Genomic DNA, 144,179 nt, shown 5'->3' on the forward strand with positions numbered 1-144,179 from the left:
AGGTAAGTGGATAGAGGGCAGGGGTACTGCTTTGTGGTTACAACCTAGGCTCCTGGGGGCTGCCAAGAAGTTGTAGACTGCCAGGCACCTTGTCCATCTGGGAAAATGACTCCCTTCCACCTCAGGCTAGGGAAGAAGCAGGGAATGGAGTTAGGGTGGGGATGGAAGGCTGCTGGTATCCCCAGGGAGTATCTGCCCTGTCTCTGAGGTCTTTACACTAGACACTGTGAGTTTCAGCCCACCTCTCTGTCCTAGGATGGCGACATGGCATTCATCTTTCTGGGGAGTCTTGGAGGTGCGGGACTTGTAGTTTTCTGTGGTCTGCACCTGTTCTGCTGCCCTCTTGGCTCTTCCCTACTCAGGAGGCTTGGCTGGCATTGCCACCTCCTGCAGGAAGAGCTGCTGGCTGCAGCCCAGGAGAGCAGCATGGCCTAGTGGCTGAAGAGGGGGACTGCAGCCTGGCAGAAGCCCTGGGTATTCAGGATTCCCCTCAGTGCCCTTCCCACTCTGAACTAACAGACTGGTTCAGGATAGAAAGGGATGAAGCTGCTACTGGCTCATCCAGCCAGTGCACATTCTGGAGAGGGCCTCTCTAGCAGGCCACAGCTCCAGCCCAGCGCCTGGATCTTAGCAAAAGTAGTCTCTGTTTGTCTCTTGCTTGCTCTGTCTCTGTCCCTCCATCTCTCTCTGTCTCTCTATCTCTGTCTCTCTCTGTCTCTGTCTCTCTCTGTGTGTGTGTGTGTGTGTGTGTGTGTGAGAGAGAGAGAGAGAGAGAGAGAGAGAGAGAGAGCGAGAGAGCACATGTGTACATACATAAAAGTATACAAAACGTGTACATGTGGAGGTCAGAGGTCAATTTCTGGTGTCAAACTTCAGGAGCCATCAACCTGTCTTCTGAGTTGGGTCTCTTACTGACTCACCTAGGCCGGCCGGTCAATGAGACCTGGGGGTCTTCTTGTCTTTGCGTTCCCAGTTCTGGGTTTACAAGTATACACCACCATGCCTGTCTTTCTCTTGCCAGATTTTCCTCCTTGGAGAGCAAGCATTTTACCATCGGAGCTCTTTCTTCAGCCCAACAGGAGTCTTCAGTTGGTGTCTTGAATGGGTGCCCCACCAGGCAGAAAAGTTACTAAGGAGAAACGCAAGGGTGCTGGGGGAGGGAGGGGTCCCTCGGGAATACTGGATAAGGGATAGCCCTGGGAAGGTCTTGTGCAGGTGTGGGCTTTACTATGGTCTATGTCATAGGGATTGAGTGCTCCTAGCCCAGGAACACATGAGGCCACTGTGTGGGGAGCTAAAACAGAACAGAGATACATGCTATATGGAAGACGAAAGGAAGTTATCAGAGGGAGTGGGCAAGGATGGGACGTGAGAAAGCTCCCATAGGTACAGTGATTAGAGACACAGGACAACTGGCTACAGTGATTCAGTCCCCAGAGGCTGCAAGGAAGAGTGGGAGGGCTGCACACTCATGGAGAAGTCAGAGTCCTTAGCTTTTGAAAACAGGACCTGGGAAGACCTATCTTCTCAGAAATCTCACAGATAACTGATTTTAAACACACAGCCTGCCACCGCCCAGACCCTACAAGGTCTGGGTGACTGTGTAAGACTCCTACACCCAAGGTCCTCATTTTGCTTTGCGTAAACATTGTCCAGACATTAATGTTGTTGCTTTACTTGTCAGGTGACTGGGGAATGTAAGACCAGAAGCAGCAGCAGCTTCCAGCAGCCCAGACACTGGAAGAAGATAGAGCTGATTTTGCACCCAGGCCTCTTTTAAACTCTCAAAGCCCTGCTATCTCGCTCATCTCCTGAGGGGCTGAAGAACTGGCCCAGAGACCTGTTCCCTGGGTGAATGGGAAACAGAAATAGGCAGGTCTTCTCCCAGGCCCGGCCCTAGAGGCACACTGGCATACTGAACCTTGTATAGGGTCTAGGAAGCTGGATGGTGTACTTCAAACACACCACGTGCCTTTTGCCCCCAACCTATCCTACCCACTTCCTGCAGGTGGTCCATTCTCTGGCTGAGGTCCTGGACATTTCTTACCTAGCTTCATGTAGCAGTAAATATTTAAATATTTAATGATCAAGGCAGAGTAGAAGCCCCGGGTGAGATTTTAATTCTTTGCTACTTCAGCATCTCACTTAGATTTCCTCTTTGGCAGAGAGGGACTAAGACCAGGTTATGGAAATGAGTGATATGATGCTGAGCAGAAGCTTGGTGTGTGTGTGTGTGTGTGTGTGTGTGTGTGTGTGTGTGTGTGTGTGTGTGTGTGTGTTACACATACATGTGCACACATGTGTACTAACTTTGGTTTTCATACTATAGAAGCCACTACCTTATTGTTTGAAGCAAGATCTATTCCTAGGACTGGGGCTTTTTTGACTAGGCTAAGCTGGCCAGCCAACGAACCCCTGATATCCTCCTGTCTCTGCTGCCCCACCTCACTGAGATGGCAAATGTTTGCCACCATGTCTCACATTTTTTATCTGAGTGCTAGAGATTAAACTCAGGTCCTTACGCTAACTGAACCAATGGAGGTGCTGTTGGGCTGACAAGTCTCCAGGCACTGTGACCTGCAAACTCCTGGTGTTGCCCCTTCTACGCTGCTCTCTTCCAGCCCCTGTGTACATTCCCCTCATGCTTCTGAGCACGCTCCTAGCCCTCTGCCTTCTACTCTACTCACATTTGATAACAGGGTCTAACCATGATGAGATGAGCCCCGTCTGCCCTTCCACACAGTAAACCCCACAAGGATAGGACCAGTGTCTACTTCTGTTTGCATGGTTCAGGAAGGGGACAACTATGGTGGCAACTCTCAGAAGTCCCGGACACTCATCCTTTGGCACAGGCAGTTGCCTAAGCCCTCCTTCACAGAGAAGACGGAAGCCTTCCTGTCTTCTCAAGGGAGAAGCCTCTAGTCTTAACCTTTCACATTCTCCGGGTCCCCTCACTCCCTGGCTTGCTTTCAAGCCTGTTTCACTGCCTGCCGGCATGGACACCTCTGAGACTGTTTTTATTATACTTATTGTCCCTACCCAGCAGTGCTTTTTCTAGAAGCAAGTCTCTCCTTGACCTCACTTTCCACAGCCTCACATCTCCCATCCTTTGGCCTTTCTTTCTCTCTGTCTTTTCTAGCAAAGGTGACTGAAGGGGTTTGCAACCCCATAAGAAAAACAATATCAACCAACCAGACCCCCCGGAGTTCCCAAGGACTAAGCCACCACCCCAAGAGTACACAGGGATGGACCTATGGCTCCAGCTGCATATGTACCAGAGGAAGGCCTTGTTAGGCATCAATGGGAGGAGAGACCCTTGGTCCTGCCAAGGCTCGATGCCCCAGTGTAGGGGAATGCCGTGGTGGGGAGGTGGGAGGGTGTGGGTGGGTGAGTGAGGGAGCAACCTCACAGAAGCAGGGGGAGGGGAGAGGGATTAACAGATTTCTGGAGGGAAAATCTGGAAAGGGGATAACATTTAAAATGTAAATTTAAAAAATATCCAATAAAAGAAAAAATGTAAAAAAAAAAGAAGAAGAAGTTTAAGTGATTCCTGTCTGAGGCAGCTGTGAGGGCGCTCTGAGCTTTGGGCCAGCTCCTTCTGCCAGCCTCACCCCATTTGTCTGTGTTCACCTTTACTGAAGTGACACCAGGACAGAAAACACAGACCTTGCAGTCACCAAGCAGCAAGAGAAGTGTTAACAGTCCCAGCCACACCATGCAATGCAGACTCCAGTTCTCACTTCCTCTGACTCCTGAGCAAGGCATCTCCTGCTTCTCTTGGAGGGACATGGAGTGCGTGATGTCCTGAGGCTTGTGCCTGAGAACCTCCCCCAGCAGGAGGCAGGGGCCAGCTGGGAACTCTGTGACCTACAGGGCTGCTAGGAAGAGTCACCAACCAGTAAAGCAGGCATTTGAATTGCTCATTTCTGTAAAGCCAGTTCAATCTGGGCTTGTTTATCACGGAGTCAGCCTCCCCTGATTAATACAACCCTTAGGCTCTCTGGGCAATTTGCATGAATGCATACAAATTAATGCCTAAAGAAATCAAGATGGGGCCACAGCAGGTTTGGGAAATCCCAGGAAGTCAGCAGCAAAAGGAAGCAGACAGAAGGTCTTGCCAAACATGCAAAAATCAAAAATAAATGTGAGGAAAGAGAAGGGGACCTGAACAGGTAAGTTACAGGGTCAGAGCTTAGTGATGAGGAAATGCAAACTTAACAAGTGGTGAGATGCTCCAAGTCCTTCAGCCTAGCAGAAGAAGCTGTCATGGCCAAGCCCCACCCCCACCCCATCCCAGAGGACTGGAGGCAGAAGCACGGACTCTGGATCACAGGATGGAAGTCGAAATCACGCAACTTCCACCAACAGTAACTTAATAAGAACCGATAAGTCTGAAGATGAGGATTCCATCCCTCAGCTAGGCTGTAGACATGCTGTATCCCTCAGCTAGGCTGTAGACACGCTCGTGTTGCACACTTGATGAAGATAGGATATTCTGGCCCTGAGCTTCTTGGGAACTTAGACGAAGAGGATGTCCTGACTTAGATATAATGTGTCTCCCTCCAAAATACTGGTCCCCAGCGCAGTATTTAAAAGCAGGCTTTTGGGAAGCGATTGGAGTGTGAAGACTCTGACTTCACCCGGGACCATCCGTACATGATAGTGGTGGTATCGTGGGCTCAGAGAATGAGCAGGTCACTGAAGGGCTTCTTGTGTGCCCATGTTTCTGCCTCAACCAAGGTCCCTGATAATAGAGGAGCCTAAAGCTGTTTCCAGAGCCCTCAAAACCAAGGCAACAGAAAAGGATGTTAGTGGTCCTAGCGTTCTGGTCGTGAGAGCAGAGGTAGTTTCCTTCTGTAGATTGTTCCTGAGGACAACAGGTACTTTCACTAAATGAACACTTAGGCAACTTCCACAAAATGACTAGTCGATTCCATGCAACTGATTCTGAAATGCAAATATAAAACTCAAAGCACACTGTCAAAAGATAGTTCAGGGTTGGGGATTTAGCTCAGTGGTAGAGTGCTTGCCTAGCAAACTCAAGGCCCTGGGTTCGGTCCCCAGCTCCGGAAAAAAAAAAAAAAAAAAAAGAATTGAAAAGACAGTTCAATGAGAAGAGCTGTCAAGAGTTCAAAGCCAAGCAGCCCCTGTCTGAGTTCTCAGGTGGCTCAGGACAGCCTGCTCTGATTCAGGGAGAAATGTTTTAACAGAAAGGGGAAGCCTCTATTCCACAGTGACTCATACTATAGACTGAGCTTTCTAGCAGAGCCAAGGACAACTGCGAGCACATGACCATAGTAAAATGTCTGCTTGGTTTTTAAAGGCATAGCCATGAGCTCTGCTGGGGACATGGGCAAAGCAGTTGCTGCCTATCTATGAAAATTTCAAACAAGAACAGGGGCTGGTTCAAAGGAATGAGGGGAAAGCTAAAAAGCCACCCGTGTGTGTGTGTGTGTGTGTGTGTGTGTGTGTGTGTGTGTGTGTATGCGTGTGTTGTGTGTGGGGGAGGGTTAATGCCAATAAAATGCGTATAGACACAAACTAGTCTTGATTCCTGCTTCCAAAATATTTGATGGGAGCTTCCAGCAGCCAAAACTGGAAAAAAAAAAAAAAAGAAAGAAAGAAAGAAAGAAAGAAAGAAAGAAAGAAAGAAAGAAAGAAAGAAAAGAAAAAAGCAGGACAATGAGAATATGGAGTTCTGTCATGTATTACTTCTCCATGAGAGTTTGGCTTTAGGTTCAAAGTTCACTTACTTCAGTTCCGAAGGGTCATGACCTGGCCCTACTGCACAGCTTTGATAGCTCATGAGCAAAGCTTGTGTCCCCGGAGAAGTGAAATCTTGACGCATCATGGCAAAAAAAGTCACAGCATAGCCAGACATCTCAGGTCCCGAAGCACAAAGAAGGACTCAGGAGTCAAGACTTGTTGGTCCATTTTAAAAAGGAACTCTGATTTCTAGAGTGACAGGGTGGTCACCAAATTTCTCAGGACAAACCCGTTACATAGAAACCCTATAATGGATCCAGGCATGGTTCCTGCCTGGGAGGCAAAGACCAGGGCATCATGGTTCCCATTGGGATGAGTGAGGATGGGTAATTTTCAACTGTTTTTATTCTGTTGGGTGGAATAGGGTGGCAGGAATCAGCAGGAGGAACTATTATTCATCATCATCTAAAAAGAGACGTTTCCAGAAGTAGATGCTCAGTCTGAAGGCAATGTCTGCTCATCTAACCCTGCAGAGCAGACAAGCTGGCCCTTCCCTGGCACCAGATCAGTTCTGTGGGGTCGGCCCAGCAGACAGTTTGTAGGAAGCTTTGCTAATGCTCAGGGCAAAGGCTTCAGAGCTCTGAAAGCCAAGGGATAATCCTGAACCAGCGGCCTGGGCTGGTATAAACGATGGTATCGGGCAACCCAGAAGTGCCCTTTGCTGGTGTCGTGCTGCTGTCCCCCAGTTCCCAAGGACTTCACTGAGAAGAGCTTGTAGCTTGGAAGCCTGCTCTTGGATTTCTAGGGTCACTTGACACAGACTATTGCGCCAAGAGTGAGTCTCACTCTAATGCCAATCAAGGTAGGAAAGGAAAAAGTCAGACTCCCGGTCTCTTGCCAGCCTAGCACTAGGATACACCGCACCCTGTAAGGGCAGGCCTAAGTTGAGACATCACTGAAAGCCCACCCTGCCTTAGCTGCTTCCCTCTCTCAGCCTCTCTTGGTTCTGCCTGGTCTCTACTTGGTACCCTTTCCTTGACAAATCACCTGGATAAGAGTCTTCCCAGTCTCTGAGGCAACAGGTCCAGCAAGGGCCTCCTAGGGCAAGTGTGGGAGCAGAGTTGGAAGAGACTGGCTGGCAGCAGCCTCCCCCACTGCACTCCATCCCCTCACAGTGCCTGAGCCAGGCACAGTAGGATCTTTATTCACCGCCATCCCATCCTGAAAGCAGGATGCTCCTATGGTGGCTTCGGGTGTCTGGGCTTTTGTGAGAAGCAAGTGTCTTGTTGAGTGACAGAAACGGAAAGTGGCCTGGCACTTGTGTCCTGCTTTGCTGAGTTCCTCTGGGCTGCCCTGTTCTGCCTGCCAGGGGAATCTTGGCTTCCCAGAGAAGCTTGTAAAAAGCATTGAGTTATGGCCAGAGTCTCTGTTGTCTAGATCAGGGAAGTCAGACTGAGATTCAACAGTCCCCATAGGAATAACACGATTCCAGAGAAAGTACCACACCCCAGAGGTAACCACTCCTGCACACAGTCTCTACCTCAGGCCCACAGGTCCCTCCACGCTCCCTCTAGAATTCTTATAAACACCTGGCCAGACCTGCCAGGTCAGCAGGCTCAGCCTGAGGTCACTTCCAGGTAGTACAAGCTGGAGAGGGGAAGGGCTCCATGTCATACATAGGACAACTGTTGCATCACTAAAAACAACAGGCCTTTGCCTGAACCTCAGCCCATTCCCATAAGCATATGCTGTGGCCTGCAGTTGAGTAAGAAGCTGTAAGTTGGATCAGACAAGCCCCCTGCTGCATTGATGAGTCTCTCAGAGGAGAGCTCCTTGCAGATTGCTTTCCGGAGTCAGGAAGTCAGGGTGCCAGAGAGGCCCCCAGGTGGAGCCTTTTTTTTTTTTTTTTTTTTTGAGACAGGTGTCAGCATTCCCTCCCTTCCAGCTCTCTGTAGATCTGTGTGGCTGTTGGGGATGAACTAGGTTTAGGAAACTCATGTGGCTTCTGTAGCTGGGACTCTCTCAGCCATAGCAAAGGAAGAAGGCTGAAACTGGCCCTGTCAGAGACAACTAGAGACCTGGCACTCACCAATCAGCGACCAGCTCTTAACAAGTCATCTTGATAGCCAGTGGCAACAAGATCTTGACTCCAGGTACTTGGCTGGAAAGAGAGGTGGGTCCTGCTTCTGGCCTTGCAGTTTCACCAGTGTCTAAGGGAGTGTTCGCCCATACGTACACATGTATAGGTGGGTGAGAGTGCACATGTCTGTGTGTGCAGGTATGTGGAGGCCAGAGGTCAACCTTAGGAGTTGTTTAACTTGAATTTTGAGATAGTGCCTCTTGCTGGCGTGGAGCTCACCAAGTTGGCTAAGCTAGCTGGCCAACAAGTCCCAGCTATCTGCTGGTCTCCACCTCTACAAATGTTAGACACATACGTCATCATGCCTGGCTTGTTACCATGGGCTCTGGGGCAACCTCCGAGGTCTTCAGTTTTCATTACCTTTTCCTCTCTCAACAGTGGACACTGGTGTGGACCTGTCACCCAACCCCCCCACCCCGCCATGTTCTCTGGGTATGCCTTTCCCCAATCCCTTGCCCGTTCTATGTCCTGTGATCCTGACCAAGCTCAGCCTCCAGCCCTTGCTCTCTGCTCTACACTTCTCTCTGCTGGTCAGCTTGGTCCCTGCTAGACACCCCGCCCTGCCCCCGTGGCCCCAGCCCTGGAAGCATGGTCTCAGCCAATGCATCAAATCCTTGCTCTTCCTCTAAACTTACTCTTCAGGGAAACTCATCTTTGGTGCCTGCTTAGTTCTTTGCCCCCACGGTGTGAACCCCACTGCAGCAAATGGCCCATGAGTGGCTTAGCTGATCAAGCCAGAAACCTGGGTACTGCCCAACTCCTTTCTGCTCACTCGTCTCCTGGTAGGCTTCTGCTAGTTTTTCAACGTTTCATTAATCTTGACACCTATGTCCTTGATTTCTGAGGCCAGAGACTAGAACTGGTCAGACCTTGTCTACATTTAGGTCCTTCCTGGGGTTCTTCTTGCCTGATTGCAGGGAGTCTGTTTACTAAAGGGCCTGCTTCCTGGAACAACTGGGCTGGAGAGAAGTCCCTAAAAGAGATTTGGCTCTTTCCAGAGGACAGGATTCTGCTGCTTCCTAGGCTCACTGGGGCGCTTGCACGCAGAGACAACTCCTGCTGTAGCATGTTTATCCTGCGAATAATGAGCTATTCTGAGGTATGTAGTTGGGGGATAAAAAGAGCCTCAGGTAGATAAACACTTCTTTAGGGAGACCCCACCCTAAACAATTCTCTATATCCAGAAGGGGGTAAAATGTTCTGTCATTCCACCCACTCGCAGGTCTCCCTCACATTAACATTGTCCCCTTGGTCACGTTCCTCAACCCAGCCTCTCTGGGGTCTCCAAATGTGTGAGTTCAGAGATCCTGATTGACACTTGCTTGACAACTCAGTGCCCAGCTTGCTGGCACTCTCTCGCTCTCCAAAGAACTCCACTTGTCTGGAGAGAGAGAGAGAGGAAGACTCTCCTGTAATCTGAGGGCTGGTTGATCCTTGCTCCAGAACCTTCCATGGCTGGCTGTGGAAGGTGAAGGCAGACCTGGGAATACTTCATTTTTTAGATACACATCTGGGCTGTCTTATCATCTGCCACTGCTAACCCCTCAGAGGACCTGAGTTAGCCCATTCTCCTGAGAACAGTGACATGCTTGGAGAGACATGCAGGGGAAGGGCCAGCACCCCTCTGGGGAGCCCCCAGAGAACATTAATGGGCCTTCTGCAAGGGGAGGGTGTGGGAGAATACACCTAGGCCTGGTGGGCTTGGAGCACCAAGCTCGGTGGCCTGGGGGAGGGGCTGAGCGGGCAGGGGAGAGGCTTCCAGACTTTCAGAGGACGTAAATTTTACCCCCGGCCTCTTTCTCTGGGATTTATTTCTCCCTGAACTTGAGACTTTGCCTAATTACGTTTGGGTCTCTTTCAAAGCACATAAATTGCACCCAGTTCCTCTCTGTCCTTCTTAGGAATAAATCGTCCCTGTGTGAGGAGACATCTGGGGGAGAGAGTGAGACTTTATTAATTCGACACAGAACTCTGTCCCCCTGCCCTCCCCTCTGCCCCCTGTTGAATAATAAAATAATGAAGATTTGACTTGGACCAGGATGTGTGGATAAATATATTGGTGACATGAATGGAAATGGATTTATTACGTAAACAGGAGACTTCATCAATCTAAACCTGGCCTCCTTTCAATGAACATAAATTACATTTTCTTTTTCTACCAGTTGCTGTGTTTTTTGTTTTTTGTTTTTTTTTGAAACTGGATTTATCGGAATTGAGATTTCACTGATTTATTTCATGAAGTCCTGTGTTCTTTCCTTCTGCTCAGCTCACTCCTGAAGCTGCCTTCCAGCTGTCCTCCAAATCTACTACCTCTGTCCCATGCTAGCATTGGGGTGGGATGAACTTGGCCTGCTTGAGGGAGGCTCCCAGACAGCCTTTTGCAACGCTCTCTCAAGAACAAAGTGCTACCATGGGATGGCCCACCCAGGAATAGAAAGAAAGTTCCTTTCCAGGCTCCCCTATGGGCTCAATGATGACCCAGGGCAGTACCTGGTTTAAGCTGGTACCATTGCTCAGAGAGGAATAGAGGGGCTTTGCAAATGTGGGCCAGAAAAGGTTCAGAGCTTGTTCAGAAGAACCCAGAGGGTGGCTATGGGTACTGTGGGGAACACCAAAAGTATCCATCAAAATCAAAGACCAGAAGTAGGGGCTGGAGAGATGGCTGTGTTCTCCCAGAGGACGTAGGTTTGGTTCCCAGCAGTCACATGGCAGCTAACTATCTGTGATGCCAGTTCTAGGGAATCTAACGCTTTCTTCTGGCCTTTGTGGATACTGCTGTCCTGTGGTCCAGAGACATACATGCAGGCAAAGTGCCAGCACACATAAAATAAACCTAAAACAAACAGACAGACAAAAGACCAGCAGCAGCCAGAGCCAGGGAGATGACTCCATGTTAAAGAGCAAAGTGCCCCACTACACTAGGATGAGGGCCTGGGTTCATACACCCAGCACACCAGCCTTCCTTTTTAATTCTGTCACTGAGGAGATGGAGACAGGACACCCTCATGGCCAGCCAATCTAGTCAAATCAGCAAGCTTCAGGTGTGGTGAAAGACCCTGTCTCTAAACCTAACGTAGAAATCGAAGAAGGCACCTGACATCAAACGTTGGTCTTCACATAAACCTGCACGTATGTGCGCGCACACACACACAGTGCACACACACACACACACACACACACACACTGCACACACACACACTGCACACACACACAGTGCACACACACACACAGTGCACACACACAAAGACCAGCAGCAGAACAACCGTAGCGCAAGAGTTGGTGTGTTAGCAACTCAGAGTACGACGGGTAGTGCTATCTGTGAGGCCTTCCTCTTCCTCTCCTGCTTTATTCCATAAACAAGAGCCTTTGGCTCAGCACTAGCTACAGCTATGGCGTTTGATGAAGCAGGGATGATATCACAGAGGTTATAGCCCTTAGACCGTGTGTCCTGATGTTCTGGGCCTTATTGGTAAGTCAAGATTACCTATAGCCTGAGATGTCCTCCATGTTGCCTCTCAACTCTGCTCTGCTAAAAACCTTGAAAATCCCGTCATTGAAATCAGTAAAGGGTATAGAGAGATGACCAGCTCTTAAGGACACCCACTGTTGCAGAGACCCAGGTGTGATTACCAGTACCCATAGAGGGCTCACGACTGCCTATGGCTCCACTCTCAGAGAATCTGATGCCCTCTTCTGATCTCTGCAGGCATCAGGCACAAATGTAGTGCACACACACACACACACACACAGACACACACACACACACACACACAGCACGCAAAAACAGTCTTATACATAAGATAATAAAATCAATGGGTCTTAAATAATTTATAAAAATAGCAAGAAATTCAGTACAGACACATGGCTAGGTGCCCCTGTGACAACAAAGGGACTGTTGGTTTACCAGAACAACTGAATGAGAAACCTAGCACTGTTGGTGGTGGTGATGGTGGTGGTGTGGTGGTGGTGGTGGTGATGATGGGTGGTGGTGGTGGTGGTGGTGGTGGTGGTGGTGAAGATGGTGGTGGTGATGGTGGTGTATGTTTGTACACTAGCAGTTGTATTTATTTAATCAGTTATTGGTATTGTTATTACTATTACTATTATTATTATTATTATTATTACTATTATTATCGTTTGGGGTTTCCAAAGCATGGCATAGATTGGTCTTGAACTATGTAGCTAAGGATGCCCTTGAACTTTTTAATTCTTCATTTCTGTATGTCCCCAGGGCTAGTATTACAGTCATATGCCACTGTACTGGGCAAGAATTGTGTTAATGCTAAGAGGCAATGAATGGGCCCAGGACTCACTAGGGCCCCTGGGTCTCTCCCACCAGGATAGGACGGGCCCTGCCTCAGCAGCTTACTGACCACACGGAGGATTAGCAGGGAGGTGTCTGAAGGGGAGAGACAGCTCCCCACCCAAACCTCATCCCTGCTGCCTGCCCATCCCACCCATTTGACCAGCCTGGATTGGCCGGGGGCCCATGGTGGGTCTGCAAGCTGTCATTCACCAGGCCTGCTGTCTGGCACAGGTGTTTCTAATAAGTGCTCCTTCAGGCTCGCTTCACCCAGGAGGATGTTTACAAGAGGGTCTGATGAGAAATTGTCTCCAAATGCTGTCTTGTAAGCAAGACGTTAAGGAGGGAGGGGCTGGGAGCGCCTTAGGCTATAAGCAAGCAGTGCTGTGGGATGGATCCTGGCTAGAGCTCCTTCTAGCCCCCATAACCCCCACTTCTCGGCCAGGGCTGGCAAGCATGGGGCCTTGGCAGGTCTGGGCCCAAGGCCAAGGGTGGGTGAGCACTAGGGGGTTGGATTTCAATAAAGAAAAGCAATAACGTTAAAGGAGTCTCCCTCCGTGGTGCACAGAAAGAGGGGGCATCTCAGCGTTGCTACCCAAATGAGGGGGGTGCCTTTGATCCTGGGATATTACTTCAGCTTTTCCCTTTCAGGGTGCAGGGTGAGGATGGGTGTGGGGGTGGGGGATGGGCAGGTATCTCATAGCTCTAATCTATTACCACCATTGTGATAAAAATCATCACATCATGGAAGGAGGGGAGGTCCAGAAAAAAAAGGAGACCTCCATACAACACTCTTCATCGTGAGTCTACCATTTGAGAGGAAAGTAGGGGTACACAGAAGTGGGGTCAAAATCTGTCCTGAAAGAGACAGATAGTACTTTTTTTTTTTTTTTACTTTAAGGCCACATAAGTTCCTCCTTCCCCCAAAACTCCTCCCTCTGTCATCATAGCCCAGAGGCAGCCACAGACGATCAGTAGATGGGTGAGCTTGGTCCAACTTGATTCTCTGACAGAGATTTGCTAACCAGTGGTATACACAGGATTAAATAAACACAAGAGAGGCGGCTCTCCACGTCCCAATCAAGATCCACCAATCAAGATCATCCATCCATGTGGGCAACAGGGAAAGACAGTTGCCCAGGCTCCTAACCCTTCTTCCCTGTATGCTACACAGACTGGTGTGATCAAATTAAGTAAACAGGCTAAGTCCTGGGAAATGCAAACTTGGCACAAGGGGGTCACAGAGGAGGTCGCACGTTGCAGAAGGACGTGCTAACTTAACCCAGGAAGGTCCCAGGGGCCTTCCCCTGAGCTTTGCAGATAGAACATAGAGAATGGTTTCTGCTGGTGCTGGCTGGATACCATGCCTGCATGCGGACAGGTGTGGGGGCATATACCCCTGGGTAAGAGTGTGTTAGAGGATCAGGGTGTGTTGAAACCAGATGTTCGAATCTGCTGGTATGGGGAAGGTAAAAGGGGAAAGGTGTGGTTGGGGTTGGACTCGTGTGTTCCATACAGGACTGAGCACTCAGTGGGGCTGGGATGCCAGGACCAGCAGATGGACTGCTATCAGAGTGGCCTAAGTGGAAGGACAATGAGGTTTGTCACGGGGTACTCAGTGTGTAAGCAGGTTGGACATTAGGACGGTGCTCTAGTTAGCCTTTCTGTGTCTGTGATAAAACACTCCAGCCAAAAACAAACTGGGGAGGAAAGAGTTTATTTCATCCTGAAGGTTACAGTCCATCGTTCAGGGAAGCTAAGGCAGGGACTCAAGGCAGGAACTGCAGCAGAGACGGTGGACGAATGGTGCTAACTGGCTTGCTCCTTCTGGCTTGTTGCTAGCTTCCTTACACAGCCCAAGCCCACCTTCCTAGGGATAACGCCGCCCACAGTGGGCAGGGCCCCCACCATCCACTAGCAACTAAGAAGATAACTCACAGATATGGCCATAGGTCAATCTGATTACAGTGATTCTTTATTGAGGTTCTTTCTTCCTGAGTGATTCTTGGTTTATGGGATTAAGAAAGCTGAAATTATGACAGGCAATTTGTTTTCTGTTATAATAATATTACTGAACCGTATGGGCTAAAGGGGAAAGTATAGATCAAGTTTGGGGCTCCATGTAAGGATGAGGTAGGGTCCCTCTCTTGGGCTGTTGGAAGGTTAATGCTGGGGTTTGAGGGCTCATGTGTGAGTGAGAGAGTCTCGTGCTGAGTTTGGTGGATCAGCCTTTGTTTAGGGCTGAGGGCGAGTGAGTATCTGCACTTACGGGTGTAGCCTTGCTTTGGAAGCAGAACGCCTGGTCCTGGGGTAGCTAGGATTGAGGTCATTGTTTGGTTGAGGTTCACAGGGTGAGTGTTTAGCCTGTGGCGTCCGTGACAGTGGTTTTCACTGGATGGTAAGAGTCTACGTAAGGCTTCAACTGCGCATAACAGACAGCAATTGGGATTGGGGTCAACGTGCGGTTGGAAAGCTGGCGACGAACACCTTTTGGGGTTTGGGGATCAGTGTCTCGTGGAGTCTAGGATTAGCTTGTGTGTTGTTTGCAGCTGAGGAGCCAGTGTGCATTAGGAGCTGGCACATCTCTGTGTGTCACTGAGTCAGAGATAAACATGTGGCCTGCTCAATACTCCCCCAGGGCCGTGTCTCGGGTCGATGCACAGCCGGGGATGGTCAGACTTGGATTGGAGGCGATCAATGTACTTAGCCTAACCTAAGATTGAAGATTCAAGAGTCAGGAGACAGACAGGTTTGGACTGGCCAGCATGTATGGAGGGGTTAGTTGCTCACTTTCTGATGGCGTTGGAGGTTGTGGTATGGGTAATTTGGGAGTCCGTGAGTGGCTGACACGGGCTGTAGGTTCCCCACGTGGTGGAGATGTGAAGTCAGTGTGTGACGAGGTGAGAATAGACAGTAGGGCTGTAGAAAGGGAGTGTGGACGGTTGGTACTTTGTGCTGGGTGGAGGGTTCTGGGCCTTAGCTTCTCAGAATGCAGAAGCCAGGGGGACTCTGGAGCCAAGCTCGCATGGATAGCGAGGTAAAAAACTAACAAATGCTGCTATTGCCCATGCCTTCCACTTCCTACAGCATGCGTGCCAACAGGTGAGTGGCATCCCCTGAGCGGCAGAGGCGCCATCCGCTGCACATCAACGTCTCACAGTGCTCAGCAGCCTCCGTGCTGTGTCCAGCGACCTCATTTTGAGGTATATATCGGTCTCCTCTCACCAGAGGCGGCCCCTCCTCTGCCCCTCCTCTTGCTGTGTGCAGGTCTCCTTTTACAGAACACAGGAGTCTTTCCTCATGGTGTACACTGGATGGGCTTCCTCGCTCCCCCAGCTTTTTCACTCCCTTTATAGTATTTGCTGGGATCACAGCCCACATCAACCATCTTACCTCACACCCTGACTGGGTCCTGCATCTGAGGACCCAACCTAAGAGAAACACTTTCCTCTTTTTTTCTTTTTTCTTTTCAAGACAGGGCTTCTCTGTGTAGCCCTGACTGTCCTGGAACTCACTCTGTAGACCAGAATGACCTCAAAATCACCGATTCACCTGCTTCCGCCTCTCAAGTGCCATGATAAAAGGCATGCGCCGCCACCACCCAGTGGGAAACATTTTTATAATTCAGCTAATAAATATATGTAATGAGCATGAATTCCACTCCTTCAAGATATAGAACCACCCCTCTTGTGGTGAGACTAGTGACATAGTCTCCTTCATTCAGGAATAAGGGCTTTCGGGGAGTCCCAGCAGGGCCCTCAAGAACAGGAAAGACAAATTATTCCCTAGACATCAGCCCTCAGGTCAGACAGCACAGAGAAAGGCTGAGGGAGAGTCCGAGGAGCACCAAGCACTCTGCGACCCTGGATTTGGGAGGTCGGCCTGGGGCCAGGGATGCAGCAAGTATGTTCTGGGATTGGGTTCCTCCGACCGTTTCTTTTGCTGCAAGGTCAGTGTGGGATTGAGATGGTATGACTTCAGCGTTCCATTGTATTGGGGTGGTCCATGTCCCAATGACTCTGTGGGGATTGGGCTGCAGTTGCTGTGGGCTGGCTAGAGTGGCCCAGTTGTGGTCAGTGTGTGGTGATAGAGACAATTGAAACATGGGCGACACTGGGGGAGCAAGCATGCAAGTCCGCTTCGACGTCAACCCTTGTCGTGGGTTTCCTTGGGAGGGCTGTGTGGCTTGCTTGGTAGGATAGTGATTCAGAGTTTTGGGGTGATGGTTCAAGAAGTCAGAGAAGAGACCAGTGTTCATCCAAAGACACCAGATGCCCACTCCTTGGACACACAGCGACTTGTCCCAGGCCACAGGGAGGATTTGTGCAGCACCGGCTGGATTTCTGTTCTCATTTGTTCTCTCCTCCAGGTGGCTTTAGGAAGTGACCACCACACAGCCAGCCATGTGGGCTTTACTGAGTAGAAGGTCCTTGGCTGGCTCCCCTTCAGTGGGATCCACATCCTCTGTCCCCAGCACAGTCGCCTACTCCAGCTGCCCTCATCCTTCCAGAAGGAGCCTGGGCGGGACTCTGTAGTCTGATCTTCTGCACCCTGCACGGCTTGGGATCTGGCTTCCTGGAGTAAGGGTCAGGGTCAGGGTTCGAGTCCTGGCCACGTCGTATATGTGTCAGAATGAGCGATCCCTTTTTAGGTCACATATACTTTGGACTTCAACACTGCTTTATGTAGGCCGTAAAATTAATAGGTGGGAACTAGATTTATGGGCCCCGCTGGGCCGTGCTTTGCTTGTTAGGTTAAACACACTGATTTCCTGGTACAAAAGTGCTTGTTAAAATAATCTCCCCAGCATGTCCAGAGGGGACATATCTGTCTTGTTGGGGGTTGGGGAGGAGGCCATGATGCCTCATCCCCTCTTCCCTGCTGGCCCACCTGTCATGGTCTCCCCAGCTCCAGCTGTGCCTGATGGAATGAGTGATGATGTTTGAGGGGCTGAGGGTCACAGGAAGGAATGCACCTCTGTGCAGATCAACCCCGCCCTCCCTGAAGAGTCACTTGTTTTTGTTTCTATCTCTTCTGGAGAAGAAGACCAGAACGCAGGGCTGGGGGAGCACGAGCTTGGAGCAGAGCACAAAGGGGTCTCTGCTGCCAACTTCTCCAGACTTGGAATCAGAAGTGAAGATGGGGAGAAGGCGCTCCGGGGCCCTGTGGTTGGAGAACTTCTCTCTCCTCTGAGAGTGGGCTCTGATGACACCTGCCTGCAGACCCTGGGGCCTGGACTCAGCCTCTCTCCAGCTCTCCTCCCAGAATGCCCTGGGGCAGCATCTCCTCGGAATAATTTTAGATATCCCGGAGGCCATGAATAGTCTTGTTACCATCTGCCCAGCTGGGTCTTCCTCTCTTGGTAGAGCCACAGATGGAGAGACTTTTCAGTAGAGCAAATTAGGAACTCCTGACAAGAGCCATGTGTTGCCATGTGCTAGGCAGAGATTGGAGGAGGGCCTGTAGGGGGCTGATGGAAAGGGAGTCAATGGGCTTGCTCAGGTGAGGGTCAGAGCAGTGTCTTGAGAAGGACCAGAGATTCCATGGGAACGAGGCAAGGAACAAAGCCGGTCAGGGCTAATGTTGGGTGCACAGAGGGCCTGCAAGAAGGGTGTTTGTTTGTTTGTTTGTTGTTTGATGGTACAATAATGATTAGAGACAACCCAGTTAGTTGGTAATGTTTCTGTCCCACAGGCATGAGGACCTACGTTCAGAATGTTAGTACCTATGTAGAAGCTCGGTAGGGAGGCAGGGGTGGGTGGTGGAGATAGTGGGATCTCTGGAGTCCAGGAGCCAGCCTGTGGACTAGTAAACTCCAAATTTAGTGAGAGACCTTGCCTAAAAAATAATGTGGGGAATGCTGGGGGACACTGGTTACCAACCGTTAGCCTCCATAGCACATGCAAAGACATACACATGCATTCTACATATATGTGCATGCACCTACGTGAACACATACATACATACACCAGACAGACAGACAGACAGTCACACACACACACACACACACACACACACACACACACACACACACTCATGGCCCATGAATATCTACTTGAGTCTGGTTGCGTCTGAAATCCATGAGAGTTGCTATTTCCCAGTCCTGAGACACACTGTGTCCAGGTTTCTAGGGACAGGGTTACTGAGCTTCCTGTCTACCCACCACCATGTCATCTGGGGGCTCATGAGCTATCAAGTCTCCACACCCATGTTATTCTCTTGGCTGGAAGCCATGCTCCCCTGTCAGCCAAATTACTCAGTGTGGTAAACGCCCCTCTGGCCTCTGTGGCTTGTCATAGTTGATGTTTGCTGTTTCAGTAAAACACACTACCAACTCCATGGCCAATTCTTCAAACGTGTTCTCTTACCATGTTCTCCAAAGGCTGACATTATACCTAGTCACACATAGATAGAACACAGGGTTCCTGAAACAGCAACTGACACACCCAAGGCCACCCAACCAGTGCATGTGTGAGCCAGGACCAAGCCTGGGACCACTGTGCTAACTGCTGCCCTGGGTGCACCCAGAACCATGGTCACCGGGTATCAGAGCCTGTCATTGGTGACACCAAGAGGCAGGCTGGCTCCTGAAGCAGGGGTGTGGTCTGAGGAGCTTCGAGTATCAGGTTCTATCATGAGCTTACTGCACAGTGGAAATTTAGTGGGATTCAAATGGAACGAACTACGCTCGTCACTAGATAGCGTAGATTTGGAGTTAGCAGGGCTAGAATTTGGTTCTCGCGCTTCATGTTTCCTCAAGCTACTAAACCTTCTTCTCGTGTGTAAAATGAGACTAATGATTGTCCGGTGATGATGCCACGAGATGTTGACAAACATACCTGGCATGCATAAGACCAGAATCTCTACCAGTCCTAACCTTCTTGTTCTGAAATACTGCCATCTGCTGGTAGCTTCTGAGTACAACCGTCACAGACCATTAAGGCTGTGGCTGCCGGTGGAGACCCCCAACAGTCTCCTACTTACTTCCCAGCTGTGGTCTGTCTTCATTCCTGCCAAGAGCAGCCATGTTCCTCCTAGTCCTCCAACTCTGCACCCATCTTCCTTGATGATGCAGCCTGAGCAACTGTTATCACAGAACCTTCTTTAGTATCTCTTCTCCCCACCCACCCCCAGCCATGCCTTTGGTTGCGTGGATTTTAAAGACGGAAGATGCGGACTCTGGCATTCACACTAGTAGCTTCATGATAACTTGCAGAAGTTATCTACAAAATGGTTCTGACACTGTCTGTCGTCTTTCCTCTTGTCTCCATCAGCCTCGGTTGCCCCCTGAGTTTCCTACATACCATTTACCTCTGGTCCCCGACTGCCTACACCCTTTTAGCAGGTTTAGAAGAATTCATCCTTGCCAGTGACTATGAGAAGAGGGAGATACTGCAGGAATGGTCCACCTCCATGCTGAAGAACCCAGGTTCCTCCATCCCTAGCTATTCCTGCTTCCCTTGGGTTTCACCTTAGGCTTTGCCTGATGCAGATTTGGCCTTTTGCGACTGCCCAATGCTTTTCCAAAAGCAGAAGTTGGAGGTGTTTAGGCTTCTTCAAACCCTTCTGAAGGGGGTTTATAGACACAGGGCAGAGATTGGGGGTGGAACACAGCATTCTCTAAGGTCCTTTCTGGCTCTGGCATGCTTCATGTCGACCATCTTTTGACTTAATTACTTACAAATGTCTGCTTGGGACAACTTGCTTATTCTTCTATACCTCACACTGGGCATGGAAGATCCATTAGAACCTTCTAGACCCTGCAGATAGGAACCAATTGTCACCTCCTGGTGGAATATGGTCTCATCCTCACTCTAAGAAGGCTGAGATGCAGACTCTGTTATGAGTCTGGGAAGGCACCCCTTCCTCCTACCCCAGTGCTCTCCTGTACAGTGAGGGTACACAGGAAGGGTGTACAGTGCCCCTCTAGACAGAGGTTCCTACAGCCAGCTGTGCTCCGTTGCACTCTGCTCTAGGTATCCCGAGATGCTCTAGGTATCTTTTCTCAGACTCCAGTCTTCTCTCCAGGTTCACGTGTTTGGTCTTGTCCAGCTCACATTCTCACCCGCCTTGGGTATGGGGTTTCCAGCCCCAGAGCTCACCAGATGTCAGGAATGGTGAAGAAGAACTCCAAGGGGTGGAGACCAAGGAGCAGGCAGATGCTGGGCCAACCTTCCCCACAGCCTGGTGGATTAGGAGAGTATTTGGTGAGTCCACAAGCAGGCGTGGCGGCAGAGAGCTTTGCTACAGCTCTGTAGCCCATCCAATAGTCTCTTTCAAAACAGGATTCGGATGAGTTAAGAGGAAATGAATAAGAAACACATGGGGTGGATTTCCCTCCAAAGACAGCGGGGTTTGAACACAGCCCAGGGAGAGAAGACAGGGTCTGGGGTGGGAAGACGTGGCTTCCTCACATGGGCCGTTTTCATTTCTGTTAACTTCTGTCACCACTTCCTGTGGCTCGCTGTCCTCTTACAAACCTCAGAGCAGTCCCAGGCTGGGAGACAGGGTCTTATTGTCTGTGTCCAGCTACAGATCCGAGGCCAGGGCTGTCCGAGCCAGCCTTGGGGGAGCTGGATGCCCTGGGACTCCCTGAGGCTGCCGTCCAAGATGCCTGGTGAGACTGCGGCAGGCTTTGCCCTGTCAGTTTATCTTAGACTTCAGAGCACTGTGCGTGGGGATGAGAGGGAAGACCTGGAGTAAGAAGCTACCCTCTGAAGAACACAATCAGAGCACAGGGCTAGCCCCACCCTCAAGATGGAGGTTCACTGGAGGTGACCTTTCAGACGAGCTTGTGTCTTCTACTCTTTAAATCGCATGCAGTGTCTCTCTTCTATTCTATAGTTATCATTTTTTTTGTCTTTTTGCACAAACCTTAAATAAAAGCTACACTAAAACCCATACTTGCAAATTACTTAGTGAACATCTTGGTACAGTAGCTTTCAGGCTGTAGTGGTTACTTTTCTAATTGCTGGGACAAAACATCTAACAAGAAGCAACTTGACAGAGGAAGGCCTTCTGTTTTTGGCTCATAGTTTAAAGGGCAAACAGTCCGTCAGGAAGAGGAAGTCAGTGATGGCTGATCCCACTGCACTTGTAGTGGGGCCAGGCTAGAACACCTCAAGTCCTGCTCCCCCCTCCCCCAGTGGCCCACTTCCTCCTGCAAAGGTCTATTCCCAAAGGTTCCTTCCAAAAAAAAAGGGGAGGGAGGTGTCATTATCTTGGAACCAAGTCTGAGCCCTTTAGAAACATGTCATGTTCAAACCATAGCTCAACCCTATGACTGTATGCGTGGGTGGGGCTGGGGATGCACATGCCAAGGTGCACACTGCACATGTGGGGGTCGGAGGACAATTTTCAAGAGTTGGTTCTCATCTTCCATTTGTTGAGGCAGGGGCTCTCTTGCTTTTGCCCCTGCCCTGTGCTTTACACACTAGCTGACCTAGAGCTTCTAAGCGATGGCCTTGTCTCCACCTCCCATATTGCCATAAGAGTGCTGGGATTGCACCCAGAACATTTGGCTTTTTCTTATGTGGTTCTGCGGATAGAGCTCTGCTCACCAGGCTTGGGCCACGAGTGCTTTTGCCAGCTGAGCTCCTCATCCCTGTTCTTGCTTTTTATCTCATCCTCTCTTCTCGCATATAAAACCTAAGCTTCGCTCCATTTCATTAATGTTTTCTATGATATAATTGAACAGCTCCCTTTTGTTCTGAGCTTTTACTTTAAATACCTAATTTTTTAAAAAACACTGGGATGAATGTCTTTAGGTATTTCAAGATGGTGAAAGTTTGGACTGCAGTTTTCCTTTTAAATATTTAGTTAGTTTTAAAGATTTATTTTATTAAAATATGTCTATGTCTACATGTCTTTGAGTGCAGTGCCTACAGGGTCCAGAAGAGGGCATCAGATCCCCTGGCATTGGAATTAGAGCAATCGGGAGACTCCTAACTCAGGTGCTAGGAACCAGATCAAGGTTCTCTGTGGAAGCAGCAATTGCCCTTAATAGCTGAGCCATCTCTCGCCCCCTGGATAATTTCTCTTTCACATTCTCTTACTCCATCTATCTGCAATTTTATTATTAATTTGCTCATAGTTGGCGATGGCTCTTCCACTTGGGTAGATAGGGTGTGTCTGTGACTTGAAGGATTCTAGACCAATGGTCACCGACTACGTGCTGTGGACCAATCCAGCCGTACCATCCACACCTGTTTGCCGACAACTGAGCTCGCGCCCCAGTACAGAGCAAAGACTATACGGCTCACAAACACAAGAACCATCCGCGGTCTGGATCTTTCTAGGTAAACTCACCAGCTTCCACTTTAGACATTCCATTTAACGCAGCATGGCTGCGACCAGGCTAATTGCTGTCTCACTATTTGTTTTCTATTTCCCATTTATGCTTCCTTTCCTATTTCAAGTTAATTATTTTTTACGATCCCATTTGTCTCCATCAGTGGGATATTAGCCGTGTTGCTTTGTTTTTACAGATCATTGTGGGATTTATTATACAGCTCTTTAATAGTCACAGTCTGTTCAGATGACATCTCACTGCTTCACGAATGGTATAAAACGTTCTACTTTGCTCATTCTTCCTTTTCTTTCCTGCAGAGACACTCTTATTTTTCCTAAAACAATAAATTGACTTTTAAATAAACTTTAAAATTTAGAAAAATATGTATTTAAAACTTATGCATTTATTTACCTTTCCGATGTGCAATCCCCCCCCTGTGTGTGTGTGTGTGTGTGTGTGTGTGTGTGTGTGTGTGTGTGTGTGTGCATGTGTTGATTCCTACTTTGTGTCTGGTGCAATTGTTCTTCCACTTAAACTAACTTCTTTAATAATTTCCTACAGTAAAATTGTAAAACTGAATGTGACTTAACTGTACATAAATTATTAAAGGTAATAGTCACCGGGTGCAGAATGCTAGGTTGGCATTTTGCTTAGGTGCTTTAAAAACATTCCATTGTTTCATGGCTGTAGTCTCTGACCAGAGGTCTGCAATGATGTTTGTCTTTGTCCATTTGTATTTCCCTCACTGACTGTCTTTAAGGTTTTTCTCTTATGGTGAATTTTCAGAATTTTTGTTGATGATATGGTCTTCTTCATTTTACTCTTTCTTGAAGATTTTCCTTTCCTCTTGGATCTGTGGGTTTCTAATTTTCATGAAATTTTGCAAATTTTCTAACTCAATGTCTTTGAGCAGTTTTCTGCTTCTGTCCCCTCTGAGTCCCAACAGTGAAGGGCTGCGTATCACAGCCTTGGTTACTTACACAGTTGGGAATCTGTTAAGTTCTCTCCCAGCTTCTCTCTCTGTGCTTTGAGTTTCCTTTGCTGTAACTTCTAGCTCTCCAACTTTTCTTTTAGTATTTCTAATGTGTTCTTAGCCCTGTCCAATAAAATCTCCAGTCTTATTTGTAGTGTATGTGTGTGTGTGTGTGTGTGTGTGTGTGTGTGTGTGTACACATCATCCCCTTTCTGCGTTTCTTTCTTATTAAACTCCCAGTTACATCACGCTAGCTAGTTGTGTGAACACTGTTTGATGGTTCTTTCTATCAGGCGAGGATTTTTTTTTGTTACAGTTTGTAATTTGGATCTATATTCTGTGTTTGGGTTGCAATTTATGGTTCTTGTGATGCCTGAACATTTCATACCGGGGCTAGATGGACCTAGTCAACCATCCATTGTTGAGACTTTGGGTTTTGTTTGTTAAACATCAAGGGCTTTGGTTATGCTCAGTAGTTATGTCACTGGTGATTTAGTTTAAACCCGCCAAAGGTTCCTTTTCTGGTGGGTCCTACATATTAAAGTCTAATTAAGTCACGCCACTAAAGTTTCACACCTTGGATGCTCTGTGCACTCTGTAGGGGTGTTCCAGACCCATGGAACATCCTCAGATCACACAGCTTACTGCTCCGTGGTAATTCTTTTCTCAGCCTCATAGACCCTTGCTCCTCTCATGGTCAAAGAGCCAGGGTGTTCCTCGTGAAGTCTCTGGCTCTTATGTTAGATGGCTTACTGGGCATTCTTAGCGGTCTGGCCCCTGCACTCTGACTGCACCTTCTCAACTCTGAGACATCACAGCTTCCTGCACTTTCTGATCTACTCTGTGCTCTGGGGCCATCTATTGTCCAACATCTGAAGCCAATTGTCATTTATGTTTTTCTAATTCCTAATCGCTGAACCAAGAGGGGCAAACTCTGTGCCTGCCTCATCTTTCATCACAGAAGAGGAAGAATGGACGCTCTTTCCATTCTTAGACAACTGGGAAACACAGACTGAAAGGCTGGCAAGATGGCTCAGTGGGTAAAAGAGCTTTTCACCATGCTTGATAACCCCGGACCCACGTGACGGAAGGAGAGAACCAAGGCCCACAAATTGTCCTCGGATCACCACAGATTTATATGCCCCTCCCACTAACTAACTAAATTTAATTAAAAAGTAATTAAAAACCTGTACAGGGCAAAATAAGTTGCAGAAGTTAACGTTGCAGATTTTGCTGACAGTAATCTTGTAAACAAAAGAAATTAACCACCATTGATTATTTTATCCTGCTTTGTCATAGCGTTGGCCCATATTAGTGACACTTAGAGATGGGGGTTTTAACAAATTTAGCACTTCTGTGGATGTGTGTGGGAATTTGGGACTCGAATGAGCAAAACTAAGTAGTTGGCATAAATCTTGCAGTGGAGTTAGGAACATTGACGTCCCTTGAGGACGATGTGATTCACAAGGAAGTGAAGGGGGAAACGGCTGGAAATAGCAAGGTTGTTCAGGAAAAGAATTTTCAAATATCAATATGAAGTCAGATGTAATAATAAAATATTCTTCATTGCTGCTACAGTAGACCATGGGCCACAATACCAGATTCATAGAGTTTTAGGTTTAGGGAAATAAACCAAAACAAACTGTAAAAACACAGTGACAACGTTCAATGCAATGGCAGATCTATGCATGGTGAAATGACCAGGGAGAGACTGTGCTCTCATTCAAGAGCTCTCAATACCAGGACGCTGTCCATTTCCCACAAATTACACTGTAAGTTACTTGTAATCCTCGTCACCAGCCATGCGGGATTCTTTTTTTTTTTTTTTTCCCCCAGAGGTAGGCAATATGACTCCATAGACTAAAGTTTGAGAAGATCCAGGGAACTTTTGGAAACAGAAAATAATGAGATGGGAGTTTCCAGACCAGACACTGAAATATATAATGAGCTAGAATAACCACAGTTATATGGAACTGTGCAGGGATAGACAAAACAGATTGCTTGGACAGACGAGGGAGCTCCACGAGACCAAAACTATCCAAGAGTGTATCGTGAGATAGAAGTGGCGTTTTGAATCAGCGAGGTAAAGATGGACTTGTTCGATCAGCACATCTGAATTTACTATGCAATATAGTTGGAAAAGAGGGCTTGGGAAAGCCAAAACTCAATTTGTGTCAGAATGAATAAGGGAGGTGGAGGCGTTAAGCACGGTCCTGATCAAGGGAGCAGGAAGCAATGTGTGCACGCTGCAGGTGTCTCTAAAGATTTGGCTCTGCCTGTTGAAATGAAAAGACGCTTAGGTTTTATAGGGATACATAAAATCATGTATGTACGTGTGACATTAAAGAGAAACCATCTTGGAGAACGAAGTGGACTCGTGGGACAGAAGAGAAAAAGAAGCATAGAGAGGTTTGGAGGTGTTTTTCTAGTCCTTTCTGTTGCTCTGATAAAACATTACGACCAAAAACAATTCAGGAGGAAAGGGTTTATTTAGCTAACACTTTGAGGTCACAATGCACCACTGAAGGAAGGCAGAGCAAGAACTCAGAGCCAAGCAGGATGGCAAGCTCTTCCATGTAGGATTCCCTCCACCCTGGGAGCTCACTGACAGCTGAGGGAGCTCAGCTGGGGCCACGGAGGATGACGGAGGATGACGGAGGATGACACTTGCTAGCAGGAGCGTAGGCTCCGGTTTAACAGCTGCGGGTGACTGAGGAAGACAGCTAATGCCAATCTCTAACCTCCACGTGAACACATACATACATGTGCACATGCATAAACCACATACATGCACAAAATAAGATAAAAAAGAAGGTTTTCAGAGCCCAAAGATTCCCATGAAAGGATGAGGGGAGATCCTCTTTAAATTTAAATCCCACGAGTCCACTTTGTTCTATCAGAAGGTTTCTCTTCAATGTCACAAGTACAGACATGATCTTATGCATCTCTATAAAGCCTGAGCGTCTTCTAATCTCAACAGATCAGCTCCAAGGTTAACGCCTCCACCTACCTTACTCATTCTGACACAGATTGAGTTTTGACTTTCATAAATTTAAATTAGCTGAAGTTAAACAGAGACGGCATGCAAACTCACTGTCAGTCACCAACTGAGAGGTGATCTTCAGTAACTGAAATAGGAGGTAAGGGATGGTGACAACGAACAGCAGAATGGAAAGACCAGAGGCTGAACAGAAGAGAGAACTCAGGGGCTAGAAGAGGCTAAAAAGATTAACAAAAACTCATTAGGATGAAGGGAAATACAGGCAAACATCAGTGAGATGGCCCCTCTGAATCTACAGTATTGGTAAAATCCAACAGTGATATTCAGCGTGAGGCAAAGAAGAAAGGCTTGCAAGAGCTAGCATGGCAATCCTTAGGGGAACCATGGGATGCTGATGATGTGCAGTCCCCAGACGGCTCACAGCTTGCCACGCACTGGAGGGACACTTGTTCATGCACAGTTGTTCATAGAAATGTCACAAGAACAGCATTCTGCCACGGGAAGGTAGCAGGAAGCCTGAATACTCGATTGCAGGAAAGTGGATCGGTTGCTGTGGATTTACAAGTGATCCCATTACACCTCCGTTTAAAGGAGAGGACCACGAGAGTGTCTCTTAAGACGGATGCACATTCAGAATGCAGCACTGAGCAAGAGCAAATGAGAAGATACCCATGGCGTCTAAAACACGCAGCACAGAAGAATGTCACTGCACGTCACTCCTGGGACAGACATGTAGTGCGGAGACGGCAATATACGTGGGACTTTCTATACTCTGAGTGAGTGTTCCCAAAGTCCGTGTCTCAAAGTCTTAGTTCCCCAGGATGGCATCATTGAAAGGGGCAACCAGAGAGTGAGATCTGATAGGAAGCCCTATTATCACTTGGTTCATATCCCCAAGTGCATTGTGGGACTCATCTGCTTTTCTTCCTTCCTTCTCTTCTCTCCCCCCCTCTTTTCTCCTCTGTCTTTCCTTCCTTCTCTCATCCCTTCTCTTCTGTCGCTCTCCCAGATCTTCCCTTTCCCTCCCCTTTTTCTTCCTTGCTTTCTTCCTTTGTCCTCGTTCTTTTCTTCCCTTGTCAACTTCCCCCCCCCCAAATTATTGTTCTTAACACACAGGCTTACTGTGTTGCCCTGGTATTCTCTGTGTATTCCAGACTAGACTTGAAATCATGACGTCCCTGTTGGGGTTACAGAAGTGCTTCAACATCCATGGCCTTCCCCTCTTGTTTTCTTCCTCACAAGACAAGAAGTTTTGTTCTGTGACTGCTGCCTGAGACCTCTATCAGCCACCCAGGGTACTAGTTCCACTCAGTCTTTTGTTGTAACCTCTGAAACTGTATGGTAAGTAACCTTTGCCTCTTTGTAACTTAATTACATCTGGCATTTTATAACAGTGTTGCAAGGCTGAAGAGCAGAAATGATTACAAACAAATTAGTCATGATTAGATTTGGAAAGAAAGGAAGGGAACTCAGTGGAACAGAGAGATGTAGCTCTTGCAAGTGCAAGACAATGTTTTACTAGGTTTAAAAAGCTGAGACAAATTGACAGTTTGTTGATATAAACTTTGTCTAGGAAAGTTTTTTGTTACAGTTCTAGAAAAAAGTCAAATGAAGGAATGCATGTGCTGATGATGTGATTTTCCCCCTGTGGCTTTCTATACATCATAATGCAAATATGTGAAAATATTTGTAATATATATGACAAAAATGCTGGACATTCAACCATACAATTGCCTGTGGCCTTGTTGTCATCCACATGTGACAACCTTGGAAGGAAGGTCCGAGTTCTTGTCCAGCTCAGCACTTAAAGAAACTCGTGTTGGAACGAGACACTCTCCCGTCCTTCAGGTTGGTAAACACGAGGCAAACACCAATCAGGCTCACCGGCTATGAACCCCTCAGGAGGCGCTGGCACAAAAGTGTTGCACAAATAACAAATCTCATTTCTCTCAGCAATCTCACTTCCAGACAGATTCCTCAGAAGGGTACTGATTGGGCAACAAGGCAATCCAGACTCCCCGAGTTTCATTCTGCGGACCTGGCGAAAAGACAGAGCATCAACACAAAGGTAAGACACTCGTATCTTGATTTCTGAAAATATTTACACGATATGGAAAGTTGAACACTGAACTTACAAAAGCAGTGTCTGTGGGGGCTAGAGAGATGGCTCAGCAGTTAAGGACACTGGTTGTTCTCTCAGAGGACCCGGGTTTGATTCCTAGCATCGACATAGTCTACAGACATTCAGACAAATATTCATTTACATGAAATTAAAAAATCTTAATGAGACACAATTAGTGTGTATTTTAATAATATCTATAAGTTTGTGTTTGATATTCAGTGGGTCCACTCTTCTCTGGGATATCATTTTCAATAGCCTTGGGAATTTGCAAACTTAACATGCAAATATGCTAAGTTCCTCTTCCTCACCAACGCCAAGACCACTGAGGTGGAGAGGAGGAAAGTCTGGCTCGCTGCTGCTTGGTTTGTTTTGTTGTTGCAGATAAGCAGTGTGTGGGTGTAGAATAAAGCTCAACAAATTAAATTCAGTTAAAATTCAAGCACCTCTGTGGACGTGCATGTGCATGTGCGTATGCGTGCGTGTGTGTGCATGTGTGTGGTGGCAATCTCCCCTATCACTTGCCCAGATACTTTGTAAATTCCCAAGGCTGACGATTGTCCAGAACTCCATAATTATGTAGATTGTATTTTACCCTGTTCATGAGATGAAATTGAATTCACAAGCTAGGCACAGAAAGAAACAGCAATATTTAAGTATAAAATAGAATAATTATAACAATATACAGTCATAAAAGTTATTTAAGAGTCACTCAATGTTTGTTTCTAGAATTTTCCATGTTATATTCCAGCCCTTTGTTGTAGTTGTAGTATGTTCTCCCGTAGGGTCTACTCTTTAGACACAAGTATAAAGTTGTTCTAGACCAGTGGTTCTCAACCTTCCCAATGCTGTGATCTTTTAGTACAGTTCTTCACGTTGTGGTGACCCCTCAACCATCAAATTATTTTTGCTACTTCATAACTATAATTTTGCTATTGTTATGAACCATAATGTAAATGTGGCAGGTCTCCAGGGCACTCTGGAGGGTCTGGGGCACTTTCTTCCTTCTCTCTCTCTCTCTCTCTCTCTCTCTCTCTCTCTCTCTCTCTCTCTCTCTCTCTCCTTATAACTACTGTTGAGTACTAAGTTCTCCCTGTATCATCTAAGCTTATGCAGGAGAGAGGATGCTTAGCAAAGCTGAGTGTGGAATGAGGAGGAGACGAAGGGACCACTCACAAGGAGATAACTGAGGTCCCAGGCTTGGAGATGCGCAGGCCTGCCAGGTACTCCAGCAGTCCCAGGGGGATCAGCTTTCCCAGCAGGCTGACATCCAAGCCAAGGCTAGTGTGTCACCTGCAGACACCCTGGGTGGCCCACGCCTCAGGAAACACTGGGCTCCATGCTTTCTCCAGGCCCTGACTCTCGTCCACACAGCCCTGCCTAGTGGACATAATCCCAAAGTCGCATCAGAACTCAGAGCTTCGCGTCCACTCAGATGCTTGGAACGGTTCCCGTACGCCTCTTGGGATCCTCTCTCCTTCTCCTTCCTCCTGTTTCCTCTTCTAATCCTACCAAGGCTGACCCTGGGAGCCACTGAGTCCCTGTGCCCTTCTTCTGGGTGTTTCTGCTCTTCTTTTCTCCACTTAGATTCTGCAGGGCTCACGGACCCAGCCAAGTTCTACCTCACCAAGGAGCCTCTTTCAAATGCTCAGCTGACCTTAACCCCTGTCTTGGATGCTCACCTGCGTGTCCATTGGACTTAGCTCTGCTGGGCAGCTAGGGCAGTGCTCCTCAAGGCACTAAGTGGCCCAGGTGTCTGTGACTGGCGAGTGAGTGAAGCTCCCTCACAGCCGAGGTCTTAGAGACAAGAGAGATTATGGCCTGATGTGCCAGCTCTGGAGAAATCCAGAACACTGCTGAACCAGAACCATGGTCATTGTAAGCCTCTGCTTCGGTGTCTCAGCCAGAGAAAGCTCTTGGTCGGTATCCATTGGTCTGTCTGTCCATCTACTCACCCATCCATCAACTCATTTGTCTACCTACCTATTAACTATTCATCAATCATCTTTTTATCCATCTGACTCTACTCAATAGACCTAGCATTGTCTGTCTGTCTGTCTGTCTGTCTGCATACTTATCTATCTTGCTATCTATTTGGTACAGAGCATCTGCTGGCCCAGGAAGGGGAAAGTGGGGATCCTTCCTGGTGCTGTGCATACCCCCAGGGAAGGTCTGAGGAGTGTTGCTGAAAATGAGGAGCTCACTTAGTCAGTAGAGTGCTTGCCTTGGGAATGGAGCTCAAGTCCTAAAACCCAAGACCTTTTGTTTTAAAGGAATGGGGCATGGAAGAATTCACTTGTAATGCCAGTGCCTGGGGAGGCAAAGGCAGGCAGGTCGCTGGGGCTCCTGGGCAGCCAATTCTAGTTTACTTGGCAAGTTCCAGATCAGTGTGGAGAGCCCATGTCTCAAAACAATGTGAAGAGTACCGAGGAATGACATCCAAGATTGTCCTCTGAGTTCCACATGTACGTGAGTACACATGTACCCACAGCCCACTCCCAGAAATTATTAGAATAAGGAAATACCATTAGCAGCAGACCCGGTGGGTGGTTCTTTGAAAGTGCAGAGGATGAGGATTTGAAGAGAAAGAAGAAAAGGAGAGCTGGAGAAAGAGAGGGAGGGGGATAAAGAGGGATGGGGATGTGAGCCTTCCTGGGTACCAGACAGTCTAACTTTTGTAGGTTCCACCCCAGAGTATATAAAAGAATTAAAATGCACCCAAATCCCACATTAAACAGAATTATTTTGCTATAAAATTCTTGGAAAGAATTTTTATAATTTTGCTTTTGAAATGATTTGGCTGCAGTTTACAGTCTTGGTTTATGATCGACCCTGACTTCCCAGCCACCCTCACACTCAGGAATCTGTGCACGGTGAGGAAATCAAAGGTACAAATTGTTTTCAAATGGAGGGGAAACCCCACGCGTGTGCAGTGCACCCCATTGATGAAGTCAGGACGGATTTATGAATTATCTATTATTTTTTGCTTTTCTTCTTCTGTATTTTGGGATCAAATTTGTTTTTTCCTGGTCATTATGTGTTGTTGAGTAAAGAGGTTATAAGCCCAAAATACAGGCAAGGGTTTATAGGAAACAGTCCTGGGAGGGATGGAGAGACAAGCCTTTGTACAGAGAGCTTGTCTCCTCTCCAAGCCAGACCATTCCCTGTGGACAGTCTTTATTCCAGCTGGCCTCCCAGAGCCCAGTCACCACTGGACCAGGCGAGGGCCAGCGCTTGGGGAGGGGGTGGCTGTGCAGTTGCCATGTACTGGGGAGTCTGGGAGGGTCAACCTAGGTCAACTTGTCACATCCAATTGTGGGCCTGCAGTTATGAGAAACCTGCCTCAGGCCAAGGAAGCTGTGAGGCCATCAGGGGCCTAGCGGCAGGACACCTGTACTTTGTCACTTGGACTCCTTGGAACTGGCCCTGAGGAGTTAGGGGAGAGGCCTGAAAGCTACTTGATGACTCCTGTGTTCAGTCACTGGTCGTTTTATGATCTGAGAGGTGAACTTGGGAGCAGCTGCATGTGAATCTTGTTCCTAATACACTGAATAAAAACGCAGACCAACCTTGTGTGTTGGGACTCTTTTTTTTTTAACAAAAATAAAATAAAATAAACAAAACTCACAGCTCATTTTAGGTAATGGCGCTGAGATCCGTTAAACTCCCACTCCCAGGATAGACCTGACATCTTTCTGAGGAATCCATGCAGGGATGGAGAGACCCTGTCACTCACAGAGGGAGTCTGCAAGAGCCCAGGAGCCCCACTCTGCTTTCAGTCCCTGAGGTGTAGGCTGTTGTCTTTGACCCCCCAGCTACCACCACAGCTCTGTGGGGGCTTCTCCCTGGCGTACTGTAGCCGATGAAATGAGGTGCTGTGATTAATAGGATCTCTTCTTCACGTCAGGATGATGTATGGGCTGCAGGAGCAGGTCTGACCACAGCGTGGGGGGCTGTGCAGGGACCACACCCAGCAGATCCCCAACAGACTAGGGCTTGGCACTAACTTGGGATAGAGACATATCCCATGCATTGATGAAAACTTCAGTATGGAGTTAGCAGTACATGGGGAGGCCGGCAGCAGCTGGCTGCGTGCTGTCAACTGTTTTCTGAGGTGTTGGAGCAGGAGAAGTGAGGCACGGCTTAGAAGTCAAGCTCCTGTTTTTCTCCAAGCTCTCCCTCAGTGTCTGCAGCCTGCGCTGAATGTGTAGTGGAGGTGCCGTCAACTTATAACCCTCAGTTTAACTGGCTTCCTTCAGCTGGTCTTCGCCTGTCTGACTTGAGTGGTCCTGGTTGGTCCCCAACTTCCCTCTGCCTGGTAGTTCCTGCCTGGTTTCCGATGCCGTGGGTGAGCAGAGCTGGGCCAAGCACACTCTGTTCTGAAGCCCTTTTATCTGAGGAGGGGCCTCACTTACTGTTGATGTCACAGTACGTCCCCCACAGCCAGCACATGTGCAGCCCTGTCTGCCCACCGTGGTTCTTGGTGCTTTGCATATTATAAACCAATCTCACAAAACACCACCATGGGAAACTATCAGTCCAGTTCACTGACTCTAACGTACACCCTCCCCTAGAACACCTCTGACCTCTCCATCACTAAGACGTAGCCAGTGGTATCTTGCACTTGACTGTAAGCCACGGTGACTGTATAGAAAGTATTAAACGTCATCATCATCATCACCACCACCACCATCATCATCATCAACAACAACAACAACAACAAACATCCTTCAAAATGGAGAACGATCAAGAAAGCTCCCTCATCCATAGACTTGAAAGCTGAAACCCAGAGAGGTCGACTAACTGGCCCCAAGCCACACAGCCAAAAAGTGATGGTAACTTGACAGGATCTACTCTCTGCTTGCAACAGATTGCAAGATTGGCTTCAAGAGCCAGAGCTGATGAGTTCCCCCTCTGGATTCTCCTCGGGAGCTGATGAAGCCTCTGTCCTTCTGGTGAAGAGACGAAGGGAAACTTTTTCCAAACTCAAGCTTGGCAATCTCAAACTGGGCAGAAGTCCGTCTTAGCCACAAGGACACCTACACAGGACTTGCTGCATGCTCGCCTGTTGATAACGTAATCACTGAGAAGGGAGCTGGTGGGATACACCCAAGGCTGAGCAAGCTCCAAGGCACACGCTGGCAGAAATGAAAGTGATATGGACCTGGGAAAGAGGGCTTTATCACCCTGGCATTGACAATGTCACAGGAAGGGAGTGGCTCCAAAGCCAGTTGTTCAGGGTGGACCTTGAGAAAGTAGACTGCTTTCCAGTGGAGAAAATATAGCCCCAAGGCAGATGACTCAACAGAACACTGAGGCTCTGTGCAAAATTAAAAAAAAAAAAAAAGCAAAGCAGAGAGTGTACCCCGTCAAACAGAGCAAGGTGGAAGAGGGGAGCCCAGAGAGCCAGCATGAAAGCAATCTCTTTCCACCAAAGGCCACATGTGTCCTTAGACTAGAAACTCAGTGGTCCAGGGGCACTCCAGGAGAAGGCGTTAAAATGCATAAGGATGGGTAAGGAGAGAGATGATTCCTGCCCTTTCTTGTGCTCATCTTAGAAGGGGATGGAGCACCCCTGATTAACTCTCTGCTGGGGGATGGGGGTTCCGGGAACCATCTTGAGAGGTCTCAGTGGGTGTGGGAAGCACGGGTGCCTCTCTCAGACTCACCTGCACTGGGTTTCAGACTCTAAGACAATGGCCACAGAACAATACCAACCAACCAGAGCTCCCAGGGACTAAACCACTACCCAAAGACTACGCATGGACAGACCCATGGCTCCAGCTGCATATGTAGCAGAGGATGGCCTTGTTGGGCACCAATGGGAGAAGAAGCCCTTGGTCCTGCCGAGGCTGGATCCCCCAGTGTAGGGGAATGTCAGGGCAGGGAGGTGGGAAGGGGTGAGTGGTTGGGGAGGCGGAACACCCTCATTGAAGAAGGCGGAGGGGGATGGGATAGGAGATTATGGACAGGAGACTGGGAATGGGGAAAACATTTGAAATGTAAATTTAAAAATCCAGTAATGGGGGCTGGGGATTTAGCTCAGCGGTAGGGCGCTTACCTAGGAAGCGCAAGGCCCTGGGTTCGGTCCCCAGCTCCGGAAAAAAAAAAAAAAAAAAAAAAAAGAACTAAAAATCCAGTAAGAAAAAAGAATCTAAAGTTTAGATGGAGATAAAAGATGGATGCTAAAGGTGGCTCTTCATGGTGGACTTTGGATGCCAGAGATGAGGAGACCTCTCCCCTGCACTAGAACAGAGCTGGGGTTTTGCTGCTGTACCCAGACACGTTCAGCGCCACCTGCCTCCTCAAACCTACATTCATGGCCCATCAGTACTGCCCCGGGAAGAGCTGGGGTTGCAGCCTTTGCAGGCCCTCCATTCCTCTTCCACAGGATATCACTGGGGACACTGCAGTGCTTCCCTGGGAACTCCTAGCTGCACTCACTGCCAAGGGCAGAGGAGGAGTGGGCATCTCACATGCCTCCCCAACGAGCAGCCTGAAGGCACTCACTCCTCGGGAGGCTTCCTGGTCAGTCCTGTGGAACCCACCAGCCCCTCAGAGGAGGCAAGCCCCACGCTCCACCTCACTTCCTTCCTCCATCAAATGTCTTCATGTGACCTTTGTCTCTGATTTCTTTCCTCAGGTTTTTCTGTGTGAGAGCACATCATTTGGGGACCTCTGGGTTGTTCTCAGCTGTTTAAATGGCGTGGTTTTTCTTCCATTGAGAGGAGGACTTAACAAAGCTCCACACTGTCGTTTCTGGGACTTGGATTCCTGGCTGACATGTCCATGAGGTTACTAGGTCTCAGAATTTACACCGTCATGACTCTCAATAGATATCAATCAGGTGACGAAGGGTCTCCAGTCACCCAGAAGTGGGATGAAGATGCCCACTCAAGCCAGCTTTGTGACGAGGGGCAAATGTCCTGGCTGAATGCAACCCACTTAGGCACGGGGCCCAAAAGTCTAAGCAGCTTAATGGCTTTCGTCGTTCCACTGTGTCAGTGTCTGTCAGTTTCCGTAGACAGAGTGAATATGAAGACACACAACTCCACGTAGCTGGTGTGTTTGCTTCTCTGCCTGCTGCTATTGAATACCGGGAAAGATCAACGTCACGAAGGAAGGGTTTGTCTTGGCTCACAATGTGAGGCACAGTGCATCGTGGTGGGGAAGGGATGCTCACAGGGGTGGGAGCCCGAGTCAAGGAGCAGAGAGAGGAGGGGGCCTGGTGCTTGCTCATTTCCTTCTCTCTTTCTCCTTTGTTCAGTCTGGGACCCCAGCCCACGGAATGGGTCACCTAGACCCAGGGTGGGGCTTTTCTCCTTAGTTTCTCTAGAAACTCCTTTGCAGACAGGCTCTGCAGTGTGTCTCCTAGGCAATTCCAAGCCCAGTCAAGGTGACTGAGAAGATGCGCCATTTTGACCAAATTATTTCCCCCAGTTTACACTAGGAAACAAGTCCGTCTCAGTCTCTCAGCAACTTTGCTCAACAGTTTTGTCCTCTTCAGCACGGGGTGGAGGGCACAGGGTGAAGGGATGATTAAGCTCCCTGAGTCAACAGACTGAGGACTTGAATAGATCTCGAGAATCTGGAAAAGGGGCCATCACCCGGTCAGATGAAATGTTACATAAGGCATTTAGTTCAAAAAATCAACTGCATATGGATGGATGGGGAAGCCCTGCCTTACTTAATAGCTGTTCATGTGAAACAGACCCAGAGACTGCAGTTGACCTCAAGCTCAATATGAATCATCTGTGTGCCGTGGCTGCCAAGGAGACTAATATAATCTTGGGCCACGTTAAGAGAAGTAGAGTATTGAGACCCCGGGAGGAGGCGTTCCCACCAGGCTCTGATTAATCAGACCACACTGGGAAGGGACATTGGGTCTTTTTTCTCCAACGCAGGCTTCTCGGTTCCCAAGAGATGTCTTGGATATCTGCTGGGTGCCCAGCACCGTGGTGGAGGTAAATGAGATGCTATTCCTGCCCACACAGTTTCCAGCCTGATGGAAACGTCCTAGTGCTGTACCTCACATTGCCCTGGATAAAGGACAGCCACAGTGCGTTTCCTCAGCCGTGAGAAGAGTTCCGTCTCCAGACAGGGTATCAGGTAGTCCATGGCTGCCCCGTGCCAAGGACGGCCTTCAGTTTTAGTCTCTCCTGTCTCCACCTATCAAATGGTGGGATTACAGGCATGTGTCACCAGGACAGATTTCAGTAGTGCCACAGATTGAACCTGGGCGCCTGTGCGTGCCAGGCACGCAGTCTACCAACCGAACTTCATCCCCAGACCCTTATGAGTACTTAAATATTTCCAAGCACCACATAGATCACACGCATACAGAGCACTCATACACAAAGCATACATGCATGTGCACACGCTCACACACACACACATACACACACACACACACACACATACACACACACACTGCTTCCTCAAGGACTGTGCAACAATTCCCTTCTCTGTCCTGCTCTGTCTCCTTTCGGCTTGCCGACCTCCTCACAAGCCTCTGTGCTGCAGTGCTCTGACCGCCCACCCCCAGGCCCCCGACCAATTGCTGTGGTGAGTGTGCCCACCGGGCCTTCAGCATCCATCTCAGGATGATCCCTGCTGCCAACAGAAGAGCCTGGGGAGTTGCCCTCACACTTCCTAGGCTGCCCTGGAGCCAGGACTCTGGATACAAATTGGGCTTGGAAGATGGTCTCACAGCCTAAGCCTAAACTGCCCACTACCGTAGCTCTCTCTAGTTCCTGAGCAAGTCACATTCCTGTGTCCAGGCACGGCCATCAGAATGGTCCAGATCAGGTTGAGTGACACACAATTCTCATGCCACATAGGTCCCTGGGATGACTGGTCCCTGTTTGCCACACTTGGGGACCCAAACAAACGGTCAGAGAAAGCTGATGTCATGGGAAGTGATAAGGAGAGGAGATGCAGAAAACACCAGGAGTGGCTTCCGTTGTTCACTCAAATCCAGAGAACAGAGGAGGAGAATGCAAATGCATGTCTGGGGAGGACTGGGAAGATGTGTTGAGCTCCCAGTGACCACTACAGCAGCCATCAGCGTCCTGACTGCCGAGTCAGTGGCAGGATACCAACAGCTTCCTGGACCAGGACCTGAAGCAGCATCGTGATCACGTCCAGGAAGGCCAGGCTCTGCCCACTCCTGTGTTTGTTTCCTCTTCCCTCAGCAGAGCACTGGGGGCTTCTGCTACCTGAAATCAGACCCTGATCACTCATGTGTCCTGGTATCCAAGATCACTGCCCTGAGCCTGGGCCTCTAAGTTCTTAGTACAACTCCTTGGTGCTGGTGAGGTGTCCTTAGCTCCTTGTTTGCAGAGGAAAAGAGTGGCATCCAGAAAAGCTGAAAGTTCACTGAGTCACAATGTAACTCAGCTGGGTCCTGAACACAGTTCTGTCAGTTCCTCCAACCCACGAACCATACTCAAAGAAACATACCACAGGAGCAAGAGGCCTGCTGGGTATGCCTTTCCAGGGAAGACCGAAGGGTCTGGGGAGAAAAACAGACATTATGGGGCTGGAGAGATGGCTCAGCGGTTAAGAGCACTGGTCAATTTTCCAGATCCCTTGGGTTTGATTCCCAGCACCCACATGATGGCTCACAACCATCCGTAACTCCAGTTCCAGGTGATCTGACGCCCTCTTCTGGCCTCCATGAGTACTGCATGTACATGGTTCACAAACACAGATGCAGGCAAAACACACACATAAAATAAACATAAAAAATCTTTAAAAAGTATATTTCACCATATTTTCCAAAAATCACATGACCAGAGAGACATTTCTGGCCCAGTGTGTGCTTCCCGGACCTTTCCCTTGATTTAAGAAAAGGTGCGTGCTTTCCTTCCCCCTTGATCTTGAACCAACGTTTGCGACAATCTTTGAGAAGGAAACTACGACAGATGAAAGTGACACTGCTGTGAGGACATCTCGGGCTGAACCTCTGCTGGGAGGGCTTCTCCTTCGCACCTGACCTCCATGTTTGAAGAAACCCAGTTTGGACTCAGTCAAGAACTCAGCCCATAGTCAGCATCACTTTGAGGATGGACAGGCCTACAAGCAGGACAGGCCTACAGGATGCTTGAGGCCTGAGGCTGGGTGGGGCAGAGACTAGCTGACCCCTCACTGTCCTATCACAGTCTTCAATCTGTAATCAAATGTGTGCTGTCTTGTTCTCCAGCCAAGCTTTTGTCTCTTGTCAGTAAATCACCGGGGCCGGAACCCATACATGGCTGGGCACTCGCTCTACTGGAAACATCCAAGAAGCTTCTGCCTGGCCCCGTGTCCTGGAAATTCAGAGTTGACTCAGACCCCTCAGGGAACTTGTTCTCTTTTCCCAGTGACAGTTTCTGAAATGGGGGTTTGAGGGCTAAAAATAGAGCTACAGAAAAATAAAAGAAATTCATCAGGCTCTGACTGGTTTGGGTGATAAAGGAAATGACTTCTGTCCTGCTCTGTTTGAGCACACAAGTTTGTGTAAAGGAGCAAGAAGGGCGTTCGAGCAGGGGAAGGGCCTGCACCAGGACGGAAGGTGTGACTGAGGGTGCAGGGCACATTCAGGGATGGACCACAGAGGAGACTGGGCAGAAGCAGAAGGAATTGGGACTACACTCTTCCACACTTTGGGCCTGACAATCTTGGTACAGCAAGTTTATCCCCTCATGGTCTCAGAATAGCTGCTGGAGATCTAGGTGTTACCTATAAAACTGATTTCTGGCCGAAGGGGAGCCAAATTTCCATCCCGGTGCCTATCTCAATAGAAAAGATGGCTTCCCAGGTGTCTTCAGGTCCATTGATCAAGACAAGGCTGTGGGGCTGAACCAGGAGGAGAAGGAAGAAGAGGAGAGAGAGGAGAGAGAGGAGGAGGAGGGGGAGGAGGGAGGAAGAAGAGGAGGAGGAGGAGGAGGGGGAGGAGGGAGGAAGAAGAGGAGGAGGAGGAGGAGGAAGAGGAGAGAGGAGAAAGAGGAAGAGGAGAGGGAGGAGGAGGGGGAAGAAGAGGAGGAGGGGGGGAGGAGAGGAGGAGGAAGAGAGTGTGGCAGCTGAGGCCTTCTCTTGTCTACGGACAAGCTGAATCACAGCATTGGTCTGGTTTCTCATGACTTGGCGTCTCCCTTCACATTTCACCAGGGCGGGAGCATGCTGCCCCTGTCAGGAATTAGGGCACAAGGCAAAGATCAGTCACTACAAGCTCACCTATAATCACAATACTTGGAAAGTGGCAGCAGGGAGGTCAAAGTTCAAGGTTATCTTTGACCACATAGGCAGTTCGGGGTCAGCCAGGACATCAAAACAAACACAAAGCAAAGTAGACTTGGACTCTTTTGAATTCTTCCATAGAAATTCTTTCAGGCTGATCTGGGACTGAACCCCAAGTTCATCTCAGCTGATGGAACTCAGTGTAATGGCTGTTGGTGTAATGCTGTAAACCCAAGGGTCCCCAAAGGTCCCTTGTGCATGGTATAAGCACATCAGAGGTGTGGAGAATGCTGCAGTGCCCAGGTTCATTAATGGCCCAGCATCTGGTGTCTCACATGGCTATTCCAGGGACTGTGGAACCTACCAGAACACCATCTGCTCCTTGTCTTCAAGGCCCTATAGGTGAATGGAATCATATGGACGGCTCTGAGCAGGGCTTCAGAGAAACCCGGCCGACTTGCCACATGCTTCCAAAGAGTGAGGACACAGAGAAGTGACTTCAGCTCAGAGTAGTCCAAACATGGTGCTAGGAGAGTCTGGGTAGGCCCAACTTCAGATTCTGAGGGACGAAGGGACTAGAGAGATGACACGGCAGTCAAAAGCAATTGGTGTCTTGCAGAGGACCCAAGGTCAGTCGCCAGCACCCACAGAGGGTAGTTCGCAAGTTCCTGTAATTCCAGCTCCGGGAAATCTGATGTCTTCTTCTGACGTCTGCAGAGGACCGCACTCAGGTGCACATATACATAGAGAGACACATGTGCTTGCACATAATTCACAAAAATCTTGAAAAATAAGTAAATAGTAGAGGGGAGAAACCAACTTCTGTTGCAGTAACATGAGAAGCTGTTTGTTTCTGAGGCATGATTTCTCTAGCTTTGCTAGTGCACTGTGTGAGCTCCAAAGCTGCTAAAGCAGCTCCTGACTTAGCGTGTGTGACTTTGGGTTTGCTTGTTCAACTCTAGGCCTCAGTTTCTACATACGAAACTCCGCAGGATTGTCGCAAGGACTGAAAAGGATGTGTATGAGGTCTTCGTTCTTCTCTTTCTCCTGCCCCAAGTGAGAAAGAAACACAGGGTTCCTGACTTACAAGAAGTCTGAGGATTTTCTATGAAATAGGCAAGATGAGATACGCAACCTTTCTTCAGATGGGACATTCCTGGGGGTGGTGGCCATCACTCAAATGTTTAAGCAGCAGGTTTTAAGAGTGGAGATGAGGTAAACTCAGATCCCACTCCTCCAATGGGATCTTCAATCTTCTTGCCTTTTCTTTTCCATCTTGGAAATGAATAGAAACCAAAGTGTCCTAAAGTTCTAGATGCAGGCTCCTTTGTCCTGCACCAACCCCATGCCTCCACTGTTGAGGAAACCTTATTCAGTGGCTACTGTGACCTGTCCTGCTGTGGCTGCTGAGGTTTGTCAACAATTCACTATAGTACGCAGAGGATCTGCCACGTGGAGGACGCTCTGTGGAGATGAGAGGTCTTGGCTAAGGTGAGGGCAAGGCTGAGGAGTCAGAGACAGTCCCACAAGGACAGACCCAGCCTGTCTGCATGTGCAGCGACATCTGACCAATTCTCGGAATAATAGACTTGGATTTGAGTTCCACAGGCCCAACTTTTTGTACAGCCTTGAACAAATGGTGAAGACCTCTATTTGTGGGTAGCGAGGTAAGGAGTTGAGTCTGGATCTCCATTAGTCCGGGAAGACTTAGAATCCTTCCATATTTAACTAAGAATGACCGTGAATCTCTGCTCATCCTACCTCTACCTCCCCAGTGCCAGGCATGCTCATCAACTGGCTAAGCAAGCATCCTGCTGAGTGAATGATACTTCCCAGGCCCCTATTCTTCCCTCTGGAAAATGGAGTGCTCCCTTGTCCCCTAAGGCTGTCAAATGGAAGGGCTGTGGTGGCTACTCACAGTGCCCTTGGAAGCAGACAAAGTCTGCATGCAGTTCAGGGGGTGTCCCTGAGAGAAGGCAGCCCCAGATGGGGAAGAGATCAGGCTTCAGCTCTTCTCTGGGAAGGTCGGTGGCTGAGGAGCCACAGGCGTGGGCAGAAGGCAGCTCTGCTGGCCGCCTTGGCATGCGCCAGTCCTTCATGTCCTGCTTGGCCTTGAAAACTTGCAAACCGTGTTGGCCTCCCTCTCCAGCTGCTCCTCGTGCCCCAGATAAATTGTTTCCGCCCTGGGAACCTCCTCCCAGCCGCCTTCCTGTCGCAACACCTCCGCCGGACAGTAAACTGGCCCTATCTGTCTCCACCACATCCCTGGCTCCCAGCCGGCTACAGGCACACCCTCCCTCCTCAGGCAGCCAGATGTGCCTGTGGCATTCCCAGCTGTCCCCTTGACCCCAGTCAAAGCTCTTTCTGTCAAGGGATTTCTCATTCCTCCTCCCCTCCTATCTTAACTGCTCTCTTCCATAGTCTGGAGTCCTGAACTTGAGGGAGGACAGGAATCTAGGGGTTTCTAGGAGTTGCATTCCTGTTGTAATTTTCTCTCCCATTCCCCACCCCCTAACCAGTCTTTAACACTACATCCCCAGCACCCCACTTCCCATGTTCATAGTATCTCTCCCATGGGGCACCGAAGATCTCTAACCCCCAGGGTTCACCTGATAGGAAGCTGACATTGTGATGACACCCCCCTCCCCAGGTGAGGGGGGACTCTATGCTCCCCTCACCCCCAAGAGACTCCCTGTTTATTTAGAGTCTTGCTTAGCTCACCTTCCCAGGAGTAGGAGATGTTTCCATTCCTGCTGGCCACTTCTGAGTTGCTGAATGGGGAATTTGCATCCTCACACTCACCTAGGGTAGAGAAAGGTTCTCATTCTCTGCTGAGCTTCAAGGTCTGTACTGCTGGGACAAGGGGTTCCAGTACTGGGTTTGAGAGAAGCAGAAGCCTGGCTAACCCAGTCCAATCTTTCTGGGCTTCAGTGTTCTAGGTGAAGGCTGTGCTACCCCAATCCAGTTTATGCAACGCTGGGAATCGAACCCAGGGCTTTTTGCACGCTAGGCAGTCACTGGCCCTTCCCAGCCCTATTCAACAGTCTTAAGATACTTTGACACGATGATTAGTCAGACTACAAACTATGAAAACAGAACCTTGGGAAGGTCTATGAAGGGCAGGATCTCTGCACAGAGTGAGGTGGAAACCTGGGACACAGACAGGCTGGGGAGCAGGCCTCTCCCTGCTCTCTAGGACTCAAGATGCTGACTTACGGCCCGCTTGAGGCCCTTTGTCATCAACCTCAGCATATGGCTGGCTTCTGCTACTGCTCCAGGGTCCTGGAGCTCACTTATGCTCAGCTTGCGGGAATATGACCTGGAATCATTTTTCTCTCTGGGAGGAGCTATCTAGCCCAAGTCAAAGACCCTGAGCCGTGCAGGGGCAAGGAGCTGACTGAAGGGAAAGAAGACTGAGTGCTGTCATCCTTGCTGGACAAGGATGTCTCCTTACAGAGTATGGTGACGCCCACAGCTATGGTTTATGGAGCATTCACCATGGGCCAGGTCTTGCCCTGAGCATTGATCACGTCCTCAAGCCTCACAATGCTCTTCTAAGCTGAGTGCTATCACCATGTCTGCTTCACATGCAGACAGAGAATTGGTGAGGGCAGATGACTTGCTCTAAGCCATTATCAAAACCTCATCCAAGCTGGCATGACTTTAAGTTTAATGCTTGAGCCTTGGCTATGTGTCTGTACTATAGGAAGAGGACTTGGGGAACAACTTGTCCCGAAGCACACAACAGATAAAGTCATCTGATCCTAAAACAATGGTGGCTGTCACTTGCCTCCCATCCTGGAAGGGCACATACTTGGGAAGCTACTTCTGGGATAGATGTAGGGTCAGACCTTGTCTGAGGCTGCCTGCAGAAACCTTAGCTCTGGTCCTTTCTTCCCAGTGCCCAGTTCAACTCTGATCCGGGAGAGTGTCAGGACCCAGGGTGCTCATCTTGCTCAAGGTCATGCGTATGTTGCAAACAGGGCCCAGGTCCCAGGGCAGCTCTATCCGCTCTCATTCCGTTCTCTGGCTCCTGCTTGGATGAGCCAGGCCTTCCCAGAGTTACATCAACCCTCAGGGTATTTTGGTGGTCAAGGCAGGGTGACAAGTCCCAACATGTCATCTCTGAGGGGTTAAGATTAGCAAGGGACCTCAGCTGTGACTCAGAGGTGACTGAGGTCAGGCCAAACCTGGCTTCTGTTACCACTCTCTGCTGATTCACCAGTGGAAAACATTTTGGTCCAAGACCTTTCTTTGCAGCATCCTCCCTCTTCTAATGGAGTACAGAATGGTGGGGCCAGGGCTTTTCCATCCCTCGTCCTATAAGCCTGAGCTACCCACAGCAGCTGGCATGGTTAGAGCTCAGGGGTTCTTTTCTGAGGAGAATTTCGACATTTCCACCAACACCATTCAATCTGTCTTTCTGATATCTATCCCTGACATCTTAAGCCCCCAAGGGACTTAAGCCCACCTCCTCTACTTCAGAAGGGCCACCAGTAGGCCACGGGTGGATCTGCCTATACCGTGCTATGCATTGTCAGATTTCACCAAACCTCATGAGGCCTCATATCCTACCGAGGGGCTGAGCCCATGCATGCATGTGTAGAGGGAGCTGGGGAAAGAGGACTTCTCCAGGGTATGATAGTCTGTCTTGATCGTCAAGCCTATGAGATTAGAATTACCATGGAAACAGAGGCAAGCTCAGCACCAGCATTCATTTCTCTCTGCTTCCCGACTTCCTGGATACAATGTGACCAGGTGCCTCAAGATCCTGCCCCCTGTCCTACCCACCATGATAGATCCTACCCTCAAAGTAGGAGCCAAAATAGAGTCCTTAAGGTGCAGCCATGAGAAAAGTAACTAGTGCTCAAGGCCTTGCCGTCAGGTCTGTCAGAACTGGCAGGGACACATCCCATGCATAAGAAGGAGCTGTCCCCAGCTTTCCACAGCCATCACTTTGCAAAGGAATGGCCTCTAGGTTCCACTGTCCTTCCACATACAGATGGCTATGGGTGCTTTTCTCTCTTCTTCCAGTTCATAGCAGTGGAAAAGGACCTGTAGGCCTGGGAGAGTCGGCCTGGGATATGCTGTGTATAGACATGGGGAGTTACAGGAAGGGAATGACTCTGGCCCTCTCAGGGTAGTAAAGGTGACTGGGAAACACCAGGCTGAGCCTCCAGGGAGATGGTAGAAAGAGCAGTCTCCAGATAGGGTGAATGGGTTTGCCCTGGAAAACTCAAGGGAGACGTCGTCGTTCCAATGACAGAGTCCTTGGAACTGTCTAAGGCTAGTTTAGCCAAACAGCAGTCTTGGAGAGAGAGGGGTTCATGATTTTAGGATAATAGTTCCACTTTAAAATCAGCTAAGGAATTGAACAGTGAAGGGGCAGCGTCCAAGTCACACAGGATGGGACTAATGGTGACTGAAGTGTGCCTAAGTGTGTGCCTTGCACATGCATATGTGCTCTCTCTCTCTCTCTCTCTCTCTCTCTCTCTCTTTCTCTCTCTCTCTCTCTCTCTCTCTCGTGTGTGTATGTGTGTGTGTGTGTGTGTCCACATTCATACACACACAGGTATGGCTGTATACATGTTCCTACAGAGGCTAAGAGGTCAATGCTGGGTATTTTCCTCCATTGCTTTTCTTCTTAGTTATTGGGAGAGAGTCTCTCACTGAACCTGGGCTTACTGACTCAGCCAGATGGGCTGCCATCAAGCCCCAGGGAGCCATGGAGTTGTAGACATATGGATTGTAGAGTCTGTACTCCTCAGGCCCACATGCTTACACGGTAGGCACTTCAGGGACAGAGCCATTTCCTTTCCTTGCTGCTGGTCCTTGCTTAGATGGAACTCACAGATGACAAGGAATGCACCACTGTCTGGAGTGAGGGGTGGGATAGACAGAAGACAGCTTAGAAGTGGGCATCAAAGGAAAGGAAGAAAGTGTCTGTGAGAAAGGAGAGAGGATTTGGGAACATGGCAGGTCCACCAGGGAAGGGCACGTCAGGACAAAGCTACTAGGCAGGCCCTCCTTGCCCATGGACAGCTGATCTCTGTAGGACCAGAGAGTTCTGATGTTTCAGGGTGGGTGGCAGGTCTGCCTCGGAGGGAGGCTGTACCTCGTGAAATCTGGCTGAGGAGGAACCCAAGGCAGGTCATGAGCTAGGTCGGCTGTGACCACACACAGCCTGCAGCACAGTTTGCCTCTGCTTCCCAAGGCCATCCTGTGTGTGGGGAGCACAGCTGTCTTGTCCCTAGGGAGCCCAACGAGGTCTGCACTCTTCCCGATTGATTCATTCCCCTGGCCCCCAGGGACCATCAGGGCCAGCTCAGGTCAGTCATTAACACACTCAGCAAACAACCCCTGCTCTCACTGGCCTTGTTTACTACTTTCTCCACAGCTTTGTCCAAACCTGAACATCCAAGTACATGAGCTCAATGAAGGTTTATAATGGAGTCCAGAAGAACCCACCTGCCAGACTGATCTCCAAAGTCATCCTCTCGACTCACCCCATGGAAGACTGGTGAGGGACTGGGGCTTTTCCGAAAACCTGGACACCTTTATTCCTACTTCTAACTGGCTAGGGACAAGGCAAACATCATCAGAAGATGGTACAGAGACGTTCAGGAAATCTCCAGGGTGCCCCTGTCACCCTCTAGTCTACCTCTGTACCCATTGCTGTCACACTTGGAATATTTCTCCCCATCACAGCCTGGTTTGTAGTTACCCCACTAACATCTCAAGGTTAGTCTAGACCCAAACCCTTAGGATACCTTTAGGGCTCTCTGTTAAGCTTATTTCTGTAGGCGTCCTGGGACTCTGGTAGTTTAGGGGTTATGCACTGTCTTGTCATCGTCCAGATGGCTGTACAGACAGTTTACTGCCTGCTTGCTTGATGATTGACATGGGAGGCTTGCACCCACTGTAGACAGCGCCACCATGAAGTAGGTCAGACTGGGCCTTATAAGAAAGCAAACCGAGCAAGCCATGATGAACAAGCCATTAAGCGGTGTTTCTCCATGGCCTCTTCTTTAGTTCCTATCTTTCCTTTCCTGCCTTCTCCAGTTTCTGCCTTGGCTTCCCTCGATGCTGGCTTATGTGGGATATGTAAACCAAATAACCTCTCTCCTCACCACATTGCTTCTGATTGTGGTCCTTCTCACAACAACAGTCTGGCCTCGTGTGTGTGTGTGTGTGTGTGTGTGTGTGTGTGTGTGTGTGTGAAGCGCTTTAACCACTGAGCAATCTCCCCAGCACACACCTGGCATGTCCCCTCACCCTGATTGTCTGAGCACCAACTTCCGGTCCTCATACTTTTGAACAAGCATCTGACTGACTGTGTTATCTCAGCCCTGAAGGCAGGAATTTCTAACACCTTTCTATAGCCACTGGGAAGGAGGTAGAAGCTCTCCTTCTCTCTCCAATCCTAGCAACCATGAGTCCTTCACAGCAGAATAGACAACAGGTGGACAGAGGACTAAGAGAAGAAGCCATTCAGGCCCCAGCTGACAGGTGACATTGTCATGATGTTCCTGCTCTCACCTAGAGGAGCTCCCTGGCCTTACCTCAAGATACAAAGGATCACTGGCTGGAGATGCAGCTGATGCACACAGATGTTGAAAAGCTCCCTTGGTGCTGTTGCTGTTTTGGGTCCTCCAGCTGCACCCTTTTTTCTTGCCTTGGAGCTGGGGCTCAACAATCCCTGGGGTCCCTGTCTCCCCCTCAAAAGCAAGCTAGTCTCAGAGCCTTTCATCTTTAACTGTCTCCTTCACCTTGGATCCTCCCATCTTCAAAGTGAGCCATTCTGGTCCTTTCCCAAGGCCTATCTTACTTCCCTCCTCTCCAGGAAGCCTCCAGTAATCGACTGAAGCCACACCCTTCACCTATGTGTCAATCTTCACCCTTTCCCAGTGTGCTGAGGTGGCCTCCTCACCAGCCCTTAAGGAAAGCACACACACCAGACAGCACCTCAGAGAAGCCTCTGGCAGCCTGAGGTAGGCACCAGGTAGGCAATGCTCTGTGGTAGGTGGTCTCAGACACTGCCCTAGGACCAGGGCTCAGGGTCTACATAGTGTGACGGATCACAGAAATGAGCTGTCCTCATGCTTCCATGCTGGTGTTAGGCCCCCAAGAGCCAGGAAAGTATTCGCCATGGGAACTGAACTCCAGGGCTCTGGCTTCCCTCTGGGGCATACTCACCCTCTTCTTGTTGAGAACTCCCACAGTTAACATACCTCCATGCTTTATGTGCAGGCTGGGAGCCCAAGAACAGAGAAGGGTAGATGCTGTGCCAGGGTTGTCCTGGGCTTTGCAGATCTGATGTAGGTGAGACGGCTGGGAAGTACACTGTCTAATCCTAGACTCACGGCTCAAGGGCCAAGAGCCTATCGAGAAAAGGCCCCATGGGGTCTGGGGTCTGGGAGGAGGGTTTCATGAACACACAGTGAGAAAAACTGGCCTAGAAGGAATGCCATTCACCAGAGTGTCAGCCACATAGAAAGTTCCAGAATCCAACAGCACAGCCTTTTCCAAGTGACAGCAGTGGCCTGGGTTCTGGTCTAGTTCCTCTCATTATCAACCTCGAGTCAGCCCTTCTTCCTTCTTAGACGCAGGGTTCCCCCAACTCCTCCCCTACATTGTAACCTCCTGCCATAAAGTTCCTCTCAAGGGCATCCAAGAGTCTATGCAGAGCTGTGCAGGGGCAGGAAGCACTGGATGCCAGTACCTTCCCTTTCCTCCCTGGCTAGCATTGGATCCTTATTGAGAAATAGGCCTCTGTGTCCTGGCTACAGACCAGGCTCCACGTCCTGACTGTCAAATCATCCAAGACCCTTTGGGTGTGACAGGTGGAGCGGTGACGACATGGAAATCATTCTCCTGCCTTTACTACTAATAACCCCAGATTGGGGCAGCAGTGGCATTGCTGAAAATAGCTGGCAGTATCATGGATCTGAGAGAGAGAGGGGGGAGGGAGGAGGGAAGAAGGGAGGAAGGAGGGAGAGAGAGAGAGAGAGAGAGAGAGAGAGAGAGAGAGAGAGAGAGAGAGAGAGAGAGAGAGAGAGAGAGAGAGATGAGGAATATGTTTGGATCAGAAACACTGTGGGAACATATTTTAAAATACCTATGCTCAGCCCCACCCTGGAGAAACTGAGTCAGAATACCCAGGATACACCATGTTCTATTATTAAATGTTCTCTGAAGGATTCTGACATCCTTCCACAGCTCCACCCTCCACAGTTGGAAATATGTTGGGGGAGGAGGGGGGTTGTCAACCTTTCCCTGTTCAGTCAGGTACAGCATGGGGCTCTGGCCCATAAGACCTTTCTAGGGTGTGCATATTCAGCTCCACCTTTCCCACCATCACACCCATCGTTGCCAGGCTCCATGTCTGAGGGCCTTCTCCCCTTCCTCTGGGGTGGCTTCCACTCATTCCTCCCTTGCTCCTTGAGGACTTGTAAGGTGCCCATCTTTGGATTCCATTCTTGGTGTTCCAGTTTCAGGACCAATGTTGACCACTTTTAAAAATGGATTTTGTTTTCCTCTTTCTGACAGATTCTTTCCCAGTTATTATCAACACCTATGTCCTTTCTTCCCCCAACGTCCTACTCCCCTTGCTCCTGCTTCTGAAGCAGGTCTCTTGGAACCCCTGGTACTGCCTTTGTCTAAGGCCATTGCTATGCAACTACTACCAATGCCTACACTCTAGCTCACACCATCGACATTACTCTGCATTGCTCACTGTAATTATATATGTATAGGTATGTGTATGTGTACACATATATAGAGAGGGAGAAGTGGATGTGCGTGTGCGTGTGCATGTGCGTGTGTGTGTATGTGTGTATGTGTGTGTGTGCATTGCGTGCGTGCGTGCGTGCGTGCGTGCGTGCGTGTGTGTGTGTGTTTACATGAGTGAAGGTGCTGGCAGAGGCCAGAAGAGGGTGTCGGGTGCTCTGGAGTTAAGTTACAGGTGATTGTAAGCCGCCAGACATGGGAGTTGAGGACAAAATTCATATCCTCTGCAAGAGCCATGTGCTCTCCTAACTGCTGAGTCTCTGACCCCATCACTAGAATTCTGTCACCGTCGTTACCACTACCTAGAACAACAAACACCCTTACCAGCAACCACTACCAACCCCAGCTTCTCACCATCTCCCACCACCAGCGGGCATCTCCCAGGCAGGATCACTTTGGCTATCAATTCATGGCCTCTGGACTGGCAGCCTCTGCTGACCCTGACTTGAACTTGACCCAGGTTCTTGCTTGGTACATCCATTCTGCTTTGACTATTCAGGAACTGCCATGAGTTTCCCAGTCAGCTGAGAGTGATGACCCTCAGGAACCCCATACTGCTAAGGGCATCTACTTGGGGACCCCACTCTACCTCACTGTGGAGACATACTCAGTATCTTACATTTGCCAGGGGCATTTCTTGGGGTTCCCACCCTTTTGGATCTCATCCCCTAGAGAACCTAAGCTGACAAGCTTTCACTGATTTCCACCGATAGAAATTCCTGAGGGAGGTTTCCTCTTGGGGAGCAGTTCCTCAGGATGCTCCTTTCCCTTTACTGACAGGAAAGGGTTTTCTCAGAGAATCCTGCACTGATGAGGGTGCACTCTCTTGAGAGACCCCTAGACTGACGAGTGAAGCTACACTCATAGAAGTCAGAGGTCACTGGCAGACACAGGAAACAAGGCAAATGTCGAACACAATGCTTTTCTGGCCAGCATGTAAGAAGGCAGAGCTATAATGTGTACCACAGAAAATGTCAAGTTCCACAGAGGATGGGCCTTGGCTCCAGCAGTCAGTAGCTCAATGGCCCTGCTAGTAAGGCGCTCTAAATGTTTCCTTAGGCTGCAGAAGTCCCTCAGCTCTGTGTTTCAAGGCTCTGACTTCCCCCGGGATGGCCCAGCCTGCTCGCAGCCTGGGAGTGACTGTGGGCATGTGCCAGATCCGTGTTGTTTCCACAGCCGCTCCCTGTTTCCAGGTTGTGTCCACCACACCCGGCGCCAGCTCCTGTCCTGGCAGACCCAAGTGCAGACACAGGGCCTGGGGCACAGAGGGCCAGGAATGTGTGGAGAGGTGTCTATGGCCAGACACAATAAAGGTCTTACGCTGCCTCCGGGAGGTCGTGAGCTCAGGTAATTGTGTTCTGCTCTCTTATCCAGGAAGGATGCCACCTTGTGCCTGGTATGAGCCAAATGCTGACCAAGAGGTGTCTTCTCACGTGTACTATTATTCAATGACATTGCATGCTGCCACTGTTCTAAGACCCTCAAAGTCCCACCCACCTTCCCAGGTTTCTTCTTCAAAATGTCTCGCTACAAGCTTACCGTCTCCAGGATGGTATCCTCGGTTTCTGATTCTCTTTCCTTAGAGAGTACACTCTGAATTTCCATGGATCCATTTCTTTATGTGCATATATGTGTATGCATGCTCACGTGTGTTTAGGTGCGTGTATGTGTGTGTGTGTGTAGGTCAGAGGTCAACTTTGGGTGTCATTCCTCAAGAGTTATTACCTTTATATTTAAGACACAGGAGTCTGGGGTTTTCCAGTTAGGCTTGGCTGGCTAGGCTGAGCTCGGGGGACCCTTCTGTCTTCACCACCTAGCATATAGATGGCAAGCACACCCCACACCCGACGTTTAACACGAGCTCTGGAGCTTGGCCCTCATACCCTCAGGCTTGAATAACAAGTATTTTACCATCTGAACTGTATCCCCAGCCTGACCTCAAACAAACCTTGATCTTGTGTCCTTGGTGCTGAGCATGGGTTGAATCTAACCCTGACCATTAAAGGACACTGGCTTTGGAACCACACGTTCCAACTCTGTTTGCTGCTTTTAAGAGAGAACCGTTGGCCCAGCCTCCATCCCCGTGCAGTTGGTCCTGACATGCAACAACCGTTCCCGCAAAGCTCTGCACACTTTCTGCATTCTACTTTGAGGCCCTTCCACTGCAGTTCCATCCTGTCTCTCTTCTCCAGGGAGCAGAGGAAATAGGGAATGGGCTCCAGTCACAGGGTCAGGAATTCCTCTCTAAGCTCGGAGCTGGGAGCCAGCGGCCACCTAGTGGTGTCCCCATGTCACTGCGCCACTGTATCTCCCATCCTTGGATGGGCTGGGGATTTGAGTGGTAAAATGTGTGGGCAGCAGACACCATGAAGACATTGGGAACTTCCATGTGTCGTCTCAGACGGTAGCAGAGGGGATTCTCTTCCCAGGACCCTTCCACTGCGATCCAGCCCAGCTCTACGGACACTACCGTGGTTCAGAACGTTTTACCCACTCCCACCCTTGCCTTTCCCATTCACCTCTTTGGATTTTCTTGTTTTTAGCCTCTGTCTCTTCAGCCTCTCCATGTCCTTCTGTTAGTCCGTCCTCTTTCTTTTTTTTTCCAGCTAAGTCTTCAGCATCTCGTGCCTATTCACACACACACAAAAAATGTATTCTTGCTTGACACCCCAGGGCTTCCTAAGCCCAAGAAAGTATCACTCTTTCGTCTGTTTCTTTAGTCTGTTTGCACTGTCTTATTTTATTTGACACTGTCTTATTTTATTTGTCTGAGATAACCTCAAACTCCTGACCCTCCTCCTGCTACTTCCTAAACGCTGGGATTGTGAGGCTTGACGCTTTCACTAGAAACCTGAACCTGAGCTACTGGTTCATAATAAAATCTACAAGTACCATAAGGACAGTGATCTTGAGACTGAATCCTTCCATGTGACAGTGAAGGAGAACAAAGAAAGGGAGGCCATCCTCCCTACCATGAAAAGGAACTGTTTCGTGGGACAGCTCATCCTGTTAGTGATGAGCTAGGATCTTGGCCAGCATTCCTCCCTCACTTTCCGGACAGTTTTTCTTCTCTAGGCCAGTATGTCCTGACATCCACATCTCTTTCTGTTGCATTCGCCTTAATTCTTTAGGACTGGATGATATTGCATTAGAAGCCCTTGGACACACAGAAACACATCCCGGAACACTGAAGCCCAGTTCCTGATTCAGGAAAGGGATGATGAGACCAAGAAAGCTGAGTTAGAAGCTAAGAGGATTCTTGGTTCAAACTCACAGGGAGTTAATGAGATGGATGAACAGATGGACAGACTCAGAGTTCTGAAGAAGGCCACGCCATGATCTTTACTACTGATTTACACTTCCTCAGAGCTCTCAGTGCTGTGAACAAAGCAGTAATAGACATGGAGAAGGTGCAGAAGAGAAGGTTTCACAGGCAAAGCTCCCAGGGAAGACATACTATGGCCCTGCAGGAAGCCTCCAGGGGAGCAGCCACCCCCACAGGCATGGCTAGGACACCCACAAACCTGACAACAGTTGAATTTTGGAGAAGCCAGTAAACACGTTCTACACCGCAAAGCAGAGTGTGCAGAGGCCAGCAAAGTCTCTGACCTTGAGTGACAGCGGCATCCTGCAGGGAGGACGATGGAGTTTGCCCACCCCACCCCCCTATCATGGAGAACAGCCGTGGTATCTTTGATTCTTTCCCTAGAGGCCCCAGCTCCTTGTCATAATTAACTCATGCTTCAGCTGCTTCTGCCTCCAGACTTCTAGGATTACAGGAGTTCACTGGCAGGTCCAGTCTTCTAATGTCACCACCATGGGGATTGTGTCTCCACATGAGTTTTGGAGAAAATACAGTCAAGCCAGAGCAGGGAGCAGGGAGCTGACCCATGGAAGGAGGCACACCTGCAAACCAGCACTCAAAAGAGAGGCAGGATGGGTGCTAGGAGCTTGAGGCCAGCCTGACCTCAAATTGGCCTCAAAGCAACCTCTGGCTAAACTTGGGCTGTCCAGTGAGACCTTGTCTTGTAGAGAGAATCTCTTGGACTCTATGGAAGAATCAATCCCCTGTCAACAAGAATGCTGTTGGCCTAATAACTTAGGCAGGAAATAGGTAAGGTGGAAATTCTGGTACAGAGAGAGGATTCTGGAGGAAAGACAAGCCCTGGTAGAGGAGATTCAGCCCACAGCCAGAGGAAGATGGTTGCAGACAGCTGAGGACCAGGTAAGCAGCCACGAGGCAGAACTTAGAGTAGAACAGCAGGGTTTAAGTTATGAGCCTGTCAAGGACCCATCCAAGGCTTTCGGCCTAGGTGTTTATTCATAAAAAGTCTCAGAGTCATTATTTTGAGAACTTGGTGTGGGTAGGAAGCTTGCAGTTACATTGTCTCAAAATAAATAACAACCAAGAAAAAAAAGAATCTCCAACTCATGAAAAAGATGGGGGTGGGGAGAGCCTTGAACATCCATTGCTGATTGAACACGAAGCTGAAGTGGATATTCGGATGCTGTGTGATTCTAACTACACAAAATTCTGTGAAAGACTGAGATACAGAGATGGAGCTACAGAAAGATTGCTGACTTGGGGTGGGAAAAGGAGGAGGCAGGCAACACAGAGGATTTTAGGGCAGGACAGGCATCCTGTGGGAGACCCCAGTGAAAGCACACAGCAGACAAGTGGCCTCCATCACATCGCTGGGGGCCATCCTTATTCCGTCTCTAAATGAAGGAAGGACAGTTGAAAAGATAAGGCAGCAACAAAGAAGTCAAGAAAAGAGAAAGTTCAGAATAAGGCTGTCAGCGGCTGCTGGGGTGCACAGGCTTGGATGTACGTAAATCTTCTCAATGAAGTTCTAATGAGAACAGTACCAGTGATCCAACACTGGAGAGAAGACAACAGGGCCCATGTGGGCATTTCCATGTCCAGACACTGCTCTGGATTCTGTAGTTTGTAACCAGCAGTAGCCTCCTCACCTTCCTCAATGGCCTCCAGTAAAGGATCTTTTAAAGTTTTAATTAATTAGTGTGTGCATGCATGTGTGCTTATGCGTGTGTATGCTTGTGTGTGTGTATGCATGTGCATGTGCATGTGCATGCAGTGCTTGTGTGTGTGTTGTGTGTGTGTGTGTGTGTGTGTGTGTGTGTGTGTGTGTGTGTGTGTGTGTGTGTGCATGTACAGTGCTCGTGTGGAGGTCAGTTCTTTCTTTCTACTTCTCACTCCCATTCCAGTCCCAGGGCTTGAACCTGGGTTGTCAGGCTTGGTGGCCAGTGCCTTTATCTGCTAAGACATCTAGCCAGCCCTACAGTAACAGATCTTGAGAAAAGAAACGACGTTTCCCAGTCCACACAGAAAGGTCATCTGGACAAGTAGTGGCCTTCAGTGGCCATCACCACCTAATGATATTTCTTCCAGGGGTGGCAGTTACAGGACTTTTGATGTGTGTGATTTTATTTTCCCTCATTTTTGTTATTTATTAGTAATGCACAGATCTTAAGCACACAGCTGAGGAAAACTTTACATATGGATATTTAGAATATGTTATCACTTCAGTGCCTTCAGTGAGCTCCCTATGAGCATGACCACAAGGTGAAGCAGCTTCCTCTGTCCCCACAAGACCCTTCTGCCATGTTTCTGCCTGGCTCCAAGCCAAAACTATAGACCCTCCCAATGATGGACTGGGACCATGAGATAAACATACCCTTCTTCAGAGATGTTTCTCTCAAGTGTTTAGTGATAGTGAGGAAAAGCTGACTAGTACATGCTATAGACAGCATTCCACACTAACCAGCACTCTACATGGTCAATATCATGCACTAAAGGCCAACACAAAAGGCTGAGGACAAAGTACAATGCTGTCCTGACAATGTTTGTCTCGTGGTAAATAGAGCTTACACGGTCCTCGATTTATATACCCGACACTTGTCAGTAGAAATCAGGCAGCTGACCACTTCGGCAGCTGAGAAAAACAGTTCAGAATGGGCAGTGCTTTTAGAAAGCTCATCTGTTTACTAAATGCAGGATTGTGGGCAGCTCGAACACTGCATATATGAAGTGCCTCTCCTCCCACCTCTCTTCCCAGCACAGGGGCCCTTGTTCTTCCCAAATAACTCAGTAAAGGAGCCATCGATGGAGACACGGCATCCAATCCCAACAGCTTAGTATCACTATGACAACAGTCTCGTGGGAACCTCACAGTAAGCAGAAGAGGAACTCAGAAGGAAGGTAAATTGGTTCAGAGAGAAGAAGATGCTCTTTCGGAAGGAGTTGCTCTTTCTGGCTTGACTGAAATGATAGTTGCACTGACTATTATGAAACTACATTATTAGTTGTACAGACAGTCAGACCTTGGGCTTCGATTGTTCCTAAGGAAGGTTCCTCTGTCACCAAGAAAGGGTCTTGGCTCACCCATGCTTACCTTCTGAAAGATGCCTGCAGAAACGGGGGTACCCTTAAGACTCCCACATTCTCACATTGCTAGCATCTCATTACCCTTCACAGCCCATGGTACTTAGCTATTAGATATTCAATCAACGTGTTTGCAAAACAAAGCCTGTGATGCCACACTTGATCCAACGGGGGATTTAAAGGACATTCAGCTATACTCAGAACCAGGCGTGGAGTTCTGTGGGTGTCTTGTCTCTGGCCAGAACCTGGCTTCTTGGGTCAAATAAATGGCTTGGACTCACGGCCATACTTTTCCCTCTGCTACTGTTGAGGAACAAAGACAGACCCGCTCTGCTCTCCAGAGCCCTACGGTCAGGAACCTGAGCTTGGACACCTGGGCTCTTGGAGGATATGTGTGATCTGTACCCACTCAGGATCTGGCATGGTTTCACCCACAGCTTACTGTTGCTTCGGTTAAAAGGGCTTTGCACTGCAGCTCGCAGACCAGGACAGCTGGAACATTAGCCTCATGGAATGCTAGAGATCTTCTAGCCCAACATTTCCCAACCACCAGCCAGTCCAGAGGCAGGCACAGTTCCAGGGTACATTTTTACTGGTCTGCACAAAGTTTCCTCCCCCACATTTCTTACCTCCCTGTGTTATAAACTGAAACTCATCCAGGTGGCTTCAGACCTCCAAAAGCAGAGCTGACGTGCAACCCCAGTGGGGACTCTCACAGGGCTGGACAATTGTGTGGCGTCATTGCCTGTGTTCTGAGTCTAAATCCTGTCTGTCTGCTTCCTCCAGCATGCAAAGATCTGATGGAAGAGCAGCAGTCATCCTCCCGCCTACCTGCAACCCCCCAGAATCAATCAAGGTTTGCCTTACCTGCAAAAATTCTGCCACCAATGAAGCCTGTTCCATGATCGCTATTCACTTGGTACTACTCCGTTAGCGGTCTTTTCTTGGGCAGATTCCTTTCACTGAGCATCATTTGGTGACTCTGGTTCATGGTCCTCTGTACAGTGTGTACTCTCTTCTTGCATACACAGATACACTCTGCAATAATGAAGGTGTGTTCTCATTGTTTTCCTTTACCAGACTGTGAGCTTCTTGAAGGAGACAACTAGACTCTTCTGGCATTGTATTTATAAGGCCTGGCAATAAATTTTCACTGAATAGATTTATGGGATCAGTCAATGGATATACAAATGGAGGGAGGGATGAAGTAGGAATGGAAGGGTATGTGGATAGATAGGTAAAGGGATGGATACATGAAAGGAATGGATAAAAGGGAAAGGCAATAGACAGATTAATGGATAAATGTGGGGGTTAGATGGAGTGATGGGATGGATGGATGAGGGGAGGGATGGGAATAGGGAGGAAAGGATGAAGGAAAGTAGGGATGGATGGATGGATGGATGGATGGATGGATGGGTGGGTGGGTGGATAGATGAAGAGAGAGAGGAATACAGAATAGAGAAGAGTGGATAGGTGGTTAGTTGGTTGGTTAATTGGTTGGTTGGTTGGTTAACTGGTTGGTTGGTTGATTGGTTGGTTGGTTGGTTAATTGATTGGTTGGTTGGTTGGTTAATTGGTTGGTTAGTCAATTGGTTGGTTGGTTGGTTAGTTGGTTGGTTGGTTGGTTAGTTGGTTGGTTGGTTGGTTGGTTGGTTAGTTGGTTGGTTGGTTGGTTAATTGGTTGGTTGGTCAATTTGTTGGTTGGTTGGTTGGTTGGCTAATTGGTTGGTTGGTTAAGTGGTTGAATGAGGGTCAGTATCACATTATTTAAACTCAATGATAAATGGCAAAAACTGTTTCTAGCTACCACCCCATCAATGGGGTAACTTGTTGACAATAAATCCTGTAATTAAAGTTGAAAGCTTTGGGGACCATGTTCATATCATCATCCCCTCTTTTCTCTTCATTAAGGACCAAAGGAAGACTTCATGAGCCACTTCTTCATCCCTTGGAGTGCAGAAGAGGTTGTAATCTCTCAATGTCTGTTGTCTACACATCCAGAAGTTAGGGTGTATCCTTGTGTGTGTCAGTGGCGAGGGACATAAAGCATGGGCAGCCTTCTCTCTCGAGCTGTCTGAAGCATGCTGCCAGCCCCTGTCCTTCCTCCTCACTGTTTAGTGTCCAGTCATTTCCTGTGCCATAGCCCCTATTCCCAAGGGTGGGCTGCTGCAGTTAGATGCCAAACTCTGTGTTAGCCTGACTCACACATCTTCATTCACTCAGGTACACCACGCCTGGACATGCACACTCATGCACATACCTGCTGTTTCTAGTCAAATGGGGATCCAGACTGAAGACCCAAGATGAGGCAAAAGCACTGAAGACATGGTGTGTGTGTGTGTGTGTGTGTGTGTGTGTGTGTGTGTGTGTGTGTGTGTGTGTACAGAGGCCAGAGGTCAGCCTCAGCTGTTGTTTCTCCATTACACATTTTGACTTTTTGAGATAAGGCCCCTCACTGGCCAGTTTCTCACAAGTGAATGTGTGGTGTCCAGGGAGCCCTGGAAATCCAGCTCTCTCTGCCTCCTTGGCACTAGGATTATAAGCACATCCAAACACATTTGAACTTTTTGCATGGGTTCTGGAGGAGGGTGAGCTCAGGGCCCTCAAACTTGTGAGGCAAAAGCTTTACCCAGTGAGCCGTCCCCTCAGTCCCATAAATGTAGCCATTTCAGCACTGGGACCTGCTCCTGGCTAAGGTTTCTACCAGTAATACTAGAAACAGCACTAATTATTTACTTAATGTGTTTATAAAAGAAATAAATGTAGTCAATTAATTCACACTGAGGTGAAAATGACTCAATTTAATTTCTCTCCCAGTAGAAAATGGCCCCATTTATGATGAAGACACTGAGTAACTAGGAAAGGAAGGAAACTCCTCACTCTGGGAAAGCTGAACACATGACAGAAACTTCTGGAACTGGGCTGTGGTGAGGATTGCACAACTGAGTGAATTTACTAAAGTCACCAATGACACTGATGTTGGGAATGAATTTTATGGCATGTAAATTATGTCATAATAAAACTGTAAAAAAAATACCAAAGAAGAAGCTAGTTCATTTAACTTTACCCTGCAGCGATTCCCATCAGAAGTCATGAGGGAGCTACTGGTGGAAAGCTGGATTCTCTGGGACCCACAGCTGAAGGCCAGCTCCTGCATGAAATGACCTTACCATTATCTAGTGACCCGGCCTCAGCTTGGGCAAGAGCAAGCATGGTCTGTTCTCGTCCACATGGCAGCCATGCCAGGGAATGGTGTAATTGAGAACAGAGGTAGGTGGTCAGAGCATGTCACAGAGAGCCAATATCTTGTAAGAATAGCATAGCAGGTGCACTTTAGAAAGCATGTAATGGGGAACAGGCTCACAGATAAAATGACTGTGCCCAAGCATAAAATCCTCAGGTTTATTCCCAGCATCCATGTAAAAAGCCAGGTATTATTGTGTACATCTGCAGTTCCAGAGATGGGGAGGTGGAGATGGGAGAGCCTCTTAAGATTTGTCAGCCAACCAATCTAACCCAATGAGAATGAAAGACCCCATCTCAAAAAACAGGATGGCTGTTTTTACAAAGGTTTCCAGTGCCCACATGGTGGCTCACAACCATCCATAACTCCAGTTCCGAGGGATATGACACTCTTCTGACCTTCACAGGCACCAGGTATACACACGGTACACATGCTTACCTGCAGACAAAACACTCACTCATACACACAAAAGTAAAACAATAGGGCAGATTGCTTTTGAGGAATGACACATGAAGTTGACACGTGTCCCTCATGCACACATGTGCATGCATGTCTACATGATGTGTTTAGCCACATAAGTAAACACATACACACACACACACACACACACACACACACACACACACACACACACACACACACACTGGGGAGGGTGCAGAGAGAGAGGCTAGTGAAGCACCAAAGACCCTAGATACAAGAATCTGGGAGGGAATGTGGGGGCGTAAAGAGAGAAGCCAAACTGCAAGGTCATGTGACTCTCTAGGCTCCTTCTATGAACCCCACTCCTCGGTCCTGGGCAGTCTACATAGTCCTCCTTGTCTCCTCAGCACTTCAGGTGTCCCTGGGTGTTTTGACAAGCCCTGGTGGACAGCAATTCCCATTCCAGAAGAAGAAGGGTAGAGGCAGACCCAAATGTAGGCCAAAGCAAGACCCTAGACATTGCTATGAGAAGAGACTGGACTCCTCATGAGTCTGTCCTGACAAGCTCCATGGCCCCAATGCATCCCCAGCTGAATAGGTAACACTGGCTTTCTCTTTATCCTTCAGTCCTCCCTCTCTTTCAGGAGTCAGTCCTCCATCACAGGATTCAGCCATTCTTCTCTTTCAGGACTCAGTCCTCCCTCTCAGAACAGTCCTCCCTCTCTTTCAAAATTCAGTCCTTCCTCTCTTTCAGGACTCAGTCCTCCCTCTCTTTCAGGACAGTCTTTCCTCTTTCAGGATTCAGTCCTCCCTCTCTTTCAGGACTCAGTCCTCCCTCTCTTTCAGGACTTAGTCCCATCTCGTTTTTTTTTTTTTCCATCATCTATTGCCCCCACCCCTGCTCTCATTTCCTCTTTCCACAGTGCAAGGGAATTTCAGCTGGAACGGCCCACTGCGTGTGGTGGGCCTGGGAGGGGCATCCAGAGGTCGCTGGAGCTGAGAGGGCCCCAGGCAGGGGCTGAGCCATGTGTCAGTGCCAGGACTTGGCAATGGCTATGGCCATGGGGGGCTGGGAGCAAGGGAACGCCTAGGAGGTGAGAGGCAGAGGGCAGTGTGAGGACAGAAGTCTGCCAGTGCGGGAGACCCGAGAAGAGGTGGGGAGGACATTGGCACTTGGACAGGAGAATTTTGCCGGCCATTTCTCATTCAAGCTTCCAGCATCTTCCGTGGGGTCTCCTAGCGCTGGCTTGGAAGGTACCACCCCTGCCAAGAATTCTCCTTTCTTTCTTTTTCTTATTCTTTACTAAATTAAATAAAAAAGGGAGACTGTGTCTATCTCTATTTCCATGGAGTCAAGTCTGAACCTCGGCTGATCCTGGAAGCCAACCAGGTACGTGGAAAGAGGAAAAGAAGACAGCCAAAGAAAATGAAGCCGTGCCTTGAAGGCCAGAGGGAGGCCATGAGCAGGGATCTGCGGGAGGCCCTGAACTAAGGGGCTGAGAAAGGGGATCCTGTCTGGCTTCAGAACAGAGTGGGGAGTGCAGGTTAGGGGTGGGTATTCACAGGGGGTGCTGGGGATCTATAGCAACGATTAGAGCTAGAACATGGCAGCCAGCCATAATGGCGTGACCCCTTTAAGGCCTCTCAGAGAACCCAGAGAAAGCAGAAGTTCAGCAGGCTCCGTGGGTGCAGGAGGCGAATGTGGTGGGAAAACTTGGTCTATAATGTTTGAACCTTCTCCTGGTCTGGTCTTCCTGTCTCTTCCTGCTCTGGCCTGGAGCTTAGGTCCATCCTGGGCTCCTTTCTGTGTCTGTGTCCTCATGCCTCTGGGAAACATCAGGCCTGAGCTCCAAGCAAGGAACAGTGGTAGGAGAGCGCGGAAGGAGGAGCAGGGTCTGCTTTAAGACACATCCACTCTGAAAGCTGTGCAGACCCAGTGGCTTCTCTTGTTGATCACCTCCCTGCTCACCTCTAGCTGGGAATCTGATACACCCCAAAGCCAAACAGAGCTTCCTAACCTAATGTCGGTAGGGCTCCAGAACCTCTTCACACCTGTTTGTTAAATCACAGCTATAGTTATGATTCCCTAGTTATGACTCCCTGCTTCTTGTAACTCGTCAATGGTGGTCCTCAGTTCTCAGGACAGAGTCCAGCTTCCCAAGAATGGCCACAAAATCCCACCTGATCCCTAACAGGGCTCCTTTATACCCCACTACATGTCCAGACAAACTCCCATTTCCTAAGTTCTCTCTACTTTATTCCACTGGTGGCTTTCTTGGGGTTCTCTGATCTCCCTATCCCCACTCTGGCTGTCCCTTAACCAGGACAGTGCCCAAGGAACACCTGGTCCCTGCCTTGGGTCCCAGCACCAAGGACAGCGCCCAGCACAGCAGATACCAAGATGTCAAGATGAGCTGATTGCATTCCCAGTCTCTGCCCTCCTTCCCTGCCTCAGCTCAGGAGTGGGTAGCCCTTTAGCTAGGCTAGGCTCCCCCAGCCTTGCTCATTTATACTGAAAAATATGGTCAACATAGGGTAGAGAAATTGTTCAATTGCTAAGGTGTTTGCCTTTAAAATATGAGAACCTGAGATTGGGGCGGGGGAGGGGGATGGCCATGGGGACACATGCTTACAGCCTAAGCGTTGGGAAGAGTGACAGAAGGAGAGAATTGGATCCCAGGACTTGCTGACCAGCCAGCCTAGCTGAATGGGGGAGCCCCAGGTCCCAGTGAAAGACTGGCTCAAAAACAACAAAAAAGTGGACAGCTCCTGAGGAGAGAGACACTCCCAGTTGTTCTAGGGCCTCCACATACCTATGCATTTGTGTGTGCCCATGCAAACACAACCGTGTACACATACACAGAGAAATATGTGGCCACTAACGTAGGTGGAAGAACTTGAATATCTTTGTGACATAGTCATTTATCCCAGTATTTTCAGCCTGTGCCTTTCTCTCGAAATGTCTGTGTCACTCCCTACAGAGCATTATGCCGCAGGCGAGCACTGCTTCAGCACAAAGACATGAGATGGATGAAGATTATATCAGAAGGCATGGGGGAAGTAATATGCTATGATCAGAGAAAAGGGGAGATAGGAGGAGGGTCCAGAACAAGAACACACTGCACAGGCTGAAAACATGGATCCAGAAGTGGACTCCACATCTGGAAAGACCTATCCCTTTGCTGTTGGTCTCACTCATGACCAGAACCAAACCACCATGAGGAAATGGGTATTTGGTGAAACCCCAAGCACCTTATCTCCATTTGAGTGGTAGAAAGTGGACAGAGGTCAAACAGCAGCCAGAACACTGCCTCTGAGTGCAAAGGAAAAGGTCTTACGAGCTTCAAAGCCATGATCTGCATCTAACTCATGTGGAGCATTCCCTCTCTATCAGTGCCATATCTCAGCATTGTGGGGCTTGGAAAGAGAAGGTGGGGGAAGGGACCAAGGAAATAATGGTTTCCAGGTACATTTCACATTTGGACATTTGGTAGAGCTGAGCCCACGGAGGCGTCCCTTCATAGAGGACCTCAGCAAGGAGTGTGCTTTCCTTTTATTCTCCTCTGTGTTTCCCTCTCTCCTCAGCACCTGGACAGCATCCCTGAGCCAAGTGCATCCTCAGCAATACCCCTGGCATGCGGTAGGCTCTTGATCAACCAGGGCACCCTCACTTCCTCGCCATCAGAACCACAGGTCAGTTCAAGGAAGCCATAAGGTTCATTAGCAGTCACCAGATTCCCAGCTGGAGAGACAGCCCTTATAGCATTTGCCTCAAAAACACCAGAGTTTGATCCCCAGAACCCACACACAAATGTTGAGCAGGCTGGCACGCATGTTATCCCAGCATTGGTTAGGCAGAGAAAGGCAGATCTCTGGGTCTCACTGGCCAGTCATCCTAGGCTGAAAGGTGAACTCCAGGCTAATGAAGACCTCCACATGCACACGTTTGGGAAGAAAACCTTTAGAGACGAGGCAGCTTACTAGAACTCTTAGCATATTAAGTGGCATTAAAACATCATCATTCTGGCTAATGAAAGCAGAACAAGAATATATATATTCTTGTAAAGAGCTTCCAGGAAAGCCTACTACAGCTACAGACTAATAGGTGTTCCTTGGGAGCTCTTGCCCTAGTTCTTCACCCCTCACCTTTCCTCTGCACCCCGGCTTGAATGCCGACATCATGCGCAGAGATGCAGGACCTGAGTGGCAATGATGAGGACAGTTTTGAAATATAAGGACAGCAAATCAGAGCAGTAGATGGATTATAAGTCTTCCTAGCAGGGCAGAAACCAGACTCAACCATTCCTGTCTGTCTGTCGTCACTCCCCTCCACAGTGAACGGATCAGTCACGAATTGCCCTGGGGGTGCTGCAAAGCAAAACATCTAAAAATTAAAAACATTAATTTAAAACAGTAATCACCTATTCTCACTCATACAGCTGTGGATCATCTGGATTTAGCTTCCAAGCTTCAGATGGGTGTGTTTCGTTTGCTCCAATCCTCCCCAACCTCCAGACTAGCACGCACCTAATGTATGTCCTTGTTTTGCTGATAGAATCCTAACAGAGGTAGAGTCAACTGGGAAAGAGGAGTTTTCAAATCTCTGCTTCTAAGTCCTGAGCATCTTTAATCAAAATATCTGAAATCCAAAACAGAAGAGAAAGGAAGAAGGAAAGAGAAAGAAAGGAAGGAAGGAAGGAAGAAAGAAAGAAAGAAAGAAAGAAAGAAAGAAAGAAATTCCAAATTTTTCTCTGTGCCAAAATGCCACAAGTAGAAAATTCCATACCACGAAACTTTGACTCATGTACAAAGTCATTTAAAATATCACATATAATTACTTTCAGCTGATGTGTCTACAGCCTGTGAAGTGTAAATGGATGTTGTGTGTAGACTTGGCTTCTGTCCCCAAGGTATCTCATTACATATGTGCAAATATTCCAGAATTTTAACAACTGCAGGGTCTGAAACTCTGCCAAGCATCTTGGATGAAGGATACACCACCAGCGTATCATCTCTGGTGTCCCTCGAGCCACAGAGTCATGGAGATTGTGAAGGTTAGCAAAGGAACTCCCACCTATAGTCAAAGCAGTGACAAGCTCTCATGGCAAAGAATATGGACAGAAAGAAGGGAAACCCGGAGACAGCAGCTAACTGAATAGACGTTAGTGCTCTTGTGAGCTGACCATCCCCTCGGGTGCCTTCTGTGATTAACCATCTCAGCAGACTTTCCAACAACCAGCAAGGACCAGCACTTACTATGCTAATGTTTAACACAGATGCCAACTCTTGTGAAAGAGTAGGCTGGGACTCAACCCTGCTTCTGACCTCCAAAAGGTCATCTGTTCATACACCACACATCTTCATTCTCATCCTAGAACCCTTCTAGGAAAGAGCACGTGTCTGAGTGGGAGGCCAGACTGGAATCAGACAGAAGGTCAGCTTCATGCCTTGTTTCTGTGTGTGTGTTGATTGCAGGCCAAATAGATACCAAAATACACGTGGGGGGCCAGTGAAGAAAGGCTCTGAGACCCCTCCCAAAATAACAGAAACTTAGGCTGATCCAAGCAGCGAAAGGTTACTTGGCCTCTCCCAGAATTGCACACAAGGGTAGAAAGACAGACCCAGAAGAGACCAGAGGGCAGCCAGAGATGCCACAGAGGGGACCTCCAGAACAGCAAACCCTTGGTACTCCTGCCCAGACACCATTGCTTTTCCTAACAACAGAAGTCCAGGTTAAGTGTCTCTGTCTTTGTTCAGACAGCCACAACTATAAAATCTAGATTTCAGCTTCCTTCCAGGAAGGGAGAACCTGGCCTCAGCAGCTATAGCAGGAGTGGGAGTTGAGACTCATCTTGTGCTAGGACTGTTGGTTGGAACTCAAAGCTAGGTTAGGACTCAGAAACAACCTCCTCCCCCTCCTCCTCCCCCTCATCCTCATCCTCCACTGCCACCAACTACCACACCACCACCACTCCCACACCACCACTGCCAAACCACCATCACTACCACCACCTCCTCTAACTCTTCCTCCTCGTCTTCCTATTTCTTCTCTTCCTCCTTCTCTTCTTCCTCCTCCACCTCCTCCTCCTCTTCCTTCTCTACATTCTCTACCTCCTCCTCTTTCTCCTTCTCCACCACCACTACCACCTCTTCCTCCTCCTCTTCCTCCTCTTCCTCTTCCTCCTCCTCTTTCTCCTCCTCCTCCACCTTCACCACCACAACCACTCCTAACACCCTCCTCCTCCACATTCTTCACCTCCTCCTCCATCTCCTCCTCTTCCTCATCCTCCTCTTCCTCCTCCTCTTCTACCACATCATCATCATCACCGTCATCATCACCATCATCATCACCATCATCATCATCATCATCATCACCATCATCATCATCATCATCATCATCATCATCATCATCATCTGTCCCTAGGCTCCTCTGGCAATTAGCAATGAGTGTAGTGAGTAGCTGAGAGAAGGAGGGTGCTTTGCCTTCTGGGCTCCCACTCCCACACATGGTGGGAAGCAATGGAGTACACAGTAGGATTCCATCTATCTTGCAACCCTTACCTCATCTTGTCCTGTTCCTCTGTCTTCCTTCAAACATTTCCTAGGTGGGAGAACAAAGCGTCATCTCTAGGTACCTGGAGAACAACACAGGGCAAGTGATGGGACTTAACCCCCATGGAATGGGTCAGAGAGAAGAGGCAAGGAATGTCAGGATGTGCTGGGCCTGGGAAGGAACTATTGTGTGTTGAGATGGAAGATGAGGGAGGGAACTTCATATATATGGGGACACAGGCAAAAGGACCTTCTGTCCCCCTTGTAGCCCATTTTGAGATTTTCCTGCATGTCCTTGGACTGTCCAGCCTTTTCTGGGTCTGAGGAGAAATTCAAAGGATAGACTTTCACTCAGTTAGTGAGGTTTGTGGCCAGAAGCCCTTGAGATGTTGGGAAAAGTGCTATTATCAGATCCTGTTCCTGTCATTTCTGGCTCTGAGAAAGACACCAAATAGGAACCTTAGTACACCCATTTGGAGTAAGCATGGGTCAAATGAACCTCACAGGTCTATTGAAGGGTCACAGTATAAGGAGTCCAGGACATTGTTTGGTACACGAATGCAGTCTACAAAAACTAGTACTACTGCTTGTACTGTTGCTAACAGCAGTGACAGGGATGACAGGGATGACAGTTGATGGTGATGGTAATAGTGACGGTGATGGTGATGGTGGAGACAGTAGTTTTGACAAGGGTAGAGATGATGTGGTAATGGCAATGACAATAACAGTGAAGGTGATATGATGAGAATGAGGTGAGGATAGTGATGGTGGAGATGGTAGTGATGGTGATGGTGATGATAATGATGATGATGGTGGGGGGATGGTGATTGATGATGCATAAACACTACCAAATGTGATCAAGGCTGGGTACACACGAGCCATCAAATAAATATTTCTCGTTCTCTCTTTTCTGACTTCAGTGCACTTCCTCCCACCCCAGGAATATGAGAGCAAGCACAGCTCATACACACTCCTCAGGTCTCTGAGTAGGGAATGAAGGGTAAGAGGAGAGGGGCTCTGCCTCACTACTCCTGTGTCCTGAAGAGCCCCATGTTGGGGGTCAGTCCCCATCCCCCCACAACCTGTCCTGGTCAGATCTATTCTTCAATTGCTTTGAAGTCTGAGGGGGAGCCACACCTGGTGTTGGGCTAAGCTTGGGCAAGACAAGGAGGAAGGTCCTCAGAGGGAACTGAATTCAGCCTTACTAAAGATGGAGCTGGCCTCTTCATTTATCCTCAAGTAGGCAGGGCTGCAGAGGCAATAAAATTTCTGGGTGTTGGCTGGACTGAGCTGAGCTTCTAGAAGACACCAGCTCTAACATTCTCCCTCTGCAGGCACAGCTCCTGCACAAGTTCCCGGGGCCATGCTCTGGGCCCTTTGGCATCCTCCAGCCCTGCAAATCCAAGTCTGGACCACTGTCTGCTCTCTATATCTGTAGCCTGAGCAGCTCTGGGCTATAGTTATGGCTACCCTCTCGTTCTCCCAGCACAGAAGCCCCGTCAAGGATCACTGCAAAGCACCACATGGAGATCTAATCTGGGGTGGGGGCACCAAGCTGAGGCGAAGTGGAAGGGGTTGATGGGAGGAGGAAATTAGTGATTAAATAATAGTTTCCAAATGCAGAGGCTCTCGTCAACGTCGTCCCCTCCCCCGCCCCCGGTGAAATACCCGCTGCTCAAAGGCAGGCCTGGCTCTGGCTCCAGAAACCTGACAGGGGAGTAGGCAGCTGGTGGCACTGGTGGCTCACAAGGCTTCCCTAGGCTAGGCCATCTCAGACCCAGCCTGGAGTCAGGAGAGCATGGTGCCTGATGACAGGGACAAAGGAACCCCACTGCTTGGAGCATGCCTGCCAAGAAGGGACAAAGATAAGGTCTTGGCTGGCAGCTGCTCCCCATGCCTGTGTTCCTCATACTGTGTCACCTCATGATATCATCATCCTGGCTACCCAAAGCTTCAGCTCTCCTGGATAGGAAAAGGGCTGCACCAAGCCGACCTCCTCTACCCTAATTATCCCCCTCTGCTAATACTACCTTTCCTCTGTCATACGCCTTCTAAACCGACACTTTGGTCTTGTTTAGAACAAATTCCATCTCACTGTGCCTCAGTTTCCCCACATACTGAGAGCTGGGATTCTCTCGTAGCCTTCTCCTGGGAGCCAGAAATGCCTGGTGTGGAAGGTGCTGGCTCTATATGGTTTTCTACCAGAGTATGTTGGCTGTGCCTACCACACAGTTTCTGCCCAAGGGGAGGGTCCAGGCTTGGGACAAGCCTCTCAGCTCTGCTGCTTCCTCTCCTCTTCCACAGGATCCAGCTTGGAATCTGTGCTTTTCCATGCTGAGCCATTGGCTGAGGATGCTGGAACGTTTGCGATTTCCTGTCTTGAAATCTGCCCGCCCCCTCTACCCAAGCTGATAGGTGTGTGTGTGTGTGTGTGTGTGTGTGTGTGTGTGTGTGTGTGTGTGTTTGTATGTGTGTCTGTGTGTGTGTTTGTATGTGTGTGTGTGTCTGTGTGTGTGATGGTGGTGGTGGTGGTGGTGGTGTCATACCAGTAGTCCTGGTCCTTCGATTAAACATTGAAAAGTACACGCTTTGTCTTGGAAGTCCTAACACTACGGGTCTGCCATCCTTTTTCTACCTCACCTAAGACCTCTCTGGAGAAGGATTGGCTTGGGTGACCAGGAGGGTAGACATGAAGAGGCAAGGAAGAAGTCTGTCTCCAGGTAAATTGGACTGAGCATTGGATAGAGAATTTTTTGTGCAAAAGCCCAACCATGCAGAATAGATTTGACTCTGCAGTCTGGGACCATGCTCCCTGCCAAGGCCAGACAAAGAATGTCTGGGCCTGGAGAAGTGACACCCACAACCCTGAGGAACCTGGGTGTTGGAGCCAGGGACCAGGCCAGCACATGGGAAAGCCTAGAAAGGGCCAAGGCAGCCATACCTCCTTGGTGACTTGCCTGCTTGGGGCCAGGGCAAAGGTACCAAGTAGGTCATCTACCACTCTCAAGAAGCTGCTGGTAGTGCTGAGATGAGGAGTGGTCCTCTCCTGCACCTGCAATGTTCCTTAGCACTTACCGTACCTCTGGGGACTGGGAGCTAAGGCCCAGCCAAAGCCTGCCTGTTGTGGCTCTGGTCTCATACCCTGTCCAGCTCTGGGACATCACTCTTGGGTCTCTTTCACAGTCTTCCACTCTCTATTACCCGGAATGGCAGGCCAACTAAGCCTGTGGCCTTCCTCTCCTCAGGTCCTGCACACTGCTTCATCCAAGATCCACATCCAGCCCAGGACTGCGCGTGCAAAAAGAATTTTAATAAAAACAAGCAATTCAGAAGGTCTGGCGGGCAGGCAGGTGGGCGGGCTGATCATGTAGACTCCGTGCTATTCCTGGCTGGGGAGGCTCAGGAGGCCCTCCTAGGAACAAGCTTTCCCAAGACAAATACAGTGCGACAGGCTAGTTCTGTCTTTCTGTCTTTGATGGTAGAGCATCCAGGCTGGGATTTGACCACACAGGACGAGGATGGAGGGAAACAAAGGGGTGGGAGCTGAGAGCTTTGGGGGTCTTGCTACTCTGGGAGGTTCTCTGTAGATGGGCATCTGGGTGTAAATGACGTAAGCTCAAAGGACAGGAATTCTCATTGATTCTGTCACCTGTCTTGTCTCATGTTGCCACCTTAGTCTGCACCCTACTGCACCTCCTTCTCATAGCTTAGGCAGGTGCCTCCTGTCCCCAACATAAACATCAGTCACAAAAGGTCCCAAACCATGGCACAGATGGAGCAGAAAACAAAAATCAAAAACAAAACTTAAAAAAAATTAATCCCTTGGTTTTGTGAAGATGGATTTTTTCTCAAAAGGAATTTAATTAAAGACAGAAAAAGACCAATATAAACCACGAAATTATACACATATGTGAAAGTGTCGTGAGGGCCCTAGAGTCCTGGCCCAAGAGAAGGGAAGTCTGGGCCCAAGATCTTGGATTCCCCAGAAACAGGCCTGGGATAAGGGCCAGTGCTGTCCCCAGCGGGTTCAGGAGGCCCGGTGCTCCCAACCTTCTTCAGGTGTCAGCAGTCCACAGTTCTGCCAGAGAAGCCCAGCTTCTGGTAGCTTTAAGTTGACAATAGAGACTCAGGGGCAAGCTGATCAAGGACACAGCCTTTCACTGTCCATCTGTAAGATGAGGAGAAGCAAAGCTCCCTGGTGGTGACTAAGAATTATGTCACAATCTCAGCTCACTTTACAGGGATCTTACCTCACCCCACAACCCACTTTTGGGATAAACATTTTGATGAAAATGCTTTAGTCCACATCAGCCCGTGCCATCACGTTCAGTGGCTCCCCCACCTCTCTGCCACCCGCACCAGCCACAGTGAGACTTCAGACAATGTGCAGCCTCTCTCTAAAGCCTCCCCCCCAATCCTCCTCTCTCCTCTCTAGCCAGACCCCAACCTTTTCAGACACGTTACCTTGTCTCTTTCTAGAGTTCTTGCCTCCTCTCCAAATAGGCTCAGCCAATGCTGGTGGCTTAACCCTGTCACAGCGTGCATGATTGCCCTAGCTACAATGCTGACTCCGGGACTTTGCCTCTAGGCTTCACTCAGACAAATCTGCCAGAGCTTCTGTGACCAGAGAAATCTCTTGGGTAAATAAACATGGGTACTGTGGGTTGGTGGTAAATCTAGAATGTTCTGTACTGGGAAAGGCCTAGGACACAGGAATGGACAGCATCTGCTATGATGTGCCAGGAGGGGTTTTTTTTTTTTTCTTTAAGGCAGAGGCAGGAGGTAGAGAGGAGTGAGAGAAGGATTATCCTACAGGCTCACAGGACATTGAGGAACAGGGGCAGAAAAAGAGCACAAGAGGCAGAGCTGGGGGGCGGTGAGGGAGACTGAGGTGAAACTCGGTCTTTGGGAGACTCGTGAACTCACTGGAGCTGTGGTTATCTGCTCAAGATGAAGTTGAAGGCATCAGTCAACAGTCCAGCTGCAGTGCCAACTGGATTTAGGGAGTAGGGACACTGAGGTGGGAAGCAGAGGCTATGGAGAACCTGGGTAGGTGAGGGGGCTGGTTGGGAATGGACAAGATAAAGACACATTCTCTAAGGGGATGAAACTGGAAGAGTTAGTAAACATAAATAAAGGTTTTTCTTCTAATTTCATTACCTATACTTAGAACACTCCCAATGTGCATATATAAAAATTAAATTATAATATCTCTATGGGAGAGGAAATGTGCTGCAGTTGTCTTTCTGTATCCATGTTGATGGATCGAGTGGTGGAGCTCCCTGCAGGAGAATGGGTAACCCAAAGACAGCTGAATCATTGAAAACCCTGCCCCAGCATGGGTGGCCACTCACAAAAGCCTCATTCCCACCTAACTGAGTGCTTATATGATTTCAGGAAGTGGGCATTCTGAATCATGTATGTTTTGTGAGCTTCCTGAATCTTGTGTGTCTCTCTCTCCTTCCCTCGGTCAAGGGAATGTTTTCAATTCTGAGAAAAACAACTGGGAGACATCTAATGGCATCCATTTTGGACCTCAGATCTTAGGGGCTACAAGTTAAGTGTTATTTTTAAGCCATTTGGCTTGGGATAATTTGTTATAGCCACTACAGGAAACTAATGGTGGCTGGAATCAAAGGGAATCTAATAAAATCAGGTGTTTAAAAACTTAGCCTTAATGCAAACTCTTTGACGTGCAAAAAACTCAACCAAATCCAGATGCCCATGATATAGGAAACGGATGCACAAAAGGCACAAGAATTTTAATTGACTACAAACTTTGTAGAAAACAAATGGAATGAAAAATGTGTAAGTCATCACTGAGGAAGATCCTGTGGGCGCCACACTACCCTTGATGTATGGTGTTCACTGTGAGCTCACCGAGTCAAACAGGATGTTGACAAACAAAGGGGGATCCAGATGAGAAGGGGTCTGAATACCATGCTGCTAAAGGAAAAAATTGGGTGTCAAGTTTTCGTTCAAAGGAAGGTCAAAAAAATCTAAGTGGGTTCAACATTTTCTTGGAGAAGTCAGGATTTGGGGGAAACTCTTTTCTTTGCTCCTAAAGGGGCTCTGGGGTGGAATGATGTCTTAGGGATTTCTGCACCTAGATCTACCTGAACAGAGCCAACAGGTATCCTTTAAGGTCCTCTCTGGATCTCAAGTAGTGTGTCCTTTCAAAGAAGAATTTGATAGGAATAAGGTTTTGGAAAAGAGAGGGATGAGTTTACATCCCATAGGGCCCTTCCCTGTCTCTCCAAGCTATGGAAAGAAACCCAAGCAGTTAAGAGATGTTGCTCAGTATTGGAAACCCAACATTCAGGCATGGATGGAAACAGCTTGAGCAGAGCTCGGTGGCACAAACATATCACCTCAGCTTCTTATTAGTTGATGCAGGAGGGTGACAAGTTCAAGGCCAGTCTGGACTAAACAGCTCTAGCTTCTCATCAGGACTCTGCCTCAAAACAGAAAAGCAAGGAGGGGGCAGGGATGTAGATCAGTGATAGGGTGCTTCCCCAACATATAAGCAGGTCCCGTGTTCAATCCTAATGTTGCAAATTTAAGTACCTTTATGAAAGAGCTCGGTCTTACAGTCCATTTACCTGCTTCCATTTCAAGGATCCCCAAACCCTCATCAAGCAAAAGCTCGTTTATCATGTTCAATAACGTCAAGAACAGAGAAAGTACAGTATTTTCTATCCCTTGTACCTGTACCCAAAGGGGAAAACAGACACCGTGGAAAAGCCCCTTTCATCAGCATGTGTCTCCTTGATCATGAGTATTAGGAATACTCTACCCACCCCACCCCGCTTCAGGAACCCAAGTCCTGCTAAGAAGGCATAGGAACTTCATTCTCAAAGGGACACCTGGTCTGGACCACAGTAATGGCTGGAGGCTCTGTCTCCCTCTTGCTGAGTCCCAGCTCTAAGTTACATCTGCATGGGGAAGGGTCAGCACAGATCAACAGGAAAGTGGACTGTCTAAGTGAGGTCAGAATTGTCCTCCTTAGCTGTGACTGCCAACTTGACACAGCTTAGTGTCACCTGAAAAAGGAGTCTCAATGAGAGACTGCCCAGATCAGAATGGCCTGAGGGCATACTGTGGGTGTGTCTTGATTGTCTAAATAGATGTAGAAGAGCTCAGCCCCCTGCAGGTCTTACCATTTCCTGGGAAAGTGGTCCTAGGCTATGTAAGAACACTAGCCCCGCACGAGCCAGTAAGCCGCAAATCTCCATGGTTCCTGCCTCCAGATTCCTGCTTGAGTTCCTGCTCTGACTTCCCTCAGTGATGGGCTGGGACTGTAAGTTGAAGTAAACCCTTTGCTCCCCTCGGTTGCCTTTGGTCACGGTGCTAGTAGCAGAATAAAGCTAGAACAAGAGTTTTGCTTTGTTGGTTTCCTGGTTTAAGGAACGAAAGGCCCTTGGGTGCTGAGGCGTGATACGTTGGGGTTCAGGGCTGGAGTAATACAGAGAATGCCTTCTTCCTGGAATGGAGTCAAAACGACAGCTTAGACTTCAGGCTCATACATGGCACCTCCCACTACTGCCAACTTTAAGGGAATTTCCATCTTCCATTTGCCCCTCAGTTAACCCTCCAACCATGTCTAGTCCTCAGAAAGGGTGGGAAGGGAACTGTGGAAATTCCCTTTTTAGGAACATGGGAGTCACAGAGCTGCAGAACAAAGGGAAAACTAAGAGCCCCAAAGGCTTGACTTCCCAATGAACCCAGTGCTTTCATACTCAGCCAAGGTCCCCTCAAGAGGAAGGGGACACACTAGGCCTATGGGCAGGTGATGAGTTTTCCCAAGGTCTTTAGCTCACCCTCCCCCAATCTCCCAGCCACCCATCCCCCAGGGCGTCAGAAGGCCCAACCAGCTGGGTTGTGCAATCATCAGCCCAGATGTGGCTGGGACTTTGGCTTGCGGCATCTGCCTCTGTCATCACCCAGGGTCTATGGCCTTCATTTCACCCTTGAGCTGTACTCGAGCAACATTCCTGTCCCCATCCAGACAGGCTCCACCCTAGCCACTGTCCTCTTCCAGCAACTCTGGAGAACACTTGGTGACTGAGGATCTCAGGCCCAGCTCAGCCATGAGACTGTACCATCGATGGGGGCAGCCCTTCCCTTCCTAGCCTCTGTAGGCATGACTTAATGCCTGAGTTCCAAGTTCTCAACTCATTCCTGAGTTTAGTAAGGCGTTTATTGCTTCCTACAGAAACCTACTAAGATATAAAATCTCTTTTATTGCCCTTGAATATTCTAATCAGGGCAAGGTCACTTCCCATCCTGCAGCTACCATGACCACTGCTTTCATGAAACCTTGACTGTGGTCTATCATCAGGCAACACCACTGACTCTTTGGTCTTAGAATTGGCAGCTACTCTTGACCACTTGCATTCATGCAGGAGAATGTGGCTCAGCAGACTAATGGCCATTCATTAAGTAAAAATGAATGGATATCCATGTAGATGAAGAGAATAAGGGTCACACAGAAAGCCTGTGCCTGAGAAGAAGGCAAAGGCCAAGGACTGGCACTTGTAATCACATTCCTCTTCCTCATACCGTACTCTCTGATTTCCTAATGTAAGCATTGTGGGTAATGGGAATGGTAGTGCTGGTGGTAGTGACAACAGTGGCCCTAATAGTGATGCTGGTGGTTATAAATGGTGGTAGTGGCGGTGGCAGTAGCAGCAATGATAATGATGGTGATAGTGTTGTTTTTGGTGATCTTGGTGGTGATGGTGATGGGGTGGTGGTAATTATAAATGGTGATGGTGGTGGTAGTCATAGTTGTGAAGGCAGTGGTGGTGATGGTTATGGCAGTGATGGTAGCCGTGGTGGTATGATGCTTGTGGTGGTAGTGGTAATGGTTGTAATGGTGGTAGTTAGTAGTGGTGGTGATAGTGGTGATGGTAGTGGTGATCATATTTGTGGTGGTAGTGGTGATGTTTGTGGTGGTGGTGGTGGTGGTGGTGGGGTGGTGGTAATTATAAATGGTGATGGTGGTGGTAGTCATAGTTGTGAAGGCAGTGGTGGTGATGGTTATGGCAGTGATGGTAGCCGTGGTGGTATGATGCTTGTGGTGGTAGTGGTAATGGTTGTAATGGTGGTAGTTAGTAGTGGTGGTGATAGTGGTGATGGTAGTGGTGATCATATTTGTGGTGGTAGTGGTGATGTTTGTGGTGGTGGTGGTGGTGGTGGTGGTAGTGATAGAGATGGTCTCAGTGGAGGTAGTAATAGTGATGTTTGTAGTGATTGTTGTTATGGTGGTGGTAATAGTGTTTAGGTGGTAGGGTTGATACTTGTGCTGGTAATTGTCATGATGGTTGTGATGGTGGGGGAGTGGTGGTGGTGGTGATGGTGTTTAGGTGATAGTCACGATGTTTGTGGTAGTGGGTGCTATGTTGTGGTGCTGAGGGTAATGGTGGTGGTAATGGTTGTGGTGATGGCAGTGTTTGTGGTGGTAGCAGTGGTGTTTGTTGTGATGGTGATGGTAGAGAATCTGGCTATGATGATGGTTGCTATGACAGTGGTAATGGGATGGAATGATAGGGTGATAAAATGGCTCTGGCTTAGTGTGATGGTGATTTCGGATTCCCTTCCCCTGAGGAATTCTCTTTGGGAAAACAGCTCATGCCAATAATTTTTGCACTGATTTTCAGTCCTTGAAGGAGCTAGAATTTGAGTATGTCTGTGCTCAAATCTTTATTCACTAGCATGTAAACTGTGGTGATCAGAATCTCTCTGAGAGAAGCATGTGGACAGGGGCCCCTACTGTGCTCTGCTAATTCCACCACAGAGCCTTGGAGTCAGGCTTCCCAAGGGCCATTCCATAAGGCACAGTGAGAGAACAGAGGCTGGCTCACTTCTGAAAACAGAGGGCCTAGGTGGGACTGCTTGGGCACTTTCTCTTGATCATCACTTTCCTGGAGCTCTCTGCAGTCTCTGACTTCTTCTTCGGCAGTCCTCCCTTCTTCCTCTCCACAGGGATCAGATCCCACACCACCTGAAGGTTGTCTCCACCCACCCTAAATCCCTCTCTTAAATCTTGTACCTTGTATTTTCCTCAACAAATCTTTCCTGGGTCTACTGGTGTTGGCTTCTGTACTTTTCAAAAGATGTCAACGAAGTAAACAGAGCAATCAAGTTGGGTGACACTGTTCTGATGGAAATGGAACCAGCAGAGAAAACATGCAAAGATGGGGCTGCTTTCCTTTTGTACCATAAAGGCTGTCTCTGGACAATTCCAGGCAGGGATGTTTTACATGCTTTGAGTTTGTCCTAGGATAATGACATCCTTGCTGGGGGCTTGAGGATGGAAGGGTGGACAGCCTGATGGCAGCTGATGGCAGGGGAGAACCACAGGACAAAGAATGTCCAATTCATGGTCCACAGGTTGCAAATACATTTATTTTGCATGACACTATCACCTATAAAGTTCAGCACAATCAAGTTACCAAAAAAATGTAAAATAAAATTTTTCATAATGTTTTAAGTAAGTTTTCAGTTTTGAGTTCAGCTGTATCTATCCTGGATGTGCCTGGAACTAAAGGCAAACAGGAGGAGAAAATGAAGCATGGAAGGAACTCAAAGCCAGACAGAGGTCTTGAGATTTGTTGAAACAAGGGATGGCAAGTTCCCTTAGAGAGGTGTAGGATTGGAAGAGCCCGGGTCCTGCAGTCAAGTCACGGCAAGATCAGATTGGACTGGAAGATACATTAGTGACACAAAAGGTGTATTGAAAAGTTGTCCTGGTTGCTGTTCATTGTCAACTTGAAACCAACAAGAGTCATCTGGAGAGAAGTCTCCATCATTGACGGATTGTCCATCGTGGTCTATGGGGAATTATCTTGACTTGATTGATGTGGGAAGGCCTAGGCTACTATGGCTTGTGCCACCCCTAGGCAAGTGATCCTGGACTGAAAAGGAAAACTGGCTAAGTGTCATCCAGAGGGAGCAAGGCAGTAACCAGTGTCCCTCTGTGGTCTCTGTTTCAGTTCTGCCTCCAGATTCCTGTCTTGGGTTCTTGCCCCAACTTTCCTCAGTGGTGGAGTGTGACCCAGAGGTGTAAAACAAAATAAACATTTCTTTTCCAAGTAGCTTTTGCTCATGGTGTTTATCACGGCGCCATAGAAGCCAGGGAGAATTGGAGTGGACCTCTCTTGTCTCTCTAGGTGAGAAAGTTGGAGTGGAGTGGTTGGGGGGAGACTCCCTCTGGCAGAAACAGGTGGCTGAAAGGAATTCAGGTCTGGAGGGAAGGTTGAGGACTGTACTGGATCATGTTTTCCCAGTAGTGGTGTCCACTAGGGATTTGAAAAATGTGGGCCTAGGGCTGAAGACAGGTTTCAGGCCAGGCTGTCAGCTTAGAAATAAGGACTTGAATGAGCGACTGCAGGCATGTGGCTTAAATGAGGAAAGCAGAGACTGGGAACGGGCATCATGGTGGCAGGAAGGACAAGGGGCAGGCAATGAGGAGAGAGTGAGATGAAGGGCGGAACCATTTATGACTAGAGGTGAAGCCCACATGTGTAATCCTAAGGCTGGTTCTTCTCCTCGTGTCCCCATGTCCCTCTGCAGGCTTCTAGCCTGAGGAGTAAATCCCACGCTGGCCATGAGGGAAACTAGAGACAGGCATCTGGGGACCACGGTAACTCTCCGATAGGACTATGCCAGAAGTGAGTGGTGACATCCTGGCAGAGCTCAGGATTGCCGCGCCTGCCACAGGGAGGGCCTCCCACAGGCTGCTCCTGTGGTCCAGGACACGTTGCTCTCCTGGGGTCAGTGCCGGGGCGGCAGCAGCCTCCGTGTGAGGTGGTGGTGCTGGCATCTGCCTCTCTGGAGCAGGAACTAGGAAAACAGATGACCTCAGGCTAAAAGCTCTTAGAGTCATTGCTCAGAAGAGAGTGGAAAAGACAAAGCTAAAAATACACGCAAACCCAAATTCCCCTCCTACCTAGAAAAAAAAAGCCAGGCAAAGCTCCCCACAGATGTGGTCCGACACAGGCCCCAGAGCCCACTCTCTATTACAGGCCTGCTGATCTAGGGGTTTCAACTCAGCACCTGCCCTTCACCTAGGCCTGGCTTCTCCCTGTCCTCAGGACTCGCCAGACACCTTCCTTCCTCTCAGCGGTTATTGCAGGCCCCCTCCCCACATTGCCAATGTGCCCTGCCTTCTCCTTTCCAAGATGCAGCCCCCAGATCCTTCCAGACTTTTCTAGATGTCAAAGTTAAACTGAAACCTACTAGATAGTCTTTCTTTTCGCTGTTTTCAGAGATTTAAGTTGACCTCCAGTCGCCATATTAGTAGCCGTTAAAGAGGGAGCATTCCTGTTTCCCTTTTCTTGTATCTCCAAAGGCCCTGGTCTATAAGTGCTTGATCAATGCTCCTAATAAGAAGCACAGGGAGAGTCGATTGGAAGGATGAAGCATGTGCGGGAGCCCACACATGCCGTGTGACAACCACATACCATTGGTGTGAGACTACTAAGCCAAGGGGGGGAAACTAGAATGTCCGGGATTCTTGAGCAATTTCTGAGCTTCTCAAGATGGCCCTGAAATCCCCAGATGTCCGTGTTGCGTCTTGTATGCTCAGCAGCCCTGTGCTGCAGCAAGACTCTTCCAGAAGCCTTGGTCTGGCTGCGGCGGTGGCATAGGGCAGATGTGTGCATTCTAGCATGCAGGTGAGGACAGATGCTGTCAAGGGCTGTCTGGTGGCTGATCTTTTCTTCGCAGCAGTATCTTTTCTCTCAGACTCTTTCCTTCTCCCTCCTAACTTGAAGAGCTTTGAGCTGCAGAGCTCTGAGCTAGGTGTAGGCCCTGAGTCGCGGTGGACATGTGAAACGCAGAGGAAATGGAGAAAATGAGGAAGTTAGAGAGCCAGGCACGGATCTACACAGCTGCGACGCTTAGGAAGCAAGATGTTCAAGAGATTCAGGCTAGTCTGTGCTACATAGAGGATTTCAGGCTAGCCTGGGCTACCAGGCCTATCCAGAAAACAGTAAGTAAGCAAGTAATTAACAGTTTGTGACAGACGGTAAAGAAAAGCCAATGACGAGTGGGTAGAGAATCTGTCTACATTTAGCATTAACATGGTACCTAAACCTTCAACACAAGCACAGCATGGGGCTCACACATCAGCCTAGCTCAGATTTAACCAAATGGCTGTGGCTTGGGGTTAGAATCATAAACACTGAATCCTCCAATGTGCAGAAGATGTTGTCCCCATATCTCAGAGCAACGCACAGAACCAGTCATGTCCACCCAGAAGCCTTTCAAGGCTAGAAAATTCCAGGACTCCATGTTAGACCTTCTCCTCCCCCAGACTAGGGAATGCCAGGGAACCATCTTGGATCTTCTCACCTCTCTGTGTCTCAAGGGAAGATCCACTCTAGCCAGAACTGGGCATTCCCCTGTCTAGTTTTCACAATGAGTAGGCGGATGTCACGTTCTTTTCTCCCTCACATTCTGGGACTTGACCTTTCCCGGAAGTCTTGCTAGCCTACCCCCATGTCTATGGTACAGCATGACTCCCAGAGGCAGACATAATCAGATACTTCACGGTGTGCCCTTGTCTGGGTAATAGGCCATTCCAAGCTGATAGTCAGACAGGGATGCAAACTCAGTCTGCCATGAGGGCCAGCTCCTCAGATAGTAGGGACTTGGAAGCAGGAAGTAGGAAAAGTCACTCTTTGGGAGAGGTAATGGGTACTTAGGAGAGACTAAGCTGCCAAATTTTTCTCCTTGATTTTACCTCTGTTTATGATTTCATTGGCAGAACCAAGGAGGAAGGAGACTGGGAAAGAAAGGAAAAGGATTCTGCCCCTAAACTTGCCTGCAGCCTATGTGTGGGAAGTCAGCAAAGATACTCAGATGTCATACACACACACACACACACACACACACACACACACACACACACACACACATCCTGTCAAATCTATACACTTCTGCCCTAAGGCAGTGAGATGTGGAAGAGAGAAAAGGACTGGAGAGTTCTGGAGCTGTAACTCAGTTTGTAGAGTATTGACCTAGTGTGCACAAAGCCCTGGGTTTCCCCTCAGCACAGCAGAAAACAGTTGTAGCGATAAATGCCTATAATACCACTGTTTGGGAGATGAGGGCAAGATGTTCAGAAGTTCAAGGTCATCCTTTACTATATAGTGAGGTTCTGGCCACAGAAACAGCACAGGGCTCACAACATCAGGTACATGAGACCTGTCTGAGAAGGAGAGAGAATGGGATTGGGACAGGGGAAGGAAGGAAGGAAAGAGGAAAATCAAAAAAGAAGAGGAAAAAGCCGGGACAGTAGAGAGCTGACTCCTATCCTCAGCACTAGCACCCAAGGAATTCCTTCTCCCTTTGAAGCTCCTGTTTCCTCGAGAGCAGCAAAAGGCCCCCAAAGCCTGTGCAACCCACATTAAGATAGATACAACCTTGTGTGCAGGACAGAAGCCATGATTCAAGACCATGGGATAGAGTGGAGTTGGGAGAGAAAGCTCACATATGCGAACCAACTGGAGGAAAACACAAGTCAAGGTTTGATGGAACGCCCAAGTTAGTGGATCAGACCAGCAGGGCTTGGCTTGTGGGCTGGAACTCTTGCAAGAGATCTGTATTCCCATATGCCCTACAAGCTTCCGCCACAGGCTGAATACATAATACAACGTGCACGTGGATGTGTGACTATTTTTCAAATCATCAATGTTGCCATCCCAAATGAAACACAGATCCATTTGATTGGGGTCTTGAAAGAAGGCCGTCTTTTCATGGCCATGCACTTCCTCAAACAGCAACGCTCAGGATAACTGCTGCTTTCAGGGAAATAAAACACCATCTGGGTCTTGATTTTTAACCTCCCTGCCCTGATGGGGACAGGGGTGACAAACAGGCAGGAGTAGGTGAGAAAGAAGGAAAGAAGGTTTAATTATTGAACCTAGAGGATGGTGTGCATGGGGGTTACTGGACTGTTTCAGTTTGTATGTGTTTGGAAATTTCAATAATAAAAATGCTCCCCCAGCCTAACACACACACTCAAGAGTATTAGCTGCCTATGTGGTCATTCTTGAACATTTAGAAAAGGGAGAGTATTCTTTGTGGAAAGATGCTTACAGATCGAGGGACTGAAGGGAGAAAGCCCATATAAAGCCATATGTAAGTCTAGGATCAGTTCTGTCTTTATACATAGCGAGTCTGTGTGTTTCCTGTGTGTATATGGGAACTGTCCTTTCTTCCAGGACTGCAGAAAAGACAGAAACACACAACAGATATGAATGGTGATTAGCCCCTAGAGGGGAAGGGTCAGTTTTAATTTTCTTTATTATCTTAATGTTGATTTTATATACATTAAGATATATCTAATTTTTTTCTTGGGTGTGTTTGTGTGTGTGCAGGTGCCCACACATGTCATGGCACAGGTGGGAGGTCAGAGGACAATTTATAGGAGTGGTTCTCTCCTTCACCACGTGGGTCCTGAGGACTGAGCTCAGGTCATCAGGCTTGGTGGCAGGCACCTTTACCTGCTGAGTCATTTCTCCAGAGCATCGATCTATGTTTCTAGTTATTTATCGTTTACTTATTTTGAAACGGGTTTGCTCCACGGCTCCGGCTAGCCTGAATTCACTCTGTATCACACGCTGGTCTGAACTTGAAGTTGTCTTCCTGCTTCACAGCTTCCTTAGTGCTGGATTGTGGCTGTGAGCCATACATGCTGGGTTGGTTCGTTTGTTTATTTATAGTTTTTAGCATCTCGACTTCTAATTAAACACACCTTTCCTGTTGTATGTTTCAGATATTATCCTTTAAAAGCTAAATGATGAGATTAGCTTCCCCAAGGATTGAGCTTTGTACGAACCAGGGCCTGTGGTTGAGGCTACCTGGGCACTGGCCTTGAACAGCTTGCTGGGGAGTTAGTTGCTTGCTGCTCTGAAAGATGGGCAGGATTTAAAAGCGATGGGACGAGAAGAAAGACGTTCCAGGCAACACTAAAATAAGTTCATCCTGTCTTGAGAGGGTGGCGTGCCAAAGCAGGGTGAGCTCGGGGGCAGGGGCTGCAGGGGGCCGGAGTAAAGATTGAAGGTCTGGGTGGGGCAGGTCCTGAAGGGCCCATAGGGTTCTGGGAAAAGAGGAGCCTGAATGTCTGGCTAAAAATTGTCCCGAGTATGTGTGTGAGTGTGCACAGGCATATTAACTGTGGCATTCAGAACAAGAGATAATTGGAAAAACATGACCAACGCTGAGCCACACGCATTTGGGGACATGTGGCTCCGGTTCTCGGATTGTTTGTCGGTCCTTATTTCAGGAAAGCGGGAAGACAAAAGAAGCGTTGAACGCAACAAAGATTCAGATGTCACCAAGGAGCCAGCGTGAGGCCAAGAACACCATTGATCAACAGTCAGTGGCCACCACCCCATGACTAACTCCACTGCTGGTCTGGCCCTCCACATGGAGACAGCTGCCAGTCAGACCCCTGCCTCAGCTATGGTGTTTTCTCAGGCTGGGAGAACGGACACTGGCGTCTTCCCAAGAGTTTGCCGGAAGGGAGCTGAAGGGGCGGCAGGGCACAGAGAGGCCACCTTACAGCAAACCCAAGGCAATGTGGGAAACTCCCAGAAACCCCAGCACAAACAGCAGAGAGGGCCTGGGTAACCCCAAGAGAACCAAAGGCACGGTTTCCAGAAGGCGGGTGCAGGGAGGGGGGCGGTAGCTCATGGCAGGCAGATTTGCACCTCTGTTCCCTTAATGGGAACAAAACCAAAGACTTTGGGGTAGAGGTAAGATAAAGTCTCTGGACAAAACTCCACAGGAAGCTCAGAGCTTTGGAGCTAAGTCGAGGCAGGAGGATCCTGCTGGCAAGGCCCAGAGGAGCAAGGTACTGAGGGTGGAACTCCAACCTTGACCCTTGAGCCTTCTGGTTTTTGTGGTCTTGGGTATGGAACCCATGGCCTTAGGCACAGCAGGCAATCACTCTACCACAGAGCCAGGCTTGTTCAGATGAACTGGTGAGGGTTTATCTACGAGTGCCTTTGCACACTGCCACCGTGGGAAACCTTGACTTCGCCCCTGCTATTGAGCTCTGGAATCTTCAGAGGAGATGAAGTGCTACCCAGCGCTGCTTTCTGGGCTTTAGCTCGACAATGAAAGCAAGGCTTAGCTAAGTCGGGGCTCAACAAATGCACTATCCGCTCTACCCTGCTCCTCCTGCCTCTGGCCCGGTTTACCTCTTCTTAGAACACTAACTGGGAGGTAGTGCCTTTCATTGCTCTTCCAGTCAAGTCCCTTTCTCCCTGTCAATCATCCGTAATAAGACTGGACTTTTGTCAAAAGGGTTTACCAGGAATGGAGAGAGAAGGTAAAACCGAAAGCAAGCGACCCGGGGCTATTCACAATCCCGGGTCCAAGAACCCAACCCGGACCTCTCGGGATTTTGTTTGTTTGTTTGTAACAAGTGCTTCTTTGTCCTTATTTATTGCTGTGGTCCTTGTTCTTCTTATTACATCTCAAACTCACACGCATGTGCCAGGGAAGCACTCAGAAGCCTTTATCATTTATCATTTTATTGAGCTTCATCGATGTGTGCATATATCATCTCATTACATCCAAAACTAAACTCTGTAGCTTCCAAACCAGACTGTGTTATCCTTCTGACTTGGGCCATTGGTCGGCATCCTTCTGTGATCTGAGATCCATTTCTAGACCAGGTCAAGTTCATGCAGCACTTCTGGAAAGTAAATGAGGGACTGCAGAGACAGGGTCAGCAGCAAAGCTTTCAGCCCCACAGCACCCACATAAAAATAAAGATAAAGTTAGATGTGCCAGCATGCATCCGTAACCCCTGCACCAGAGAGGTGGGGACAGGAGGATTCCAAGGCACATGGTCAGCTAGCCAAGCCAAGTCAAGGGAGCTCCAGGCTCAGTTAGAGACCCCGACTGAGTAAAAACAAGCAAGATGGAGGTCAACTGAGGAAGATGCCCCATGCCAAGCTCTGGCTTCCACACCCATACATACATGTGCATTCACCCACATGAACCTGTACATACCACACACATGCAACAGAAGAGGAAGGGGAAGAGGAGGAGGAGGAGAATAAAGCAGATGAATAGGACTATTTTCACTCCCTGAACATTTTCCTCAGGATTCCAGAGGTGAAACCTACAATAACACCTTGTGCTCTGTCTGTGGTGCACCACCACGCTCACAGGTAACTCTCCTTTGAGGACTGCGAGCATACTTTGGGGTTGGTTATCTGAACTTATATATTAGTGTGTGTGTGTGTGTGTGCAAGTGTGTGTTTGAGTGTGTGTGTTTGTGTGTGTGTGAGCTTGGGTGTGTGTGTATGTGAGAGTGTGTGTGTGAGTGTGTGTGTGTGAGAGCTTGGGTGTGTGTGTGTACGTGAGACTGTGTGTGTGTGAGTGTGTGTGTGTGCAAGTGTGTGTTTGAGTGTGTGTGTGTTTGGGTGTGTGTGAGCGTGGGTGTGTGTGTGTGCGTGAGTGTGTGTGTGAGTGTGTGTGTGTGTGTGTGAGAGAGAGGCTTGGGTGTGTGTGTGTGTGTCACGTGGGACTGTGTGTGTGAAGTGTGTGTGTGTGTGAGCTTGGTGTGTGCATGTGTGTGTCTTGGCTTGGGTGTGTGTCTGGTGTGTGTGTGTGTGTGTGTGGTGTGTGTGGGGGGCTTGGGTGTGTGTGTGTGTGTGTGTGTGTGTGTGTGTGTGTGTGTGTGTGTGTGTGTGTGTGTGTGTGTGTGTGTGAGTGTGTGTGTGTGTGTGTGTGAGGGGTGTGTGTGTGTGTGTGTGTGTGTGTGTGTGTGTTGAGTGTGTGTGCATGTGTGTGTGCGCGAGTGTGTGTGCGAGTGTGTGTGAGTGTGTGTGTGAGTGTGTGTGAGAGAGTGTGTGTGAGTGTGTATGTGTGTGAGTATGTGTGAGTGTGTATGAGAGAGTGTGTGTGTGAGTGTGTGTGAGAGTGTGTGTGAGTGTGTGTGTGAGTGTGTGTGTGAGTGTGTGTGTGAGTGTGTATGTGAGTGTGTGTGTGTGTGAGCTTGGGTGTGTGTGTGTATGTGAGAGTGTGTGTGTGTGAGTGTGTGTGTGTGTGTATGTGAGAGTGTGTGTGTGTGCATGCTCATGCATCTTCTCGTGTCTGCTGCCATCCAAATGACAATGATAGTTTGGTTGAAAATAGAAGTTGAGTCAGAATTTTCCCTCCCTTATGCAAACCTCTCCTTTCATGGTCTTCTGGCTCTGGCTGCTGTTCAGGAGGCCATCAACAACTCTTCCCTGGTCATCATTTAATCTTGCCTCACAGGGAACTGAAGATGCTCTTCTGCATTTTAAGGTCAAAAAAACAAACAAACAAAAAAAGCAGTTCAGAAATGGAAAATAGAGCCAGTAGTTCCCAGGGGGTGTGAGTGTGAGATGAGAGATTGTTTGGGAGTCAAGGGTTTCTCCCCGTGAAGAGGATGCTTGGGAAGGGTTTGGTAAGAGCCACCTGACAGCACGCATCTGCTGGACCTCACTGAGGTCTACGTTAAATTCTGGTTCTGATGGCCAACTTTATGCTGTATATATTCTGGCACAATAGAAATACAAGGATTCTATTAATTAAAAAAATTGCACAAAATTTCTTTCTATGCTTGAAAAGTAGTAGAGAAAGGATTTTTTCCCACAAATGAGTCCTTTGCTAGTCTTAAATTTCCCGACAGCTTCCTCTCTGTTCTATTTGCCTTTCAGCAAGTTTTAGTCCAAAATTATTTCCTCAACTCTAAGAAACATCTCTCTCAAGTTTGTCTTCTGCTCTCTCTATTCTCCTTTTAATCTGGTTCTGGGATTGTCGTCATCCACACATCACCACGTCCATCTTGTGTTCTTCCACTTTTCTGAATTTCCCGTCATTCTTTCCTGATACTTTCTGCACTCCTCCCTCCATCTGATTTTTCCCATTCTTCTGCTGTATTCATCTGGCTATGTATTTGCCTACCACGTTTACTATTTCACTTATTATATTGTCTTCACCAATGCTTCTCTATGATGCTTTTCAAAGTTCGGTGTTGCCCTTGTTGTTTCGGAGCAAATGGTACGGCAACCCTGTTTCTACAAATGTGTTTAGCATATTTTAATTTTCTCACTCACCTTCCAAAAACTTTTGCTTCAGAAGGGCTAGGCAAGTCTAGTTTGGGGCGCCCTTGGAGTTGGCAGTGCCCCTTCAGGGGTTTAGTCTTTTGGTCACATGTTCTACAGGACTCTTTGCACCTCTCTAAGCATGCACAATGAGGAAGGGAAAGCCACACCTCAGTCTGTGGGGTTGTGTACAAGCCTCACTATAAAGCTACTTAGGCGGCCAATGTGCGAACAACCTCACGGGATAGAAGCCAAGAGCCAGAGGTTCAAGCAGGATTACACACACACACACACACACACACACACACACACACACACACACACGCACACACGCACACATGCACACACGCACACACACACACGCAAGCTCACGCATGTGTGTGTGCCTGTGTGTTGTCATTGCTGTGCATATTGTTGATTTTCAGTGCTGTGTTCAAGCCCAGGGCATTGTACATGCTCAGTAAAGGCTCTACCATGAGCTATACCCCAGTCTCTTTGCTGTCCTAATTTACAAAACAGATCTGCAGGGTAAAGTGGGCCTGTTTCATTTGCATATTGGCTACTGGCACTTCCCCCTTTTTCTTTTGAGTGAGTTTTTTTTCTCATTGTTTACAATATGTCACACTCATTACTTGTCATGTTGCTATAACAACATACCTGCTAAAAACAACATAAAGAAAAAAAGCATTTATTTTGTCTCACAGTTTGAGAGTACAGAGTCCCATCGTGGCAGAGAAGTCGTGGAGGCAAGACTGTGAGGCGGCTGCTCACACTGTGTCTGCAGTTGAGAAGCCGAGACTGATGAATGTTGGTGCTAAGCTCATGTTCTCTTCGTAGTCAGCCTCAGATGCCAGCCCCTGAAACAGTGCTTCCCACTTTGGTTATCCTGAACTAGAAACACCCTCGAGGACATGCAAAGAAGCTGTCTCCTAGGTGGTTCTAGACCCATTCAGATTGGCAATTGAGATTACCCATCACAGAGGCCTCTCAGCTTCCATATTGGAAACTGAAAATACAGTCAGTCAAGAACTCACTGAATGACCTAATTTGCCATCTCAGCTGAGCAACACATTTTGCCTAGCGTTGGTGGTCCCCATCATGAGTGTGCAGCTGTTCAGTGTCTGTGGCTTACCGAGATGAGAATTTCACAGTGCTAAGATTAGCCCTCGCTGTACGTGTTTAGACAATACTCGAAAGCCAAAGAGAATGTGGTCTTTGCCTAATTTTACATTCTCAAAATTTCCCAAAGTTTCATGTGTTATAATGTCTTGGTCCTCAAGTCACTGTGCTGTCTGGGAGGCTGTGGAACTTTTAGGAGGTGGGACCTAGAGGAAGGAAGTTAAGTCGTCCCCTTGAAGGGAATATTGAGACCTCAGCTGCTTTGCTTCCTGTCTTGCCATAAGGGACCAGCTCCCTCCTATCTTCGTGCTCCACCATGACACATGACTTCTTCATCTATGGGCTCAAAGATGCCAAGTGATTATAGGCAAACCATGGGCCAAAGTGAACATTTTCTTCCTTGATTTTTCTCAAACTTTTGCTGTGGAGCTAAAGAATCTATTAACACATATAAGCTTGTATTGTCTTTAAAAGTTCAAGTGTTTAAACTCTAAATGTAACTGGATCTTTGGATAGTTTCCTTTGAAACTTCTGTGCATGGCACATCAAGATTGTCACTAAAAACAAAAGGGACAAATAAATGTCTCCAGAGTGGATATGCAGATGGCCAGTGACCACAGGCAGACATACTCAACACATGAATGGAGAGGGAAATGAAAGCCCTGGTAAAAGGCCACTTCACACCCTTTCTGATGATGGTGAGCCAATAAACAAAGAAGGGTGAGGGAGGAGCCTCAAATACTGCTGGCAAGAACTCAAGATTAATGCAAAATCAATCCCACTTTGGGAAACAGTTGTCCATGTCTTCAGAAGATAGACAGACATAGAGTTACTGAATGTCTCACCAACTCTACCTGTACGTGAATATAAAAGGCGAATGGTCAGAGAATAGACATTATATATGAATATTTATATAACCATTCCTCTCCTCCCCTTCCCTCTCCTCTTTCTCCTCCTCCTCTTCTTGGAAGGGTCTCACTACTTTGGCCAGATTGGTCCTGAACCTATGATCTGACTGCCTCAGCCTACTGTGTATGGAGATCACAGCCTTTACATCTAGTTACACGTGTATCCAAAGAGACTGGAAATGGATATTGGATGCTCCCGAAGCTGGGATTACAGGCAGTTGTGAGTGTATCTTTAAAATGTTCACATTAGGTGAGCAATTTGTATATTAATTATATTTCTTTTATAAAAATTATTTGTGGGGTTGGGGATTTAGGTCAGTGGTAGAGCGCTTGCCTAGGAAGCGCAAGGCCCTGGGTTCGGTCCCCAGCTCCGAAAAAAAGAACCAAAAAAAAATTATTTGTATGCATGTATGTATTAAAAGAGTGAGAATGAAAGGAGAAAGAGAAAGAGGAGAGAGGAAGGAGAAAGAGCAAGAGAGGAGAGAGAGAAGGAAGAAAGAGTGAGAGGAAGAAAGAGAGAGGAGGGAGAGAGAGAGAAGGAAGAGAGAGAGGAAGAAAGAGTGAGAGGAAGAAAGAGAGAGGAGGGAGAGAGAGAGAAGGAAGAGAGAGAGAGGTACAATTGTGGTATGTGCATATTCACATGTGTGGATATGTGTGTCCCTGCACATGTGTGGAGGACAGATGAGGACACTGTGCACTAGATCTGTCATTCTCTGGATTATTGCTTTAAACAAGATCTCTCACTGAGGCTGGAACTACACTGGTGGCCAGTGAGCCTCAGGAATCCTTCTGTCTCTGCCCTGCCCATAGCCCTAGGGTAGAGATCTCACAGCCTTGCTGTGTTACCTGTGTTCCAGGGATTTGAATTCAGTTCCTCATGCTCGCACGGAAACCATTCTTCCTACTGAGTCATTTCTGTATCCCTAAATTATATTTTAATAAACCTAGTTTTTTAAAGGTTTGAGGATATGCTTGTTGATAAACACTTTCCTGGCATCCATAAGAACCTAGGTTCAATACCCACACCATAAAATAATAGTAAAGCTGTTTTATTAAAACACATTTTATCCTAACTTTATAAAGTTTGTCTTATAAATATTTAAACCATTTGTGTGGGATGCCAGAGAAGAAATTTTTTCTCAAAAGATTGGTGATTAGCCCCAACTCTATCTTTCACATAAACTATCTCCTTGACATTGCCTTGAAATGAAACTTTATCATATATTAATTTCTCAGATATATACACTTCTGTTTCTAGAACCTTCCTTTCTGATTGCTTTTACACGAGTATCTCACTTTTGACTAGTGTTCCTTTAAGGAATATTCTGATATCTGATTGGATAAGTCTCCTACAAAATATACTATGCCATTTTCTCTCATTTGGTCTTGCAGACAAACTCTACAATCAATATGCCAAATCAAAAATTCCTCCCCCAAATCTGGATTTGATTATATTTCATCCAATTTACTGGTTGGATGAAACCATTGGAGAACGCTGGCATTGTCATGATTTTTACTTAATTCCAATGATGCTGGTGTTTATGGCGTTTGGTAGTTTGTTGCTTCTAGACAAATATGTAGTATTTATTAAGAAGTTTAGGGCCTTTGTTCATATTAGTAGTGAGAAAGCACTTGTTTTCTATTTGCTGGTAACCTACAGAAAAATTATTGATAATTATATATTTATCTTCTATCTAGCCACCATAAGGTACTTTTCATAATATTTGTACTATTATGTATATATTTCATAATATTTGCTTTTTATTATGTATTTCTTTAGATAGATGTGTCAGGTAGGAGTGTTTAAAATTTGAATTTACAAGGGTAAATCTCCCTAAGTAAAAGGAAAATGTTTTTGTACTCAAGATAGAAAATCTAATGTAAATACTGATCATCAAGAAGTATTTACATCAGCTTTCTTTATTTCTCCCATTTTACTGTACAGATTAAATTTCTTCTTAGGCTAATGGAGCTGATTACATGTCTATCACCAGATAACCTAAAGGCATAGAGGGTTTTGATTGGTTAGACTGGGATCACATGCTTGCCTCTTGCTGCTAAAGAAGGAGGACCATCCAGATCACATGGGTCAAGAGCGTGTGAAGGAATATATTCTCAAGTGATGTCTATAAACAGATCCAAGAAATGAAAATAATGAAGAGACAATGGTCACTCAGTTACATAGAATTGACAATATCATCTAGAAAAAAATGGTATTTATGTTCCTTCATTCCCCATACATAAACTACTCAAAATTTTCCTTCCTATTGCATTGTCTAGGATTTAAACATTAGTTTAACAGTTATTTCAATAATATTCCCTAATTTTAGGATATTTTATCATTTTGGAAAAATTTTTGATACTATTTACTGAGCAAGGACTCAGCACAATAATGCTAAAATCAAGTTTCTGGAAAAGCCATTCCACCTCATGGCTTCTACCAGGATGGCCATGTTGCTAACAAGACAAATAGGTTCACAGCAGAGAGGAGAGATACTCAAAAGGGCAATGGTTAGGCAGGTTCTGTGGCCAGGCAGTATACATCATCAATTTTAGCTCTTTGCCTAAATATCAGGTTATACCAGGGGCTAGTCTGCGACACTCAGAAAAAGAACTACACACAGTTGCAATGACAGCTCAGAAAGGAAGAATGAATTGCCTTGTCCATGGATGGGCCTAGAGCTCCTGGGATCAGCTGCTTTGTCCTCTCCCGTTACTGCTGCCCAGGTTTATGGAAATCCTAGCTAGACCCAGCTTGGGCAAGGATTGCTCACACCATAGTATCTCCATCAGCTACTGGTCCCATGTTCAGACCTAGCAGTATGGACAAAAAGCTGAATGAAGTCAGAGTTCCTTTCAAATCCACAGTTTCTTGGTAGTCCTAGAAAAAAGCTGACTTACTTTAAATATAGTGAAGGAAGGGTGGGAAAAAGCAGTGCCCATTCCAGTAATAGCTGAAGCCAGTGTTGGAGGTCTTTGGGGTGAACTGTCCTCCTTCTAACAGAGAACAGATCTGGCTTGCAAGACTGAGAAAGGGGAAAACAGTCATTCACATCACATTTTTATTACATTTTAAAGTGTGTGTGTGTGTGTGTGTGTGTGTGTGTGTGTGTGTGTGAGTGTGTGTGAGTGTGTGTGTGTGTGTGTGTGTGTGTGTGTGCACGTACAACTTGTTAGGCATCTGTTCTCTTCTATCATGTAGGTCTCAGGGATCAAAGATCATCAAGCTTGGCAGCAAGCATCTTTACCTACCAATCCACCTCCATGGCCTTATCATATTTGAATGAATATTTATTCTGCTTCTTATCATTCCCTTGTTGTGTTTGAGGTAGTCAAACAACTGTTGGGTGTGTAACATGGTTAGCATAGTCCTATGGCCCCTTTAACCAAGTGTGGTTGAAAGGGACAGCCAGCCAACAAGAAAACGTTTACTCCAAAAAGAAAATAAAACAAAGGAAGAGTGAGCTATGGAAGAAAACAAGAAAGGGTCCAGCTGTGAAGAGGTTAAGGGTGAGAAGAAGCCACACTGAGAAAACCAGAGGGAGACTGCAGCATGGACAAAGACTTGGCAGTCGGAAACCTTGGCTTGCTTGGGGAACTGGAAGGTCAGTGTAATAAGCACATTGGAGGAGACACCTGAGGTACGACTGTTGAGATGCCTTGAGAGTTACTTGTGTGGGTCCTTTGAGCCACAACAAAGAGAGGGCCTACAATCCTGAGTCAAACGCCAATGTGTTGAAAATGTTGCAGACAGTGAGCAAAAGCTTGATGCTTAAAAAAAAATCGCATTGACGTTTATGTATACAGAACACCAAAGCCTAGAAAATGGAGCTCAGAGACAAATTCCTGGACGAGAAATTATAGAAACATGGGTCAGAATTGTGTCAGGGAAAACAGGGCGAAGCAAACTTCAGAGTGAGAATCAACAAAACTGCTCATGATGAAGACACTGTGGGAAAGAAGGAGAGGGAGAGAATCCATGATCATTTCCAGCTTCCATTTGGGGGAGGGATTCCTGCTAAACAGCAGATTGAGAATTCTGCTTCAGACATGTGGAAATTAAATGTCCCTCTCTATAAACTCTTTCTCCAACATCTTGGCCATCACCTATGGGTAGGTTCCGGGTCTGATGTGAGTAATGTAATGTGAACCCTACCAACTGACCATACAGGTCTCTAATGCAGGAGGGCCTGGGAGGCCTCATCGTGATGTTTTAAAGACCCGACTTTGCAAATAACTGTTCTTTAGTTGCTCCCAGAGACCTGCGCATTGAACCCCTGGTTCGCCATACGGCTGAGAGAGTGAGAATGACCAAGGGAGTCTTGGCGTCCACTGCGGAACTGGCTCCTGGTAACCTCTTCCCCCTGCATCAGTCCTCTTCCACTAAATGCTTCCCAGCTTTCCAGATGGTCTCCAGACACCCCGCGCCCTTTCCCCTGGGAGCAGCCATCATTCCCAGGGTCAACTCAGCTCCTTGGATCCCTTCATCTTGGGAGAGTCATGAGTCCATCTGTCATCACCTACCCCCAAGAGATTGAAGAGGGCAGAGAGCCAGGCAATTGGGCAGAGCACATCTGCCTGCCCTTGCTTAAGCCCAGCTCTTCTGGTTAGCCTATGGGGGGATCCCAGCGGGAAGTCTGTGAAAAATGCAGGAATCGGTAGTTTGAAATTTCTAACCCCCACGCCACATTTCCTACCATCAACCATGTCCTGCTCATGGTTCTGGACTCTGCTCAGAGGTCCTTCATTTGGGAAAAGGAGGACTTCCTAGTTCCTAAGAAGACCCACCTATGTCATCTCCTCTATTTCCTGAATAGACCATAGATGAGGCCCTGGTTACACTGCCTCACCCAGGGAATGGCCCAGTGGCTTATCTATCTATTTTTCCCACTGAACTGTTATTTATTAAGTCTTTCAATAGTCACATACGTCTATTCAAACAGAAACTCTTTCTAATTTAATAAGTTTAGAAGTTTTAGCCCTTAGCTGTGCTAGCTACATTACAAGTGCCCAGTGGCCATACATGGCAAACATTTTCCATACAGCATAGGTAGATATTTCCATTATCACAGGAGCTGGGAGGAGAGTTTTATTAGGTTTCCAAGTTCTGTGTTAGGCTGAGGGTTCTTGAAAACGAGAGTAGTTCTTATTCATGCTGTACCCTGGGCATCGCACAGTATAACTCTAACACTGAAGATGCTAAATGCATGGACTGACTGAACAAGTGGGGACTATATTCTGGGCACTGAACACCAAGAAAGGCACACAGGAATCACACAGACCAGGAAAAAAGATAAAATGCCAGAAAAAAAAAATGATCCCAGTGCTTATTCCATCCCGCCAGCTCTTCCATGGCACCTAAGCTAATTAGACTTGGTAATAGTATGACAAAATAGCTGACACAGCTGAACAACTTAATCAGGGAAGGCTCTGTTTTAGCTCATGGTTTCAGAGGACTCAGTCCATGATAACAAGTTTGGTAGAACTGAGCTTCTTGCATAATGGTGGTCAGGAAGCAGAGGGAGCCATGATTGGAAGAGGTCAGGACAGAGTGTAGCCTCCAGGATATGTCCCTAAGGACCTATTTTCTCTAACGAGACCCCCAACTTCCACCATTCTATCACCTCCCAACTTCAGTGCTTAGGGATTAAATTTAGGATCTCTTGCACTTGAGGAAAATGCTCTACTGCCAAACCACAGCCCTCTATTTACATTGAACAAGTCAATAAATGAAACTGTCACTGGGCTCCAGCATTCATGATTCTCTCTGGCCCTCACAGAGACACCCAAAGATGTGCTTTAATAATCTCCTAGGTGGCTCTCAATCAACTCAAGTTGACAATCAAGATCAACTTTTTTATTCTCTGCAATCCAAAGTCCACACTGTCCTTGTAAACCCAGAGAAGGCTGTCTTGGTCAACCCCATCTGGTCCAGCTCTTCACATTCTGCTCTGGACTCCCAGAAGTTTCAGGAAGCTCCATGGTGGTACTGACCCGTGATGAGCAGCAGCTACCCAATAGTGAGGTGGTGTAGTATCTGGACTATGTTTTATTGGTGAGATTAGTAGGTACTATCTAAGGGCATGCTTTCTCACAAAAAAAGAAATGGCCTTGTGAGAACCTGCCATCCAAACACTGTCCACCATGAACAACATAAAGCAGGTACCTGAGGAACTTCTGCAACCATGACTTAACTCTCTGAGACAGTTTTATTCCCAGGTAAACATCTGGGTCTAGTCAAAGTCTGAGTCACAACCTGAATGCGTTTGGTGATCTCTCTCCATCTCTCTCTCTCCATCTCTCTCTCTCTCTCTCTCTCTCTCTCTCTCTCTCTCTCTCTCTCTGTGTGTATGTTTCTCTCTCTCTCTCTCTCTCTCTCTCTCTCTGTGTGTGTGTGTGTGTGTGTGTGTGTGTGTGTGTGTGTGTGTGTGTGTGTTTCTCAGATATTAGCTTCCATTTCAGGATATTGATTGAGCTGGGAGGCTCTTCTCTCTTTGCTCTCTGAGTCTCTATGGAAGATGGTTCCAAACACAGCTTCAAAGACCTGTACCTCTGCCATTTGAAACATCCTTGCCATTTCTGTGGCTTCTGAGTTTCTCTGCAGTTTATGACCAAGGCTCCGGGGAGTAAAATTCAGCTCTGCCCGTGGGGGGTCAATTTGACTCACTCCCCTCTGGAAACCTCAGCAGACATCATCAGGCCTCAACTGCAGGTCCAAGCCCATGAGAGAAGTGCCACCTCTGGCTAGATTGTAGAGAGAGGGATTGCATTTCTGGCACCCCCAATCATTCACTGAGCCTGTCTGCTAGGGTTTTAGCAAGCCACACACTCTTCTATTCCTTGGTTGCAACAGTCACAAGTCTCTATGGTCCCAGGAAGCCCATCTTTGAAAGCTACAGAGAAGACCTCTCTGCCCTGGCTACACTTCTTTCTCACTGCTTCTGTCATCAGGCAAACAGTAGCCAAGTGTGACAATGAACTTCCTATCCTCCTGCCTCCACCTCCCCCAAGTGTTGGGATTACAGATGTGCACCCACACACACACACACATCTAGTTTATGTGCTGCTGGAGATTGAACACAAACAAGGCTTTGTGCGTGCGAGGCAAGCATTCTACCAACTGAGTGAGCCCTGTCTCCAACCCCAGTAGGAAGCCTCTTAGGTCATGGCTTTAAGTGCTCAACACCGTTCACCTGTTCAGGAAAACATTCCATGTAAGCTTGATGTTGAGAAAGCTTTCCAATGCTCAAAGCTGGTCTACTCCTTGCCTATTGGTCCAATCTTCTGGGTAGAGGCTTAGTTTTAAGTTGTAGTCTCTCTGCCTCTCCTAGGAGGATGATGCCTTGTTAGCAGCAGGTGTCACCATAATTTGCTTCACAGAAGACGAGAGTAGTGGGAGCAAGTGGCCATCCTGGAGAAGACACTCTCTCAACTCCTCCTCCCCCCTAACTGCCACTTCAGAGAGTAGGTCTTTCCCATGTTCAGGATGGAGGAGGGAAGAGCTGGAAGTCATCAAAGTGTTGTTTTTGCCAGTGCCGCCCTTGAAGTGGAGAAAAGAGAAAAACAAACAAACTCATGTCATCTCCCCAGGGCCCTGGAAGAAGTCCCTTTCACAGCCAGGAATGTGACAAGGAGCAAAGTCAGCCAGGAGTCTGCCTGTACCCATCCTCCTCAAGCAGCCTTGGGGTTGCTGAGGAATGGGACCGGCATGGGACATCTACTTCCACCCTTATCCCCTACAATGAGCTGTCAGGAAGTGCCGCATCCAGAGGTTGGGAAAGAGAGAGACGGTGCATCACAGAGGGGTCATGCATGTATTAAGAAATCAAGCAGATGATCTCTAGAGACCAGTTATGTAGGATGTATGTGGCAATCATCGTGCAGATCGACCATTGACTTGCAAGAAAGTTCATCAAGAAGAGACAGGGTGGGGGTGAGGGCTAATGCAGAGGCACACAGCTAAAGGGGTCTTGCGGGGAGAGGCAAAGGCATTAGAGAGAAGGATGAGACTTGGGATGAAAGACAGAAAGCTCAAGAGAGATGGAGCTGGAGAGGTCAGGGTGGTACTGAGCATGTACAGCCCCTGACACCACAGGACGTCTCTGACCAGCCCAAATTGATCATGCAAGCCTTTAACACGGACTAGGAAACTTAAGACACATTCCAATCACACCTGTCTGCTGCAGACTAGGGCCACCAGGCAACTCTGTTTCCTGCATTTTCTCAGCTTATCATGGCCCCCAGGAGCCAGGAGCCAGGAACAGGAAGAAGATGTGGGCTATGCATCACCCTCCTCCTCTGCACCTAGCATCCCTTCAGTCATGACCTTGAGACCACAGCACTTTGGTCTGCCAGCTCCTACTCTTTCCCATGCCTACTTGAGGCTAAGTCCAAGGTATTCCTCCTCCTGGTCCTCCCCTGGGTCCCTGCAGTGTGACAGAAGTGACCAGCTCAGCCAAATGGTCATGCTGTGTCACTCATTGGCAGATGGCAGATGTCTTTTTAATACTGGGCTCTATCTTTCTCTCACTGGTCGTGAATTCTTTGTGCTCATTAGAAGACCAAGAACACAAGCTCAGGCCTCTCACCTTTCAGGTACTATGCGTACAAAGGCAAAACTGTAGTTGCCGGGACGCCCGAGATGCAAAGCAAGGCAGGTTATTTGGAGAGGGCTCTAGGACAGAGGCCTCTCAGGGAACACAGATGCCTGCACTAACCTGAGACTCGCTCCCAGCCCAACTTCTCCCTGTGAGGACGAGAAGCCTGCAGACCACGCAGTCACACCCCAGCCCCTGCTCTGTCTACAACTCCTTAACTCCAGGCCCCCTCTTCTCCCAGCATAGGGAGCAAGAGGAAGGAAGAGTGGTGCGATTTGTATTCTGAGCGTTCCTCAAATATCCGTGAGGTGAAGCCTGGATCCTGAGGATTGCACCATGAGGAGATGGAAGGATGTTTAGGTGTAGAACTCACTACGGGGTCGCTGGGCGTGTGCCTTAAAAGAGGGACTGTGGAATCATGATCTTTCCTCTAACTAATCGCTCTCCCCTTGCAGCCCTTGGGTGAGTGGATTTGTTCCCACCACATGCTCCCACCACAATGTGCTGCCTTGCAGTAGCTGAAAAACAATGGGGTGAATCAGTAGCCAAGAAACCACAGGGCCAACTAATCACAGAGGAGAGCTTTTGAAACTGTGAGCCAAAGTCAACCGGCTCTCTTTACAAGGTGATTATTTCTGGTATTTGTAACAGGAAGTTTACAATAGCATGCCAGGCCCCTCCCTCCGCAGCCTGGGCCACGTGCCCACAGTGTGCTAAGTAGCTCTATTGCGAGCCTGGGACTCAGTATCCACCAAGCCTGTTTTCTGCCTAGAGATTCTCATGGCATTAACTCAATGTCCAGACTTGCTAGAGGAGAAATATCTGTAATGCGGGCCCCAGACTGTCCCTGCTCCCTGACTCCTGGATGCTTCTCGCCTACCCTGCGTCTGACTGTCCGGGCTCTCTCGAGAATCCCATGTGGGCAGGGATCTGAATGTGTCTTGTTCACTGACCTATCCTAGCTATGTTCACTGTCCCTCCAGCTACGTTGTCGTAAATATCTATATTTGTTAAATAAATACAGAATGAATACATGAATGGATATATTAATCAATTCATAAGTGGCTCAACATCTAAACACATGAGTGAATGCATGAATGAGTACATGACGAGCGAATACATGAATCAACGGTGACTGCACGGATGTCTGAATGATTCCATGACTAAATGCACGAGCACATGAATGAATGAAAATATCAATCGATACCTGAATGGATGAATTCACGAATGAAAGCAAATATAAGTGTGTGGAGACTAAGCCCACCATAAAAGGAATAGAATAAAAAAGAGTCCGTGGATAGATGGGAGACAACCAGGAAAGACGCCTTGGCCAGACACCTGAGGTCTCTCCTTCTTCATCACTCACTGTCTTCTCAAAAACACCCAAAATGACAGTTTCCCATCCTGGGATCTGCTTGCCAGTCCAAATCCTGTAGCCCCCTATTCCACTCGCCCGAGTGAGTCTCCCAGTCTGCCTCTCTCCCTGGGCGCCCACTAATTGTTGTAGCCTTGGGGACGGCCCCCAGCTTGCAGGGTACGGGTTTAACAGCCACAGACTCTCACTGGGCTCCACAGAGCGGCTTCTCATTCCCCTCCGAGGGGGAGGACACTCAAGGAACACCTTGTCCTAGAGGTTGTCGTCGCTAAGACGCCTAACTGGACCCAGCTTCTGAAGTCTAATAAACACTGACGAGGGAGTTGGATGCTGTAGCCCTGCACCCCCTACTTGCTGGCTTTCCGGATAATGTACTTCCTGTCTTCACCACCCAGAACAGGGGAGGTGGTGATCCCCTATCCCTGTATCCCAGACCCCAGGGAGTCTGTAGCCCTGTAGTCCCCTCTGCATTCCACTAAGAACTGAGGGAGCGATGGGGAGGCTACCAAGGTGGTCTGGTCTCCCAGGTCCCTTCTCCCACTCCTTCAGAACCTTTACTCCTTATCTGGACTGTGGCTTCTGTTTGCTCAAAGAATTCCTTGTCCAAATCTGTACGTGCCTTCTACCTCCTCTCAAGACCACTTCATGCTTCTTGTGGAATTCTAACAGCCCACACTGAAGGGACACCTCACCAGGAAAATGCCTTCCTGTGTAGCAACCTGAGCTCACCACCTCATTGGGGTTCTTCCCTGTCCATCTAGTTACTCCCTGGCCCTCTTCCTGGTGAAAGAATTCAAGAAATTTTTCAGAAAGGTGGGTCCCCAAACTGTGTCCCCTCTCACTTAAAAGGGTGTCACCAGCACCTGTTCCCTTCACTCACGAACAGACAGGACCAGGAGTCAGGTCAACACTAAGGGCATGCTCTGGTTAGGCACTGGCCACCTTCAGGCAGTCGCCAACCTTGGCTTTGGACTACCCTGTCTGGAGCATAGATCTTCACTAGAGACACCTACCCCACCCCTCACCCTGAGGGCTTTCCAGCCTGCTGTCTACCGTGGGCTGGAAGACCTCGGAGAGACCCTGAAGCCTTTGAGGACCCCATTCTAAGTCTTCCTAGGTCCTCCAGAATTCACAGCTTCAGAATCTCTTCTGCCCAAAACAGGGCCTTTGGGGACCTGAGCCCCATTACCATCCATTTTTTTGTGCTTTCCTGGACTAAATGGAGCTTGTGGCTAATGATGTAGCATCGGTGCCTTGTGAATACCTAGTACAGTCTCTCTGTCTCTCTGTCTCTGTCTCTCTCTGTGTGTCTCTGTCTCTCTGTCTTTCTCTCTCTGTGTCCCCTCCCCTGCCCTCCCCTCTCTCCCCCTTCCTCTCCTTTCCTCTCCTCTCCTCTCCTCCCCTTCCTCTTTCTTTCTCTCTCAAATCTTGCTATCTAACTTAGGCTGGCCTTGAACTCATAATCCTTCTGCTTCAGGCTTCTGAGTGTGGTAATTACAATGTGCCACCACCCATGGTTTTCTTCCTTCATTAAAAATATTATATTATATTATATTATATTATATTATATTATATTATATTATATCACTAACTAGAATCAAAATTCTAGCCCAAGATGCAGTCTAGCCAAGGACATAGCTTGCCTTCCAAGTCTAGGTGGAGTGCAGAAGTTATTTTATAGAGTGGAACCCCCTTTGATTTAGATGGAATTCCAGGGGGGTACCATCTTCTTTCTATGTGCCCCGTCTTCCCTCTATGTGTCCTGTCTTCCCTCTATGTGCCCTGCCTTGTCTCTCTGCAGCCTTCTTGCTGAAGCCATCACTTGCCTGAACCCTACTTCTAGCTTTGGCTGAGCAGAATCTTTAGAATCTATTCCTGCCAAGACCAGGATGGCTAGAGTGACAAAAGCATCCCCTAAGTCAGGTAAGCCCAGGCTCCCGTGAGCCTAGACAGTCTCTCTGAGACCATAAAAATGCCCCTCTGCCTGGAAGGATGCAGTTACACAGTGGGCACAGCCCTGGACAAACAGCTGCAGCTCAGCGCACACCTTTGGACAGGTGCCTTTTTACAGGCTACACTTTGACCCAAACCTGCCTAAAGCCAGCCCCAGCCGCCCTCCCGTCTCCTCTACCCACATCACTGGGGTTACAGGCACTCCTGTGACCACTCTGGTAATTAAAAGTAAAAAACAAACAAACAAAAACAGGTGCTGAGATTTGAACTCAGGTCTTCATGCTTACACAAGTGATCTTATTCACAGAACCATCTCTGCGGCTTCCTCTTCTACTCTGTCTCCATTTTTCCTGACACCTGTCATAGGCTCAAGAACATGATTCAGGAAGGGCCCTCTCGGGGAACCTTTCCCAGACCTGCCCTGGACCCCATGATCAGAGTCTCGCAAACAGGCAGAGCAGCAAAGACCACATCCAGCTGACAAGCAGCGGGGCCAGCTCTGGGTGATAAAACCACAGCAGGCCCATATCTCAGCCAGGTCTGGATGACCGGTCACTAAAAACAGCTGCAGTGCAGCTGGACAGTTCTGGCCTCCTCTGTCCTCCCCATGTCTGACCTCCACATGGCTCTGTGGATCACACTGGTCCTCACGCCAGGAGCCTGTCATCAGCCTCTCCTTTCACTCTCTCCCCTTCTACTGGTTCACACTCTAAGAGTGGCTAGGGCCTCACCAAGACAGAGTGAGCTCTTCCCACCTATGTTGGCGGGCGTGATAGAAGTGCCAAGCCGATCCAGACAGAGACTTAAACCCCTGGATGCCTTCTCCACTCATGGCCGTGATGGCCCACCCTGGCCATCTGAAGCTTGGGACTTCTTGCAGCCTATACCATCCTCCCTATGTGAGGAGACTCCAGGACAGAGCCTCAGAGCTCCTAGAGACCCGGGCTTCTGGTTATTGGAGGTGAGCTGTGTCCTGCCCTTTCTCTACCAGCCGGCCAGTCTTTCTGAATGTCCCAGAGGCCTTTTCTTTCACTCTCCCCTCAGAGGGAAGACACACTGATGACACAGCCTCTTCATCCATCTTCTATCGTGGATTTAGTTCATCAGACTTTACTTTGACCAGTATTGGACTAGGAGTCTGAACTTTCCCAGCACAGAGATGAATACTCAGAGGGTGGGGATGCTGAGCAGCAGAGGGCTTGCCTAGGGGCACACGAAAGGCTCCATCTTAACTCTGCAACGGCACAATGCACTCAGGAAACGTCTGCTGCATGGGAGCCAGGCTGGGGTCCTGCTAAGTGGAAGATCGTGAGTAACAGGCCACCTGTAGGCTAACATCATCACTAACTGCCTTCAGCACCCTGGCCACATGACTGTGGGCACCGTCACCTCGGTCTTCCTAAGTGTTAGGTCTCAGCCAGTACATACATCCTGAAAGGAGCTCGCTGTTGATGTCACCGCTGTCCCATAAGTGTCACCTTTCCCATCAACCCTGCCATGTTTAGCAAGGTCACTATTACTTCTACCATGAGTCATTTCCATTGCTACCAAACCCACCTCTATCATTGCCATCACCAATGCTCTCACCAATGGTGCCACCTCCACCTCCATCATCACCTTGACCATCACCGTTGCTGTTACCATTAACATCTCCACTATGATTGCTGTCATCTCAATCACCACCACCATCATCCATACCATTGGTGGTATCATGAACAGTCCACATCTCCTTCCTTACCTGATACCCTGATTACCAATCATCATCTTCTCATTGCTTACCATCAACGCTACCATGGCCACTACTACCACCAATCAGCAATGCCATTGCTAATGTCTATACTTCCTGCCACCCATCTTCGTCAATGCCACAATGGCTACCTAGTTGCATTAAAAGTTATCTGCTGGGTTGGGGATTTAGCTCAGGGGTAGAGCGCTTGCCTAGGAAGCGCAAGGCCCTGGGTTCGGTCCCCAGCTCCGAAAAAAAAAAAAAAAAAGAACCAAAAAAAAAAAAAAGTTATCTGCTTTGTTTGCTTACTCTTTCTGTACTAGTCTGTGAAATTCAGATCAGATCTGAAAGCCCTTACCAAGCATACACGATAGGTTATCTGATTTGTTTTAGTTGCATGATAATTTTCAGTGCATGATAATCAACCCCAAGACTAAATAGTTCAAGAACTATATCACCAATTAGTTCCTGGGTCAACTAGACAGGTTCCGATCTGTGCTGGCTCCACTCATTTGCACAGGGCTTTGTCCTGTGTCTACAGTCAGCTGACAGGTCTAGCAATAAGTAGGTATAAAAAGGGTTACCCTCACACTTGTCTGATAGGACACACTGGCTTTCCTTCCTGAAGTCATAGTCACATGATCTCATCTTCCAAGAGGCTAGCTCAAGCTCACACGTGTGTGGGTCAGGGGTCAATGCACAAAAGTCCTTTCCAAGCCTTTTCTAGCACCAGGTTTGCTAATGTTCCACTCCATCAAGTAAATCACGCAGTCAACACCCATTCAAAAGCAGGGGAAGACCTCACCTCTAATAGTCAACCATAATATCACATTGGAAGTGCAAGGTTCAGGAGAATGAAGAATTTACAGCTATTTCACAATGTGCTGCACAGGTGGGTGTGGGAAGAAGAGACGGCCTGTTCTTTACAACAAGATGCACATGTTGGCTGAGAGCGTTCTATATGAACGTGCTCTATCACAACGAGGCAACCCTCCGAGTAGCTTCCAGAGCTGGAGGGCCTCCCTGTCCAGAGGCACTGAATCCTTCTGCTTTGCTCTCTTAAACTTCCACTCTGCCTTTACTTCCTCTCCCTTTTAATTCTTTCTCTGGTGACTTTTCATGACCTCAAGATGGCGACTCTCTTTTGGGGGCCCTCTTCATCTCTAACTGTCACTTCCTGTATGACTCCTGTGATACTTAGACCCTCAGCCACTTGCCTCTTCCCTACCACTAACACAGCGAGCTGACTCCTTGCATCCTGGCTGTGGAGCTTGAGCTGCCCTGAAGGATGCTCAGCCTCTCAGACTTGAAAGAAGCAATGGTTAGCCTTGAGTTGGATCTTGTTTCCCAAGCCATGGATGAAGGAACAGAAAGGCCATGCTGCTGAGACAGCTCCCAACCAGATGGACTTTGAAAGCAGCAAGATGGAAGAGATACTTACATGAAATGCCCTCCCTTTCTCCCTGTGGACTATTCCGGCACAGCCCGTTTCTCTCCAACTTATCCTGAGATGCCCTTCCTGGCTGAGAGAAGCTCGGCCATGTCTCTCAGCAGGAGTCACATCTAGTCCAATGACATATCATGGGACATTTTTTCCCAATCCTCAATTGCCACACTTCAGCTTTGCCTGCCCTGCTGAACCTGGGCTTCCACCTTTGAAATAACGCTCTCTCACTGTAGCCTCCCTCTGCCTCTGTGTCCTAAGGAAACCAAAGGATTAACCAGTCTTTTAAATGCCCACCATTAAGGTTACATTGAGAGGACGACAAGTGCATCAGAGAGCTGAGCAGCTGTATCACTAGGGGAAGGGGGCAGGGCTGACAGAGGTATTTCATGTTGATATTGAGAGTGAGGCTAGTGAAATATCTTACTCTCCAAGAGCTATGAAGGACCAGGGCTCAAGACCCAAACCCCTATTGCTCCAGTTCCCTGAGAAATAACATCTTTTGCCCCACCCCCTTCTCATAAATTCTCAGAAGCAGGTCCAAAAACTCCTGCATATGCTAGGCATTATTTATTTGTTTGAGATATGGTCTCACAAACCCAGGCTTTTATGTTAATATTCTTAATATGCAAAGAGCACTTGTAAAAACAAATGTTATTCACCTCCAAAACAGACATATTAAAAAGTAATTCAGCAAGAAGCAAATGCTAATAAGTAATTTCAAAACATGACAAACATCATTTTAAGATTTATTTTTTAATCATGTGTATTTATGAGGGTTTATGCACATGGGTGCAGCACCCACATAGGCCAGAAGAGGGTGTCTAGCCCTAAACACTACATGATTCCAGACAACGGCTCATGTAACTCAGATTGGCCTTGAACTCATTTATGTAGCTGAGGATGACTGAATTTCTGATCCTCCTGCCTCCACTTCCCAAGTGCTGAGACTAAGCCTGCACTCCTAACTGGGTTTCCACAATCCTAGGGACCAAGCCCAGGCCTTCACGTATGCTAAGCAAGCACGTACAAGCAGAGCCACACCTCAGCCCTGTGCTAAGCATTAGAACCACCCGCTAGCACTTGGTTTCTGCCTCTCAATGAGTTGAGTGGCACGAGCCAACCAAGCTACAGAACTCTGTTCTCAGTTGACAGGACTTTGACTCCCCCATGAGGCTCAGGCTAGCACAGGAAATGTGTGACTTGTCAGCTCCGTGCATAACAGGTCAGCCGTGACAGTGTCAGCCGCAGGGCTCAGGTGGACCCTTGTCCCTCTCCTGTCTTCTAGCCTTCTTTCTTTGTGTCTCCTGCCCGACCCCATCTCAGCCTCTAGATCCTCACTGCCTCCCAGAGCCAGTTCCCACCAGAGACTACTCTTTCTCTACTTTCTCCACTCAACCTCGTCGCCAGGGAAGGTGACAGCACTGTGTCCTCAGAAGAGGGAAAGCCTGAGTTTCACCCAGGTGGTTGAGCTTGTGAGCAATCTCAAAGAGGAATTTTCATAGTGAAAAGTACTTTCTTTGGGGGGAAAAAAAAACAAACAGTAAATGGACTTTGCTGAAATTCCCAGCAAATATGACTCAGGCCACATTACTGTCTCAGTCCTGCTGGTACAGGGCTGAACCCAGGTCCCTCATCAGGCCTGGAAAAGCACAGTCAGGCACATCACCATAGTAGTAGCTCTTGTGCCTTCAAATTTACTAGAGCCCATAGTAGGAGTGAATACATTACAGAGTCACCCATCTCTGGCCACTTTTTCAGGAAACCTCTTGTGGCTCTGAATCTCTCTAGCTGGTTCCTTCCTGTTCCTACCTACCCATGCCTAGTTACTGTGGCATCTTACCTCCAACCCTACCAAATAAAGAGCTGATCTCCTCATATGCACCAAAGTTCATTGAGACTCCACTCCGCATGCCTGAGAAACTCTTAGCTCTTCTCCCTAGATGTTGCAGGAAACCTGACATCTAGTAGAGGCAGACTGTCTCCAGGGAAAGGCAAAGAGCCCATCTCCCTGCGTCTCCATGTATTCTGTCTTTGCGATGATGAAACCAAATAGGTTCCGCTCATAGCCCGTTCAAACCATTAGCAATTCAAAATATCTCAGCCGAGAGAACAAGGCTGGCACAATGCAACCCACCAACTAGTCCTACTAGAGCTTTCCTTTGCACCTGTTCCAGGTCTTCTAGAATCTTCTTCAAATCCCACCTGCTCCCAGTATTGCCCTCACCCCCCCCAACAACAAGCCCACAGAACAGGGGCCATGGCTGGACAAAAGCACCCGGACACGCTCCTCTCCAAGTTGCAGCTACGAGGTTTCCTGGGTCCGGAAGCACAGAAAGGAGAGCTTTGGCTGGGCTTATACAAAGGAGTCTTACCAGGGGAGAGCCTTGGAGGTAGGATCCTTAGCAGACAGAGTGGGCCTAAGCCTGTAGGATAGGAGGGGGTACGGATAGGGAGGAGACAGATGTGTGTATGGGGTGGGGGGAACCTCTGCCTCCATCTGCATGGATATCTCCCCCCTCCAGGCTACTTTTCCCTCTGGAAATGTCTTCTCTTGGGAAGACCAGGTAAGAGTGCGGGACAATGCAAGAGTGTGTGAAATGCTAGGGCAGATTGTATCAAAGCAGGTCTGATGCACCACAGCCTCTAAGAAGTCCCTGGAAGAGTGGGGACCCAGCACCCAACCCTTTCCTCTAGGTCCAACTGACAAGCCCAGCAGAAACAGAAAACTTAGGAGAGTGTGCCCCCCACTGGTCAGTGGTGACAGAACCAGCTGTTGAACAAGGCCCTGAGCCAGTCTAGGCAAGCCTTCAGACCACGCAACCTGGGAGGCAGGGGTGGGGATACGGGGACAGGAACATGCCCCACCCACACACACACAAGACATTTGTCTTCCTGACCTTGAGGGATCTGCAAGGGCTTTTCCTATATGGATCTACTAAAGTGCTGCCTGGCCTCACCTGTGGCCAGAAGGCCCAGTGCCTGAAACCTCAGTGTCACCATCCAAAGGCCTCTGGGGAGTCTTCTCCCTAGCATCAAGCCTGCCAACATTCCCAAAGGTGGCTGGGTCAAGAGAGAACAGCCAGCTTTTCAGAGGCAGGAGCTTGGAAAGCCCTAGGAGGTCTGGGGAAGGGATCTGGGAAGAAAGCACAAGGACACAGTCTAGAGAGTCCCCATCCCAACAGGCTCCAAACACGAGCTGACACAGCCACTGTGGACCGATGGTCTCACACTGGAAAGCCTAGAAGGGGCTGCTGGCTCTGAGACTCATTCTGCCCGAAAGTAGGCTTCTAAGGGGGTCTAGGAGTCTCCCGTCTCTTTTACAGCACAACTCACGGCTTCTAAAAGGGTTTTCCTACCTAGGCATGACGGTACACACCCGCCATCCCAGCGCCGGGAAGCAGAGGAGGATCCCTCCAAGTTCAGGGTTAGCCTAGGCTACATGTAGAGTTAGGACTGCAAGCAAATCTATTTTCTCTTTCTCAAAACAAAATCCCAAACTTTCCTAGTACAAAACAACCCCCTGTCACCTCTTGCTTCTCACCTGGGTATGTTCTGCCCCTGCTGAAACCTCTAGAGCAGGGGGCCGTAGCAAGCCAAAGGTGGTGGGGAAAACAAAACCCAGCCTTTGTCTCTAGGCCCCCCCGGTCTCAGCTTCCATCCTACAAGCCGGAGTTTCTGAGAAATCAGTGAGGCCCTCCTCTGAGGAAAGAGGCCCGAAGCCGACAAATACACAAAGTACAGCCGAAATCATAAACACATTTTATTTCTAAATAATTTTAAAACCACTGGCATTGTAGCAAATTGGAATATATTTCCAGAATCGACTCAAAGAGTTTTTTTTTTTACAGCAACATATGAAAAATGTCATTTAAATATCCACACACAGCTGCTGCACATGCTGGGCTCTTAGGGAAACACTTTCGTTCCTTTCATCAGAGCTCCCTGATTAATGTTCCACTTCTCTTTAACACTTTTTCCATAGTATTTTTTTTTAATCAAAGCCTGTACTATTATCTGAAAGAAAATTAAACCAATAAGATTTAATGTTTGCTGTGTTCTACATTGTGGCAAAAGTACACACACACACACACACACACACAGAGAGAGAGAGAGAGAGAGAGAGAGAGAGAGAGAGAGAGAGAGAGAGAGAGAGAGAAAGAGAGAGAAGAAATGAACACTAAGAGAGCCAAGATCTTTGCTGGAAACTTGGGAGACTTCAGGGCAAACTGGGAATAGCTAGAGTCCTCAGGACCAACGAAGGACAGAGGTCCCTTGGAGGTGATTTTTTTTTTTTAGACGGGGATAGGTTGGGGTAGCCTGGGCACAGGTTTTCAGCAGCCTGAGGCTGTAGAGAGTCCAGGAACACCAAGCTCAGCATTGCCCAGATGCCACCTGTGGCAAGGCCTGCCTGCATGGCTGGGATTTTGTGAATGGGACTCAGAGAGACGCAGCTTGGGCAGTGGAATGGGAAGGAGAAGAGTGTGGAGGAGGGAGGGGAGAGCAGAAACTGTGCCAGGGGAAAGGCGCGGCAGATGGAGTGAGGGAAATCACAGTGTGTCTGGCAAGGCAGCTGATGCCGTAATTTAAAGGTCAACTGAGTGGAAAAGGAAGGGGGGGGTTGGAATGACTGTCTCTGCACTGTGGCACTTAACTCCTCCCATCCCAGTACAGCCTGGCCTGTCCTGATGGGTGCTGGAGGGCACTTGCTCTCTTGCTCGTCTGTCCTCGTGGGGTGCCCTTGTCCCCCCAGCATCTATCTAATGCTGCAGGCAGCAGATCCATCTCTGCCTTCTTCTGCTGTCACTGGGAGAGAAGTGACATATTACCTCCACAAGCCTCAGTTTCTTCATTTATGACATGGGGGCTTGGACCCCCTCATCTGCCCTAGATCACACTAACAGTTAAACTAGATAGTGGGGCAGAAAAACACATTAAATTTCTCAAACATTTCAGAGCTTCTTTGAAGATGTCTTGAATTTGTCTGTGAGGACAAAGCAAAATAAAACAAGGTGATGTTTTCCTACCTAGGGAAAGTGTAAGCTAGGAGCTATTGAGTTGAGGTGTTTTCTGTCTTGTAGGCGGCTGGCTACCCTCACACTCCATCCGGACTTTACACCATCCCCATGTACTTCCCAGCTCCTGTTTCCTCTTTGTCTCTCTGTCTCTCTGTCTCTCTATATCTCTCTCTGTCTCTGTCTCTCTCCTTCCCTCCCTCCCTCTTTCTCTCCCTCTCTGTCTGTCTATCTCTCTGTCTCTCCATCTCTCCCTCCCTCTCTCTCTACCCTTCTCTCTCTCTGTCTCTCTCCCTCCCTCCTTCTCTCTCTCTCCCTCTTTCTCTCTGTCTCTCTCTCTGTCTCTCTGTCTCTTTCCCTCTCTCCCTCCTCCTTCTTATTCCCCCTCCCTCCCTCCTTCCCTCTCTGTCTCCCTCTCTGTCTCTCCCTCCCTCTTTCTCCTTCCCTCTCTGTCTCTCTCCCCCCCTCTCTCTCCCCATCTCTCTCTTTCCTTCCCTCTCTGTCTCTCTCCCCATCTCTCTCTTTCCTTCCCTCTCTGTCTCTCTCCCCATCTCTCTTTCCCTGTCCCTCTCTTTCCCTGTCTCTCTCTCTCCTTCTCTCTCTCCCTCTCTCTTTCTCCTCCCTCCCTCCCTCTTTCTCTCTCTCTCTTTCTCCCTCCCTCCCTCTCTCTCTCCTTTCTCCCTTCCCTTCACCTTCCCTTTCTGGACTAAGCAGCTTCTTGGGAGGAATGTGACTCTCTGTCTTCATATGGACTCGAACTGCCCTGAGTCTATAAATTTTTGGACTTCTTGGGGAAGTGTGGAGGTTTGTGTTGGAATGGTGATTGATGGACGGCTGAAAATGGAGCCCAGGGGTTTTAGCTCTGGCTAGAGGAGGCTTTGCCAGGCAGAGTAGATAGACAGGCCCATAGACCACTGAAGGACCAAAGCCTAAACTGAATCCATGTAGAATTGTTGCCTGCACAAGCCTTGAGACAAGCCCATTGTGCTGATTTCTGTCATGAGGTAGGACACAGAGCTTGACAGAAGGCTGGAAACCATGCCTGGGGACAAAGGCACAAGAATGCCTGAAGAGCTAGGGCTCCCTGGTCCCAGGCTTGAGTGGCTTTGGAATGGAGTCAGTGGTAGGAGGTAGATGCTTATGGAGAGGATACAGGGTCCTCTCCACCTACTCATGGTCTCCATTGCTAGGCAGAGGACTCAGGGAAGGACCCATGTGCCATCCAAGGCACAGGGCAGCTTCCCTTCTCCCCATTTCCATGTTACAATAAAGGCCTTGTCTTCTTCATCTCAAAGTAGATTACTTGGGCTAGACCATTTAGGTTAGAGGGCAGGAGGAACCCCAACCCAGTTGCAGGGGAAGATGCCATCTCCTGCTCCCCACAGTTATGGTCCTTCCTCCCCAAGATCCTGGTGAAATGGAGGCAACCTCAGCAGAGCCCTGAAGTCTACAGTGTGACTATCCTCATCAGGGCCAGGTAAGCTAGGGTGAGAACGTTTCAGAAGATGCTCAACAAAGGCAAAGAGATGGTGGTAGGTCCTAACCTTGACCATTGTCCTATATCTGGCGAGCCATACAAGAAATCCTGAGTCCTTTGGTAGAAATAGGGATGACACAAAGGAACACTGGCCTCCTCCACTGAAAAGAAGCCCTGAGGATGACAGCACAGCTTTGCAGTGACCACCAGGGGGCTCAAAGACACCCTGGGAGGTCTGCTGTTGGAGAATGACCTACAGTAGCTGCTTGCCTTGGCCTGTGGCCCCAGAGTAGATGACACTCATGAACCTGCAATCAGCTAGCAGGTATATGACGGAGGCTGGAAGGGTTGTCTTTCAATGAGGGAATTTCTCAGTCATGTGAAATTCCATCCTGGGTCCACCCAGTCTCAGGGTCGTGTTGACATGGCCCAGGGAAACCAACACTGTGTTCCCATTACTGGCTGGACACACAGCCCTCACCACTGTCCATCCATGGGACCTCGAGGCATCCTTGACCATGAGAGACAGACATAAGTTTCATTCATAGTCTTCAGGGAGCCAAATGGAGCTGTTGGCAAGGCCTTGTGGGTAATTAACAAGCCAACTCACATTTGCCTAAAACAACCAAAGAACTGAAGAAATCATTAGTTCCAGGGCAACAGAGACTATGGCTTGTATGTCAATGTGTCATAACCCAAAGTCACTTCTGGAGGAAAAGACAACACTTCCTCCACCAGGACAGGAGTTTCCAGGACAGGAACTCTGTCTCCTGCCCCATTTATATACCACAGAGGGCTAGGGAATCCTCTGGGGGACATTTAGAAAGAATGCACCCATCTTGGGAGGTCAGCAGAAAGTGGAGGCTTCTTGCAAGGACTATGGGATGGGAACCTTATATTCTACAGTGACCCAGCAAAATCCAGTTGTGTTAGCTCCAGGTTCATAAGCAGTATCTTATGCCCTCCCAGTGGCTCCTGCTTATGACCAGACCCTGAGGCCCCCAAGGTGTGTGACATCACATCATTTCTCAACTCAACATTTCAACTGTCTGCTACTCTGGGGCACAGGGTTTCCTCCCCAGGGAGAGTTCCTACATCCATGTCCCCACAACAAGTCAGTCCCCTCAACTGCTTGAGCCTCCCCGCCAAGTCTCCCACATGAAACCTACAGCTTGAATTCTTGCACATGCTGTGGGAATGTAGAAGTGAGCTGCTGTCTGTGGACGTCAAACTCAGAATGCAGACAACATCACGAGATCTCAAAGAGCTTTGTGCGTCAAAGCCCTGTTCCTGTTCACAGCATGAGCCATGGGTGGGGACGGCTAAGAAGAAAGGAATGAACAGTGAGAATCAGGGTGTCATTGAGGCACCAGTGGGGAGACACAGAGAGAGCCTGCACTGGGCTGGTTGCTTAGGACTTAGTCCCTCAGAGTTTGATTAGGTTCATGATAAACCAAGTGAATCAACTCCCAAGGTACATGGGCTTCCCATGTGATTTTCGACCCATCATCACTCAGGGCTACGTGTGTTCCTGAGGAAAAACTGTGAGATTACCCATGTGCTGTCTACCACATTAAGGGGTCTGAAGAGCCCACAAATGTTTCGGGTCATATTGAATGTAAAGGCTTTCTCTCTTGTGCTTATAATTGCACACCTGTAAGAAAGGAAGCTCACTATCATGTGGTTAAACGCCATCTCCCTTTTCTTCAAGAACACCAGAAAGCAGGAGAAAGAAGGCTGGGGTACTTAGTATGGAGACTGGTTTCATGAACACACAGGCTCTGCTGGAAGAATCGTAGACTCCTCAGAGCCAGGTTATGCCCTTGACCTTGGAGCCTTTCTTGATCCTGCCATGTCCCTATCCAGTGCCTAGCAACTGTCCCAGGATCTGGGTCCTAGTCAGCCACCTGAACAAGACACATATGAGAGGGATTCTGCAGGGTGAGTAGGGTGCTTTCACTTCCCCATGCCAGGAGACTGAGCCCTGAGCCCATGCCCTCCTGGGAGCGAGGGCGTTTGGGGTAGCACGAAAAGCAGGCCTCAGAGGCAAGCAGCTGGTTCTGACCCATGGCAGGAAGTCCCAACCAAGATTCATCCTGGAAAAATGCAACTAATGTCGCCCAGCTGGGCCAGTTAATCAGAAACACAGGCCCAGAGGTGGCAGCAGGGACAGGCCTCGAGGGCAGGGCCCACAGAGAGGTGATAATGGGTAGCAAGCTCTTGGGCTCTCTCTCCCAACCACCCGGCTGCTGTTTGGAGATGGAGATGGCTGTTTGAGACCTGGGACAGCCTCTCCTCCTTCCCTAGGAAGGATGCATCGCCCATTAGTGCTAACAGCTTCCACCAGAACTAGAGACTACCATAGGGCAGCCAGCAGAGACAGGTCACCAGTACCTTGCTGGAGAATGCTGCCCCAGAGCCTCTGGCCTTGCCTTTATCACTACCACAACTGGTCACAGGAAGTTCTGAGCCCTCTCTAGTCACTCTAATGGGAGTCCTTGCCACCAGAATATATGAGTCTCCTGAAGACAGGCAGGATGGCACAGATTCTGAGCTGGGGTACTAGGGAGAAGCCCAGTTCTCAGTCTCATAGCAGAACTCTTGAAGAACACAGCTCACACTGGGCTCCAGCTATGTCAGTGCCAAGCTGCCCTTCAGATTGCTCCGAGAGTGTTTGTAACAACCCCACAATCCGCACCCTCTCACACTCGTTTATTTGACCCATCCCTCACCTACTCCGGCCCCAGCACTGCCTCATCAGCTGGAGCCTAATATTTGGCACTTTTTTACCAATTCATATCAGACAAATCTGCTGCCCGATCACAGACCCCAACTGCTATTTGGAACAATATCAGAGACATCTCCCCCGCCAGATCCCACACCCCTAAAGTATAACTCCTCTCAGGTTGCCAACAAAATGCATTCGAAGCACTCTGGTAGGAAGATTAATTCTTTCCTTCCTCAAATAGTCAATCCAGTTAACCTCAAACAAACTCAGACCCTGAGTCCTAGTCACACAAGCAAAACATACTAGCATGGCCACAGCTACTGTCTTCCCGACCTTACCACAAGTGGCACCTTCCTTCCCCATCTCCCCAAACTGCTTATGAGTAGACGTTACTTGTAAGGTTGGTCCCCAGCTGCCCTTGTAACTCAGAAGAGATAAAGAGCATCAGTCAGTGATCTGGGGACAGGTGGGGGAGACAGAGGGAGTGGCACGGAAGAGAAGGAGCTTGGGCCACAGAATAGAAGGGTAGGGCAGAATCTTGGAAGTGCCAATGGGGGTGGGTGGGTCAGGGAGTCAGAATCAGGGGAGAGGAGATGGGGAACCACGTTGGCCACGTTGGAGGCGTGAGCTTAAGTCTTGGAGGTTTCCTAGCTGCCTGAGTAGTTGCAGAGGAATTTCCCGACCTAATAAAGAAGAATTTAAATAGACCACAATTTTGCCTAATGTTGACTGTGTAAATAATCCAAGCCCTGGTCCCCTTTGTTCCACAGGCTATTTGTGTCAGGAAAAGGGGGGTGGGGGGAGATTCCAACAGAAGCCACCATCCCAGATAGTAAGACTTGGGGACTCTCTGTTCTCATCTGTCAAGGCCCAGGGGAATAGGGTTTGAGCTCTAGGAGCTGGGGAGGCTGGGATGCAGGGGAGGCAGAGAGGGATTTTAGCTTCGCAGCCGAATCTTCCAGTCTATCTGTGACTATATACATGCAGGCATGTGTGACCCCACACCACTTCACATGCGTGCGTGAATGGTGTACTTGTGTGTATTTTCCTCATGGGCTTCTGTGCAGAGATCCATACAATTCCGTGCAGGCTGACCGGGTGCAAACAGACAAACATGAATGTGTGTAGCCACAGATAAAGAATCTCAGGGATAGCTGAAAGTGGCCATAACACGCTCTTCCTGGGATAGTGTTCAGCCACTTCTTTCTGCTCCAGTTCACAACTGTGACCTGGGGTCACTGTGGCTTCTACAGCTCAGGATAAGATCCTGGTGGGCTGATGGAAGGAAGAGTGGCTTTGGCCACATTCCATCACTTCCAAGGAGAGCTACTAGTGAAGAGACAACGTGGAAACCAGATTCAGAGTCTCTAAACACTACAATGGGCTAGTGGCCAGCCACCTCCATTTGTCCTCCCATGACTACCCAGCCCCACTTTACCCAGCCATACTAGAGGGAAGAAAGAGCATAGGCTTCTCTTGAGCTCAGGGACACTAGCAAAGGAGGAACAGGGAAGGAAAGGAGAAAATAGGAGGAGGAAGAGGAGGTAGAAAAAGAGGAGGAATTAGTGGATAGAGAAAATGGGTGGAAGAGAGGAGAAGGGAGAGGAGGGAAGGAGAGGAGAGGGGAGAGGAGGAGAAGGAAGGTGAGGAGAGGGGAGGGGAGGAGAGAGAAGGGAAAGAAGTGAAGGAAAAGGGAGAGGAGGAGAGGGTAGGAGGAGAGAAGGGAGGGGAGAAAGGGAAGGGTGGAGAGGGGAGAAGGGTAGTAAGGAGAGGGCCCTCTTGGGGTCCACTCTAACTGCTATTCCTTTCCAAGACATACCAGTGTCAAATCTCATCATTTTCACACTCCTAAGTGTAACACACACACACACACACACACACACACACACACACGACCTATATAATATATCACATGGAGCAGAAGAGATTACGGTCTTATTGGGTCAAGGGCTGGAGTATAGTCCACAATTCCACCATAGGAATCAGTTACAGTCTTCATTCCTCCTACTCTCTGAATTCTGGTCCCCTCCTGGTCCTCTAAACCACGTTCCCTACAGTCCATACTCCTCTTGTTCGAGGTCCTGTTTTCGGGAATCAGACTGGGATAAGACTGATCATTTCTGTCTTTGGGCACTCCCAACAGATTCTCAAGAAATCAGAGGCAGGCACTGGTTGTAAACCAAGCCAGGACACAGCAACTTGTTGGGGGATAGGGGGGTTTGAGGTCACAGGCCCTGCTCAAGGAAGTCACAACGCAATGTCACGGTGAGAGACAACACCCCACTCAGATAGCCCAAGCTGCACCACCCTTCTTGGCTATCTTGTTAGGAAGCCCTAACCCATTTCCCTGGTCTCCCTACCAGGCAGAGGCTCCAGGAATAGAAAGGCAGGACCCCTTACACACAAACACCCAGAGTCTCCTTTGAGGGCAAGCTGTGAGCCTGAGACTGGGGGCTGCCACAGATGGCATACATCTCCTAGGCCGCCTGGGAGATGGACGGGAAGTGGGGCTGTCCACACGCCCAAAACCTCTGGGCTGTCACCAGGTCCCCTTGATCCTTCTTCCAAGAAGAAAGAGGAGGAAAATGGGTCTTTCCGGGCCCTAATCCTCTCCACATGCGTTGGGCATCACAGCAGCCAGGCCTGCTGCAGGCACGCAGCCGCAGGAGTACCAGTGCCCCATGTCCAGAGGTCACTGACCTCAGGAGCCTGCGGATACAGGACAATACAATCCTCCACCTTCTCTGCTTCCTCACAGCCTCTGCTCACACCCATTATTCCAAGACTGCATCTTCCTGGGCCTCTTGTATACTTTATGCTAAAGGGAAACTGAGTCATCAGCAGCTGAGAAACATCTGAGTAAAAGGAGTCAGGCAAGAAATGGTTCATCCGAGCAGAAGCAGCTGTCTGAACCTGAGGCCCTTGAAAGGGCTCCCAGGAAGGCAACCTATAGGATCAGGTCCAGCTTTTATAAATACCCATGGTAATCCCTGAGAGACTCACCATATATCTGGATGCTCACAGCACTGCCCCAGAGAGTCATTTCTCATCATTAAATGACCTCTAGGCTTAATTCTTATGGGCAATGGGAGACCAGGGCAAGTGGAAACAAAAATACAGGCCAGGAGCTACTTCAAGATGGAGGGCCCTGTCGGTCCTGAGTGAGGGAGCCCTTGTGAGGAGAATTTGGGTGTGGGGATCTCTCTCTGCCACTCCCAAAGTCCTCCCTGCCAAGACCCTGTGGAAGACCAGCTTTCAGGTCAGCATTATTTTTGCCATAGTCAGATGGACATTCAAGCCATGTCCCAGAGTACTGCTCAGAGAAACAGTTCCTGTAGTTGACCAGGGCCACATGGGGCTCATCCCTGGGCCCCCAAGACCTGGTCATTAGTGACCCAATACCTTCCCAAGAACACATTGCCAGGGTAGTAAGCACCAGGCTGTGTTGATGGTGGATACCATCCCCCATGCCCACAGCTGCAGTCCCTGGCAGGCCCAGTGTGAGAGAACTCTGGCTCATTCACATCATGGGTGCCAGGCTACCCCGCCTTCTCCAGCCTTCTTGACCACACAGCCTGGACCCTCAGGGCACAGAAGCTGCCAGGAGCTGAGAGGCCAGGAGGGCCTGGCCCTACTTTGATCTTGGCCATCAAAGGCCAGGAAATGCAATCAGCTCTAAGGAGCACTTGCTGCCTAGACATCCTCTTAGGGCACAGGGCCCAGACCCCTCCCCGCCTTTTTGGGTTGGGCCAGGTCCTTGCAGACCAGCCAAGGGCTCTGGGCAGGGGGCTAGAGAGCCCACCCCAATTCTCAACCTACTGGACGGAAAGTATTTTAATGAACGCTAAGTGCTGACACAGCACCTTCTGGCTGCACCCCCACCCAGGCTCTGTGTTCCCCTCCAACCCCACCCCCGACTTCCCCTGTGACTTTTATTGTCCCAGACATTTGCGTGAAAACAGAAACTGTGCTCTGGGCCCCATCTGCTCCTGCTTATCTCTCACTTGAAGCTGCAGTTCTTGGTCACACATGCCCCCCTTCCTACTCTCACCACCACTACCCCCACTTCTCAGACTGATTGCCCCTAGAAGTCTTATGAGTTCTCTGGGCTCTAGTATTGACTGGGGTGGCCCCAACAGAGGACGGCCAGTGCATACCCCTTCTCTACCAGGCCGCAGCCATGGGCACAGGGCTAGGAAGCTAAGACTGGTAGACTTTGGAGTTTGGAGCCCTGGACCCTGATACCCTGACCCCTGCCCCTCTCTGCCCCAAAGGAACAGAGCACCTCTTCCTTCAACCCTGAGGAGAGTTCAGGGAATCAGGGAGATCTTGTGAACACCATCATATCTTAGATGAAAATGCCTGAGTCCAGGCTCACCCTCCTTTGAAGACCTTGGCCTTGGGCTGTGTGCTCTCTGACTGTGCCCCAGATCCATCTTATGTTGCTCAAGGGAGTCAAACAGCTTAACGCATAAAAGGTGGTAATGCTAAAGAAAGAATGGATGGAAAAGTGAGTGAGTGAGTGAGTGAGTGAGTGAGTGAGTGAGTGAGTGAGTGAATGAGTTAACTTCTTGTATTCTGCAAGGTAGGTGCTGGACCTACCATCAGACAGAGTGAAGTCCCAGGAAGCCCCTCTGTCAGCTCGTAGCCTACCGCCTCCCTGTCTAGCCACACCATGTGTCTTATCTCTGAGTTCATCTTCTCTTCTTTCTTGGCCTCTGAGCCCAATTATCTCCCAAGTAGTATGGATTCAACTACGAAGACAAGGTCTCTTCTCATTTTTAATCTGAGGAAACCACGGTCCAGCACAGTCACTGTGTCTGCAGCTAGCTCTCTCAGGTCCAAGGGTGACTATTTGTCAGTCTTCAGCTTGGCTAAGAGCTGAGCACCTCTTCTGGCTTGGATCTGTGGTATGGAGGCATTTGTTTCCTGAACTGCTCCAGTGCCCTCAGATCGAAGTGAGCAAATCTGTAGCCGGATGTGCAGAGCAGCTCAGACCCTCCACTGCCCCTAGACCATGCCGTCAAGACTTCCACCCTACCTCTTCTTCAACTCCTTCCTCAGCTGGGCCAGGCTAAGTAGAAGTTCAGACTCGTTAGTATCTATAGGAACAAGCACAAACAGGCATGGTGCAACACACCTCTGGACTACGGAGGAGAGGCAGAGGCCCCAATCTCCCAGGGTCTCAGCATCCCCTCCACCTACTTCATCTGGCTCTGCTGGCTCTCCATCCGCCATCAAAAGCTGACAACTACAGAGATTCTCACCCCCCTACTGATTGCAGTAGATTGCCCTAAGGGAGTGTGTGTGCGTGTGTGTGTGTGTGTGTGTGTGTGTGTGTGTGTGTGTGTGTGTGTGTAAGGTAAAACAGAAGCTACTAAGAGTAGAGGGGTAGCTCCTGGGCGCTTCTTGGAAGAGGATAGATATGAATGCAAAACACAGAAGAGATGGCAGGGCCAGGTGTGTGACATATAAGTGGCAGAGACCTGGGAGCTGGTGCAGGCCTGGTGCATCCAGCAAAGGCAGGGGAGGGGGTCCCAGCCCCACAGGAAGCCCCAGCTTGTTGTTGGGTAACTTCTCCTCCTGTTTTCTGGGAACAAGCTATTTGCAGAAGAGGGGGAGGGAGCCCTTAAAGGCTTCCAGATGGGGGGCCCCCCTGCCTGAGACTGTCTCCAGGCCGCCGTGAAGTCTGTAAGTCTGTGTGTGCATGCTTTCTAAGAATCTTAGCACATGTCAGCCTGGGAGGCTCTGGGGAGGTCTTCTAACCCATTCCCCTACTCTAAGATCCCACCCCCCTCAAGATCCAGAGGCCATACAATCCTTTATTAACAGCTTTATTCTCAAATGTCTCGAAGGACTGTATAGAGAGGGCTATGGAGATGGCTCAGTAAGTAAAGTGTTTGCCACACACAAGCAAGAAGACCTAAGTTCAACCCCATGAACCCAGGTAGAATGTTGTGTTATACTCTGAATCCCAGATCTGGGGAGGTGGAGACGGGCGAATCACTAGGGTTCACTGGCCAGCAAGCCTAGCCTACTTGGAGAATTCCAGGGCAGTGGGAGACCCTGTCTCAAATAACAGTGGGACAGCTCCTGGAGAAGACTTCTGCAGATGACTTGTGACGTCCACAGTGTACCCAGTGGGACCCAAGTGAACATGCAAAGACACAGCTCTATGCCTCTTAGTTACTGCCCTGTCCCCCAGGTCATTCATGACTTCTCCACATCTCCTTCACCCACATGAGCTGGGCTGTCTTGCAGGTGAGAGGAAGGGCTTCTCTGCTTTCCAAGAGGGAGGACACAAGAGAGAAAGTTGAGCAGTCCCAGAGCCTCTGCTGAGAGGGATGAAGAGGGAGGGGGATGGTGGCAGTGGGGAGATTAGGGCCAGCCCTCCTGAGGAGGCCTTCAGCAATGACTTGCTTGCTGCTGAATGGCCATCCCTGTTTGCCAGACATCTTACTGTGCTCACCCTCAGGGACATCTACCTGCTCGGCTCTTCTTCACTGTCCAACCTGACTCCTGTTTTCTCCAGGAACTAAGGAGCTGTGCAGTTGAAGCCCCAAATGGGCTTCCTTGGGTTTGTAAAGACAAAGCCCTAGAGGGACACAGAAGGACTGGCACAGAGGATGTCTGCACTGGCCCTTCGTGTTCCCATAAGCTTATGTCTTGTTGGGGTGGTGTGGAGAGAATCTTTGCAAGGATGGCTCTGCTCCTGGGGCCAGGCAGCTGCAGTGGCAGGCAGTGCTGCCCTTGGAAGATGGAAAAAAATTCCACCAGTCCTAGATACCATAATGGTCTGGCTTGGGTGATAGACAAGCCACTCTAGGTTGCAGCACAAGAAACGGTTTCTCCCAAAAGTCTGCTCTGCCCCAGAAGCTGAGACAACGACCTCAAGGAGAGTCCATTTCCTATGAGTTTATGGGAAACACCAGGAGGGGCAGGCTGCAGAGCCACGGCAACCTCTTGGGGCCACGCAATTCCCTGTCCTGGTCAGCAGCCAGGCTTGGACCCAACTGGGAACATTGAGTTCCACCCCCAGGGCTCCCCTTAGAAGATCAAGTGAACTTGGGGATTGAGGGAGGCCAATTTACTCATTGTCTCTGCCCAAGAGGCCAAAGGAGTTATTCTGGGATCCTGGAGTCCAGTCCTGATGAAGTGAGACATGAGGGTATGACCCAGTGAGTTCTCGTCCTTAGACAGGACTTATCCCTGAGTCAGGGACCAGGGCTTGGATGTGGTCTCTTAGGCTCATGATGATATGTCCACACCAGGCTTTTACCTTCCCAGCAAGCCATGTATGTCCAGACAGAGGTTTGGCTCCCTACTGACAACAGATTGAAGCAAAAGCATCCAAAGAGGCCACTGTGTGCCTTGGGGATGGGGTCTCTGGGCCACAGGCACCCTCTTCTATATGCAGATGTCTTGGCTAAACCTAACTGCCTGGACCCCTCTCTGTTGCTATACCTCCCTGGAACCTCCCTGACAGGTATCCCAGCTCCCCCAGGGCTCTCCCCTGGTCTACCCCATGGGGACCCTCCTTGCAGCCTGCCCGGTCTCCCAGTCTGGCCAATCTGTTGTATTGCAGTCACTCCCTGCTAATTGGCACCTGGCTAGTACCTGACTCTGCCCTGCTTTCCTTTGTGCCAGAGACAGGCTTCTGCTCACCCTAGGCCTCAATGTCCTTTCTCCAACAACAGCAGGAACCCTGGAGAAACTCACTTCCATTCTGGATTCTGTGAGTGTTAAGGCAGGCAATTTGAGGGGCAAATGCATGCAGATGAATATGCAAATGAGCATCCCTAGGATTTATGAGGAGCCTCAATTCCAAGGGGAGGGGACAGCCTCAGCCAGCCTGGGCCCACTAAATCCTGGCCCATGTCAGTGCCGTAAAGCACTGTGATGAAGGTGGCCGCCACAGGAGGCCCTGATTTATAGCTGCCAGGCCTTCTTCCCCACAGCCGCGCAGGCAGGTGTCATGGGACAGGGACGACACAGGATTTATGTTGCCCACTTTCCCACTCCAGCACCAGGTAGCGAGAGAATAGGGATGGAAGGTGACTTTGGCTTTTCAAGCCATCACAAGTTTTCATGCAATGGCCTCTCACGCCATCCAGCAGAGACAAGATGGGAGGGACCTGATAGATCTGCCACAGTCTTAGCCACTCTGGGAGAAACCCCCAAGATCCCTGGCACACCCTTACCCACACTTCTCCATTCTACATAGCCACTCAGCACTCTGCTTACGCTGTTCAGCGCTTTCATAGCCACCAATCATTACCCTTCTTTCCCAAGGATCCTTGAGCAGTGACCAGACAATGTCATCAGTTCTGGAATGCTCCAGGCACAGAAGACAAGAGGGGACCTTATTCTCCTTCCCTTATTTTCCACACACCAGACACACATGCAAGCATACCATATACACATCAACACACACATATCATGCACACACATGCAATCATCTCTCTCTCTCTCTCTCTTTCTCTCTCTCTCTCTGTCACACACACACACACACACACACACACACACACACACACACCATACACAACTGCTTCAGTCTCAAACCCCGGTGTACTCTGAGAAGGTACCATTTCTTATGCAGTGTCTTGGGAACGACTCCTCTGTTGTTGAACCAGCATTATCGTATCAGAGCGCCCTACTGAGCACATAGGAAAGGTACCCAGGACAGAAATCTCAAGAGTGAAGCTGTCCCCTGATGTAGTTATTAGGGCTATAGCCCCTGGTTCTAAGGGTCTCTGTCTCCTTAGACTGTCCCTGTCTCTGGGTGTTACCTATCTATAGACAAAGTTTACAAGTCCTGTCCTCATATTGGAAAACAAAACAAAACAAAACACCCAAAAGACCCTCATGTAAAGAAAGGAATCCTTTGAAGCTGGAGACATAATCCAAAGCCTGGTCCAGTTAACTGTGCTAAGTCGTATGTTGGTAACTGAGGGTGCCTTCCCGTGTTTGCTTTAGGTCAAAGCGCCCTGGCCTTTCTCCATGGAAAGCACAAGAGGGCATTTGTTCCTTTGAAAGGTGTGTCCCCAGACCTGAGTGCCGCTGAGTCCCACAGGCCTGTCTCCATCTCTGTGACATTTCCTCAGTCTGTAGAAGGCATCTGGCCTTGGTCCCTGAGTCCTCTAAACAAAGCCTAAATCCAGTTACCACAAATTTATGCAGTGCGTCTCAGACACATAGGAAGTTTTTTCAAGAACCAGATCTCTCTAGGCTTGAATAGATTTCAATTCTTTGCCAAGCTGCAATGAAATCTCTACTGACTGATTTGATCTAGCAACTGGTGCACACTGGGGTTGCAAAGAAACTAGGAAAACCCCAGGGTGAATAAAAGGGCTGGGGAGGGAGGGGACAAAGCCCATGCCTGTGACTCTTACGGGCTTGGCTGAGAGATGCCAGGTATAAACAGCACGACCAAAAATAACTGAACACTCAGGAGACTCTGCTCCTTGCCTCGGGGATGACATCAGGATACAGCTGTGGCACTCCAGCCCTGGCTTATCAACCCAGAGACGAGGACCCTTTTTACATGATTCAGGGGCAAGCATGGGTGAGACTACCAGGAAACAGTACTGTGAGGTAGTGCGCACCTACGATCCCCTCTAATCTCATCAAGATTAGATCTCACAGTTTATAAGTGGCATAGCAGATCTATTCCATTGCTCGTCAGGTCACCAAACCAAGAACTATGGGAGGATACAGTCACACAATACTGCTCTTGTGCCTAACTCGTTTCTTCTCATTTCAGTGTGGCCACCCGTAAGACCCAAGTCCTATCACTGTGGGGCTAAGTAGAGAATGAATGCTCTGATATGTTGCCTGAGGGGGTGTAAAATGTGACAACTGCTTTGAAAAAGTATTTGAATTTGTTCAAGAATTCAGTATAGCCATCCTGTGCTACTTCTATGTAGCAGGACTTGATGAAGACTTGGGCTTGAATGTGAATGGGCAGAAAGGAAGAGGGGATCATGCAAGACCAGGAGGGACTGGAGGACGAGGACCACAGAAGGCTCCAGCATTGGTCAATATGCCTTCTCTATTAAAACCCGAGGCTCTTGGGGGCTCCAGGCCACAGTCACAGTCATCTGTAGGAAAGACGCCCTGTGGAGATCTGGATACTCTTACGGGGTCTTCAAGAGCCCACACTCCAGTCTAACTTTTCCACTGAGCACAAAGTAGGAAGGACAGAGATAGGAACTGCCCAAGAAGAAGCAGAGTAGCACAGGAAGCAGCTGAGGCAGGCAGTAACTGAGGCCAGCTAAGAACAGGAGAGCAAGAAGCATTCAGTGGGCACCGGGCTAAGGGCTGCAGCGAGGTCACCCCACAAACCTACCCTGCATACACCAGCTGCTGACTAAGAACTCAAGGGCATTCTAGGGACCAGGATGGTAAGGTTTGCCCTATGCACAGGCAAGATCGAGCTTGTAGGCAAAGGGGCTCATGAAGCAGCTACCGTGTGGAGGAGCCAGGTTCTCTCAGCAAGCCATTGCTAGCACCCGACCAACATTGAACCTGGCCTGACCCACTAGGTTTCCACTCCAGCTGCCCTTTACCCCTCCTTGTAGTTGTCAGTATGCATGGCCAGGCCATTTAGAATCCAAGAAAATAGTGTCCTTTAGTTGACATACAAGCTTGTGCATTCACACACACATGCACACACACACACAGGCACACACACACACAGGCACACACACACACATACACACACACACACACACACACACACACACATGCACACAGGGCTTTTTGGTTGGTTTTTTTTCTTATCTGATATATATTTTTTCCTATGTCTATCACGACTTCTGACCTAGACACAGATCCTAACCTTGAAGTGAACCCATGTCCCTAGGCCATCCCCAAAGTTCCATTTCTATCTAGGCATCTTGTTACCTATTATGTAGGAGTCATCAGAGTTATGGGCAAAATGAGTTCATTTTGGAGTAGATGTATAAACTAAATCATGCAAGCTGAGCGTGGAGACACAGGTCCTCCTTCTAGTACTCATGAGGCTGAGGCAGGGGGATCTCAAATTCTAGACCAGCCTGGGCTACATAGTAAGATCCTGTTGGGAAAGGGAGCGTGTGCCTCAGAAGCAGGATTGCCTGGTTGCCAAGGCCTTCCGAAGTCAGGTCACTATACTTACCTTTCTGGTCAAGATTCTTGTGACCACACTGTCATAAAGATGACAACGGAAGGCATATGCTGTTCAGCAAACTAGACTTTACAGTTGACTCAGAGAAGCTCGCCCAGCTGCCTAACCTTGGTTTCTCTTCAGGTCTGCACGTTATCCTCAGACCCACAGGTGACCTTCCCCTCCAGGAAGCAGAGCAGATCACTCTCTGGAAACCTTCACCCAGGGCATTCTCCACCCAAACATCCCCCTCCAATCATGTTCACGTGCACAGCTGAACTCGATCTTAAAATTCATCAAATGTCTCCTGGAAACTCATCTGCTCTGACTGGGGTCAGGTGTTTCTGACTCAATCACAGATGCTAGGAGACTAAGGTTCTCTCATGGGTTCAAGGTAGGTCATGGACTCCACCTTGGAGCATTGGGTTGAAGAGGCACAAATACTGAAGAACAATGGATGGCCAGGCAGCTGTTGCCTGTGTCTGTGTGGGTGAGAGTGTATCTTCTGTTGTTACCACAGGCTACTGTGGAGAGGGTAGTCTACTGAGGTTTACCTTGTGAGCTCTGGGGTCTGCGAGGTTGGAGAGCATGACAGTGCTGCTTCGTTCGTGGTCTTCATGCCTTGTAACACAGCAGAGTGCATCCTACACAGTCTGAGTCCGTACAAGTGTGCTGAGACAGCTGCCTCTATAACCAGTCATCGCTTGAAACTGACCAATCCACTAACCTACTAATGAATTTATCTTCAGATGTAGACAGTTTTGTAACCCAATAATCTCCTGAAGGCTCCCCTCATGGGTACCATGGACATGGGACTTTGGGGACTACATTTTTAATATGTGAATTCTAGAGGGCACAGCACACTATTTGAGAAGTGCTTCAAACCAACTAGCAGGTCACCTTGTAAGGCTGACTCTGAAACCCTCCCATACCACTGGTATGAGGAAATAGAAAGAGAAAATGTTAGCTCTCAAAATTGCAAATCTCATGCTCTTCCAACCCTGCCAGTGGGGTTGCACTAACTCCAGCTGGTCCCAAATTCACAGAGCAGTGGAGGATGACTTTGAACTTCTGATCCCCCTGCCTCTCCTTCCTAAGTGTTGGGATTATAGGCATGCACCAGCACACAGTTTATGAAGCACTAGGCCTCAACCCCTGTGCTTCATGCCTGCTAGAGAAGTACCTACTGACCAAGCTACAGCTCTAGAAAATTCTGCACAACTCGGTTCTAGAGAGATTGTTCAGCGATTAAGAGCGCTTGTTCTTGTGGCAGACCTGTGTTTGGTTTCAGCATCTACGTGGTGGCTTACAACCATCCATCACAGGGGACTCGATGGCCTCTTCTGAACTCTGAGAGCATCAGGCAGGCACATGGTGCATATACACACATGCAAGCAAAACACTTATACCCATAAAATGAAAAGTGAAAAATCTCTCAAATTTTCAAAAGAATTCACTTGCCCGAGGTAGTGAGGCAGCAGGATGGTAGACACGGGGCATACGTTGTGCTAACTATTGCCCGATCTCCCTCTGGGAACCTAGGAGAATTTGGAATATGGGAGAATGGTGGGGATGGGGAGGGTACTTAAGAACCAACCTTCTAAACACTAAGTAGACATAGCCACTAAGGAAAGACCATATGTAAAAGGAATTGCTGACACAGAAGTCAGCTTTGCCTGAGCTAGACACCATCCAGCCTGGCTCTGGGAGGCTGATTGCCACCTACAGTCCCATGGCCAAGGTACACCCAGAAGGAAGTGGAGCTGGGACTTTTGCACCTGTTACACCAAGAAAGATGAAGGGAGAGTCCACAACTCGGCTCTGGCAGTTGAAGGAGCAGAGTGAGGCGGGTGGGGAAGTGTCTGGGCTTCACAAATCATCCGGTTCTAATGTAAAGGCTGCTTTTCCTGAGTCAGCAGCCCGATGACTAAAGCCCAAGATGAATGGCTTTGTTTTGCCTATTTAGAGGTATTCTGTAGCCCTCCCCTCTGTTCTGTGGAATGGACTCACCAGAACCCTCCCCACAGCAGCCCTGGGGCTTTGGATAAAAGCTGGTGTCCAGGGCCACCCATGAGGGCTGGGACCACTCTGTGTAGCAAGAGTCTGGAGCCTGGCAGACCCGGGGCTGAAGAGATTCAAACTCTTGAGGCAGAGACTACAGAGGAATCTGGGCTGCATATGTCCTGAGTGATTTTGCCATCTGCTCTTAGCAGAAGACTACAGAGGTATGGAGAGTGAGCTTGGAGCTATCCAGCTAAACCATAGCTGGGGTTGGAAGAAGATGGAGGGCCTTAGAGGGGCTTGGGATAAGAAAGAGAAAATGGTAAAAATAGGGCCAGGACTTTGTCTACCAACTTGCCTGTATGACTATTTCTTTTTTTTTTTTTTTTTTTTGGTTTTTTTTTTCGGAGCTGGGGACCGAACCCAGGGCCTTGCGCTTCCTAGGTAAGCGCTCTACCACTGAGCTAAATCCCCAGCCCCTGTATGACTATTTCTAAGGTGGCTTTTTGCCAGTGAGGGCAGGACTTGGCCAGACACATGCACTATGGACTCAGAGACAGTGACCTTTGGCACATATCAGCCGTGGCACTTTAAATGATATATTGAAGACACTGAGGCTAAGAACAACTAAGCAATATATTCAAAGTCACATATTTAGTGATCAGCAGAACTCATACAGAAACGGAAGCATCTCCAAAGCCAGTAAGTATTTGGACCAGGAGAACAAGTCTCTCCAAGTGCCACTAACCTCTGACCACCCACTCCAAATAGCAGAAATGTGTGCTTGCCAAGCTGGCCCACATACCTCACGTTGTCTATGTCAGACCCTCTACTGAGCATGTCTTCTGTTCCATGAGACTGTGTCATCTCCAGATGGGAGTGTTTCACTGTCAGTGGCAATGACTCCCACCACAGCAGCCAACCATACTCCAAAGAGATTGCTCCATCCACCTGGATCCCATGTAAGGATGATGTTGAGCAGGCCTCCAGCCAGCCAGCATGGACGTGGAGCATAGGGAAGAAAGAAATCTTCATTGGTCTATGCCACAGAGATTTGAGATTTGTTACTGCAGCATAACATATCCCCATCCTGACTGACTCAACTCCATTGCTGGGAGAAAAAACAAATGAACTCTGAATATTCACTATGGCATTCGCCCAAGGGAAAGGACTAGAAATCAGTTTATGCCAATCACGCCATCTTGTTTCAGAGACGTGGAACTAAGTAGAAAGAACCAGGCTTGAGGGAGATAAGGATTTCCTGGCTCTGGACAAGAGAGAGTTGCAGACAGCAGGGGGCTCATTTGGCCCATCTGAGGCTTAGAGAGCAGACTGGAGCTGGGAGTGCCCATGCCTCTTGGAGGAGGAGTTAGGGTTTGAGAAAGGCTAGATTTCCCCTCCCCAGTGGCCAACCATCTGCAGCCCTTCTCCAAGCATTTGCAGATGGGCAACATGGAGGGTAGGCTGGGAGCACCGGAGCCCAGACACTCAGTGTATAGTTAGAATCCTTCCAAACAAACTCTGTGGACAGTGTTTAGGATCCCCAGGAAGCAGGAGGTCTCAGGACATAGCTCCCTATCATGGTTTGAGCTGCGGGAGGGTGAGAAGAACCTCCTGTAAGTGGCCCTGAGCCCTATGGGAAAGTGGGTAACATAAAACGTGTCCTGGGTTGGGGAGATGGTCCTTGAACTTAAAGCCCCAGAGGTCACATAAAGCCATATGCGCTCATACACATCTGTTATACAAGCCCTCCTACAGAGAGATGGAAGGCAGAGGCAGGAGAACCTCTGGAAGTTCAGGGCCAACTAGGCTGTCATGCACAGCAGCCAACAACAAACAGAAGACCCTGCCTCAACCATAGTGGACATCAAACTACACCTAACCTTTCCCCTTTCAGCTTCCCAGCACCCTAGCTCCCCAGAAGCTCAGAATGTTGTGATCAGCCTTTCACCACAGTGTGATGAGCTTCTTCTAGAAGCTTCTGGGTGTGCTGGTTCATTGCTGGGAGAAGCAGTTAGGTCTTCTCAGACACACCTGCCCCTGGCAACATTAGCAAGTTTCAAGTTCAGTCAGGAAGCAAGTGCTTGCCTTTTCTTTGACTTGGGTTGTTATTGGTCAGCACAAGACTATGCAGAAAAAGTCCAGTCTTCAAGATCAGTTGATGGAACAGCGAGATGCTCGAGGATAATGGCACTTTCTGCCAAGCCTAAGGACCCAAGTTCAATCTCCAGGACCCACAAGGTGGAAGAAGAGTTGTTCTCTGACCATGACAACAAGTCAAGTGACATGCTTCTCCAAATAATTAATTAATTAATTAATGTAATAAAATATGCTTAAAGATCAGATGACTCTAGGTCTGATTTTCAACTCTGGCATATATCTGGTGAGTGAACTTGGCCAAGGGATTTAAATTATGCTTCTCAGATAGTGAAACACTTGCTTTATCCATGTGACGTTTGATTCCCCAGAATCCATGTAGGGTTGTTTTGTTTTGTTGAGACAAGGTACCTCTATTACAATTCCCTGGTTGTCTTGGAACTCACTATGTAGATCATGGTGGTCTTGAACTCTCAGAGATCTGCTTGCCTCTGACTAAAGGCACATGCCATCGTGCCCTGGCAGGAATCCACATTTTTAAGTGAGGATGGGTGTAACAGGGTATACTTGTCATCCCAGCACGAGGGAGAAAGAGACAGGCTGATACCTGGTTCTCCCTGTCCAGCCAGCTCTGTCTACCAGAGAAGCCTCGTGCCAGTGAGAGACACTGTCTAAAAAGACAAGGTGGACAGCTCCTAGGGAGGTTTTCCTCTGGACATGCACACAGGAGCAGCAAGCACTCTTACACACAAATGCATAGTGTGTGGATTTAATGTACACTTTGTGGGTAAGAGGCAGAAAGACTGTTGGGAGTGGAAACAGTCTGGTTGGCTCAAAAGGGAAGGGAAGGATGGGGAGCCAAGTGGGATGAAGTCTGCAAGACCCCAAGCCCTCACGGCCAGCAGTTCTGAACCAGCACAACAGCACTTCATTAGGACATATCCACTCATTGTCCAGAGCAGAGTGCAGCCTGGGGAAGTCAGTCTCTCTCTCTCTCTCTCTCTCTCTCTCTCTCTCTCTCTCTCTCTCTCTCTCTCTCTCCTTGTCTCCATCCATCTCTGTCAGCACCTTTGTTTCTGGAGTTGTACTGTGTGTTGCCTTCACTGCCCCTCAAGCATGCTGCGCTTCAGAAGTCATTGGGCCATCCAGGCCCCTGTTCCCGGAAGCTGGGGGCTGTGGAATAGCCAGGTCCAGGTCAAGAGTCCCAAGGGCTCAGGATGAACTAAAAGGGGACTTAAGAGCTCCTGGAAAGAGGAGATCCCTCCTCCCCATGGAAGATGGCTGCCTCAAGCCTGTCACATCCTGGTTGTTCCAGCTTAGGTCAGCCATTTGGCTCAAGAAAGTTGATATGTGGACAGCATGACCTTCATGTCAAGGAGGCAGCAAGGGCGTGTTCCAGAACCTTCTCTCCCCTCCCCCACCAACACCTAGAATTGATATTTTTGTTTATTGACTTAGAATATATGCGTATGACTACGTTAAAGAGAATAAATTCAGGACAGTGTCTACAAATGAATATATGGACAGGAAGTCAGTGGGAACTGGAAACCCAGGGTATTTATTGTAGAGAAGGCTGCTATGTCAAGATTGGGCTCCCTGGCCTAGGTTATGGCTCAGAAAAGAGGACATTGCCCAAGGCCCTGAGTTTGATTCCCAGAACCAAATTCAAAATGTATGTGTACACACACACACACACACACACACAGTAGTGTACCAGGGAGTCGTGCCCACTACTTAGCCTGCCCACTGGTAGGTGGAGCATGGAAGGCCACTGTGCCCACCTACCTAGCCGTGTGTCTGGAATCATGTGGCTTGACCTTGTCCATAAAGAGTATGTATGCGAAGTTCAGAACACCTAACACATAGGCATGTGGCATTTACCTGTCTCACAGCTCTGAACCCCATTATCTGGGGGCAAGGTACACACTGCTGCCTGCCAGGGAAGGCACCTGGGAAGACACTCCAGAATGAGCTGTGCAGTCAGATCATCTACCAAGAGAATGAAAAACAAATGATAACTTCCAAGGGTGGTGAGGAAAGTCAGAGAGCAAGAATGCAGGAGGGAAAAAGAGCAAAGAAAGGGTTGGAGGAAGAGCTCAGCTCCGGAGAAATGGCTGTTCTTCCAGGTGAGCTCAGATCCCACTTGGCAGCCACAATCATATGTGGCTCCATTTCCAATGGCTCTAGCACCCTCTTCTGGCCTTCTTTAGTGCCATGCAGGCACATATTACACATACATACATGTAGACAAAACACTCACACATAAAATAAGATGAGAGAGAGAGAGAGAGAGAGAGAGAGAGAGAGAGAGTAAAGAAATGAGTTCAACACACCAAAATTCATAGCAAGTGATGGCTAGGTTATCTTTTATTTAAAGACAGAATTCCACAATGCCTTTCTCCCATTAGCTCACCCATAAGCTATTTACAAAAGGAATATCTGTGAGGGAGAAATAAAGTTTTTTAAAAATGCACATATCAAATGCTATCCAAGGGGATATTGGTGAAATACTTTAGAATGGAGCACAGAATCACCCCCTTCAAGTGGACACAGCTAACGTGGCAGATGCAGTTGTGTCGTTCACCAAGTTTTGGAGAAACTGTCAGAGCTGGTGACTTTCTGGAATAATAGGAGCACGCAGTCAGCCAGAATTGAGACTGCAAAATACCAGAGCAAGGAAATTATAGGAGCTTTGATAAACGGAACCATGTAGTACTTTGTATCTCAAATACGAAGCACACACTCCTTTCGAGTAGCCATGATCGCTGTTATTTGACATAAATTTCGAGTCACAGAAGTAGGAGTATGATCCAGACCACATGTTCTGGCTTTCCATGGAGTACGACTCAAAGTAAATCGTTCCATTACCCTGTGCCCTAAAAATATCATTTCATGTATTTAGAAAAAAAGGAGAAGAAAAAAATCAGGGCCACCCCTAAACAAGGTAGGAGCTGACAAGGAAATTATAATCAATGCATGGATATTCTAGCGCTGAGAATGGCAAGGGGTGAGCTCAACCATTCCACCTAGACAGACATGTCTAGACCTAAATTTGTTGATTAGAAATCAAGGAATATTTTAAGTCAGTGGACTGAGGATTCGGCTCAGGAAGTTAAAAATAAAACATCCAGAAGGAAGAAGAAAAGGAGAATAATGAGCATGAAAGCCAAAAATAATCAAATAAAAGAAACAAAACTGAAAGGGGAATAATGAAATAAAACGTGGCTGTTTAAAAAACAAAGGCTAATGAAGTGTCTGGATCCAGGCTGGGAAGAAAGCGCCAGTCAGCGCACTGTAACGAAAACATTTTCTTCAGTATTTTCTTAGTCTCAGAAATGGCAAGGCAGACATGACCCTAGATGCAGAGTTATTTGGGGTCTTGTGGGAACTCTTGGAAATCACCATACCTTTCTGTTTTCTGGCTCTAGAGTTTGACCTGCTGACCCCGGGAACCCTGTCTCTTCCAGGAACAGCACCTAGAGAGATGAGAGTTTGTTTGCAAGCAAGCCTCCCGTTTGTAAACCAGCCCTTGTGGACCCTGTATCCTAGCCCTCTACCTGTATCCTATCTCATGGTCTGGGCCACACCCACCCAAATTACCCCAGATCCATTTTCTGGGTAACTGGGAACTCTGTGATTTAAAGTAGCTTGTTTAGTCCTGAGCCTGCCCACCCTGCCTCACCTATTCCTTCCTGCAGAAACCACAAAAAAAGCTCTTGTCTAGGGTCCCCTGCTCCCTCTCCTCTTGACTGGCCCTAGGGATCCTAGTACAGTATGGTTTCTCCTCTCTGGAATTGTAATAATCTGTCCTTCCCAATGACAGCCAGATCCTATATGGGTAACTGTTGGCTCACTGCTTCCAGTGCACCCCAATATAAATAAAAGCTACACCTTAAAATTTAAGGTTTTAAGGGGGTTAGGGTTAGGGTTAAGGTTAGGGTTAGATGTTAACGTCTTCCTCATCATCTAACAGAAAAGTAAAAGACCCTCAGGTACAAAACTGGGATCCATTTGTATCAGAAATGGAAGAAATTTTTCAAACATTCAGACACCCATAGACAGCACAGATTGGCTTCCAGTGGCCAAAGAGCATTGCGTCTGATAATATCTTAACGCTGCAAAGGAGCCTTACAATCTCATAAGATTGATAAGGGACCTGTGTGTGCACCTGTATGTGCGTGTCTATATGTGTCAGTGCGTGTATGTATATATGGGTGCCTATATGTATTTTGTGTCTGTGTGACTTTGTGTGACTGTATATGTGTCTATATGTATGCATGCTATGTGTTATGTATGTTTATGTATCTGTGTGTTTATGTGTGTGTATTGTGCATATGTGCCTACTTGTATGTTTATATATATATATATATATATATATATATATGTCTTTGTGTCTGTGTGTCTTCCAATTGTATCTATGTATACGTGTGTGCTAATATGTCGGTGGGTATTTTCAAAGGAGCCAGAAGTAGTACTAAAAAGAGAAAATATAGTTACACACACACACACACTATTGATGGGAAAGGCATGACAAAAAGTCATTCTTCATTGTGGTGGTGGGAGCCTGGGACAGATTGGGACAGCTTGACCACGTGTGGGCAGGTCTGGTAGCAAGAGAGAGCAGACAGGAAGCAACGCTGCCTATTACGTCTGCTCTGCTCCCAACAGCTCCACCACCTCCCGAAACAGCAGCACCAGCTGGGAGCCCAGTGTGCACCCATGAGCCTATGGGGTCGGTTCACATTGAAATCACGGTCCTCTACCTGCTTCCCAGTCTTCCTGTAGGAAGACGGTTGGATCCGGGCTGCACAACTGCAGTCAAGCAGAAAGCTGCAAGCTCCAGCATCCTCAATTCCAAACACTAGGGAGGATGCTGTCTCCAATGATTTGCACGGAGAAAACAACACTATGACCACAGTGCCAAGTCTCACAGCAAAGACAGGAGGAGAAGGCTGACCTACACTGGTAAACCACACAAAACTAAATCAGAGAACTGTGAATCTGTGTGCACTGAATATATACTACCCCACCTCACTCCCCACACACATGCATGCACATACAAACACACACTCACACACACACACACACACACACACACACACACACAAAGGGGCTAAGGTTTAAAAGAAATTTATCAGGATCACAGCCTTGAAAGAAGGTTGAAAGTGTTGTCCTATTACTCCTGAAGTACCAGGTGACACATGAAGAACACAGAAGAGTCAAAGACACCTAACAGGTTTTTTTTTTTTTTATTTAATGGAGTTATTTCAAAGTGAGATCACTAGAACCGTTAGAGAGCACTGATTGGTTTCCGATGGCCAAAGAGCATTGCATTTGATGATATCTTAGTGCTGCTGTAAGGGAGTCCTCATTAAACTCCACTGAGGAGAACCAGCATGGTGTATGAATTTTAACCACAGAGAACAACAGAAGGAAAACTGAAGAAGCAGAAAGAAGCCACTGTAGAGGGGAGATGGTTTTAATCGTCTCAGAGCCAAGGAGGAGATCAAAACTGTAATTGGTGATTGTTTGAGGAACAATGGGTCGCTGGGACATGACTGTAAAAGGCTGACTACATATAGTTTGTGTTTCTCATTAAACAGAGAAAAAATTAAATTAACTAAGTGCTCTCCTCAAAAAGCAAGCCGGAGCCCCCAAAGTAAACATTTAAACAGCTAGGGGAAAGATCTGAAGATAATGAATTAGATGGCCGTGAATTAAAAACAATAAGCCTGCAGTGTGGACATAAGGAATCCAAGAATCGGGTCTTTGTAAAGAACAGCAACTGCTTGTGGGACATTCCATTTATCCACTGAATATCTAGAGAAGCACAAGGAAATAGGGAGACAGATGGGGAGAAGGAGGGGGACTTGGACGGAGAGAGGGGAGAGGAAAGATGGGGGAAAAGGGGAGATAGAAGAGAGAGAGAGAGAGAGAGAGAGAGAGAGAGAGAGAGAGAGAGAGAGAGTTTTCTCACATGATGTTGGAGACTGAAAATCCATGGTACTTCATGAACGTCCGATGTCCTTTGCCCTGTCCTCCTAGCTCGAGAGAGAGCATATCGGCACACAAGGTATGGAGACAGATAGACATAAGACAGTACACTTAGCTCTCAGGTTTGAATATCAAATGAGTGTCTCACTCAGAAATGCAGGGAAGGGAAGGTGGAAGGGAGTGGGGCTACGGGAACTGGCCGAGGTGAATTAAAACAGGTGTAGCTTAGTAAGCTCTTCCTCTGTGCTCAGTTCTCACCCACAGGTTTGTTTGCCTGATAGAGTTCAGGTCATTGGCTTCTCTATTATTGCCTTCCTACTCTCTTTTTAAGCAGCAATGGTTTCAAATTTAAAGTTTTGTAAGGACAATACAAAGAGCTTTTGCCCTAAACCACTTGAGGGTAATTTGCCAATGAGATGTCCCCTGACCCCCCTAGACTTTAGTGTCTTTCCTTTAAATAGGATGTCACAATAGGATCATGGGGACCAGAAAAACAACACCCACTGCATTACCGCCATTAAATCCAAAGGCAGCTGTTCTATGAGACCAGGGAGGGGTCTGCTCTCATGTTCAGCCTCTTATCTTGTGTCCTGTTTACCTATGTCTCCTTGCTCCTCTTTAAGGGCTTCACTCCTTTCTCTACTCTCTTAACCTGGCAGCTTTTGAAGATGTAGGCCACTAATATTCACATACATCTTCTATTTTGGTTGGTCTGGTGTTCCCTTAACATCAAAGTGAGTCCATACCTTTTGACCACTGAGGGGAAAATATGATTTTAGTTAATTAAGAGAAGGTCTGTCCCGGTCAAAGGACACTTCCTCCTGTGTGGTCAGTCAGGATTTTGTAGGAGGCTGGAGACTGGAGACTCTCTCTGACTACAGTTCTCACATTAAAGATACTCGGTGGCTAGGTCACTCACTGCTATGATGGTTTGTGATTTTGTTGCTGTTGTTCTTTGATTGGTTAATTATTGTGAAAGAATCTCATGTTCCTCAGCCTGACTGCTTCAAGTCAAGAAACCTGTGTTTAGAATGTCAACTTGTGATCCATTGTGCAGGTCTTGTTTAGGGGACCATGTTGTTGACACTTCATAGATGTAGCTTCCCTGTCATGTACAGAAGACACTATCTGAGGACAAACAACCTGGCCCTCTGGCTCTTAGAAGCTCTGTGCACCCTTTTCTGAGATGTTGCAGAGGCTTGGGTATAGAGGTCATGTCATGGATGCATCAGTTAGAGGTAGGCACCCCCATCATCTCTGCATTTTGAACTGTTGTCTCCATCTGCAATGGTCTCTGTCTATGATGGTCTCCCTCTGCGATGGTCTCTGTCTATGATGGTCTGCATCGGTGATGGTCTCTGTTTATGATGGTCTCCATCTGTCATGGTCTCTGTCTATGATGGTCTGTGATGGTCTCTATCGGATACCCCAATGACACTTGTTAAAATTTCATCTTTCCCCCTTCCTGGCATTCTACTTTTAAAGCTATCTCTTTTCCCATTTAAAAGTCACTTACTTGTTTATACCAGCATGAATACATGGATTCCTGCTTTATTTAACTATTAAAAAAGCATTATGCTCTAGTTTGCTTCCTGTTGCATTAATAAGCACAACACACACACACACACACACACACACACACACACACACACACTTAAGAGGAACTTAAGAATGAAAGTATTCCTTTCATCTTATACTTCTAGGTCACAGCCTATGGCTGAAAGAAGTCAAGACAGGAACTGAAGCAGGAACTAAAGCAGAAGCCAGGAGCTCCATCACTCAGGCCCATGTTAGCCAGCTTTCTCATACAGCCCGGGTTCTGAGTAGGGATGGTGCCACCCACGGTGTTCTAGCCCTCCCACATCAATCATCAGTCAAGACAATCTCTCCCAGACATGACCAGAGGCCAAGCTGATGGAGGCCATTCCTCAGTTGAGGTTCTCTCTTCCTATGTTTGTGTCAAGTTGACAATTATAATTGATCAGCACACACTCAGCCTCCATTCTATCTACTGTGTTATGTTGTCCCAGGCTCAGCTCCTGGCAGCCACTTACATCTAGCCTTTATTTCCTTCTGAACTGGAAATTTCTGAGCACTTGTTTGTGGCACAAAACATGTTCCGAGTCCATGGTGTGCTTTTCGCACACAAGTCTTGCCACCTGCCACTTCTTCAAAGGCCGTGATTCTCTTTGCAGTGAAGGTCTTCAAGGCCAAGGCTGGAAGAAGGGGCTGTTCACAGCTGACAGATTGAATCAGGAAGTCAAAAACCTGTCAATCATTTAGGCGATCTAAGTATTGTCCCCAGCGTTCCCACTTCCTGAAATTCTAGTTCATAGAGAATCTCCTCTTCACAGCTATGAACCAGATCTTAACAGAACACAACGTAGGGAAGGAAGGTCACTTTCAAGGTTAGATTACAAAAGGACTATGATGTCCAACCTCATGCCACTGATGTTTTTAAGATCTTTTCAGATTATAATTGTATCACTTCTCCCTTCCCTATTCTCCCTTCATATATCAATATACCTGAATACCTATCCTTTTCTCTTTCAAATTGATGGCCACTTCTTCACTAATTCTTGTTACATGCATATATATATATATGTAATAATACATATTACATATATGTGAGATATATATATCCCTAATATAAACCACTCAGTCTGTATAATGTTATTTGTATGAATGTTTTCAGAGCTGACCATTTGGTATTGGATAATAAATTCCACCCGTTTATTTACAGCAAAATACATTTTGCAAATTTGGAGATTTAAAAAATTTTAATTCTTGAGATTATAACATAATTATTTTCAAGAATTATTATTTTAATTTTATCTATGTGCACAGGAGTGTAGGTAGAGCTCCCTAGAACTAAAGTTACACGTGGTCACCGTGAGTGGGAATCAAACTCAGGATTTCTGGAAGAACAGCAAGTGTTCTTAACCACAAAGTCTTCTCTGTACCTTGATCCCACTGTTGAGTCTCAAAGAAGCCCAAGACAAAGGACTAAGAGGTGCCTATTTAATATATCAAAGCAGGCCCTTCCAGCAGTTTCCCAGTCATCCTGCTGGCATACCATGCTTCCTACCTGAAACCTGTCCAGCCCCTGGCTTCACATCCCTTTCCCCAGCCATCTTGACTAGAAGCCCTCTTGGCTCTTGGTTCCTTGATTCCCAAGTGTTCTCTTTGTTCCCCCTCTCTCCTCTTCCTCTCTCACTGCCTACCCCCTCATGGCTGGGTTCAGTCTGGACTCCTGCAGATGCCTGCGTCTGTTCTCTCCCTTCTCAGTGAGGATCAGCCCTATCGGACTATTCTCATTCACCCACCCGTTTATAAGCAGGGCCACCCACCCATCTTCACTCACTGCTCTGCGGATTGAACACATAAAAAAAAAAAAGCTGGACAAATTAAAACAACCTGGTGAAGACAGACTCAGTGGAAGAGCTTAGCAGGAAAAGCACATGTATGTAGCTCACTCTTAAGATGAAAATTAGATTTATTCTTTTCTTATACTTTGTTTCTCCCATGATTTATGGCAAATGGTGTGAGGGCAAATTTTTATTGCTTTTTTTTCCCAAAGAAAGAGGCTATTGAATGTATTTATCAGCTCCATTGGTTTTTTTGTTTTCTTTTGTTTTCTTTTGTTGGGTTCATTGTTTTCTTTATTAGCTTTTTCTTCCTTTTTTTCTTTTGGTGCATTTGGTTCTGCAGTTTCTTCAATTGAGTGCTTAATTTTTTTATTTAATAATAAAGTATTTCTTGCCCATTTATTTTTCCAAAAGAACTTGGTATTCTCTTCAAGTTCAGAAAAAAAATCCTATGGGGACATTTATCAGAATTTTATTAAAGATATAAATTAATTTGTGGTGAAATGACATTTTCACATATTGAATCTTCACCACATCATGTACCCTCATTTATCCAAGTCTTGTTTTATGTCTTTGGGTAAAACTATAAAGGTTTTATTCCTGAGGGTCACACATTGTTCTCAATAGTACAAGCTGAGATTTTCTTTCTAACCATTGCTGTTTTACAGATACTAAAAACATACTTGATTTTTGTTAACTGGATTCATAGCCTCTTCCTTTATGGGCCGTCTTCCCTGGAAGTTTCCAAGTTAAAAAATTATTACATCCAATCTCACTCATTTCATTTCCTGCTTCTGAGCTCCCTTTGTGTGTTAAATAACGATACTGTAGGAGCTTTAGTCCTGTTCCTGACTCTAAGTGTTCTGCTTATGAGAATCTATGAAGAGGTTTCGTGTGCTCTTTGCCCAACTTCCCACAAAGCTGCATCACCGCCAGGGAGTGAGAAAACACCGGCTTTCTAATCCTGTGACGATTTCCCCAACCTAGCCATGCTCCTGGTCTGTGTGTATTTTAATTCTATGGAATTTTTACCATCTGTGTAGGTTGTTCCATCAATGACTACAATGAAGCCATGAGAAAAATCCATCCTCTCAAAACACCTCACAGTAGTCTTGTATAGCGACACATTCCCTGTGTCCTGTATCCCCCAACTGCCCACTCCTAACCACCTGTTCTCCACGGCTATAATTTTGTCATTTCAAAGAGTTTTTAGATGGGATGATACACTATGTAATACTCCATGGATTGGTTCTTTGTAGTCACCAAGATTCCCTCGCAGTTTGATGCTTGGCATCGACAGAGGTTTGTGGGATGGACCACGGTGTGTGTCGCCATTTACCTTGAAGCACATCTGATTAGAATGTAGACGCTAGTGCTGCTGAGAAGCCTTTCCCTCTGCCTGTGTGTCACCTGCATACCCACTCTATGTAAAATGCCCTCATAACTTCCTTGTTTTATAATTGGATTTTTTATTGTTGGGCTTCGAGGGTTTTTGCATATTCACAATGGTAATCATTCCCAACTGTGATTTCTAAGTATTTTTTCCTAGTCCTTGGTTTGTCTCTCCCTTCTCTTCACCTGAGCTGCTCGCTTTGAAAAGGTTTGAGTTGATGTATTGTTTTTATCTCATCACTCGTGGGTTAGCATCAGACATAAGAGTTCTTTGCCTGGCCACAGATCTCAAGATCTGTCCTTCTAAAAGTCTTGTAGTTCTGTGTTTGCATTCTGGCCAGAAGTGGAGATTTGATAAAGTCCACACCCCACTGTTGGCAAAGATTCTCAGAGATTACAGACAGGGGGAGTACCTTAACTTGATAAAGAGTCTTATTTTTAAAACTCTATAGCTAATCTATTCTTTTTAAATATTAAGACTTGTTTTATTAGTATATTAGTATGTTCAGCTATCTGTATGTGTGCCTATGAATATTTATGTCTACATAAAAATAAGTGTTGTGGCCACTAGGGCCAGAAGAGAATGTCAGATCCCTTGAAGCTGAAGTTACATGCAGTTGTGAAAAACCTTATATGGGTGCTAGGAGCTGAACTCAGGGTCCTCTGGAACATCATCAAGTGCTCTTAACCACTGAGCAGTCTCTCCAGCCCCTCACCTCATCCTCAGGTCAACCCAGGAAATATATCCTTTTGCTTTCACTAGCACCATGCTGCAAGGTCTCACTCCTGAAATGAAGCAAGAAAAAAAGAGGTAAAAGGCACACAACTTAGAACAAAACCATCTCTACTCACAGCAACATGGATGTCTATACGGAAAACTGTGCATTCTGTAAAAACTTTGGAGGTTCATGAAATACAGGAAGGTTACAGGACAAAAGATCAACTCAAAAAATAATAATAAATAAAACCATGCCTGTATGTCACCGATGATAACTGTAGCCCTGAGAAAATGGAAGAGTTGGGTTTGTATTTCCTGTTTGTATGGCTAGAAATCATAGATATGTAATTAGGAATCTGCATGATAAAATTTTATGATGTTGATTTAATCAAAGAAAACCCAAGAGCACACTGTACTCGTGGACTAGATGGTACTACATAATAAAGAGGCCAGTTACTTCCCAATTCACTCATCAGTCTGGTGTAATTGCTATCAGAATCCTAACAAATTCATTGGTAAACACACAACTCATTCTGAAGTGTGAACAGAAAGTCTAATCCCTAAAGCCAACGTGCACAAAAGTTCTTAAAAAAAATTCAAGCATAATAATCACATTTTTGTTCTGTTCTAAACACTTTTATGTTATTCAGAGTTCTCTAGAGTCATAGAATTTATGGAATTAATCTATCTCTCTATATAGAATATATGTCCTATAATCTATATATAGGACATATATGTGGGATATGTATATGGGATTTATTGGAATGACTTACAAGCTGCAGTGCAACTAATCTAACATTGGCTAGCTATGAACAGAAAGTCCAAGAATGCAGTGGTTGCTCAGTGCACAAGGCTGGACGTCTTAGCTGGTCTTCCGTTAATGCTGGAATCCTGAGGAAGTAGGCTCCATTGCTAGTGAAGAAATGGATATGCAAGCAAGGCAAGTAGGCAAAGAGCAAGAGCTTCCTCCTTCTGTGTCTTTAAATAGAGTTCCAGCAGAAGGTGTGGCCTATGCTAAAGGTGTGTCTTCCTTCCTCAGGAAAAGGCCTATATCTTCCACCTCAAGATCTGAACTAAAGGTGTGTGTGTGTCTTCCTGCCTCCTTAGAAGTGGATCCCCTCCATTTCTGGATTGTAATTCATTCCAGATATAGTCAGATCAGCACCAAGAGTAGCCACCACAACCTTCAAATACTTTCACTCCCACGGCTGGAAAATGGAAATACTGATTTATTTTGGCATTTTTCTATAAACTATCATTATTTCTTGATTTCGATGGAATATTTTTATCTTATTAAATGTAACTAGGCTAGGGAGATGACTCAGATGAGAAGAGTGGTTGCTGCTCAAGTATGAGGATCTGAGTTTAGACTCCAGCACCCACAAACCAACCAGGGCATGACTACACACACACACACACACACACACACACACACACACACACACACACTGTAAACCCAACAGAAGGATTGCTGGTCTAGCACCATAGTCAATGAGAGATGCTGTCTTAGTTACAGTTCTATTGTTATGAGGAGACACCATGACCAAGGTAACTTACTGGGGGTTTTCTTACAGTCTCAAAGGGCTATTCCATTATTACCATGGAGGGGAGTATTGTATGCATGCAGGCACAATGTTAGAGAAGTGGCTGAGAGCTTACATCTGATCTGCAAGTTGCAGGCCAAGAGAGAGCAAAAGTGAGCATAGAATGAGGTTTCAATGCCCATTCCCAGAGACACACCTCCTTCATCAAGGCCATACCTCTTAACTCATCCTTAATAGTCAGTCCATCAACTGGGAACGAAACATTCAAACATATGATCCTATGGGAGCTACCCTCATTCAAAGCACCACAGACCTGACCCGTGGAGTGTGATAGAGCACACACCCAATGTCCTCTGCTGACCTCTAGGAGTATGTATACTCAGGTGTGCACAGTACGTTTCCCTACTCCCATTATCCACACATACACACAGATATACACGCACTCAAATGGAAATATCATGGTCTGTCTAGGTGGAATTGCTTTTACGATCTTGCTTAGAACACAGTAAAACATATCTGGATACACACTTGGATTCTCCTTTTGAGTAAAAGAGGGATGAGTCATTCTACAGAAACTCAGGGTGTGACGGCCGATGGGGGTCATATGTTGGTCTCCTGGTAGCCTGAGAGAATGGCCTTCTGGCTTGCTTAGATTCTCTGTGTCAGACTATTTCTGTCACAATGATGCCTAGCACAAGGAATTCCACAAGCAGAAAGGGGGTTGCATGGGGGCCTTGTTTCTCTGCTTGTCCACTCAGTCAATATTTCAACACTATTGGTCCATGTGCTTGGAAGGACTGCTTGTGTGTACCCATCCTATCGCTCATGTAATTTCCCAGCGCTAACCTCTGTCTCACCTCCTTTGAGTACGAATTTTTAAGTTCCTTCCCCATCTGTCCTTGAACCTTTAGTTTTCAGGTGGGACTAAACACAAAGATGTCTGCCAACCAGTTCTCCTGAAACTACCTGTCATGAGTTTCCTGTCAAGGTGGAGTGGGTCTCCTCCCCTCAACTCAGCTGACTCTGTGACTTGATTGAACCAATAAGACACAACTAGGCAGATGTCAGGGGACATCACATTCTCGGTCTTCAGAGGTCTGTAGATTCTCCTTGCACACTCAGATTCTAGAGCTCCTGTGCTTAGGATATTAACCATGGATATTGGCACCTGCATCCCTGGCGTTATAACACTGGGGAGCTCAACCCTGATGTCATTCGACATAAAAATTTCCCTACAACAACCTGAAATATTTCTAACATCTTCATCCTCACTCTAACTAGAAAGCCTTTCCCACCATGCCTCTCCCTTAACACTTTGGGCATCCAGATGCCCTACAGAGACCAAACTATAGTAGGGGTGGGTAATAACTCTCTATCCACCAGGAGCCAAGTGGCAAAGGGGAGCCAACTTCAAAAGAGCTCCTTGGCAGCCATCTTTGTTGCCCACCCAGCTTGGAACAAAATGTTCCAAGGATAGGAAAGGAACAAGTTAACATCCATGTATAGGGAGGTGAGGAACAGGGGTGGCACTGTGGAAAATCAGAATTCCAGCTCCCAGCTGGGTGCTACCACCTCTTAGAGCAGACCCCACCCAAATTGGAAGAACTGCCCAGTTAAGCCTGCCATAATCCTTTCTATAGAGCTGTGAGCAAAGGGCAGCTCATGTGTCCTGACGGCCATTGGCACACTCCCCCACTCGCCAGCTTCCCTTTCTCTCACTTTGTCCTCTCATCTCTTGCTTCATCTTGATCCTGTTCCTCCATGTCCTATTCAGTTATTCATGAAAACCACATTTTTTAAAGTTTCTGTAAACTGTCAAGGGTTCCAATGAATCTTCTAAAATTGTACTGGTTGCTCTCTGCACCTCTGAGTCATCAGGATGAGGTTTCCTTTCTCACGTTCTGCAGTTTGTCCTTTTTTTATATTCCACTTTTATTCATTTTCAAAACAAAAGAAATACACTGAGACACTGTTCTAGAAACAGAAAACAAATGTGTGCATTTTTTTTTTTTTTTTGCCCCACCACTGTTCGTTTGGAGTCAATGTGGTGCCGTCTCTAACTGTAGCAATGGGCAGCTATGGGTTCAGCTATATCTTGCAAGGTCATAACCCAAGTCTGAGACTGATTTCCTAAACTTTTGGTTACATGTTATTGCATGTGCTATTGAGCCATGGTGACATTTTGTTCCACTCCTGAAACTTCCAGAAACGATAAGCCTGTGATTTCTGCTATAAATGGCTAGCAGGCATGTTAATACCTCTGGGCTTACCCGGGAAGGTCTTTCCTACCGTTGGGATCATGCACAACACTTTTCTGTTTTCCAGGAGTTTCAGCCTCCTAAAGAATGTAGAAACATCATTGGCCAGGCAGAGTAAGCAGGGGCCATGCCACAGTGGGACAGCAGTCTCATTTCTTTAATTAGTCTGTCTCCCTGTGTGTTTGGAGAAAGACTTTGTCTCACTCAACAAAAGTATGTCTATGCCATGCCACCTGTTTCTAACATGACACAGGTGTGTGTGTGTGTGTGTGTGTGTGTGTGTGTGTGTGTGTGTGTGTTTTCCAGGTACACCCTGTGTATGTGAAGGTCAGAGGTCAAAGCCAGGCATCTTACCAATCCTTCTCTATCTTATTTCGGGCGACAGGCACTCTCAAGGAATCCAGAGCTTGCTGATTTGACTAGAGCTTGCTGGTATCTGGCCAGCAAGCCTGAGGAATCCTCCTGCTTCTGCTCTCTTAGTAATGGGGTCATAGTCACACACACACACACACACACACACACACACACACACACACACACACACACACACACACACACAGAGAGAGAGAGAGAGAGAGAGAGAGAGAGAGAGAGATCAAAGCCCAGCTTTTTTGTATTATCCAGTCAATTCCTTTCATCATCTGACAACATTTCCATTTTCAATGATGTCACATGTCTGTGTCTCTCAGTTGTAGCTTTTTAGAATGTAGGTCACAGAGGCCACAGCAGGGACTGTAGATGGGAAGTCATTGTAATAGAATCTGTGAATTCTTAACTCAATTCCCTTTAAGCAATCAAGAAAGACTCAGAAAGAGGTTTGTGTCAGATCTACCAGGGGAATCCTGTGACTAAAAAGGATATTTAACACAAAGAATTTTAATTACAGTCCCCCAAAGAAAGGCCAAGAAGCCAACTAGAGATGAAAGAAAGATGATATTCTAGAAAAGGGAGACACTTTGGCTGAGGCCTTTTTCCACTGCCATGAACCTGGATCTGGATGCAAGGGTCAGGATGGGGCCATATTTTATTTTTGAGGTACATAAGGGTGGAGGC

The sequence above is a fragment of the Rattus rattus genome, chromosome 6, assembly GCF_011064425.1.
Source record: "Rattus rattus isolate New Zealand chromosome 6, Rrattus_CSIRO_v1, whole genome shotgun sequence".
In the NCBI taxonomy this organism is placed as follows: Eukaryota; Metazoa; Chordata; class Mammalia; order Rodentia; family Muridae; genus Rattus; species Rattus rattus.